This window comes from Emys orbicularis, chromosome 1, assembly GCF_028017835.1.
Source record: "Emys orbicularis isolate rEmyOrb1 chromosome 1, rEmyOrb1.hap1, whole genome shotgun sequence".
NCBI lineage: Eukaryota > Metazoa > Chordata > Testudines > Emydidae > Emys > Emys orbicularis.
The window spans coordinates 94,569,381-94,678,446 of NC_088683.1; the positions used below are offsets into that span (position 1 = coordinate 94,569,381).

At 46.9% G+C, this 109,066-nt stretch overlaps 2 protein-coding genes across 2 annotated transcripts; both read left to right on the forward strand.

Moving 5' to 3' along the window:
• The first annotated feature begins 28,845 nt into the window (after window positions 1-28,845).
• Window positions 28,846-54,163, forward strand: LOC135874536 (cytochrome P450 2D14-like). The gene is made up of 9 exons (XM_065399409.1): window positions 28,846-29,058; window positions 39,380-39,551; window positions 39,905-40,057; window positions 41,620-41,780; window positions 41,912-42,085; window positions 44,339-44,480; window positions 46,552-46,739; window positions 47,766-47,907; window positions 53,985-54,163. The coding sequence occupies exons 1-9, from the start codon at window positions 28,846-28,848 to the stop codon at window positions 54,161-54,163; spliced, it is 1,524 nt and encodes a 507-aa protein (XP_065255481.1).
• An 11,819-nt stretch (window positions 54,164-65,982) lies between these two features.
• Window positions 65,983-101,266, forward strand: LOC135873112 (cytochrome P450 2D14-like). The gene is made up of 9 exons (XM_065397590.1): window positions 65,983-66,195; window positions 85,774-85,945; window positions 87,233-87,385; window positions 88,961-89,121; window positions 89,247-89,420; window positions 91,674-91,815; window positions 93,971-94,158; window positions 95,183-95,324; window positions 101,088-101,266. Exons 1-9 carry the CDS (start codon window positions 65,983-65,985, stop codon window positions 101,264-101,266), a joined length of 1,524 nt encoding a protein of 507 aa, XP_065253662.1.
• Window positions 101,267-109,066: the final 7,800 nt, after the last annotated feature.

The following is a 109,066-nucleotide window of genomic DNA, read 5'->3' on the forward strand; positions in this document are numbered from 1 at the left end:
AACCAGTGGAAGGCCCAAAAAGAAAAACCCACTATTTTAAATTCCCTTTGGGGTTAAATACCTAGTTTAAAAAAACTAAAAAATATAAAAAAAAACATTGTTCGCATCTTGCTCACAAGTGTAGTAATATGTTTTATTCTTGTTCTTTTGCTCATTTGCTGTAAAGTGCTCATATGTAAAATTTGTACCTCTCCCTCCCCAAAGGTTCCTTTATACCCTCTCATTAATAATCCTAATTATATAAAGCTTAATCGCATTTTGTCTTTAAAATATAAAAAAACTCTAACAAAGGTTTGTTAAGTGTTCTCAAAGAAGGGATTGTTGGGGGACCACTAAGCATAGCTACCAGGTAACTCAAAAAAGTAAAAGACCAAAGTGTCAATAAAGCTCTTTTGCTCTGGGCCTATCTGCACCCCCAAACCCCATCTTGTAAACTCTCACCTACTTCTGTGCTCGCTGCTTACAAGCTTTGTAGCAAGCTAAAGCAAAAATGTAAGGGTCAGCTTTTCTAGCAGGCAAACTGCTATAAACAGGCCTTGCAAGGCCACAAAATAAGCAAGCGTATAAAAACTTTCCTAACTATAACTACTAAAAAAAAAATATAAAAAAAAATAACAAAACAAAAGCTTACACAAAAACTGCTTAAAATATAAAAAGTAAAAGTTATTTGTATTTGTTGCACTAAATTTAAAACATGCTGATCTCCTAGTGCCATTTCAAAGCTCTAAAATAAACTTGGCTTGCTTTCTCCCCTCAATGTCTTTATTGGTGCCAAGCACACCGGGCGACGGACCATTTAAAGTCCGCCTCGAGCACTTGGGCAGTAACAATACTATTCAAGCCCCCTTGAATATACTAGGTCCTATACAAAAACAGTCAACCTTTGGGATAATGATTCTACATTTTCCTCCAGTCAAATATATAGGTCCAATGGAGGAGCCTTACCTACAGGAATAGTCCCATTAAAATCAGTGAGACTAGTCACATGGGCAAGTGCTCACCAGCAGGGATAAGGGCCTCCAATGCCCCTCTCCATGTTTCTAAGAGCGTTTCAGATTATTAAACATGAGAGAGTGCCAAAATAACCTATTAACTTTTCTCCATGGATGCTGTTTGCTCAGGGTTTGCACTTTGCTTGGCTGGGACTCTGTTTGCATAATGTCTTCTACGGCATCAGGGCCTTAGGATGTGATGTAGGAAACTGCCTGCACCAGTGGGACAGAGTGCTGAGGCCTGGTGAGTGGGTCAGCACTCCCATCGCTGTAGCCTCAGTTAGTTTCCCAGTGATGGCTGATTGAGCAATGAGCTTATGAGAAGGAGAAGCAGGGGAGGTAAGGAACTAATTAGCCCTCATCTGGCTAACCCAATAAAAGCGAGGAAGGAAGTGATACCAGGGGAGGGCGACAGAGCTCATGGAGCCCAGGCTGAAAGAGCATCCAAGACATGGAGATCTCTTTCCCCCTCTGGCCGTGGTAGAAATGAACTGAAAGACTTAGGGATTAAAACTGTGATGTGGCGCTGTACTGGCGTTGGCGGAAGTGTTTGGACTAAAATACTGAGTGAACACTAAAAGGAAGTGGGTCTGAGCAGTTTCTGTGATACATGGGGGCTTGTCCTGGTATCTAACCCTGTCGCTCTAGAGCAGGATGAGGGATGACCTGCACTCGGACAGGCATGCTCACTCCATATACAGATAATGTTGGCCAATATCACTATCCTGGTCTATATAAGCCAATAACGAGGAGCGAGATCTTGTCCCCTCTGCCTGGAAGCTGTCAGACTGTCAGGAACTGGTGCGCTCCTGGAACCAAATCACAATACGAGCTACTTACCATCCCGGTATTCATAAGCCTCTTGCAGGCAGACTAAGCAGAAGCTTGGTGAAAGACAGGAGTGGGAGCTCCACCACACAGGCCTAAGTGAGATATTTACATGAGGGACACCGCTCTAGGATCTTTTTGCGTCCCAAACTAACAGGAACTTCCCCGTATATTGTTCCAGAGGTGCCACAGGTCGCGGTCTCCAGGGCAATGCTCTTCTGCTATTCTGGATAAACTATCTCGGATCTCCCTTTCCTCCCCTTCCCCTACTTCCACACGTCCTAGGGAAGATACGTTGCAACAGAGCCAACGTCATTCTCTTAGAACCCTACTGACCCAGACAATTCTAGTTCATGGAACTTCTAATGATGTTGTTCCACCCTCCAAACAGGATCCACCCATTCCTGGACCTCCTAACCCAGGACGGGGGGTGGGGGGGGGAGAGAAATCAATCGCTCCAATCCTAGCTCACTCTGCCTCATGGCCTGGTGTTTGGAGGGCCTCAGAAATAGACCACTCATACTCGGTCCCCGTTCAGACTATCCTTAACCAAAGCAGAAAAGATTCTACTAGAGAACCTCCTAGCTGGCCCAATGGCGATGCATTTTGGCCTGGGCACAACTCCACCAAAATTCTCCAGCCACTCGTAGACTATCTCCTGTCCCTGAAGACCTCAGGTGTCTCTATTAGCTGGTGTCGAGTGCACCTAGCAGCGATTAGTGCCTTCCTCCCCCTGATAGAAGGACGTTTTGTCTTTACTCATCCAGTGTCAGTACGGTTTATGAAAGGCCTAATCTGGACTTTCCCACCAGTGATCAAATCTACACCTCAGTGAGAACTTAATCTCATGTCAACACTTTCAAACCCATGGTGAGGTGTTGCTTGACCTACTTATCCATGGAGGTGGCATTCTTAGTGGCTATCACTTTGGCCAGGAGGGAGCTCAGCGCCATCGTGGTGGACCCTCCTTATACTGCTTTTCACAAAGAGAAGGCTTCTCTGTAACTACACCCCAAGGGTCTCCCCAAGCTTGTTTCTAAATTTCACATCAAAGTATTCACTGACGTATTTTTCCCAAACCCCCATGCTTCTGCTGAAGACAAGAGACTTCACTCCCACAGCATCCTAACAGATAAAGCACGAGATGGGGTATTAGTTGATGTCTGCTACGGACCACCAAAATCACACCAGGGAACAGGGTGACTGGCTCCTTATGCACCTATTTGTAGAGAAAAACAACAAAAACTGGGTGATCATGAGGGACTTCAATCTGAGTGACATATGCTGTAAGGCTCATGCTGCCAGTACTAAAACATCCTTGGAATTTCTAAACATTATTTATGACAATTTTTTAACTCAGAAAAAGGGTTACAGCCAATATGGGGGAATTTTTTAATTAGACCTTGTCCTAACAGATACAGAGAAACTGATCACAGAACTTAGGTGCAAGTGATCATGATTTGATCATATTTATAATAAGCAAGCAGAATAAAGTCCAGACCAGTACTCTATACACTTGGTGCTTTTAAAGGGCCAATTTCACGAAGCTGAAAACAATTACGAGCCAAAGCAGCTTGGAGAAAGAATTTAATCAGAAAAATATGAATGCTAATTGGGAATCATTTAAGAGCACCATATACTAGATGCCCCAAAACCCCACAATCCTGCAACTGAGAAAGAAGACCGTGTCAATTTAAAAAACTGACCTGGTTTAGAGGAGAAGTAGAGGCAGCTATAAAAATAATATATAACAAATGGAAGAAAGGGGAAATTGATAGTAAAACAAATTAGGAATTGTAGAAAAGTGCTAAGGAAAGCAAAGGGACAGAAGAAGAAATCTACGGCCAGCAGAGTTAAGGACCATAAAAAAGATTTTAAAAAAATATATTAGGAGCAAAAAGAATCCTGACAGTGGGACTGATCCATTGCTAGATGGAAATGGTAGAATTCTTAATAATAATGCAAAAAAAGGCAAAAATGTTCAATAATTATTTCTGTTCTGTATTTGGGGAAAAAACAGATGACAGTCTCGTCATTAGGTGATAACACTCTTTCATTCCACTAGTATCTCTGGAGAATGTTAAACAGAACCTACTAAAGTTAAATATTTTTAATTCAGTTGGTCCAGATAACTTGCATCCAAGAGTTTTAAAAGATCTGGCTGAGAAGCACACTGGACCATTAATGTTGCTTTTCATTAAGTCTTGGAGCACTGGGGAAGTTCCAGAACACTGGAATAAAGTTAATGTGCCAATTTTTAAGAAGGATAGACAGAATGATCCAGGTAATTATAGGCCTGTCTGCCTGACTTTGATCCCCAACAAGATAATGGAACAGTTGATATGGGATTTGATTAACAAAGAATTAAAGGAGGGTAATATAATTAATGCAATTCAACATGGGCTTATGGAAAATACATCCTGTCAAATTAACTTCATATCTTTTTGTGATTAAATTAAAAATTTGGTTGATGAAGGTAATAGTATTGACATAATAGACTTACACTTCTGTAAGGCTTTTGACTTGGTACCACAATATTTTGATTAAAAAAAACCTAGAATGATATAAAATTAAGATGGCATACATTAACTGGATAAAAACTGGCTAACTGATAGGTGTCAAAATGTAATTGTAAATGGGGAATCATCACTGAGAGGGTGTGTTTCCAGTGGGGTCTTGCAGTGATCATTTCTTGGCCTTACGCTATTTAGCTTTTCTTTTCTTTTCTTTTTTTTATCAATGACCTGGATGAAAACATAAAATCATCACTGATAAAGTATGCAGATGATGCAAAAATTGGGGGAGTGGTAAGTAATGAAAAGGACAGGTCACTGATCCAGAGGAACTTGGATTGCTTGGTAAAGTGGGCACAAGCAGACAATATATGGTTTAATATGGTTAAATGTATACATCTAGGAACAAAGAATGTAGGCCATACTTACAGGAAGGGGGTTTCTTTCCTAGCAAGCAGTGCTCTGGAAAAGATTTGGGAGGGGGTTAATCAGCTGAACATGAGCTTTCAGTGTGATGCTGTGGCCAAAAGAGCTACTGTGATCCTGGGAAGCATACACCAAGGGATCTTGAGTAAGGGTACAGAAATTATTTTACCTCTGCATTTGGCACTGGTGCAACCATAGCTGGAATACTGTGTTTAGTTCTAGTGCCCACAATTCAAAAAGGATATCGATAAACTGGAGAGAATTCAAAGAGCAACAAGAATGATTAAAGGGTTAAAAAACATCCCTTATAGTGATACAAACAACTTCCATTTCTACTGTAACTCTGAACAAAATGTTATGGTTGGTCTTTCAAAAGTTTACAACTGAACATTGACTTAATACAGTTTTGAAATTTTGCTATACAGAAGAAAAATGCTGCTTTCCCTTTGTTTTTAGTCGTTTACATTTAACACAGTACTGTATGTATTTGCTCTTTTAAAAAAAATGATGTCTCTGCTGCTGCCTGATTTTGTATTTCCAGTTCCAAATGAGGTGTGTGGCTGACTGGTCAGTTCATAATGCTGGTGTTCATAACTCTGAGGTTCTACTGTAGACTCAGAGCTCAGTCTATTTAGCTTAAAAAAGAGACGGTTAAGGGGTGACTTGATTACAATCTGTAAGTATCTCCGGGCCAGACAAACATTTAACAATGGGCTCTTCAACCTAGCAGAGAAAGGTATAACATGATCCAGTGGCTGAAAGCTGAAGCTGTGTAACCTATGTAGAGGGGAGGTAAGTCAATTTACTGCCTGACTTAAAGTATTTGCACAGACCATGAATTCCTATCCTTGCAAGAGACAATTGCTGGATTTCTGTAGGAACCATCTAAATACTAAAAGAGAAATTCTAGTAGGATTCACTTTCTTTCTGTTAGGAATGCAGGACTAGTCTTTACCATAAGACAGTTATGCGCGCACACAATTAATAATTTCAAATGCCTTTTTAATGAATAACACTCCAAAGATAAACTGTTATTGCACAGCAGTTACAATGCACCCTCCTTGGACTAACTAATATCACCTTTGCCCTCATGAACTGAAGCACAACGTCAGAGAGATCCAAAGACTGGCCAATGAAATAGCAAGTGATGTCAGTTTCTGATCAGCCATCGTCAATCAAAGGTAAGTTTTAATGAACCTGAGCTTCAAAAAGCTGCACTCACCACTCGCATCTGTGACCGGCAGCATGTTCAGAATCCTCACAGCTATCCACACATTAGGAAAAGTGTCCTTCAGCTCTGCATCATGAATGAATTGGAGAACTTGGAGTGGAGAGTGCTTCCCGTATGGCATAATGTGATGGATGTTGTCCAGTTTGACATAGAGACGTCCAAACATCCTTCATGTGTCAGTGTCTGGTGAAGGTCCGTACAATTGTTCAAGAGTGTTTTCCTGTCCGCTGGCAGCTTACTAAGGTCATACAAAACCCCCAGGTGTTTTCATGGTGCTTCCTTTGTCCAAACCTTTCTTCAGTGAACACTCAAGCAGTGTCAACGAGTGAGCAAAAAAACTCCATCTTGAATTTTTCTTCCGAGCTTCTCATCACCTCATCTCTGGCCTCAAAACCAAACTGTCTTTTCTTCCAATGGATACGAGTTTCTTTGAAGACAGGCTCAACTCCTAAGTTTTCCCCTATTTATTTGGCAGCAGTGATGGCATATTCAAATCTGTTGTGTCTGTAGGCCACAACGAAATCAAGGTAGCTGCTCATGGTTGCAATGTCCATCGATTGAGTTTGTAATGCCTTGCTTACATTTACTTAGAACAGGGTATCGTGCCAAACCACAATTGAGACCAGAAATTTGAAGTCAGTGATGTTGTTTGCCAGGCTTTGCGCCTTGTGTCAGATTCTGGCCTCGGCTTTCCTCAACTGAGCCAGTTCCATCAGGGTGTCTTAAACCTCAGTCACTTGATGCCTCTCTGGCCCTATGCTGTCAATGTGGCTCTCCCAGCGAGAGTCACTTAGTAGCTTCACAGTCAGATTTGTAACATTATCCGTGAGGATCTTCCACCTGATATGTATCCTGTTTTCAGCATCAACTATCAGTGGTGGGCAACTTGCGGACCGCGGGCTGAACGCAGCCTGTCAGGGTAATCCACTGGTGGGCCGTGAGACAGTTTGTTTACATTGACCGTCCACAGGCACGGCTGCCCGCAGCTCCCAGTGGCCGTGATTTGCCCTTCCCGGCCAATGGGAGCTGCGGGAACTGGTGCAGGGACCATTATGTTCAGTGAACAACTTATCCAACAGGCCCCGGAAAGCCAAATTATTCTTTGCAAGGAAGAGGATAATTGAGATCAGACACTCGAGCACATTCCTCTAATGCTGGGTTTCTACGTTAATAATGCGCTTGTTTTCTACATCTGTGCATATATTCAGCTTGAGCCTGAACTTGACCTCCATCCATTTGGACTAGGCTGTAAAATGGCCAGGTGACTTTTCATGTTGCTTCAGAGCATCAGCTAAGTTATGCCAGTAATTGTACCTGGAAAGCGCAAGCAACGATTTGGCATTCTTGTCAAATATTTTGCAACAAGAACAGAACACTTTGGCTAGTTTACTGAAACTCAACTGACAACGCCAATTCAGTTTCTTACCATTCTCGAGCACTCTTTTGCAGTGTGACTTTGAGAAGTGTTGCTTCTGCTCATTTACTGGAAATGTCATTTCCTCAGAGTTTAGGATTGCTGGCCATAAAGCAGGATCTGATGTATCAATTTGTGGTGTGCAATTTTTCTCAATGCTGTTTCTGTCGTCATGCAAGGTTGAGGCTTCTTTACCTTTTTTCTTCTTTTCATGTGAACCAGATTCTTCTTTACCATCACTCTCCTTTACGGCGCCAGCAAAACTGGATGATTCTCCATCACTTTCCTCACATTTCCATTCCTTATCTTCCGGTAAATCTGCTAATTCCTTAGCAAGAGGACTTCTATCATTTATGCTTCTCTCCTCAATTTCTTCTGCACTGGAACGATCGCTACTGCCTAAAGCCCAGTCTAGGTTGTTCTGTTTCAGATATTTTCCCATCGAATGTGCCCCTTGCTGCAAATTAGATTGCAACTGAGCTTTTCTCTTCCCATACTGAGCTCCTGAAGTCTTCTTCGGAGACATCTTTTATTTTCTATGAGGGAAAACTGACAGTATTAGGGAGAGCAAAAATCTTTTGTTCTGCAGTCTTAGGGTATGTCTACACTACGAAATTAGGTCGAATTTATAGAAGCCGGTTTTATAGAAATCGTTTTTATACAGTCGATTGTGTGTATCCCCACATAAAATGCTCTAAGTGCATTAAGTCGGCGGACCGCGTCCACAGTACAGAGGCTAGCATCAACTTCCGGAGCGTTGCACTGTGGGTAGCTATCCCACAGTTCCTGCAGTCTCCACCGCCCATTGGAATTCTGGGTTGAGATCCCAATGCCTGATGAGGCAAAAACAGTGTCGCGGGGGTTTCTGGGTACATGTCGTCAGGCCTCCCCCCCCCCCCCCCCGTGAGAGCAACGGCAGACAATCGTTTCACACCTTTTTTCCTGGGTTACCTGTGCAGACGACATACCACGGCAAGCATGGAGCCCGCTCAGCTCAGCTCACCGTCACCATATGTCATCTGGGTGCCGGCAGACGTGGTACTGCATTGCTACACAGCAGCAGCTAATTGCCTTTTGGCAGTAGACGGTGCAGTATGACTGGTAGCCGTCATCGGCTATCTGGGTGCTGGCAGACGTGGGACTGCATTGCTATACAGCAGCAGCTCCTTGCCTTTTGGCAGTAGATGGTGTATTACAATTGGTATCCATCATCGTCGTACTCCTCAGTGAGTTCGGTCAGAGGCGCCTGGGCAGACATGTTTTGTCTCCTGGAGATTCAGTCCTGCCGGCAGTCCTATTGCACCATCTTGACGATGATGGCAAGCAATCGTAATGCAGCATCTTCTGCCAAGCACCCAGAAGATGCCGATGGCTATCAGTCATGCTGCACCGTCTACTGCCAGCCTAAGATGTAAAAGATAGATGGACCAGTTTTGTTCTGTGTTCATTTGCTTCCCCCTCCCTCCGTGAAATCAACGGCCTGCTAAACCCAGGGTTTTGAGTTCAATCTTTGGGGGGGCCATTCTGTGTGACAGTTGTTTGTGTTTCTCCCTGATGCACAGCCACCTTTGTTGATTTTAATTCCCTGTAAGCCATGTCGTCACTCACCCCTCCCTCCCTCCCTCCCTCCCTCCCTGCGTCAGACAATAGTTTCGCGCCTTTTTTCAGCCCAGATGCCATAGCACTGGGATCATGGAGCCCGCTCAGATCACCGCGGCAATTATGAGCACTATGAACACCACGCGCATTGTCCTGGAGTATATGCAGAGCCAGAACATGCCAAAGCAAAACCAGGCGAGGAGGCGATTGCAGCGCGGCGACGAGAGTGATGAAGAAATTGACATGGACATAGACCTCTCACAAAGTACGGGCCCCAGCAATGTGCAAATCATGGTATTACTGGGGCAGGTTCATGCCGTGGAACGCTGATTCTGGGCCCGGGAAACAAGCACAGACTGGTGGGACCGCATCGTGTTGCAGGTGTGGGACGATTCCCAGTGGCTGCGAAACTTTCGCATGCGTAAGGGCACTTTCATGGAACTTTGTGACTTGCTTTCCCCTGCCCTGAAGTGCCAGAATACCAGGATGAGAGCAGCCCTCACAGTTGAGAAGCGAGTGGCGATAGCCCTGTGGAAGCTTGCAACGCCAGACAGCTACCGGTCAGTCGGGAATCAATTTGGAATGGGCAAATCTACTGTGGGGGCTGCTGTGATCCAACTAGCCAATGCAATCAGAGACCTGCTGATATCAAGGGTGGTGACTCTGGGAAACTGTGCAGGTCATAGTGGACGGCTTTGCTGCAATGGGATTCCCAAACTGTGGTGGGGCGATAGATGGAACCCATATCCCTATCTTGTCACCGGAGCACCAAGCCACCGAGTACATAAACCGAAAAAGGTATTTTTCAATGCTGCTGCAAGCCCTGGTGGATCACAAGAGACGTTTCACTAACATCAGCGTGGGATGGCCAGGAAAGGTACATGTTGCTCGCGTCTTCAGGAACTCTGGTCTGTTTCAAAAGCTGGAGGAAGGGACTTTCTTCCCGGACCAGAAAATAACCGTTGGGGAAGTTGAAATGCCTATAGTTATCCTTGGGGACCCAGCCTACCCCTTAATGCCATGGCTCATGAAGCCGTACACAGGCAGCCTGGACAGTAGTCAGGACCTGTTCAACTATAGGCTGAGCAAGTGCAGAATGCTGGTAGAATGTGCATTTGGACGTTTAAAAGCGCGCTGGCGCAGTTTACTGACTAGGATAGACCTCAGCGAAACCAATATCCCCATTGTTATTGCTGCTTGCTGTGCGCTCCACGATATCTGTGAGAGTAAGGGGGAGACATTTATGGCGGGGTGGGAGGTTGAGGCAAATCGCCTGGCCGCTGATTACACGCAGCCAGACACCAGGGCAGTTAGAAGAGTACAGCAGGGCACGGTGCGCATCAGAGAAGCTTTGAAAACCAGTTTTGTGACTGGCCAGGCTACGGTGTGAAACTTCTGTTTGTTTCTCCTTGATGAACTGCCCCCCCCCGGTTCACTCTACTTCCCTGTAAGCTAACCACCCTCCCCTCCCCCCTTCGAGCACCGCTTGCAGAGGCAATAAAGTCATTGTTACTTCACATTCATGCATTCTTTATTAATTCATCATACAACTAGGGGGATAACTGCCAAGGTAGCCCGGGAGGGGTGGGGGAAGAGTGAAGGACAAGGACACACTGTAGTTTAAAACTTTAAAACTTTAACTCTTATTGAAGGCCAGCCTTCTGATGCTTGGGCAATCATCTGGGGTGGAGTGGCTGGGTGGCTGGAGGCCCCCCCACCGCGTTCTTGGGCATCTGGGTGAGGAGGCTATGGAACTTGGGGAGAAGGGCTGTTGGTTACACAGGGGCTGTAGCGGCGGTCTCTGCTCCTGCTGCCTTTCCTGCAGCTCAACCATACGCTGGAGCATATCAGTTTGATGCTCCAGCAGCCAGAGCATCGACTCTTGCCTTCTGTCAGCAATCTGACACCACCTATCCTCTTCAGCCCGCCACATGCTCTCTTCAGCCCGTGATTCAGCCCACCATCTCTCCTCTCGTTCATATTGTGCTTTTCTGCACTCTGACATTGACTGCCTCCACGCATTCTGCTGTGCTCTGTCAGCGTGGGAGGACATCTGGAGCTCTGAGAACATATCATCCCGAGTCCGCCGTTTTCTCCTTCTAATCTTCACTAGCCTCTGCGAAGGAGAAACATTTGCAGCTGGTGGAGGAGAAGGGAGAGGTGGTTAAAAAAAGACACATTTTAGAGAACAATGGGTACACTCTTTCACGTTAAATTTTGCTGTTCACATTACACAGCACATGTGCTTTCATTACAAAGTCGCATTTTTCCTCTTATATTGAGGGCCTGCCGGTTTGGTGTGAGAGATCACTCACGCAGTGCCAGGCAACAGAATTCGGCTTGCAGGCAGCCATGGTAAGCCACAGTCTTTTGGCTTTTTTAACCTTCATAACATGTGGGAATGGTTTCAAACAGCAGCGCCCTCATTTCCTGTACCAAGCACCCGTTGGGTTGGCCATTTAAAATGGGTTTGCAATGTAAAAGGAGGGGCTGCGGTTTCCGGGTTAACATGCAGCACAAACCCAAATAACCCCTCTCCCCCCCCCCCAATTCTCTGGGATGATCACTTCACCACTCCCCCCCACCGCGTGGCTAACAGCGGGGAATATTTCTGTTCAGCCGAGCAGAAACGGGCACCTCTGAATGTGCCTTTAATAAAATCACCCCATTTCAACCAGGTGACCGTGAATGATATCACTCCCCTGAGGATAACAAAGAGAGATAAGGAATGGATGTTGTCTGCATGCCAGCAAACACCGGGATCATACGCTGCCATGCTTTGTTATGCAATGATTCCAGACTACGTGCTACTGGCCTGGCGTGGTAAAGTGTCCTACGATGGCGGACGGGATAAGGCAGCCCTCCCCAGAAACCTTTTGCAAAGGCTTTGGGAGTACATGAAGGAGAGCTTTCTGGAGATGTCCCTGGAGGATTTCTGCTCCATCCCCATACACGTTAACAGACTTTTCCAGTAGCTGTACTGGCTGCAATTGCCAGGGCAAATTAATCATTAATCATTAAACACGCTTTTAAATCATGTGTAATATTTACAAAGGTACACTCACCAGAGGTCCCTTGTGTGCCCTCAGGGTCTGGGCGCACGCCTTGGGTGAGTTTGGGGGTTACTGGTTCCAGGTCCAGGGTGATAAACACATCCTGGCTGTTGGGGAAACCGGTTTCTCCGCTTCCTTGCTGTGAGCTATCTTCATTGTCTTCATCATCATCTTCCTCGTACCCCGAACCCGCTTCTCTGTTGCTTGCTTCTCCATTGATGAAGTCAAAGCACACGGTTGGGGTAGTGGTGGCTGCACCCCCTAGCATGACATGCAGCTCCGCGTAGAAGCAGCATGTCTGCGGCTCTGCCCCGGACCTTCCGTTTGCCTCTCTGGCTTTGTGGTAGGCTTGCCTTAGCTCCTTAATTTTCACGCAGCACTGCTGTGCGTCCCTGTTATGGCCTCTGTCCTTTGTGGCCTTGGAGACTTTTTCTAATATTTTTCCTTTTCGTTTACTGCTACGGAGTTCAGCTAGCACTGATTCGTCTCCCCATATGGCGAGCAGATCCCGTACCTCCCGTTCGGTCCATGCTGGAGCTCTTTTGCGATCCTGGGACTCCATCATGGTTACCTGTGCTGATGAGCTCTGTGTGGTCACCTGTGCTCTCCACACTGGGCAAACAGGAAATGAAATTCAAAAGTTCGCGGGGCTTTTCCTGTCTACCTGGTCAGTGCATCTGAGTTGAGAGTGCTGTCCAGAGCGGTCACAATGAAGCACTCTGGGATAGCTCCTGGAGGCCAATACCGTTGAATTCCGTCCACACTACCCCAAATCCGACCCGCAAAGGTCGATGTCAGTGCTAATCCCCTCGTCGGAGGTGGAGTAAAGAAACCGGTTTAAAGGGCCCTTTAAGTCGAAAAAAAGGGCTTCGTCGTGTGGACGTGTCCAGGCTTAATTCGATTTAACGCTGCTAAATTCGACCTAAACTCGTAGTGTAGACCAGGCCTTAGAAAGTCATCAAACATTATGTGATAAACATGGCAAAAGAAGTAACAGTATTTCTTTTATATTGTTGCGTAGATAGGGGTTCAATAGCTATCTCTGGCATCTTATTAAATATGTCCTTTATTAGTAGCTATGTACACCCTTCAAGTCTTAAACCACAAGTACACTTTCAGAATTCTACACTAAAACAAGGCTTGCAATATTGCAGCTGGGCTGTCACTTCAGTTCGTCCTTATATCTCACTGACTGACTGGCGATGCCCTGCCCCTTATATACCCGTGAGGACATGGCTGACAACATTCTAGAAGGTTCAAGGAAAATGTAGTTCTCAGAAAGTCTGGAAGGTTCCCCGAGTTTCTACAAAGGTCCAGAACATTCAAGGAGGTTAGTGAAAAATAAATCCACATACATAATACCTGAAACATGTTATTTCAAACATTCTATTTTCCCTTTTGTCGCTAACAACAAAAACAGCACCCTGAGCCCGGCACTCTCTAAGACCAGCACCTCAGACCTGGTCGCCTGCCCCTAAATCCGGCCTTGCCTACAGATTCTCTTTGTCTTATTTAAAACCATCTGCAGTCACCCCTATCGGTCAGAGGCCTTCTTTTTAGAAACTTTCTCTTATCTCATTGGTTATTCTTTGAACCAGACATCCTCCCTACTTTATTCCTTCAAGGCTTTCCTTCTACTTGCTAGTCAGGACCTTTCTTTACTCCTTCCCTTATGGATCCAGTCTTTTCTCTCCGTCTTCTTGATTGTAAGTTCTTCAGGGCAGCATCTGTCTTCATGTACAGCACTGAGAGCACTGTCAGAACTTACATAAATAATATGCCTGGATCCAACTGGATTAAGGACAGACAATATTAATAGATTTGGAGTCATTCATAGCACCAAATCAAAAGAGGATCCATTTTTTATATAACTATTTATAAGAACAACCACACTGGGTCATACCAATGGTCCATCTAGCCCAGTATCCTGTCTTCTGACAGTGGCCAATGCCAGGTGCTTCAGAGGAAATGAACAGAACAGGCAATCATCAAGTGATCCATCCCCAGTCATCTACTTCCAGCTTCTGGTAAACAGAAGCTAGGGCAGTGGTTTTCAAACTGGGGGTTGTGTGACCCCTCAGGGGATCGCAAGGTTATTATGTGGGGGGTTATGAGCTGTCAGCCTCCACCCCAAACCCCGCTTCCCCTCCAGCATTTATAGTAGTGTTAAATATATTTTAAAAAGTGTTTTTAATTTATGGGGGGGGGGGGGTGTTGCACTCAGAGGTTTGCTGTGTGCAAGGGGTCACCAGTACAAAAGTTTGAGAACCACTGAGCTAGAGACACCCATAGCATGGGGTTGCATCTCTGACCATCTTGGCTAATAGCCATTGATGGACCTATCCTCCATGAACTTATCAAGTTCTTTTTTTAACCCCATTATAGTTTTGGCCTTCGCAACATCCCTTGGCAATGAGTTCCACAGATTGACTGTGCATTGTGTGAAGAACTAGGAAGTTTAGGAAATTTTAATAGGTTTATAAATCATTGTCATATAAGTATCAGATATAATATTCACTACAACACTCAGCTTATCTTTTTGTTTTGAGAAACATTATGCAGTAATTGTGACGTTACTGACATAACCTGTGACCGTATAGATCATTGTTGCAACCAGTGTTATATATTTGCAGCAAATATTGTACAAAGGTTGTCGTGTAAGGTGTCTATGGAAAGGTTATAATTTTCTGGTTATGATGATGCTATCTGTATGTGTGTATCATTTTTGTGGTTGAAGTTATGAATATTGGCTATGTACGTGTATATCAATGTATTTTAATTCTAAGTAGCCTTAGTAAAGCATTTGGTCAGCTTCTTGAGAAAGGAATTTGCAAGTTAAGTGCCCAATCAAAAAACACTTAACTGACAATAGACCTTGGGAGACTCCAATCCACATGAGAAGTCTTCCTGGGGACATTCAAAATAGCATGTGGGCAATGGCTGCCACCTATAAAGAATTAAGTCATGCATGGACATGTGACTTGCCCATGTGACTCCAAATTCCATTTTGCTATAAGTTTCCACAGTAAGAACAGAGGTATTCTTACACCTGGAAGAGACTATAAAAGACAGCTGCCTCATCTCCATCTTGTCTTCAATCCTGCTTCATACCTCTGGAGAGACTTTGCTACAAACTGAAGCTCTAAACAAATAACTGAATGACCCATCCCAGCTGGGGATGTACTCCAGAAACTTGATTTGAACCTGCAGTTTATTCCATCACTGCTACAAGCCTGAACCAAGAACTTTGCCATTACTGTATATAATTGATTCCATTTAACCAATTCTAGCTCTCATCTATATCTTTTTCCTTTTATGAATAAACCTTTAGATCTTAGATTCTAAAGGATTGGCAACAACATGATTTGTGGGTAAGATCTGATTTGTATATTAAGCTGGGTCTGGGGGTTGGTCCTTTGGGATCAGGAGAACCTTTTTTCTTTTACTGGGGTATTGGTTTTCATAACCATTCGTCCCCATAACAAGTGGCACTGGTGGTGACACTGAGAAATTGGAGTGTCTAAGGGAATTGCTTGTGTAACTTGTGGTTAGCCAGTGGGGTGAGACCAAACTCCTCTCTGTTTGGCTGGTTTCGTTTGCCTTAAGGAACTCCAGCTTTGGGCTGTAACTGCCCTGCTCTAAGCAATTTGTCCTAAATTGACACTCTCAGAAGTGTCCCACCAAAGCCAGCATCGTTACAGTAATATAACAATCAAATCTCTCTATTTAGCAGGGTGTTACCCTATTACAGCGTGAACCTCTTTACATGTTATTTCTGTTGATTTTATTCAACTGAGTAAAACTAGATATATACACAGCTGTTTTTGAAGACAAATGTACTTTGAGTACTGAATAAATGGTACCCAAATATCAAAGTGTCTATTTGTCCTCTATTTGCATTAGTTTTTCCATAACAACAGCCTCCCATTTTAACCATTCCTCTAATTTTGCATAACTTTTCTTTTTCCAGTGAGAGGCTGTCAGTAGCCTACCACCTACTAGAGATGTGACCTTGCATGTGACCATTTCTGCTAGGAAGCCCCAGGAGGATTATACAAAAGGAGCATTTGGTAATAAATATCCAACACCTTGTATTATTTGGTTATGAGTCACATCCTAGTATTCGTTAATGACTGGAAATGTTCACCAGACATGCATTAAAATCTCCACTTTCTCCATTAATCCCTCATTCAGTCTCTCTCTATATTTTTAACCTGACTTGGACAGTATCTTAAATAAAATTTTCTTTGTAGAATAATAAAACTAAGGTTGCTGGTCCTCTCTTGCAGATCAAACCCCATTCCTCTGAGGTAACTTGTCTATCCAAACCCTTTCTCCGACATGTCCTATATAGACACTTCTTTTTTAGGAACGTTTGATATAAATTGGTTATAGATTGATTAGAAAACAAACAAATCAGAAGCCATCCTGTGCTGCTCGCCTCAGGGAGCCCAGAACCATAACCCACCGTGTTACCTCTCTGCCAGGATGACTCATCACTCGAGAGCATTGACATACGCAGAGTTGACACAGACTGAAAGGGCAGAAATTCTGGCTGTGCTGCAAAGTCACAAGCAGGTATTTTCCAGCATGCCAGGGATGACTGATGATAAGGTCCATGCGATCGACAATGGGACCCCAGCCTGCACCCTAGCAGGGCATCCCGAACCACTGGCAAAGTGGAGGAGCAAATTTGTAAAGAAATACAGAGTATGCTGGATGTGGGATAATGAAAGAGTTTGATAGCTCCTGGGCTTCACCTGTTGTGTTGGTTCCTAAGCAAGATAACTCTGTTAGGGTTTGTGTTGATTATGGAAAACTTAATGCTGTCACAGTTCCTGAAGCAGATCCTGTGTTCATAATTGATGATGTGCTAGATACTTTGGGCAAAGCAAAATATCTGAGCACGATATTCCTGGTAAAAGGTTATTGACAGATTCCTTTAGACAGCAATGCAGAAGAAATCTGCAGATATGGGACTTTATGAATTCAAAATGTTACCGCTTGGGTTAGTTAATGCAGGAGCCACTTCTCAGAGGCTTGCCAATCAAAGGACTTTGGATAAGCTTATATCAACCCTATCACGATATTGAGCAGGTCTTGGTCAGAGCACAAGAGTCACTTGGGAAATGTATTGCCCAAACTCAGAGATGCGGTAGTATTGTAAATATGAAATTGGAGCAGCCAAAGTTCCTTATTTGGGACACTGGGTTGAGAGCAAGCAAATCTTTCCTGACCCCTTGAAAGTGGAAGCCATTGTTAATGGTTTATATCCCAGACTAAAACGGAGTTCCAGTCTTTCATAGGCTTGGTTAATTGTTACTGCCGATTTGTGCAGGGGTTCAGTGACATTGTGTCTGCTATCACAGGCTTGTGCAAGAAGACTAAACCAAACACAGTTATGTGGGCAAAGGCTTGTCCACAGGGTTTTGATAAGGTAAACGAAAATTCTGTCCAAAAAGCCTGTTCTGGCCAGTCTTGATTTTGATAAAATGTTTGAACTATGTACTGATGTGTCAGACATTGGTTTAAGTGCAGCAGCAGTGCAATCAGGGGAAAGTAACAAAAGCCCCTTGCTTTCTTGAGCAAAACACTGACTCCTACTGAACAGAATTACTCTGTCATAGGAAAAGGAGGCTATGCTGTTGAGTAGGCAATCAAACAATTAAGGTCCTCTCTCTTTAGCAGAGAGTTAAGGGCTTTAACTGACCAATCTCCATTAATTTGGGTACATAGAACCAAAAGGCACCAATTCCAAACTGTGGCGGTGGAGCATGAGGCTCCAAGAATATGACATGGAAATTGTCCCAGTGGCTGACCCTCCTACAGCACTGTAAGAGGGGAGATGTGACCTGAAGACCCCTTGTGCTAACTGGCAAAGGACACACTCAACTCACTGATGTCCAAATATTTAGCCAAACAGTGTTTTGTAAGGTATCCTATAGAAACTGGTGACACGCTGGTCATGGATAGCATTGTGTGATGTATGTATGGGTTGTGTGTAGAGAGTTATGTATGTGTGTTGTAATATAGTCTTAAAATATGTTGTGCAGGCAGCTGATAAACAAGTTTCTCCTAGACAAAGGAGCGGGGGGGATGAGGAGACTCTGATGTCTGGGTGTCCCCCCTCGCCTCTGTACCCCATCTCTGCAGGGTTCAGGAGTGGGACGTGGGACAGAGCTTGTTGGCGGCTGCTGCTGTATCTGAACAAGCAGGCTTCAGACTGGTGAGTGCCAATGTCTCTCTCTCACACACTCACATACACACTGTGACTCTCTCTCTCACTCACTCACACACACACACACACACACACACACACACACACACACACACACACACACACACATTATGTGACTCACATACACACACTCTGTGTGTGTCTCTCTCTCTTACACTCACCTCCCAACACATAGTTATATTGTTGTTGTTGTTACTTCTTGATATTTCCTGCAATGCACATATATTCTCTGTAATTTTATTCTTTCCAAGTGTGTTATTTTAGTTTTTTGACTGGTCTATGCATTTCATAATTTGTTTTTCTCTCTTATGCTTACATTTAATTCTTTGTGTAGTGAGTTCTAAAATGCCTAACCGGTCCTGGCTGGAGTAATTATCCCTATGGTAACTTTTAAAAAATATATATTATGTCTAGGTTTTTTGTTTTTACTGGTGGCGCACATCTGCACATTACCTCGATATTCGTGCACAGAACAAAATTCATTCCGCATGTGGATGGAAAAAGTTAGAAGGAACTTTGCACAGGACTATAAAAAGAAGTATGCAGTGTAGTTGTAGCCATGTCGGTCCCAGGATATTAGAGAGACAGGCTGGGTGCTGGATCTATAAAAAGAAAGGGAGAGGACCCCTTAAGTGGCAAAAGAGGCCAGTGTTCTTGAAAGCTGTGGGAAGTAGGTCCGTCAGCCATGTGGGTTGAAGAGGCTGAGAACTGACTGTAGGAGAGCGTCACACATCACTTCTATTAGAGTTTGCTTTCTGTGTGGAATAACATTTCTAGAGGTTTGAGAAACACAATCCCTAATTTAATGGTACTGGTGGAGCCAGGTCGTGCCTGTTCCGCTCTCTTGCTCACAGTCAACAAGTTGTTTCTTCTCATGCTGGTGTTCTTGCTCCCATTGTCCCAATCTCTGTTGCTTTGCTGTTCCTGGCCAATGGGAGCTGAGGGAAGTGGCACGGGCTGCAGGGACGTGCTGGCTGCTGCTTCCCGCAGCTCCCATTGGCCGGGAACAGCCAGGGCCAGCTTTAGGCCGATTCCCACGAATCGGGCCCCGCGCCTAAGAGGGCCCTGCGCCCAGCCAGAGCGCGGCAAGCCTGCGGCTCCGCAACCCCAGCCCGAGCGCGGCAATCCCCGCTCCCCCGGCCAGAGCGCGGCAATCCCCGTGGCCCCGCTCCCCCGGCCGGAGCCCAGCAACCCGCGGCCCCGCTCCCCCGGCCGGAGCCCGGCAATCCCCGCGGCCCCGCTCCCCCGGCCGGAGCCCGGCAATCCCCGCGGCCCCGCTCCCCCGGCTGGAGCCCGGCAATCCCCGCGGCCCCGCTCCGCCGGCCGGAGTGCTGCAAGTCCCGTGGCCCCGCTCCCCTGGTCAGGGCGCCACCCGGTGAGTACAAGCCCTACGAATCGGGCCCCGCGTGTGCTAAAGCCGGCCCTGGGAACAGCGAACCGCAGCCACTAGGAGCTGCGGGGGGGGCCACCATGCCTGCGGACGGCCAATGTAAACAAAATGTCTCGTGGGGAACAGGGACACAGACAAGGCTCTGCGGCGTCAGAGCTGGGGAGGGGGACACGGGGTAAATGCTCTGCGGCGTCAGAGCTGGGAAGGGAACACTCTATCGGCGTATAGAGATAAGCCCGATTGGTGTGAAGGGCTATGGAATATGCTTGCTTGGAAACTGACCCCAATAAACATTGCATTGTCTGCGCTTCGGACTTCTGGTCTTTTGCTGCTTGCTGTCTGCATGACAAGAACCAGGGACATGGGAGGGTGAAGGGAAGGCCTCTAACAGTGTGTTTTACAAAACGGTGTCTATGGCTTGTTTTGTTGCTGTCCATATGGGCATCTCCTTGAAATCCCCCGCACCCCTGTTGACCGCTCGAGGGGACATCAAAGGTCCGTCGCCCGGTGTGCTTGGCACCAATAAAGACACCGAGGGGAGAAAGCAAGCCAAGTTTATTTCAGAGCTCTGAAATGGCACTAGGAGACCAGCATGTCTCAAATCCAGTGCAACAAATACAAATAACTTTTACCTTTTATACTTCAAGCAGTCTCTGTGTAAGCCTTTGTCTGTTACTCCCTCTTACACCTCCCACCCCTCCCTTCTCTAGCAGTTACAATTAGGAAAGTTCCCATACGCCTGCTTATCTTGTGGCCTTGCAAGGCCTGTTTACAGCAGTCTGCCTGCTAGAAAAGCTGACCCGTACATTTCTGCTTCAGCCTGCTACAGAGCCTGTAAGCAGTGAGCACAGAAGTAGGTGAGAGTTCACAAGATGGGGTTTGGGGGTTCAGATAGACCCAGAGCAAAAGAGCTTCATCGACACTTTGGTCTTCCACTCTCCCGAGTTACCTGGTAGCTATGCCTAATGGCCCCCAAAAATCCCTCCTTTGAGAACACTCAGCAAACTTTTGTCAGAGTTTTCTCATACTCTAAAGACAAAATGCGATTAAGCTCCATACAATCAGGATTATCAATGAGAGGGTATAAAGGAACCTCTGGGGAGGGAGAGGTACAAATCTTACATATGAGCACTTTACAGCAAATGAGCAAAAGAACAAGAACAAAACATATCACCACATCTGTGAGCAAGATGCGAACAATGCTTCCCCCTATATCCCCTAGTTCCCCTAAACCAGGTATCCAACCCCAAAGGGAATCCAAAATAGTGGGTTCCCCTTCCTGGGCCTTCCACTGGTTAAAGACCCGTTCTGCTGACAAGATGTGCTTGTTAATGTCCTGTGAAAACTCTGGGACATAGGTACAACACTCTTCTCCAATAAGGGCACAGACCCCGCCTCGTGAGGCTAACACATAATTTAGGGCCTGTCGGTTCTGCAAAGCCAGCAGTCGAAGCTGGTACAGCTCAGAACTTATGCTTTTCTCTATGGCTAGGGTATCATTGGCAAACTGGGTGAGAAATTTAGATAGTCTTCTGTAAAGTTGGGCTAGTCGTCCCACCCCATAGGAAGGGAGGGCTATCATCCCAAACCTGTCTCCTTCACTGATGGGTTCTAAGGTAGCTCTCAAGGACCGATAGTACCTGGGACGACCTGAGGGAGCCTTGGGTAGAATGCGGAGGGGAGGAGCAAGATAGCCTTTGTAACAGATACCATGCCAACCATTAGGAAGCCATTTGTAGGCACTAGTACCACAAACCCAAAAGGCTTCACCATAACTAGCCTTTCCATTGTTACCTTGTGAGTCCTGTAGGGCGGCTTGTGGGGAAAGGGTTACCACAAACCCAAATACCCAGAAGACAAAAAGAATTATTGACACTAAACAAGTCAAAAAATAACAAGACCAAATACATAGGCCAGGTCAGCCTTCTGTGAGAAAATAAAACCAATGCTCAGGGTTTTCGCGGAGAATGCTGTGACTGTTCAGAAAGATCACAACGCATTCCCAGCGACCCTTACTGTTTTTTGAATAGCAGCTTAAGTCCCAAATCGTCGTTAGCAGTCTTCTCCACAGGCTAGACAGTCCACTGTTTAGGAGCGGGCACTGCTTTCAGTCGGGAGTGATGAATCCAGTTCTTGTGTCCTTCGACCTTTGCCGCTGTATGGGTGACAAGCAGGACGGTGTGAGGTCCCTTCCACTTCTCTTGGAGAGGCTCGTCCTTCCAGGTCCGCACGAGAACGGAGTCACCAGGCTGCAGGGAGTGGACCGGAGTATCCAGCAAAAGAGGCTGTGAATCTTTGGTGTATTTGTGAAGAGAAGAAAGAACAGCAGACAGAGAGCACATATACTGAGACAAGAAACCATACCCCACTTCCCATTCCCCTGCCAGAACTGGGGTACCATTCATAGGCCATGCTCTTCCAAACATAATCTCGAAGGGACTAAGCCCTATCCTACCCTTAGGGAGAGCACGAATGCGAAGTAACACAAGGGGCAAGGCATCAGGCCACTTAAGAGAGGCCTCCTGACAGACCTTTGAGAGGTGTCTCTTGAGTGTCTGATTTGTGCGTTCCACTACTCCACTGGCTTGTGGTCGCCAGGGTGTGTGGAGTTTCCAGGGGATTTGCAGAGCACTTGATATCTTTTGAACAATTTGAGATGTGAAGTGTGTTCCATTATCAGATTCCATCCATTGGGGGAGTCCGAAGCGGGGAATGATTTCCTTGACAAACTTAAGAGCCACTGTTTTGGCAGTGTTGTTGCAACATGGGAAGGCTTCAGGCCATCCGCTGAATCGATCCACTAAGACAAGAAGGTACCTGTACCCTTGAGTCCTGGGAAACTCAGTAAAGTCTATTTGCCACACCAATCCTGGGCCTGGGGTAGGTTTCAGGGTGGCTGGTGGCACTGCTACTCCTGGTCGTGGGTTATTCTTTTGGCAGATTAAACATTCAGCTTGTACCTGTGATGCTAGGGGTTTAAGTCCAGAAGTTAGAAAATATTTATTCATGAGCTGGGTAAGAGCCTCTCTGCCTGCGTGTGTGGTTTGATGTAGTTTCTGCAACACAGGTCGAATCAGGCCCTTGGGCAGGAGGATTTTTCCCTCTGTGGAATAAAACCATCCCTCTTTTTCCTGGAGACTGAGACTGTCAGCCAGGTTTCTGTCCTCTTGGGAGTACTGAGGGGCTGCAAGTTAACCCACTGATGGGATGAGGGCATGCATTTGGGCATTCTCCTCTGTTGGTGATTTCAGGGTAGCAGCTCGCTTAGCTTCCCTGTCTGCTCTGGCATTGCCCCTGGTTACATCTTGATCTTCCCTTTGATGGGCTTTGCAATGCACCACTGCTACTGCTGAGGGGAGTTGTACTGCTTCTAAAAGCTGGAGAATTTGAGACCCATGCTTGACCGGAGAGCCTTGAGCTGTTAACATTCCCCTTTGCTTCCACAAACCAGCGTGGGCATGCAAGACCCCAAAAGCATACTTTGAATCAGTAAAGATATTAACCCGTTTGTCTTTTGCCAGCTCGAGGGCACGGGTCAGGGCCACTAGTTCAGCAAGCTGGGCAGACGTTCCTGCCGGTAAACTCTCAGCTTCCACGGTATCATGAAGAGACACAATAGCATAACCAGCCCTCCTTTGCCCATCCACAACAGTACTACTTCCATCTGTATACCATTCCAAGTCAGCATTTGGGAGTGGCTGATCTTTTAGATCTGGGCGGCTAGAATACTGAACATCTATGATTTCTAAACAGTCATGTTCCTGCTTTTCTGTGTCTGGTAGCAGTGTAGCTGGATTAAGGGAGGGACAGATCTGTAGGGTGACTTCAGGATTCTCTAACAGCTTCACCTGGTACCGAGCAACCCGAGCCTGTGTGAGCCAAAGACCACCCTTAGTGTCCAGCAAGGCTCGGACCATATGAGGAACATACACTTGCACAGCTCCTCCCAGTGTCACCTTCTCCGCTTCCCCAAGCACTAGAGCAGTAGCTGCAACCGCCCTCAAACAGGCTGGCCATCCCTTTGAAACTTGATCCAGTTGTTTAGAAAAGTATGCTACAGGACGCTTCCAGGCACCTAATAGCTGGGTAAGCATTCCCAAAGCTACCCCTTTTCATTCATGCACATACAGTTGGAACGGCTTAGATATATCGGGCAAGCCGAGGGCTGGAGCTTCCATTAGCTTCCTTTTCAAGATCTTAAATGCCCTGTCCGCTTCTGGGGACCAATGAAAGGGGTCTTGATCCGCTCCCTTAACACATTCATACAGAGGTTTAGCCCACAGTCCAAACTCTGGAATCCATATTCTGCAAAAGCCTGCCATGCCCAGAAATGCTCTAAGCCGTTTACGGTTGCTGGGGATGGGAACTTGGCAGATAGCCTCCTTTCTTTCGTTTGAGAGCTGTCTCTCTCCCTGCCTGATGTGAAATCCCAGATATTGAACCTCTGTAAGAGCAATTTGGGCTTTGTTTTGAGATACCCTGTATCCTCGCAATCCAATAAAGTTTAGGAGACTCACAGTAGCTCTGAGACAAGGGATTAGACCCACAGCCGCAATTAATAAGTCATCTACATATTGCAGCAGGAGGGCTCTGTCTGAATTATCCCACTCCTCCAAATCTCTGGCCAAAGCCTGTCCAAAGAGAGTGGGGGAATTTTTAAATCCTTGAGCCAATACAGTCCAACAAAGCTGCTTTTTAACCCTTCTGTTGTCTTCATTATGCCTTGCAGTATTTTGCAGATCTCAGTTGCTTGGGCACATTCAGGCCCCCCTTTCTCTTGGGGGTCAGCCAAGTCTTAGCTGTGTACACTGTCCTTGGATGAGCCTGCTAGCTGTATTTTCCTCTCAGTTAACTCATTCTGTGCTTTTTCCTCTTCTCCCTTTCTCAGCTTCTTCTAACTTCCAAAGGAACCTTCCACTCTTCACTTATACACCTTTCGTCCAACCATTAGCACATACACATTGCCATCATACACCTTTCTAGTAACATAACTTCTGTACAGAGCTTTGAAGCAACAAACCAGGATGAGCACACTCACTTCTGAGTATTCCACTCTGTACAACCTCTGGAGTCCAATAGCTTTCCCTTTTAAACCTTAAATGCCTTCCCCGTGCCTTCCTTCTTAGCCTTGGCTATAACCTGATTCCGCTCCACTTCAGACAACAGGGTTCTCATAAGTATATTACAGTTATCCCAGTCAGGCTTATGGCTAGCTAGACATCCTGCAAAGATTTCTTCTGTTCCTGGACGGGCTACCACACACTCAGTAATCAACGGATACAATCCCATGGGGGGGGGGTACTCTCTAAAGCCTGTGGGGGTGGAGGAGCCGAAGGGGACACCGATTCTGGCATTACAACAGTGGGAGGGTTCTGGGGTTTAGCAGCACATACTACCGAGCCTGTCGGAGTCAAATGGCACTTGAGCAAAATATCAGTCCTATTTCTTAACACCATAAACGTATACGCATAGAGATGTTCATTCCAGTTACCTGTTCTCTGACAAAACAAAAGTAACTGAAGGATCGTGTTATAATTAAGTGATCCTTCCGGTGGCCACCTTTCTTGGCACTCCAGCTGGTACTGAGGCCAATCAACTGTACAGAACCTTTTCAATTTACTTTTAATCAACTGAACAGATCCAAACACCTTCCAGTTCACCAGAATGCATTCTAAAGGTGTACACTGTACCCTGCCGGCTGTACTCTGTCCCTGCCCCATACTGAGGGAGACTCTGGGCGTCCCCAAGTCACAACAGGCAGACCTCTGGGCGTCCCCAGGTCAAGACAGATAAAGTCCCCACTGGACTGTTCCTACCTTATCCAAGGGTCCGGTTCTGCACCGTCGCCCTATCCACGGGACCGGTTCCTCATCGTCGCCCGCAGCTGCTTCTCCACTGTCTGTGTGCGTTGCACCGTTGTGCCCTCCGGGGTCGAGCAAACCACGTCTCTGCCGAGGCCCTCGATGAAGTCACCGGTGAGCTCTGGGCGTCGGTCGTCGTCGTAATCCGTCGGCCACCAGGAGGGATCCGGGCAAGGCTAAATTTCAGCCTCGAGCCCACCCAGGGACGCCAAAACTGTTGGGGGCTCGAGGGGACATCAAAGGTCCGTCGCCCGGTGTGCTTGGCACCAATAAAGACACCGAGGGGAGAAAGCAAGCCAAGTTTATTTCAGAGCTCTGAAATGGCACTAGGAGACCAGCATGTCTCAAATCCAGTGCAACAAATACAAATAACTTTTACCTTTTATACTTCAAGCAGTCTCTGTGTAAGCCTTTGTCTGTTACTCCCTCTTACACCTCCCACCCCTCCCTTCTCTAGCAGTTACAATTAGGAAAGTTCCCATACGCCTGCTTATCTTGTGGCCTTGCAAGGCCTGTTTACAGCAGTCTGCCTGCTAGAAAAGCTGACCCGTACATTTCTGCTTCAGCCTGCTACAGAGCCTGTAAGCAGTGAGCACAGAAGTAGGTGAGAGTTCACAAGATGGGGTTTGGGGGTTCAGATAGACCCAGAGCAAAAGAGCTTCATCGACACTTTGGTCTTCCACTCTCCCGAGTTACCTGGTAGCTATGCCTAGTGGCCTCCAACACCCCCTTTAACAGGCAGGAGGAAATCAGAAAGTTTGCAGAAAGCTTTGGAAGAGTCAAAAACATGACATTCTTTGTGAAGAAGTCCCTGAGCAGAAACAGCAGATGGAGGAGACCATCAAAATGCTCTACCAGATGGCAGATAAAATTGATGGTACCCATCAGAACTGTACCATTATGAGTCTCATGTCTAAGCGTATTAGTGCTCTTGCTAGTATAGTGGACATCGTTGGAATAAATGAGGAATCTACCTGTAATTTATTCCTTACAACTCTACAAATCTGGATCAGATTACTCCACCTATCCCACTGGGGAATCTGGAGTGGCATCTATTCTGATTGGCCATACGGGGTCAGACCAATGGTCCATGTAGCCCAGTATTCTGTCTTCCGACAGTGACCAATGCCAGATGCTTCAGAAGGAGTGAAAAAAACAGGGCAAATCTCAAGTGTTCCATCCCTGGCCATCCAGTCCCAGCATCTGGCAGTCAGAGGCTTAGGGACATCCAGAGCATGGGGTTGCAGCCCTGACCATCTTGGCTAATAGCCATTGAGGGACCTAACCTCCATGAAACTAGCATGGAACTCTCCCAGGACAAAAACAATCTCATTCACAGATTTTAAGGCCCAACCAAGTTCCCATTGAAACCAGTGAGTGTTTTGCCATTGATTTCAGTGGGAACAGGCGCATTGCCTTGATTTTAACAAAGGGGGGGGAAATTGTCTGCTCTGTGTTGCAATATCCAAAGATAGATTAAAGTCAAACATGGCCCACACTGATGGAAAACATGATCCCAAAAGCACTCTCTAGCGATATACGAGGTGCTACTGGGAAGAAAAATGGTGTGATCCCCCATTCTGAGCATCACAGCACGTCTACAAGGCAAAAAAATGCTGCGGCAGCAAGTCTTGGAGCTGGGGTCTACAGAGTCAGGCTTGTGGGGCTTGGGCTAGAGTGCTAAGAATAGCTGTGTAGATGTTTGGGCCCAGGCTCTGACACCCAACCCTTTCTACAGACTTCAGAGCCTGAGCCTGGAATGAGGGCACCTCACTACCACCTGCTCTTAGTGTGAGGGAGCCTTATCTGGCCTTATCTCCAACTCCACCGGCCCCAGGCAACATAAGCACTCCCCTCTAGGTCTGTGCAAGCTCTGCTGTCTCTCTGCAGGCTAGTGATGGGCCCACATACACCAACCCCCAAGGCCTCTGAACATCTCCCTGCAGTGTCCAGCCCCTTTTCCACTGGACTTTCACAATGTTCATAGCTTCGCTGCTCCCAAACAAGCACTTGCTGCTTTCACCTCAGATCATTGATCTGTTGAACACGCGGCACTCAGACACATTTGTAGTGAAAACAAGTAAACGTTTATTCAACAAAGTACAGTGAGTTGAGAAGTAGCAAGTCGAAGTATTGGAAGCAAATGGTTTACATATAAAATAAAATCGTAACATGCTTTCTAGACCCTAGACTTATTTAACTAGATACTTTTCTGTCTTGTAGAGCAAAGTTCCCCCAAAACCCTTCCAGTGAATTACAGCCAGGCTTGGTTGTGATCTTCCACGAGACAAGCCATGCTGTCAGCTTGTCTCCTCAGTGGAAAGATGCACAGGGTGCTTCTCTGCCCCCTCAGTTATACCCCCCAGTCCACTGTCCTTACTTGTAAACCGGATGCTGCTCAGCACCGGCGGGTGGTTTTTCCTGTGTGCTCCTTTCTTGTCGAATTCACTATCTCTTGATTAGCGTTTGGCTCAGCCTGAGGCTAGGGCTCCATTGTGACACAGACACTACACAATACACACCTGACCAGGTTGGAGAGAGAGACGCGTCGCTTCCCTCCTCCCTGACAGTGTTCAGTAGCTGGTTCTCCCTTAAATTCTATGTAAAAATCATCCAATAAGAAAGAGAGGGACTCAGATCTAGTTAAACCCATTTTAAGCAACCTCTCGAGGGCTCAGCAAAAACTGGTTACTAACCAACCAAGTGAGGAGAAATGGTGAAGGTAGGGTGACCAGATAGCAAGTGTGAAAAATTTGGATGGGGAGGGGGGATGGTAGTAGGAGCCTATATAAGAAAAAGTCGTGAATATCGGGATTGTCCCTATCAAATGGGGACATCGAGTCACTCCAGGTAAGGATTGCTACTGCTGAATACAAGGGGCAATTCAAGCCCTAGGAGAGACTCATTCTTGCATATGGACCCAACCTTACAGCTCACAGGCTCCAGGGGCTCCTTTCTCCCTCATGTTACATACCACAGATGCTGGAAATGGAGTTATGCCCTTTCCCTTTTACAGGGGCTGGGCCACCCTTCCTTACCACTCCCCTGCGAGTTTGTATTGTCCAGGCAGAGGAGGGGCTACAGAGAAATTCTGGCCAGGCAGCTCCAAGCTGTGACGTTAGCAAGAGAGGGGCGGGTGTCTGAGAAATAAACAGAGAGAGAGAGAGAGAGAGAGAGAAGGGGAACGGGTGGAGGAAACTAGGGAGACAGAAATAGCAAAGAGTGAGAGAACAGGAGCAGGAAAAAGAGGCAGGGGTGAGAGTTAAAAACACGTGGGGGGAGGCAAAGGGGAGAGAGATCATGGAGCTGCTCCTGTGGCTCTGGTCCCAGCTTCGATCCTGCGGGAACAACCTCCCAGCACTGGGCATAGCCCTCACAGTCTTCGCTCTGCTATTTGATTTCCTGAAGCGCAGGAAGAGCTGGAGTCGCTACCCACCAGGGCCGACCTCTCTGCCTTTCATTGGGACCATGCTGCAGATCGATTTCCACAGCCCGCACCGCTCCTTTACCCAGGTCAGTGCCAGAGGGGCTGGAGAGCACAGCTAAGGTGACCAGATAGCAAGTGTGAAAAACTGGGACGGGGTGGGGGCTAATTGGTGTCTATATAAGAGAAAACCTGGATATCAGAACTATCCCTATAAAATCGGGACATCTGGTCACCCTAAGCACAGCGTGCTGGGGAACAGAGCTGGCCCAGGCTGGTAGTTCGTTAATCCAGCTGGTGCGGGCTGGAGGGGTTATTTTACATGCTGGGGCTTTTCCAACACAGCAACAGTCAGTCCACTAGGGGAGGAGGGGCTCTAACGCTCTCTGATTATCTGCTGTGGCTTTGCTCTGGCTCTAGGGTCCAGAGGGCAACATTCCACTCCCAAGTCCAGTAGAATTCTCTGCACATGTTGTGATAGCGCTGGAGGAGAGTGATCCCCACTACACAAACACACACACACAGGGGAACACCCAGACACACACTCTTTACCTTCTCCCTGTAATTTCAGTTGGAGACATTGTAGTGTGCTGGGCTGTTGCACAATATTAGCACTGTTAAACAGCTGCTGCATTCCACCTCAGAGATGTCTGCACTTCAGTGGTGGGTGAAGTGGTCCCTTTATGTACCATTTATATCCTCTGGGATGAAAAGGGCTACTGAAAGATTTATTATATATGAAATGCATTTGTCTCAGCTCAGATCCATTAATTCTCTGGTTTGGGGATGTCGATGCATGGACGACAGCTTCCTCGTAAGTCATTAGAAATGATTGAGAGTCTCAGCAAAAGTGAATAAAACTGTAATCTCCAGCTATACAACTTTAGGCTGTGCTTGCTGGCTGTGTCTACACTAACAAGAGCACACACCACCTCTGCAGGGTTAGTTGTTACAAGTGAATGCTTTGCCCTGTCTCCAAGGAAACTACTGATGTAGCTTGAGGCAACTAAATCATATTATGTTTTGTGATTGTAGTTTCCAAACTCCAGAGGCCCCTTTTCTAGGCTGGTACCTTTCAACACTCCAGCCACAGGGAAACTGGGGCCTTGTCTACACTACGAGAGTACTTCGATTTTAGTTAATTCGACTATGTGGAATCGATATTACTAAGTCGAACGTGTGTGTCCACACTAAGGACAGTAATTCGACTTTGTGAGACTTTGTGAGTCCACACTAACGGGGCAAGCGTCGACATTGGAAGCGGTGCACTGTGGGCAGCTATCCCACAGTTCCCGCAGTCCCCCCTGCCCATTGGAATTCTGGGTCGAGCCCCAAATGCCTTCTGGGTCAAAAAATGTGTCGAGGGTGCTTTTGGGCGCCTGTCGTCATCCGTCCGTCACTCAAGCCCTCCCTCCCTCCCTCCCTGAAAGCGCCGGCGGGAAATCAGTTCGCGCGCTTTTCTGATTACTGACAGCGCGGACGCCACAGCAGTGCGAGCATGGATCCCGCTGCGACCATCGCTGCAGTTGTGGCAGTTCTCAACGCCTCGCAGCTTCTCCTCCACCTGTACCAGAGGCAGCTGCAGATCAATCATGAGAGGAGGCTACGGCACTACCGTGACGGCATGAAGTCGGACACTAGCTCCGACCTCTCTGAGAACATGAGACCCAGCGCCCAGGACATCTCGCTGTCACTGGGTCTTGTTGATACTGTTGAACGGCGATTCTGGGCCCGTGAAACCAGCACGGAATGGTGGGACCGCATAGTGCTGCAGGTCTGGGATGAATCCCAGTGGCTGCGCAACTTTCGCATGCGGAAGGGGACTTTCCTCGAACTGTGTGAGTTGCTGTCCCCTGCCCTGAAGCGAAAGGACACCCGGATGCGGGCAGCCCTGACTGTCCAGAAGCGAGTGGCCATAGCCCTCTGGAAGCTCGCAACGCCAGACAGCTACCGGTCCGTCGCTAACCAGTTTGGCGTGGGCAAGTCTACCGTGGGGGTTGCTGTTATGCAAGTAGCCAGGGCAATCGTCAAGCTACTGCTATCTAAGGTAGTGACCCTGGGAAACGTGGAGCTCATCAGAGATGGCTTTGCCGAGATGGGATTCCCAAACTGCAGTGGGGCTATAGATGGGACTCACATCCCTATCCTGGCACCGGACCACCAGGCTAGCCAGTACATCAACCGGAAGGGCTACTTTTCCATGGTGCTGCAAGCACTGGTGGACCATCGGGGACGTTTTACCAATATCTACGTTGGATGGCCTGGCAAGGTTCATGACGCTAGGGTGTTCAGGAACTCTGGTCTGTGTAGACGGCTGCAGGAAGGTCTTTACTTCCCGGACCACAAAGTAACTGTTGGGGATGTGGAGATGCCAACAGTCATCCTCGGGGACCCTGCATACCCGCTAATGCCCTGGCTTATGAAGCCCTACACTGGCGCACTGGACTCAGGGAAAGAACTATTCAACTACCGGCTCAGCAAGTGCAGAATGGTGGTGGAGTGTGCTTTTGGCCGTCTCAAGGGGAGATGGAGAAGCCTACTCACTCGCTGTGATCTCAGCGAGACCAATATCCCGATTGTGATAGCTGCTTGCTGTGTGCTCCACAATTTGTGTGAGAGCAAGGGGGAGACCTATATGTCGGGGTGGGAGGTTGAGGCAAATAGCCTGGCTTCTGATTACGTCCAGCCAGACAGCAGGGCGATTAGAAGATCCCAGCGGGACGCGCTGTGCATCAGGGAGGCTTTGAAAGCCAGGTTCCTGACTGAACAGGGTCTCCAGTGACTTTTTACTTTGTGGACACAGATGCTGAACCTGCCCCCGTTTCTTTACCCAGTTACTGTTGACTATCCTTCCAAGTTACATACCCCCTTCCCCACCTTCCCAACAAATAAAATCTGTTCTGTTCTGTTAATGAACAAGGTTCTCTTTTTTACTGTTTTCGCGGGAATGTTTTAAACCGGGGACGCAGACTGTGGCGGGGGGCGGGCTTAGTGTTTTGATGCAAATGATGCTTCTAAAGTCCGGGAATGACAGGCTCCGCAGTGCTGGATTGGTTGTTTCAACGCAGCCTGCCAGCAGTCCTGGGCGGGACTGGATGTATGTGTCGGCCAAGTGACTTTCTGGCAGGGGGCGGAGGGTAACAGATCCCCTGCTGCGTGGCTCTGTGATCCAGGATAAGGACCGCGGCATAGGATCTCTAACTGCCCTCCCCCGACACAAAGTCACAGATCAACCCCCTCGCACCCCAGAACAAGAAAACCGCCTCCCAGACTGACCAGGGTAACTGGTGACTGTGCTGTGTATGTGTCCTGATGCTGGACCTGCCCCCGCCTCTGTAGCCTGCTACAGGTGACTGTCCTGTCCAAGTAACAAACCCCTTCCCCCCCTTCAGACAGAATCCCCTCCAAAAGACACTCTCGGAAACTGTACTTAACAGAAACAGATGTTTTATTATGAACCGCACATGAAAAGGGGGGGGGGGAGGAAACTTGGACATGGGCTAGTGTGAGATGGGTAAGAAAGGACTTTTCAAACTTAGGAACGAGAGCCTTCCATTGCTGCAGCAGTGTGCAGTGGCCGACTGACAGTTTTAACGGCCCTTGCCGCCCCTCCTTCTTTGTACTTTTGGTGAGGGGGGTGTGGGACTTGGTGGCGGGGGAGGGCGGTTAGAGATAGACAGCAGCAGTGCTCTGTCCTCCTGCCTCCGGTCTTGCAGAACATCCACTAGGCGCCGGAGCGTCTCCGTTTGCTCCCTCATTAGTCCAAGCAGGGTTTGAGTAGCCTGCTGGTCCTCCTGGCGCCACCTCTCCTCCCGTTCCATGACTGCTCTGTGCATTTGTGACAAGTTCTCCCTCCACTGTGTCGTCTGGGCTGCCTGCTCTCGTGAGCACTCCATAAGTTCATAAAACATGTCTTCCCGCGTTTTTCTCTTCCTTCTTCTAATCTGTGCTAGCCTCTGGGAGGGTGATGCCAGGCTGGGTTGGGAGACAGTCGCAGATGTGTCTGTGGGAATGGGAAAAAGGGAGTAAATTCCTGAGACAGATAAATGAAGTTGCTAACAAAGAGCATAGTCTTTCTCTGTGAACAACACCATGCACTGCACCTTTCACATGCGCACTCAGGACAAGGTCGAATTTTCGGCCCTCGCCTTATGTGTCTGGGGTCCTGCAGTTGCGATCAGAGAAGCGTTGCAGGACACCTCTACTTCTGCTGCAGGAAAACATAGTAAGCCGTAGACTTGTGGCAGCTTAAACATGTAATAGTAGCACTGGGCTCCTTTCGCACTGAATGCAAGGCCAGTCTCTGCTGGCAGCAATCAGGGAAGCATGAGCTCTGCCCCTGTCCCACCACCTCGCGGCTGTCCCCGGGAAAGATCCCTGTATGCTGCCCCTCTGCCGCCTCCACCGCGTGGCTGTAAAGCAGTCCCAATACTAACATTCCCCTCCCTAATTTAAAGCAGGGCGTCATGTGTGACATTACACTCATGAGGATCTCGGAGACCGAGAGGGGAAGGATGCTGCGTGAGAGCATGCAGAGGCCTGGGCCGTATGCCGCCATGCTGTGCCGCGCACTGATCCCCGACTACCTGATGGACTCATGGCGTGGGAACGTGTCTTACCACGGGGGACCGAACAAGATCGCCCTGCCGTGGAACCTCATGCGCATGCTGGAGCGGTACCTCCAGGAGAGCTATGCCGAGCTATCCCAGGAGGACTGTCTGTCCATTCCCGGGCACATTGACCGCCTTTTCATTTAAGTTCAGCATAACGGACTACAGAGTGGAGCGTCCTGTGGTGGACTAATCATGAATATCCGGACAGTACTTGATTTTCTATACATAGTTAGGATTAAATAGTTCAGTAAGCCAACTAAATCATGAACAACAAATTACTAATATAGTTAATATTCCTGTTTTGTTATAAATAAAAGTTTCTATGTTTAAATGAGTGACTGAAAAGCCCATTCTTAACAATATAAATATTCCACTTATGTTAAAATGAAATGTTTAGATGTTTAAAGCACTCACTGCTTGATCCTTCCCCTGATTCGGTGTCCGGGGTAAGGGCTGTGGATGGTTGGTAGGGGATCTCGGTAAGGGTGATGAAGAGCTCCTGGCTGTCGGGGAAATCAGCGGTGCAAGCGCTGTCGACTGCCTCGTCCTCCTAATCTCCTTCCTCATCTTCCCCGTCACCTAACATTTCCGAGGAGGAACCGGCCGTGGACAATATCCCATCCTCGGAGTCCACGGTCAGTGGTGGGGTAGTGGTGGCGGCCGCACCTAGGATGGAATGCAGTGCCTCGTAGAAACGTGATGTGTGGGGCTGGGATCCGGAGCGTCGGTTTGCCTCTTTGGTTTTTTGGTAGCCTTGTCTCAGCTCCTTGATTTTCACGCGGCACTGCGTTGCATCCCGGCTGTATCCTCTCTCTGCCATGGCTTTAGAGATCTTCTCGTAGATCTTTGCGTTCCTTCTTTTGGAGCGCAGCTCTGAAAGCACGGACTCATCGCCCCACACAGCGATGAGATCCAAGACTTCCCGATCAGTCCATGCTGGGGCCCTCTTTCTATTAGATTGCACGGCCAACTCTGCTGGAGAGCTCTGCATCGTTGCCAGTGCTGCTGAGCTGTCCACGCTGTCCAAACAGAAAATGAGATTCAAACTGGCCAGACAGGAAAAGGAATTCAAATTTTCCCGGGGCTTTTCCTGTGTGGCTGGTCAGAGCATCCGAGCTCGAAGTGCTGTCCAGAGCGTCAACAGAGTGGTGCACTGTGGGATAGCTCCCGGAGCTATTACCGTCGATTTCCATCCACACCTAGCCTAATTCGATATTGCCATTTCGAATTTAGCGCTACTCCTCTCGTTTTCGAGGATTACAGAAGTCGAATTTAAAAGAGCTCTATTTCGAACTAAGTAGCTTCCTGGTGTGGACGGGTGCAGGGTTAATTCGATGTAACGGCGCTAAATTCGATATAAGCTCCTAGTGTAGACCAGGCCTGGGTCTGGTTCTTGTTTTGACCATGTGGTAGGAAGAGTTTTTGAGTTTCCAGATCAAATCGGATGATGACAATGCTAACAACAACACTTTTGACCTGTAGTTGTTTTAACGCCACATTTTTAGTAACAACATATTATTCCCTTTTCTGCCCCTATTTCCATTTCACACAATTTCATTTTGCTTTCTTGCATTTCTCACAGAACAGAAACGAAAACAGCTCCTTTTACATACAGAATCATAGAAATTAAAGATAGAAATGGTCTATTCTTATCCACCCCTCTATTTTCTAGTCAGTGGTATGCCCCTGAGGGCTTTATCCATTTTTAATGACCAGCAATGAGGCTTTCATCAGTTCCCCTAGGAAACTATTCCCCAGTCTGATAGACCTCTTGCTGAGGATTTGTTTCTTGATGTCCAGAGTAAATTCTCCATTATTTAGTTTCATTCCATTACTCCTTCACCCAACCCTAAACAATTTCCCTCCATCCTTTGCATTTGCACCTTTCAAATACTTGCAGGCAGAATCATAGTCCCCTTCCTTAGATATTTGACCAGTCTATATATTTATATCATTTTATCTTGCCTTATGAATCAGCTCATCCAGCCCCCTAAGCTAGGCACTGTTACAGACACATGTGCCTTATAGAAAAGGACTCTCATCTGCTTGTCACACAGTGCCTCTTTGTGTGTCATCAGCATCGTTGGCTGATGCCCAAGTGGCTTTGAGGAAAGTTGCTGTACAAAAGCAGGAACACAATACGTTGTTTTTTTGTGTTTTTCACATACACATAAAACAACTACTTGTGGTTTTTCTCTCCCCAAATTCTTGGTTCAGAAGGGCATATTCTCCCATATGTGTAGACAATCCTCAAGAAATCCCACAAATAGCTGAAAATAGGTTAAATTTTGGATGTAAACTATTTGATAATTGCTTTAAACGCTTCTGCTTAGTCTTCATTGGAAGGCATCAAGAGATGGAGAAACCATCACTTCCCCTGGTAGTTTGGAGGAAACTGAGGCAGAGAGGGGAAGGGAACTGACCCCAAGGCCACACCTGTGAGTCTGTATCGTAAGACATACGCACAACGACACCGTGCTAAGGTCGTACAAGCAACCTTCATTCTGGTGTTTCCTAACGTTTAAAGGCCTGGTCCGCACACAGTTCTTGGTAGTTCTATAACTATTTTGGGTAGGGATGCATTTATTTACATCTCCCTTAATAGTTGTCCCAGCACAACTTCTACTGTGCACACAGTTATATCCACATACAAGTGTCTTACACCTATATAGCTTATTCCCCTCACTGTACTGGTATAAAGCACCGTTATACTGATAGGACTGTCCCCATACTAGGGGGGTTGTACTGCTTGAACTATACTAGTAGAGCTCAAGCACTACAACTTTCTAGTGTAAACAAGCCCCTGCTCACTATCACTCGTGCACCTTTATATTGAATTAGAACAAAAAAGTCAGTCTCTTGTTACGGGGGAACAGAGATTGCCTCCCCACAGGACAAATGACACTCAGATACTTGGCCCTCAGATCCTGTGGTTTTGGGCACCAACTGAGAAACCTAGATAAATAGCTCCATGTAGACGAACGAATGTCAGTGCAGAGGTGTCATGGGGTTGCTGGTCCCTTTAAGTGGAGTCTGGGCCCAGGCTACGTATGGCCACCACATGGCCCAAAGGATGGCCCAGCTCACCAGTGGGGATCACTGTCAGAGCACTCTTCCTGTCCCATGGCTTTGTGAGGGCCTCCCACAATGAGGGCTGAAGAGCAGCCCCCTCCTCGCCTGTGGAGGGAGGGAAGAAGGGAAAAGGAAAAACAAAAGAGACACAAACCCCAATGTCCCCAGTGACTCTAAGGGACAAAGGCCTAAGTGGGGGGAAAATTCTCCCACCTTAACCTATTGTTTTCCATGCCTAGAATTTGGCCGGCACCAGATGGCTCAGGCTGAACAGGTTCCAAACCGCTCTGAGGCTCTGACCTTCTCAACAGGGACGGCTGTTTTCCAGCTAAATCAGTAGTGGGAAAGGGGGAAACTCCGTAGAGGCTCCTCCTCGCACTCACGTACCTGAACCTGAATTCTCCCTCAGGCCTCAAGGGGAAACCTCGGGAAGGAGACTGGCTGCAGCAAACCAAGGGGGGTCTCTGAGATTGCCCCTGCCCTGCAGCCTGTCCTGCCTGCCCGTTGCCATGGACTCTCTGTGAGGTCACCGCCTCCCAACCTCTTTTCACCAATCAGCCGAGGTGCTGCAAAAGGCCCTTGTGATGTCACTGCCACACCCACCCCTGCCCTGTGGGGCTAATGTCCTGCTCCTGGCCAGCCCCTTTCGATGTTTGAGCTGCTCCCCCTGGGGATCAATCAGGCTACTCATGAAAACATCAGAGGCTGCTCAATGTGCCACACTCCGGTTTTCAGAGATTTCTAGACTTTAAGGCCAGAAGAGACCATTAGATCATATAATCTGACCCCTCCCTCCCGCCGCCTCTTGCATAGCATCTTGTATAGCACAGTGGCTAGATAGCACAGACCTCTTGTATAGCACAGTGGCTAGTTTTGGACCAAAGCACACTCCAGAAAGGCATCTAGTCTTCATTGGAAGACATCAAGAGATGGAGAAACCACCACTTCCCCTGGTAGTTTGGAGGAAACTGATGCAGAGTGGGGAAGGGAACTGACCCCAAGGCCACACCTGTGAGTCTGTATCATAAGACATACGCACAACGACACCGTGCTAAGGTCGTACAAGCAACCTTCATTCTGGTGTTTCCTAACGTTTAAAGGCCTGGTCTGCACACAGTTCTTGGTAGTTCTATAACTATTTTGGGTACGGATGCATTTATTTACATCTCCCTTAATAGTTGTCCCAGCACAACTTCTACTGTGCACACAGTTATATCCTCATACAAGTGTCTTACACCAATATAGCTTATTCCCCTCACTGTACTGGTATAAAGCACCGTTATACTGATAGGACTGTCCCCATACTAGGGGGGTTGTACTGCTTGAACTATACTAGTAGAGCTCAAGCACTACAACTTTCTAGTGTAAACAAGCCCCTGCTCACTATCACTCGTGCACCTTTATATTGAATTAGAACAAAAAAGTCAGTCTCTTGTTATGGGGGAACAGAGATTGCCTCCCCACAGGACAAATGACACTCAGATACTTGGCCCTCAGATACTGTGGTGATGGGCACCAACTGAGAAACCTAGATAAATAGCTCCATGTAGACGAACGAATGTCAGTGCAGAGGTGTCATGGGGACTCTCGCCCTGTCAGAGTTCAGACAACCAAAGAGATGGAAAATTTTCCTGTGACTTTGTTTTATTTCCTTCATTCAGCTTCCAAGTCCACAGAACAGGCTTCCTTGCACATGGCATTTCCAAGGTGCGATAGGCCCATTAGCCAGTCCTTTGTTTGCAATATTCCTTGACCCAGCTGATTTTGACAGCCCTTCTTGATGGGGTGAAGGAGGATTCCTGTGCCTGGGTTCACAAGTTCAGAGCAGCCATTTGCAAAGTTATAAAGCAAAACTTACATATTTTCTTATGGTGCGGAACAGAGACATTGCAAGTGAGATTAATGCCTGCAGCAACTCACAAGCATTTCACAGAGTCTAAACACTAAATACATTCTTGTAAGACTAATACCTATTTTGAGCAAACTAACATACAGGTGAACTGGTCTGGTCTCAAGCGATGAGTTTGTTAGTTCTTAGCTAATGCCTGCAGCCTGGGCAAGAGCTGGCACCTCATTTGCAAGCATCACAGCGAACGCCCTCCACCGCCCCCAATCCCTTATGTCAGTAATTTTTATTTTGTGTGTATCTGTAGCCAGCATTACTACACCCTCTGTGATAATATCAGATTTCATAAACTAAGCAAGGTTGGGCCTGCTCAGTACTTGAATGGGATATCTCCTGTGCAAAGCCATGTGCTGCAGGAATTAGTGTAGAAGGCTCTCTGTGTCGGTGGTTAAACCAGTGCCACACCATGGTTTTAAGGAACAATGTACGCTTGGGTCAGTTATTCTTGAAGACACCGAAAGAGATCCTGACTGCTGGTAGTTGTTAAAGACCCCACGTCACTTTCACAAGATCCCTGGCCAAATTTCAACTTGGTTAGTTACGTTCTGTTGACATAAACTCTTCCTGCACCTTCAGCTGACAATGGTGGTATTCTTCTCTCCCTGTGTAAGTGGCTGTGTAGTGCTGCTGTGAGTTGTTCCACTCCAGAAGTGGCTGCACATCAGTGATTAACTAACAAGCCCAATAGAGTGCTCTGAGATCCTTCTAAGTTAGAGAGCGTACAGAAATGCAAGATGATTTTTTCAGGCTTGATTTCCAGCAAATTTAAGTGTCATCTGGCTTCCAACAATATATTTTCCCTTTTTCTTTTCTTGGCAGCTGAGTAAAAAATATGGAAATGTCTTTAGTCTTCAGAACTGCTGGAGTAATCTGATAGTAGTGAATGGATTCAAAGCAGTAAAGGAAGCATTGGTCCAGAAATCAGAGGACTTTGCTGCCCGACCATACTTTCCTATATATGAGCACTTGGGTTATGGAGAGAACGCCGAAGGCAAGTACCTTGGAAACTACCATAGTTCTCTGGCAGTGTTGCAGGGGGACTGGCTTTATCATTTGAGCTCCTGGAGAGGTTAAAGGGGACTTAAGGAGTGAACTGTCTCCTCCATTACTCCTAGCTATATCTTGGAGCTCCCTGAATAATCCCTCTCCTTCTGCACTAACCACCTACACCTCTGAAGGATGCAGTAATAGCTCCCATTAGTTGCCATTTGGCCAAGCTATACTTGGTTCCTTTTATCCTTCCTCAGAAGCCAGTCCCTCCAGCCCTATTTTGTTGCTCTCCAGTGAATTTTGCATAGTGCTTCCCAGAGGTGATTATGTCTCTTGTTTATTAATATTTTCCAGGGTTGGTGCTTGCAAGATATGGTCATGCCTGGAAGGAGCAAAGGAGATTTGCACTCTCCACCTTGAGGAACTTTGGGATGGGAAAGAAATCCCTGGAGCAGCGTGTGACCGAGGAAGCTGGATTTCTATGCTCTGCGATCTGTTCTGAACAAGGTTTGTAGCATCAAGGGAGATGGGGCAGGGGACCAGTGTGACTTCCATACATAAGGAAATGAAAGGATAATATGATAGCCTGACAGATGTTTTAACATGAGAGTTTGTGTTGGGAAGTAAAAAAACCAAACAAACAACCCAACATCTCCAATTGAATGTGCAAGGGGAATTTTAGGTTGGTAGAATGTAATTACCTCAGCTGGAATCTGGTGAAGGCATCAACACTAACATGCTTCTAAAACATGCCATGAAGTCTTTAAGGATATCACTTTTATGCCTCAACTAAAAAATGTCTGTAGCAGCCCAGTAACATCTGTCTGTACACAGCAGGCACGGGTTCAGTACTGAGGCAGAGATGAGTACTGTTACCGGCACACAGTTCTCTGTTACTCCCACACTCTAGAGGCACCCACTTTACCCAGTTCTTAGGGCTCAAGATGTAACCCTCTTAATTTAGACACCCACCCTTCCCCTATTCCTAGGGCTCAGGGCGTACTGTTTGCGGGTTTGCAAGACCTTTTACCCGTGAAAGAGCCTTACACAGTAATAATCTCTATTTATTAACAATTACCAAGCAGAATACACATGCTAAGCATACAGTGCTATGCTCACCAATCCTGGTCAGGCAGGCGGACTTTCCCCCCGTTGGCCATGCAAGGGCAGTCTTGTCTGGATTCTGGTTGCTGCATGTCACGGTCGTGCAGAGGATTCTTTGCAGCTTTGATCTTAGGCTGTGTCTTAGCGGTAAGTTCTTCTTCCAGGTCTTTCCTCCTTCTTCTCCTTCTGTTCCTTCTCCGCTGGTCTCCTTCTTGGACCCCAGTTTATATAGTGAAACTTGAGTCCTGCTTAGCTATATTAACCAATCATTTTACTAACCAATTCTAACATATTGTAACAAAATTCTCTAACCAATCAGACCCCGTCACCTTAACTAATTTACACCTAGCAAAATTAATTATGTAACAGACAAAAACAAAGAACCAGACAGAGATCATACACACAAACAATAGAGAAGTGGGGACCATAAAGATAAAACAAGAAAGAAATGAGGATTTGACAACCACAACTATTGATAAGTGATTTCATGCCAGACAGGATGCTATCAGACTAAGTTTTCTTTAACCATCTTAAGATCTGTTTCTTTATCTGGTGATAGTGGGTGCTATTAGGACAGGATCACCTTCTTAACAGCCCGATATTACATTGTTTAAATGTATTTTACATGGAATGTGAGGATGTGACTTCTTAGCTTCCTAATATGGCTGCAGACAAAGGCCTTATCCCTACAGTACCACTGACTGAATCTGCAGCAGCACAAACCTGAAATTCTTAAGTTTTCCATGGTGGTCTCTCTTCCAAGTATTGACCAGGCCCAACCCTGTTAGTATATGAGGCATCTTTAACTTCCCCAGGTTACATGAGCATGGACTTTAAACTGGTTTGTTCCATAAGCAGTCTTGAAATGTTAGAGGTTCTTGCTCAGTATGTTCCATGCAGCGAGGGGCAGGCTACAATGATGTTGTGACTCCTAATGTCTTTGGTTGGTCCTGTATGTTTTTCAGGTCGTCCTTTTGATCCACATTTTCTTATAAACAACGCAGTTAGCAATGTGATCTGCTCCCTCGTCTATAGTGAGCGCTTTGACTATGACAATAAGAAATTTCAGAGGTTGCTGCATTTGATTGAACAGGCCTTGAACGAAGAAGCTGGATTCCTGCCGCAGGTAACTCAGCACGTATGATTTGGTCGGTAAGAAACTGCCATTTGATTGATCAGTAAGATTGTAGTTTAGTGATTCTTTTCTGGGAGCCATAGGGTGTGGTTTTCTCTCTCTCTCTCACTGTATTATCTTAGCTCCTTCTCGTAGTACCTTGGCTGCTGCGCATCCCTGGAGTGCCACAGAGCGTCTTCCGATCCCAAAAGGAGGTCCTGGACTTCACAGATGAGCTTGTGAAGGAGCACAGGACGACCTGGAATCCTACCCAAAAGAGAGACTTCACCGATGCTTTTCTACAAGAGATAGAGAAGGTAGGAGGAGACGGGCAGGTCTCTTTGACTCCGTGAATATATTAGTGATGGGAACACTCCCTGTTAGCTTCCCTCGTTGTAAAGTTTCCAAGCAAAATCCTATTGCTAATAGAACTGCTATGAACAGCTCCCTGTTCTATTTCTTCTGGTTTTCCCTTATCTAGTGAGTCTAATGAGTTCATGCTCAGAAATCAGCTGAAGAATAGGCTGATAGTTGGAACTTTGTACTGAGGCAGTGCCGCACTCTAGTGGGTGCCGTACCTGGGTCCTTCGCTCTCTTGGCCGTGGAACAGCCCTGACATAAGCCGACCATGTACAGTTTAGAGACACTTTTTAATCGTTTTGGCAAAGATCACAGTGAAGACTTCCTTCATCCTCCCAAGTCACAGCTTCGTTCAAAGGCAGGCTGCTGGGAATTCCATGGCTGGAAACATGTTCCAGAACAAAAACCTGATCTGTTTTTATATCTTTCTAGAACAGCGGGTTGCAAAATTGAAACAATGAAACATGTCGCTTTTGACAACATTTCATTTAGAAAAAATCAAAATGAAACATTTTGATAGGCTTGAAACATTCTGTTTTGAACAACAGAGGGTCCTGTGGCATCTTTAAGACTAACAGAAGTATTGGGAGCATAAGCTTTCGTGGGTAAGAACCTCACTTACCCACCAAAGTTTATGCTCCCAATACTTCTGTTAGTCTTAAAGGTGCCACGGACCCTCTGTTGCTTTTTACAGATTCAGACTAACACGGCTACCCCTCTGATACTTGACATTCTGTTTTGAGGTTGTCAGAACAGCACATTTCAATTTTTCATTTATTTTGTGGTTTGTTTTATTTTTATAGTATTTTTAAAATTTTGATTAACCTGAAACCTTTTTTTAAAAACTTTCATTTTGTGGGAAATTTCTAAATGTCAACGTCTTGTTCTGAGTTGTAAACAAAGCAAATTGCATTTTAATTGGCTTTTAAAGCATATTAGTTATTGCCCATGTTAAGTCTACATCCAAATTTATAGAATTGCTCTGAGAAAATCTAGATAAGAAACCCTTATGCTACTACATGGAATTTCTGACCCGATCAAGTGTGAGTGATCACTCTAACCTCTTGTAGTTGCAGAGGCACAAATCTCTAAAACTGACTGGAGACCCTCCTTTAACTCTGGTGGTAAGACTGTGGGCAGAGTTTCCAGCGTGTATGCTGAGTGTACTGTGCAGCATCAGCCAGTGAGTGTCTGCCGTGCCTGGATACTCCTCCTCCTCCATCACCACAAGCTCTTTCAGGTGCCTTTGGCAGTGGTGCTGGAACTGGAACTGGCCGCAACCGCTGGCTTGAAGCAGTAATAACAAACACCAAATACATGGTTTCCATGGTTTCCATCATCCAGCACCCCTGGACTTTGGTGGGTCAGAAAGTGCCGCTGAAATGTCCACCAGCGCCTCACGGAAACTCTGCCCCATTCCTGACACAGGCGGGACAGCGCAAGCAAGAAAAGTTCTTGAAAAGGGGCCTCTTCCATGTTGCTCGGCAGGCAGTGTTGGCAGGCTGATCAAACTTCCTGTAACGTGCAGGATGGGCAGTAAAGCTTTCCCACAGTCAAGGCTAGAGCGGCCACATTCTGGGAGGGTGCTAGGGAGCCTGGGATATGGTTGGTTTGACTCGGGTCTGTCTGCTACGGTGTGGATGTCAGAGGTTCACGCCTGGCCTAGAATATTCCTAACGTAGGGTGAACAATCAGCATAGACTTCTGCAGGGGTAGTCAATAATTTCTTGGTCAAGGTATAGGCAAGGTCCCAACTGCAGAGAAAAATTAACAATAATAATAAGTAAATTAAAAGATTTCAGGGTCTCTTCAAAAGCATCTAGCAGTCCAGATTTGGCCTGCCGTCCACCTATTGACTGCCCCGGTGTAGATGCTCAAGCTCTGGGTTCTCTAACCCAGGGTCAGCTGAGTCAAGTGCCACTAACCCTGGGCTTATATTGCAGTGTAGACATACCCTGTGTTTCTGGAGCAGAAGGTCCTGAGCTTTATTCCGGATGAAGTCCATGGTGTGTGGGACACATTATTACCTTGAAATGTATGTGACCAAGGAGCCTTTACGGCGTGTGTTGTCAGATGCACGTGTTATGCTGCACTCTGCAAACAATTCAACCTTTCAGTCTGAGAATATGAATTACCACTATCTACCCGTCTGCTCCTCTCTCCCCAACAAAAATCCAAGGTCAAATCACGCTCTCTTTTGTTCCCTTCAGGCTAAAGAGCATGCGGGGAGCAGTTTCAGTGACAACAACCTTCGTATGGTAACAGTTGACTTGTTTACCGCTGGCACTGAGACCACCTCCACCACCCTGCGCTGGGCATTGCTGTACATGCTTCTCCATCCTGACATCCAGTGTAAGCAAGAGGACTGGTGGAGATGGGACTGGTTCTCCCAACCCTGCATCTTCCACTGAAATAGGGTGACCAGATCGCAAGAGTGAAATATCAGGACACATTGGGCGAGCGGGGGGCGGGGAGGAGACAGAGACAGGTGCACAGCCCTGACCGGAGCCAGAGGCACACTGGTCCGCCTGGCCCTGTGCTACCAGTGTGCCCCTTCCTGTTGGGGGTGGGGCCATGCTGCGCCACACAGCTCCCCTGCCCAGCGCCCGCTGGAGCCACTATGCCCAGAGCCGCCCTACAACCCTTCCACCACAAATGCACAGTGCTGTGCACACACACCCCGCCCAGCGCCCCCCTGCCCACAGCCCCACCACAGCTACCCAGCACCCCACACACAACCCCCCACTCGCTAGTTTCCCAATATACACAGATTTCCCCTCCCTCCCTCCCAGTGCCCTTCCCCACAGCCCCACCACCACAACTAAACAATGCCCCACACAGACCTGCACTGCCCAGGGCCCTGACACACACAGACCTCCCCCACTGCCCAGTGCCCTCCACACCCTCACAGCCCAGCACCCCCCACAGTCTCCCAGACACTCACTCCATCACACCCTGCCCCCTTCCCTGGCCGCACTCACCAGCCCTGCTGGGAGGTCTCTGGCTCCTAGGGTGAGAGCAGCGAGGGGGGTCTCCAGACTCTCCACGTGCTGCGCCCGCCACAAGCGCGAGCTCCGTGGCTCCCATTGGCCGGGAAAAGCGCCAATCGGAGCTGCGGAGCGGGGCTTGCAGGTGCCGGCAGCATGCAGAGCCCCCCCACCCTAAGAGCCAGAGGGACCTGCCAGGGGGCGAGGTGGGGCGTCCCGGCGGGTCGGGTCGGGGGGGGGCGGGTGGAGGGCTCTCTGCCCGCTCCCGGCGCCTGCAAGCCCCGCCCCTGCAGCACGCGGCGCTCCTGCCAGGGGGCGGACCTTGGAGCTCTCCCAGGAGGCGGTAAGCGGTGGCTCCGGCGCTGTGGCTGCGGTCCCCGATATCGGGACAAAGGGCGTCCCAACCGATGTAAGGTCGGGACACGGGACAAGTCCCCTAAAATCGGGACTGTCCCAATAATATCCGGACGTCTGGTCACCCTACACTGAGAACTTCTTAGCATCTGCTGTCACCTTTGTGTTCTGGGCGTATGACACTGCCGTAGCAACAGTCACAGCAGTGATTGGGGAAATAATTCCACTGGAAAACTCTGAGAGGGAGAGCAAAGATCTGTGGCAAGGGAGAGAGAAAGCCCCTGTTAAAGATTTCATTGTCAGGGGGAGCGCTCACCACTTTTCTTCATGACAAGTGCACTTTGAGAGTTACTTGGTAACTCTTCCTTCTCTTAGGGTCTCCGTAGGGATAAATGCTAACCTGCTTAAATGTGCCAACGCCGGAGGCACAAAGTGGGTCAAATACAGTATGAAGAAGGTGGGATGTCTCTAACAATGAGCTTATTAAACCATAGCACAGAGGATGACTATGTAAATTGGGCTGAGTGACCGAAGATGAATGTGCTCTCCTTCAGCGCCTAATTCTGCATTCTTCTCTTTCCCACTGTCTACAGGGCTCACTTTGCCCCCTTGCCCCCAACCAGGTAAACTCTGCCTCCCTTGCACTCTTGCTTTCAGGTGCTTTCAACAAACACACAAGACCTGATTGCGAGGTCAGGAATTAGCAGTTGGGAAGCAGAGCAGTACATGTCTGGGGTATCAAAGAGGCTTTCTGGTTGTGTGGAGATGAGAGAAATCAGAAGTTTGTCCACGCCCTCTCCTCACTGCTGGATATCATTCCTGACCTTTGACCAAGTGCCCCAGACACCTCCCAAACACTGCACCCACTTCTTAGAGATGACTCACTTGTAAACTGCTCAGTGATTGATAGGAAGGTGGCTAACAAACTCACAGAATATAAACCCAGCGCTGTACAAATAAACAGACAATCCCTGCCCCACAGTGTTTAAAACTTAAGGGTAAATCTGCAGGTTCCCCATTTCTACAGTGTTGATGTACATCATTATGTTATATTGAGGAGGATGTAAAGTGTCTTTTTCCAGGTAAAGTCCATGAGGAAATTGATAAGGTGATTGGCAGGGACAGGTCACCCAAGATGGAGGACCAAGCGAACATGCCTTATACCAATGCTGTGATCCATGAAACTCAACGTTATGGGGATATTGTTCCTGTTGGAGTGCCTCACATGACATACCGGGACACCGAGCTCCAAGGCTACTTCATTCCAAAGGTATCTATGGCCAGGCAGGGGATGCAGACATCTTCTCCCCTTGCAGACTTATGTCCTGAAGCTGCAGACATTCCATATGTGAATCTCCCCAAGGTTCCGTGCAGAGGGGGGTGGAGCACCAGGCCCTGAATCACACAACCATTGGTGAGTTATCAAATGTGCAGTTTTGAAAGGGCTTGGGCCTCAGGGAGCCTTGTTTATGTGGTTAGCTCCATCTTCAACAGGTCTTTGGATATCTGAAAAAACAACAAATCGAGCTAAAACGCAACTAAGGATTGCTATCATTACAAGGGAGACTGTAATTTTGTCTTGGGCACCTTATAACATTCAGTATATCTGCTTGAAGGTGGAGAAAGGTAATGCTGATTAACTGTATAGAAACTACCTGCTAGGTCAAGAGTTCAAATCCAGTACAGTAGCAACTAAAACTCTATTATCTGAAGGCTGTTCAGAGGCCACTGTGCATCTCAGTCCAGTTCCAAGTAGACAAGAGACAATGACGGGCAATTATTGCCTTCCTTGGTGACAGTCTCACTGGAGAGACCAAAGCCATACAATACTCAATTCCACTTTCGCCTTTAGAAGAAACTCCTCTAGCTCAGGTCTAAGACATGTGAGAGGGGAAAGATCTCGCTTTTTCTGTGAAGACAATGAGAATTGTAGTTCAGAGTCTCTCAATCAGAACACTCTTACCAGAGCTAAAATTGGGGAGTAGAAGCAATTTTCATCCCATGAACCTCATTAGACCCTGAAAACACCACTTGCATACTCTTAGTCTAGCTAGCATGCAATGAACAAGGGCGACAGGCTTCAGAGCATATGCCGTGCACTGGCGAGGGCCTTGAAAGTGTCCCACTCCACTGTGCTATAAGATTATACAATTAGGTATCTGAGCTGGGTTCTGTGCCTTCCTCTGAAGCATCCTACAATGGCCATTACTTGAGATGGGAAATTGAATGCAGAGGGACTTGCCTGTTCTGATGTGACAATTCTTATGTACCCCGTTTCTTCTCTGGGGTGGATCAGGGGACGACAGTCATCACTAACTTGTCCTCGGTGCTGAAGGATGAAACGGTTTGGGAGAAGCCGCACCAGTTCTACCCGGAGCACTTCCTGGATGCAGATGAGCAGTTTGTGAAGCGAGAGGCCTTCCTGCCTTTCTCTGCAGGTAAATCCAAGGGGAGGAGCAACTGGGAGAGGCCGTCCCTGTGGAATTGAGGCACAGTGCATGAGAAATGACCCACTACTGTTATGGGAAAGTGAGTCTCCTCTAAAGGAAGGTGTCCCTCTCATCATGAGAGCAGCTTCCTCATGTGGAAGATCAGTGCAGCGTGTGCTGAGCTGGGTCTGTTCTACAGTGCCCTGGTGGTACCAGTATATGCAACCGCTGCAAAATAACTCCCTCTCTCTATTTCTCCAGTGCAGAAACTCTGGCCTTGAAATGCTGTACTTAGGGTCAGGCCTTGAGAGCCTGAGCAGCTTGCCCCAGGGCCTGTGTAAACCATTCGGCCAAAGGGAAGCAGTCCTGTATTTTGTACTCTGCAATAAACTGGGCAAACCTCACCTTAATTAATTGATTGCTCATCTTCTACCACTGTAGTTATTTAAATAGAAAATAAACTTGTTACAAATCAATTCCGGTTGCTTATGTAACAAACCCACCTACCTAATCCCTGAGGAGCACAGAACTGCCAGGTTAAGGAGGACCTTCGTCCCTTAAGCCTATACACCCATCCGTCATGTTAGGCTTTGTTCTTCATGAGCATGCTGCATCTCCCCAGAGAAATTACTTCATACTCAATAGACACAGGGACATACTGAATGCAACACATTAATTGCTTCTGCATTATAACGGAAAACCTTAACTGCAAGCCCAGGAATTGGTTTAGAAGCAATGTGCACACACACAGGTGAGATGTGTGTTATTGGGAAAAGGATGAGGTCATAGTTAAGGATTTCTGTTAAAGCATGATCAAAATTGTTGTGTGCCACATACTTCTTTATCTGTTGCAAGGCACCCTGATCAAAGGAAGGCGTTTGTTACTGGAGGCCCTGGGACCACTGCAATGGGGTACATGGATCAGTAGAGGATAAAGGAGAGATGGATGTTCCCAGTTTCCCATATGCTCCAAACTCACCAGAGAGATGGGAAGAGGGAAATACTGATTCTCTGATAGACACCAAAGGAGGCCAGCTGTGGCTGGTGGAGGGGCTGTAGGGTCTGTCCTAACCCCTCTGGTCACCACATCAACAGCAGAGGGATTTCTGAACTGGTGGGGCATGGCCTCTGCCGGGCGTGTACCAGTGCAGCCCAGGAGTTCCAGCAGTGGGAGCTGTGAAGGCTTAGCCAGGAGGATCTATGCACTGAGCAGTGTTATAGCTTTTCCACAGAACCTTTCCCAGTGACCGGATCATCTCCAAAAATCGACGAACACTTACCAGGGTGGTTGGTGCTTTCTAGGTTTGTTTCAATGCAGCCAACCGTTTCAGTTACAGAGCGGGGTTGGTTAGTTAGGCAGCTACTAACGCATTTCCAGAATACTCTGCAGTACTGGGGCGGGGTTATCTGTGTCTGGGTACTAAACTGAGCTAGGTATTGGCTCAGTGGGTACATCTACACTTCAGACTGGGGGTGTATGTTCCAGGTTGAGTACACATACCCACGCTAACTCAGCGGTAGCATGTAGGAGTGTAGCCACTGCAGCGTGAGCAATGGGAGGGATTGGTCACCCTGAGGATGATCCCATCGAAGATACTAGGTATCTACTCAGGTGGCTAGCCCCTCCCGCTGCTTGTGCCCCCCTGGCTACACTTCTGTTTTTAGCACACTAGCTAGCTCAGAGTTAGTGGAGGCACGTCTCCTCGAGCTGGAGATTACACCTTCCAGCTCAAAGTGTGGACGTACCCTTGGTTAAAAGCCAATTTTGTTTTTCGTTTTATGATTTGATTTTAGTCAGTAAACAGGTAATTGAGCAGCCACCTTCCATTAGTGCCAAACTGCAGTGCAATGAGTGTCTCCCCTGCACTCTTTGTCAGTGCCTGCCTTTCACTCTCTGTGGAGCAGCAGTTCCCAAAATATGGCTCACAACCCCAAATGGGGTGGTGCCATCAGCACATGGGATCGTGGCAATCCTTTGTGTGCAGAGGACACCATTTTGCTCCTCCATGTTTTCTGGGGTTCTAGCAGGAAATAGTGCATTAAAACAGGGTCACACCGGCAAAAAAATTGGGACCCGCTGATGTAGAGCCTCACGTAATTCAATAATGGACTTTTGTTAGCTAGCTCTGTATTTGTACCTTAGCAGCGCAAAGCACAACACCTCTACCTTTCCTATTTGCTCTACAGCCACACTAGATAAGCGTTGCCCCTTTCCAATCTCAATGTCTAGTTGAAACTAGAATTCTTTGAGGGGGTCAACAAGCATGTAGACAAGGTCCCTCACCAAAGGCTCATAAGCAAAGTAAGCTGTCATGGGATAAGAGGGAAGGTCCTCTCGTGGATTGGTAACTGGTTAAAAGATAGGAAACAAAGGGGAGGAATAAATGGTCAGTTTTCAGAATGGAGAGAGGTAAAAAGTGGTGTCCCCCGGGGGTCTGTACTGGGACCAGTGCTCTTCAACATATTCATAAATGATCTGGAAAAAGGGGTAAACAGTGAGGCTGCAAAATTTTCAGATAATACAAAACTACTCAAGATAGTTAAGTCCCAGGCAGACTGTGAAGAGCTACCAAAGGCTCTCTCAAAACTGGGTGACTGGGCAACAAAATGGCAGATGAAATTCAATGTTGATAAATTCAAAGTAATGCACATTGGAAAACATAATTCCAACTATACATATAAAATGATGGGGTCTAAATTAGCTGTTACCACCCAAGAAAGATCTTGGAGTCATTGTAGATAGTTCTCTGAAAATATCCACTCAATGTGCAGTGGCAGTCAGAAAAAGCAAACAGTGTTGGGAATCATTAAGGAAGGGATAGATAAGAAGACAGCAAATATAATATTGCCTCTGTATAGATCCATGGTATGCCCACATCTTGAATACTGCGTGCAGATGTGGTCGTCCCATCTCAAAAAAGCTATATTGGGACTGGAAAAGGTCAACAAAAATGATGAGGGGTATGGAATGGCTTCCATAGGAGGAGAGATTAATAAGACTGGGACTTTTCAGCTTGGAAAAGAGATGACTAAGGGGTGATATGATTGAGGTCTATAAAATCATGACTAGTGTGGAGAAAGTAAATAAGGAAGTGTTATTTACTCCTTCTCATAACACAAGAACTAGGGGTCGCCAAATGAAATTAATAGGCAGCAGGTTTAAAACAAACAAAAGGAAGTATTTATTCACACAACACACCGTCAAGCTTTGGAACTCTTTGCCAGAGGATGTTGTGAAGGCCAAAACTTTAACAGGGTTCAATAAAGAACTGGATAAATTCATGGAGGATAAGTCTATCATTGGCTATTAGCCAGGATGGGCAGGGATGGTGTCCCTAGCCTCTGTTTGCCAGAAGCTGGGAATGGGCGACAGGGGATGGATCACTTGATGATTACCGGTTCTGTTCATTCCCTCTGGGGCACCTGGCATTGGCCACTGTTGGAAGAGAGGATACTGGGCTAGATGGACCTTTGGTCTCACCCAGGATGGCTGTTCTTATGTTTGTCAAATTTCAGGGCCCTGGGGACATTCCAGTTGGAAGTAGAAATTGATGGAGTCAGGTATTTTCTTTGATGCCATCTTGTTTATTTATAATGAACGTACAAAGTCCTGCTCTCTGAACTCAGGAGGAACCTGTAACAAAAGGAGCAATTTCTTAGCTTATGGCCCAAAGCCTCTTTTGCCAACAGATGCAAAAGTTTTTTTCCTAGGGTCTCACTGCACTCACAGGCTTCTACTGCTTGTCCTTCTTGCTTTTGTCTCTGCCTCGCTCTGTTTTTGTCTGTTCTCAGTTTCTGTGTGTTCTCTCACAGACTCGCAACCCCCTTCCACTCGCGCTCTTGCGCTCCCCTTCCCCCCCCCAACTTGGTCACACTAGCAAGTGGAACTCCCTACCCACCTGATGCTAGTTTCTGGGCGGATTTCATTAGGCCTTGTATTAGGTGTGGCCCCTTAAGTATTTCTTACAACTATTGTAAGTGACAGGCACGTTCACACATCAGTTTGAATGAGGTTTTGAGTCAACCCATAACAAGGTGTGACTGGGGCATGCGGAGATTGCTCAATTAGGGCAAACTGCAACGAATGGGGCAGACAATCCCCAAAAGTGGGGGTTATTGTAATACTTAGGCTAGGTCTACACTACAGCGGGGGTCCGACCTAAGATACGCAACTTCAGCTACGTGAATACCGTAGCTGAAGTTGCGTATTTTAGGTCGGCTTACCTGGCGGTGAGGACGCGGGAAAGTCGACCGCTGCCGCGCTGCCGCCGACTCCGCTGCCGCCTCTTGCCGAGGTGGATTTCCGGAGTCGACGGCAGAGCGATCAGGGATCGATTTTACCGCGTCTTCACTAGACGCGGTAAGTCGATCCCCGATAGACCGATTGCTACCCGCCGGATCGGCGGGTAGTGAAGACAAAGCCAGATTCACCAAGCCAGCAACAAAACAGCTTCTACAATGCAATACCTTACTGGTTACCCAGAAGCCAAAATACAGTTCCCTTAATGCAACCCACCCTTGAGCTCCCACCCAGACACCCAAGTCTCCAGATACGATGAAGATTACTGAAAACCTTGTTCATCATATAAAAAGCTTACCAATCCCAAAGGATCGGACACGTTGCCCACCAGGTTAATGAATATCTCAGATCTTACCCAAATACATGCTTACAGCCCATTCTTATTAACAAAACTAAGATTTATTAAAAAAGAAAAAAGAGAGAGTGTATTGGTTAAAAGATCATTACACATACAGATACGAACAAAGTTCTTACGCCAGTTTCATAGTAGAGAGGGTGAGCTCTAGAATTGCAGAGTCCTTTCCAGAATCAGTTCTTCAGTTTATAGTTCAAAGTCCAATATCCAAGATCAGGGTGATCCAGAATGGAGCTGGAGACCTCAGTGTTGTGACTCAAACTTCCCCTGATGAAGCTTCAGCAGATCTGAGATAACAGGCTCAGGGCCCTAGAGTTCTTTAAATAGTTGTCCAGCAGCCTCTTGACAGCGTGCAGTCCTTGGGTGACCAATAGTGGTCTTGAAGTAACCACCTATTTCCTAAGCACCACTGGTAATTAGCTGCACGGATTAACAGAAGGCAACTGCCCATTTCCCGCCATTTACAGGTAGTTTACTACATACTTCAAAGAGAATGAAGACAGTGCTATTACTACATTCACAGTTCATCTAAATGTTAACATCTCCTTTTGATCTCTGACTTAACAGAATACAGGACATTCAGTTACATTGTTAGAGGTTGACGATATATATCTAAACGCATAAAAACACAATTACCAGAGGGGTAGCCGTGTTAGTCTGAATCTGTAAAAAGCAACAGAGGGTCCTGTGGCACCTTTAAGACTAACAGAAGTATTGGGAGCATAAGCTTTCGTGGGTAAGAACCTCACTTCTTCAGATGCAAGTAATGGAAATCTCCAGAGGCAGGTATAAATCAGTATGGAGATAACGAGGTTAGTTCAGTCAGGGAGGGTGAGGTGCTCTGCTAGCAGTTGAGGTGTGAACACCAAGGGAGGAGAAACTGCTTCTGTTGTTGGATAGCCATTCACAGTCTTTGTTTAATCCTGATCTGATGGTGTCAAATTTGCACGGAATTCCACAGAGAGTGTATGGGACAGATCTTCAACTGGTGTAAATTATCATAGATCCTTTTACGTCAATGGAGTTATGCCAATTTAACCAGCTGAGGATTTAGCCCTGTGTATTAGAGTGTCTCTGACCCTTCTGAGTCAGGCTAATGAGGCAGTAATTCCCCTCTCCAAATCAACTGACAGTCCTTGGTTTTATGATTTCCACTGAAGCTTCTGGTGCTGGCCACCATCAGAGACAGGCAATCAGATTAAATAGAACATTGATCGGTCTGGAGAAGTGTTTCCTAGTTGTTCCTGTTCACACAGGGTCCGAGAATAGGGAGACTCACCATCTGCTGCATAGGGAGGCAGATTCTCTGTTCACTCCAACCTGTGGGTGTGCAGTAAGGGTCTTACTCCTTCAGTGACTAGTCATTTACATGTGGTGTTGTATCCTCCTCCTCTCTGCCTCCTCCCTCTTTTCTCACTCCCACGCTTGCAGGTCGTCGTGTTTGCCTGGGGGAACAACTAGCCAGGATGGAGCTCTTCCTCTTCTTCACTAGCCTGCTGCAGCATTTCACCTTCCATCTCCCTGAGGGCCAGGCCAGGCCTCGAGAGGATGGACACTTTGCCGCGACACTCACCCCACACCCCTACCAGATCCAGGCTGTCCCAAGATAAGTGCAGTGTTTTGCAAAGTTCTCCTCATATATTTTAGGAAGGCTGTAGTGCTTTACTGAAAGATGCTCCTACTCCGGCGGGAGAGCTTCTCCTGTCAGCATAGTTAATCCACCTCCCTGAGAGGCAATAGCTGTGTTGGCAGGAGAAGCTCTCTACACAGGCATTAGGTCGGTATAACTATGTCGCTCAGGGGTGTGGAGTTTTCACACTCCTGAGCGACGTAGTTATATCTATATAGGCCTGTAGTTTAGGCCTGGCCTTAGTGTTGTGTCTGCTTCATTCTTTAACAGAGTCTCCCTGAGATCATCTGAAGTGATGCTATCAGCACTATTGGCCGTTTACCCGTCAGCACTGTGTAGATCCCTGTCACGTGTCGGTACACATAGCAAATGTGTAACGGAATGCTCAAGATAGCGAGATTACATGCGGGTAGCAAGAGCCTGGCAGACTTGTCACTGCAACACATAATATGAGCTTATTGCAGCTGTTTAAATGGGAAACTCAGTGCTCTGAGCCAGCAGGGTGTGGTTTGGTTTTCTAGCACTTTTCCTGGGTATTCCTTCAGGGCCAAGCCAATGCCTTCTCTGAGAAGAGATTTTGAAGTACACTTTGCCTTTGCTTCTACATGTTGCAGACAGTGCTATTGACAGAGATTTACCTGCATTATTTTAGGAGATTTGGTAAACAAAAATGGATCACATCTTCCACTGATCTAAAGTGACTTCAACGGAGCAATGCCTATTTACGCCAGCTGAGGATCTGGCCCAATATGTACTTTATAGTTTAGTGTAATTCCAGTTTTGATCTTATCTTTTTCTCTTTACACAAACGTAATATGAAGGAACCACATGTGTACAGTGGGGTCCAAACATGTGTTTGTTGGAAATACACAACATGCCAGGCATTCCTCCATGTACACATTGCTGCTCTGATTGGGTTCTGGCAACTTCTAAAAAAACCTGAACATGGGGAATGGAACAAAAAGGCTCACAAACTATTTAAAGGGTTATTATGCTATGCCTGTACACGACACCTTCCTTCCTCCATTACACACGTTCCTTTCACTTTCAGCCCAGAAAAGTGTTAACACAGTTTCTTTGGAATAGAAACCTCTTATGTTAGAGTAAAGCGACTATGGGAGGAATTGCCACTAAATTGTCTCAAAATATTGTGTTTTGAGCACAATAACCCTGTAATTTGCCCTTGTAAAGGATTATTATAATTTGTGTATTGTATACAAAATAGTAAAATGATGTTAATAAAAAGAGGAATCTTTTATTCTTTAATGTTTATTACTTCCTGTCTCTTTAGTTCTTGAAAAGTGCTTGCCTCTGGTGCCTCATATCAAGTACTCGCTCTATGTTACTGTGAGAAAGGAGATTTGGGCTGTGTGAATAGAAGTCAAGGGATGAGGGTGTGGTTATTTTGCTTGGGGAATTGCAGAGTGAATTGTGATGTAAGGTAGGGAGCAGATCACATTCGCTGCTTGGCTAGATTATGAATAGTTCAGACAAAAAATTTGGTTTTAACCTAAAAGCCTCTTGTTCCCAAAGGAAAGCAGCTAATTTACACTTACTTTCCCATAGCCCTGTCTAGGCTGTAGGAAGCAGAGACTAGCCAGCGCACATCAGCACTTCAGTCAAGTCACCTGTCCACCCACAGACTGCCCAGCCACACAGCCCTGAGAAATGGAATAGACGGTTATCAAACTGTAACATGGAGATGATGATAATATTTCCTTTGTCCCACTGTGTCTGCCTGGCCTGTTTAGAATGTAAACTCTTCAGGGCTGGGACGGTCTCTTACTGTGTATCTGTACAGTGCCTAGCACAAAGAGACCTCCAGGTACTATCCTAATACAAACGATAAAATCACTTACTAAGGACGCTTGGTGCTTTCAGCTGGAAAGAGAATGTAGGTTTTAGCCTGCAAAAAAAATAAAGACCATGTAAAAACCCCAAACTTTTTTTGGCAGGAGGAGTGGTTTCCCTCACCCTTTAATTTGTGTGTTTCCATCTTGGAGTCTTCATCCCTACTCTTTTGGGTACTCGCCTGTTGCAGCTGACATTTGCCTGTCATGGACGAGACAGGATTCCCTTTGGACTCCCTTAAGACTAGCCCTTCATTAGGGTGCTACTGACTAATGCAGAGTACTTCCTGCCCTACAAATAGAACACATTGTCTCCAATGCAGTAAAGTTTACCAGCATACAGTAACATTTCTAACTAGGTGTAACGGGGTCAGCATCCACCTCTCATGAGTGCCCCCTTTTCTCTGGCCGATATGCCTGCGATCCCAGTTTTTTTCAGGGTGGCCCCCACCTCTCAGGAGCCCCTCCCCCCCAGCTGATGGTTCTCTCAGGGGGTCTTCAGCGATTCAGCCCTCCGGCCGAGTTTAAGTCCGGGGGTGCTGCAGGTGCTGGGGGAGGTGACTCAGGATCCCCACTGGTACTGGGGGAGGGAGGGTTGGTGGGACTCCCTACCCGGCTCTGCATCCCTGCAGCTCCTAGGCAGCAGAGGCAGGGGCCAGGGCTGGGGCTCCTCCACTGCTCCCGCCATAAGCGCTGTCTGCCGCAGCTCCCATTGGCCGGGAACTGCAGCCAATGGGAGCTGCAGGGATGGGGCCTGTGGGTGCCAGCTGCGTGTGGCGCGGAGACCCCCACCACCACTCCGCCACCAAGGAGCTGCAGGGGAGTCCCCCACCCCAGGTAAGCGCCCTCCCCAACCCCTGCCCCTAGCCCCCTCCCACACACCTAAACTGCTGCTGCTAGCCCAGGGGCTGCCTGGCTTAGGCACAAGTACAAAACTCAGCCAAATTATACCCCTATGTCCCCAAATTATCTGAAGTTAATATGTAAATATGGTGCTGCCTTGCTCAGTCCACGCCTCTTGGTCTCCAGCAGATGACAGCAGAGAGCTGACTCTGTTACCTTCCTTCTTTCCTAGGCTTGAGGCCACAGGGCTTACCGTACTGACTGACTTCTCTGAGGATTTACAAGTCAAATTGTTAATTAGTTAGTGTTAAAGTCAATCAAAAGTGAGCTTTTAAGAAATGCAGCACTTGGCTCATCTTTTCTTTGACTGAAGGATCCTAATAACAGAGTAAGACAGACATTTCTACGTGGTTAAATCTCCTAGAAAACACGTGCATAAACAATTTTGAAGAAATTAGTTAGTAATTAAGTTATGTTCTTAATGATTGATGTCTAATTGTTATAATTCCAATCATGGATAACTCAGATCCTTCTTAAGTAGTGCCACTGTGATGGTTAGATACCACAGGGATGAGCAGCCATATATTTAACAACAACAAACCCTAGTTAGTGATGTCAGAGGTAACAAAACCAATCAAACCTCTTCCTTTCTAGCTAATTTGCCGGCTATAATTCTATTGCTGAAGTGGAGCGGTGGGGAGAGTGGGACGGTATCAAGAGTCCTCACCAGTACATTTTTTGGCTCCAACTATCAAGAGATTGGCCCCAGCTGTGACTCCTACAATTTTGTGTGAAATTATGGCTTGTGTAAAATGGAGACAGGCACACCTTCGTCACCACTCCTACGAGGTCTGGGGAGGAGCTGAAGAGAAACAATAACTACACAGCCCGGCACTTTGCTATTTGTAAAGTCCTGTGTAGACTTACGGCACTTTGTTATTAGAAGAGAGGGTGTGAATAGAATAGCATAGCTAGAGAAATAGATACAAAAACAGAGGGAAAGGAAGAGAGGGATGGGGGAATGAGAGAGGGAAAGTAGGAGAAAGAAACAGAAAGACAGACTGGGAGAAGGTGAAACAGGCAGAGGGAAAGTGTTGAGGGGAAAGGGAAAAACTTATTGGGGGACAGAGTGAGGTAGGAGAGACACAATGGAACTGCTCTCCTGGCTCAGGTCCCAGCTCCCATCCTTCTGGAACAGCTTCACAACTAGGGTGACCAGACAGCAAATGTGAAAAATCAGGACGGGGTGGGGGGTAATAGGAGCCTATATAAGAAAAAGACCCCAAAATCAGGACTGTCCCTATAAAATCGGGACATCTGGTCACCCTAGTCACAACACTTGGCCTCTCTTTTCTGTCTTTATCCTGCTTTTCGATCACATGAAGCGCAGAAAGAGATGGTACAACTACCCCCCGGGTCCTGTCTCCTTCCCTTTCGTTGGGAACTTGCTGCAGGTCAATTTCCAATGTCCTCGCCTTGCTGTAACTGAGGTAAGTGCTAGAGGGACAGATGCCTTTCACTGACTGGCAGAGAGGGTTAGTGAATAACACCCATGCCACAGCAGTTTCCGGTTCTTGAGTGGCAGCTGAGGTGCATTTATTATTTACTGCATTGCAGGACGATTTCAATCTATAAAAAGAGAAAAAGTTAAACAGAATAAAAGCAAAGCAAAAAAGCATTTTACATTTACATCATGTGAGCTTGTGACATCCCCCTCTCACTGTAATCAGTGTAGGTGGTTGGTTAATTGTTGATCAGTCATACACTAAGGAACTGTGTGTACATCGAGATTATAAATCAGTTTGTTAATATAAAGAAAGCATTGACACTAGTTTACACTACTCTAATGGTTGAGAAAGCAGCAATGTAAGTGCCTTATTCATCATTTGGGCTCTTAAATTAGGACTTGGACACCCTCCCAAGGGGTGTGTGTAAATTGGAGAATTACATCACTTTAGCAATGGTTCCCATACACAGCTGTACAGTAGAGCTGGTGGGAATGTTTTCATTGAACCAGATTTTAGACAACAAATGCTGGTTTTGATGGCTATTTCCCGGGGGTGGCCTTTCAAAGGGAAAATATGTTCACTTTGGAAAATGTTTGTTTCGGAGTTCTTCATTTTTAATTATTTTTATATTATTTCGTAACACATCAGTAGCAGTGCTATTCAGAGCACTATTACCACTGACATGTTATGGATGAAATGTAATACTATACAAATAAAAAAGCCCCATATAATAAAACAGCATTAGAATCCAAACTTCCAGATTTCAAAATGACATCTGAAACAAAAACTTTCCAAAACAGAACTTTTTTGGAAATTTCAATGTCTGGGAAGTTTGTTTTCATTCTGATTCTAACTGGAAACAAATTTCAAAATGTCAAAATTTCCCGCTGACTGGAAATTGAGTTTTGACCAGCGCGAATGGACAGCTGAGTATTGGTGCAGTGAGACAGTACTTTGAAACCCAACAATGTTCTTTATGGACAAATAGCAGTTGGGAAATGAAGGTGGCAGGGGAGAGGAACGCTGATTGCCCTCCCACCCAAATGCGCACGTCACAATATGAAAATGTGGTATTGAGCTAGATCCCTCCTACCAGGTTTGGGTATATTCCCTCTTGGGTCTACAGCAGTGGTCCCCAACCTTTTTGTGGCCAGGAGCACATTCATGTTTTCAGAAGAGTGTGGCGGGTGCCAACAATTTTTCAAGGCTTATTTTGTATTTGTACATTAAATAACATGAAAAGCATCATATTTAATATTACATAATATATGAATCCAGAGAGAAGCCGGAGAGAAGCCGCGAGGACAGAGAACACTGGCGCCCACAACCCCGGAGTACTCTGTCCCCAGCAGGCACGGGGCCCCGGTTTCTCTCCCCCGCTGGGCACTAGGCGGGCCCCGCACCTGCCAGGGACCGAGAACACCGGCGCCTGCAGCCCCGGAGTTCTCTGTCCCCGGCAGGCACAGGGCCGCGATTTCTCTCCGGCTTAAGCCATGGCCCCGCGTCTGCCTGGGACCGAGAACACCGGCGCCCGCAGCCTGAGTTCTCTGTCCCCGTCAGGCGCAGGGCCGCGGCTTCTCTCCCCTGCTGGGCACTAAGCGGGCGCACATAAATGCCCCAGCAGGCACCATGGCGCACGCGGGCACCACGTTGGGGACCACTGGTCTACAGCCTTGCAGGGATTAAGCACTCTGCAGTCAAAGCTCCTGTGCTCTCTGCCTTCCACAGACTATGCTACAGTGTCTCTCATTTTAAGCTACAGCCTTTGTAGCTGTTTTTTTCCCTTTAATCCTGTTTTTCTTTTTTCTCTTTTACTTGACAGCCCAGTGAGAAGTTTGGAAAGACCTTCTCTCTTCAGGTTGAATGGAAAAATGTGGTCATGCTGAATGGGTTAGAAGCTGTAAAGGAAGCAAAGGTGAGTGGTTCTTTACAACCAGTCTCATTAAATAAAAGGTTCTTCTGATCCCAAAGGATGAGCCACATACCCAGGTTAATATATAACTCAGATTTTACCCAAAAATCACGCTGATGCCAATCCTTTAGTATCTAAAATCTAAAGGTTTATTTATAAAAAAGAAAGAAAGAAAGGTGAAAGATAAACGATGCAGAAGAAATCTGCAGATATGGGACTTTATGAATTCAAAATGTTACCGCTTGGGTTAGTTAATGCAGGAGCCACTTCTCAGAGGCTTGCCAATCAAAGGACTTGGATAAGCTTATATCAACCCTATCGCGATATTGAGCAGTTCTTGGTCAGAGCACAAGAATCACTTGGGAAATGTATTGCCCAAACTCAGAGATGCGGTAGTATTCATAGAATCATAGAATATTAGGGTTGGAAGGGACCTCAGGAGGTCATCTAGTCCAACCCCCTGCTCAAAGCAGGACCAATTCCCAACTAAATCATCCCAGCCAGGGCTTTGTCAAGCCTGACCTTAAAAACCTCTAAGGAAGGAGATTCCACCACCTCCCTAGGTAACCCATTCCAGTGTTTCACCACCCTCTGAGTGAAAAAGTTTTTCCTAATATCCAACCTAAACCTCCCCCACTGCAACTTGAGACCATTACTCCTTGTTCTGTCATCTGGTACCACTGAGAACAGTCTAGATCCATCCTCTTTGGAACCCCCTTTCAGGTAGTTGAAAGCAGCTATCAAATCCCCCCTCATTCTTCTCTTCTGCAGACTAAACAATCCCAGTTCCCTCAGCCTCTCCTCATAAGTCATGTGCTCCAGCCCCCTAATCATTTTTGTTGCCCTTCGCTGGACTCTTTCCAATTTTTCCACATCCTTCTTGTAGTGTGGGGCCCAAAACTGGACGCAGTACTCCAGAAGAGGCCTCACCAATGTCGAATAGAGGGGAATGATCACATCTCTCGATCTGCTGGCAATGCCCCTACTTATACAGCCCAAAATGCCGTTGGCCTTCTTGGCAACAAGGGCACACTGTCGACTCATATCCAGCTTCTCGTCCACTGTAACCCCTAGGTCCTTTTCTGGCCCCATGGATTTGTGCTCATCCATCTTTTCTAAATAGTCCCGAACCACTTCTTTCTCCACAGAGGGCTGGTTACCTCCTCCCCATGCTGTGCTGCCCAGTGTAGAAGTCTGGGAGCTGAGCTTGTTCGTGAAGACAGAGGCAAAAAAAGCATTGAGTACATTAGCTTTTTCCACATCCTCTAGCACTAGGTTGCCTCCCTCATTCAGTAAGGGGCCCATACTTTCCTTGACTTTCTTCTTGTTGCTAACATACCTGAAGAAACCCTTCTTGTTACTCTTAACATCTCTTGCTAGCTGCAACTCCAAGTGTGATTTGGCCTTCCTGATTTCACTCCTGCGTGCTCGAGCACTATTTTTATACTCCTCCCTGGTCATTTGTCCAATCTTCCACTTCTTGTAAACTTCTTTTTTGCGTTTAAGATCAGCAAGGATTTCACTGTTAAGCCAAGCTGGTGGCCTGCCATATTTACTATTCTTTCTACACATCGGGATGGTTTGTTCCTGCAACCTCAATAAGGATTCTTTAAAATACAGCCAGCTCTCCTGGACTCCTTTCCCCCTCATGTTATTCTCCCAGGGGATCCTGCCCATCAGTTCCCTGAGGGAGTCAAAGTCTGCTTTTCTGAAGTCCAGGGTCCGTATACTGCTGCTCTCCTTTCTTCCTTGTGTCAGGATCCTGAACTCGACCATCTCATGGTCACTGCCTCCCAGGTTCCCATCCACTTTTGCTTCCCTTACTAATTCTTCCCAGTTTGTGAGCAGCAGGTCAAGAAAAGCTCTGCCCCTAGTTGGTTCCTCCAGCACTTGCACCAGGAAATTATCCCCTACACTTTCCAAAAACTTCCTGGATTGTCTGTGCACTGCTGTATTGCTCTCCCAGCATATATCAGGGTGATTAAAGTCTCCCATGAGAACCAAGGCCTGCGATCTAGTAACTTCTATTAGTTGCTGGAAGAAAGCCTCGTTCACCTCATCCCCCGGGTCTGGTGGTCTATAGCAGACTCCCACCACGACATCAGCCTTGTTGCTCATACATCTAAACATAATCCGGTATTGTAAATATGAAATTGGAGCAGCCAAAGTTCCTTATTTGGGACACTGGGTTGAGAGCAAGCAAATCTTTCCTGACCCCTTGAAAGTGGAAGCCATTGTTAACTGGCTTATATCCCAGACCAAAACGGGGTTCCAGTCTTTCATAGGCTTGGTTAATTGTTACTGCCGATTTGTGCCTGGGTTCAGTGACATTGTGTCTGCTATCACAGGCTTGTGCAAGAAGATAAAACCAAACACAGTCATGTGGGCAAAGGCTTGTCCACAGGGTTTTGATAAGGTAAACGAAAATTCTGTCCAGAAAGCCTGTTCTGGCCAGTCTTGATTTTGATAAAGTGTTTGAACTATGTACTGATGTGTCAGACATTGGTTTAAGTGCAGCAGCAGTGCAATCAGGGGAAAGTAACAAAAGCCCCTTGCTTTCTTGAGCAAAACACTGACTCCCACTGAACAGAATTACTCTGTCATAGGAAAAGGAGGCTATGCTGTTGAGTAGACAATCAAACAATTAAGGTCCTCTCTCTTTAGCAGAGAGTTTGGGGCTTTAACTGACCAATCTCCATTAATTTGGGTACATAGAACCAAAGGCACCAATTCCAAACTGTGGCGGTGGAGCATGAGGCTCCAAGAATATGACATGGAAATTGTGCCAATGGCTGACCCTCCTACAGCACTGTAAGAGGGGAGATGTGACCTGAAGACCCCTTGTGCTAACTGGCAAAGGGCACACTCAACTCACTGATGTCCAAATATTTAGCCAAACAGTGTTTTGTAAGGTATCCTATGGAACTGGTGACACGCTGGTCATGGATAGCATTGTGTGATGTATGTATGGGTTGTGTATAGAGAGTTATGTATGTGTGTTGTAATATAGTCTTAAAATACGTTGTGGAGGCAGCTGATAAACAAGTATCAGAGGAGTAGCCGTGTTAGTCTGGATCTGTAAAAAGCAACAGAGAGTCCCGTGGCACCTTTAAGACTAACAGATGTATTGGAGCATAAGCTTTCGTGGGTGAATGCCCACTTCGTCGGATGAGAAAGAAGCCGGGGGGATGAGGGGGCTCTGATGTCAAGGTGTCCATCCCCGCCCCGCCTCTGTACCCCATCTCTGCAGGGCTCAGGAGTGGGATGTGGGACAGAGCTTGCTGGTGGCTGCTGCTGTGTCTGAACAAGCAGACTTCAGACTGGTGAGTGCCGATCTACTTAAAGGGGCAGCGTGTGTGTCTCTCTCTCACACACACTGTGTCGCTCACTCACATATACACTGTGTTTGTCTCTCTCTCACTCTCTCTCTCTCTCTCACACACACACACACACACACACACACACACACACACACACACACACACACACACACACACACACTCTGTGTGTGTCTCTCTCTCTTACACTCACTTCCCAACACATAGTTATATTGTTGTTGTTACTTCTTGATATTTCCTGCAATGTACATATATTCTCTGTAATTTCAGTCTTTCAAAGTGCTGTTGTTTGAGTTTTTTGACTGGTCTATGCCTTTCATAATTTGTATTTCTCTCTTATGCTTAAATTTAATTCTTTGTGTAGTGAGTTCTAAAATGCCTAACCTGTCCTGCCTATTGTAATTATCCCTATGGTAACATTTTAAAAATATATATTATGTCCAGGTTTTTTGTTTCTACATTACCTCTCTTTAACAGGCAGGAAGCTATGGAAGAGTCAAAAAGATGACATTCTTTATGAAGAAGTCCCTCAGCAGAAACAGCAGATGGCGGAAACCATCAAAATGCTCTACCAGATGGCAGATAAATTGATGGTACCCATCAGAACTGTACCATTATGAGTCTCATGTCTAAGCGTATTAGTGCTGTTGCTAGTAGATTGGGCATCATTGGAATAAATGAGGAATCTACCTGTAATTTATTCCTTACAACTCTACAAATCAGGATCAGATTACTCCACCTATCCCACTGGAGGATCTGGAGTGGCATCTATTCTGATTGGCATAAGAACGGCCATACGGGGTCAGACTAATGGTCCGTGTAGCCCAGTATCCTGTCTTCTGACAGTGACCAATGCCAGATGCTTCAGAAGGAGTGAAAAGAACAGGGCAATTATCAAGTGTTCCATCCCCGGCCATCCAGTCCTAGCATCTGGCAGTCAGAGGTTTAGGAACATCCAGAGCATGGGGTTGCAGCCCTGACCATCTTGGCTAATAGCCATTGAGGGACCTAACCTCCATGAAACTAGCATGAAACTCTCCCGGGACATAAACAATCTCACACTCAGATTTTAGGGCCCAACCAAGTTCCCATTGAAACACACGGCACTCAGACACATTTGTAGTGAAAACAAGTAAATGTTTATTTAACAAAGTACAGTGATTTGAGAAGTAGCAAGTCGAAGTATTGGAAGCAAATGGTTTACATATAAAATAAAATCGTAACATGCTTTCTAGACCCTAGACTTATTTAACTAGATACTTTTCTGTCTTGTAGAGCAAAGTTCCCCCAAAACCCTTCCAGTGAATTACAGCCAGGCTTGGTTGTGATCTTCCACGCGACAAGCCATGCTGTCAGCTTGTCTCCTCAGTGGAAAGATGCACAGGGTGCTTCTCTGCCCCCTCAGTTATACCCCCCAGTCCACTGTCCTTGTAAACCGGATGCTGCTCAGCACCCGCGGGTGATTTTTTCCTGTGTGCTCCTTTCTTGTCGATTTCACTATCTCTTGATTAGCGTTTGGCTCAGCCTGAGGCTAGGGCTCCATTGTGACGCAGACACTACACAATACACACCTGACCAGGTGGAGAGAGAGACGCGTCGCTTCCCTCCTCCCTGACAGTGTTCAGTAGCTGGTTCTCCCTTAAATTCTATGTAAAAATCATCCAATAAGAAAGAGAGGGACTCAGATCTAGTTAAACCCATTTTAAGCAACCTCTCGAGGGCTCAGCAAAAACTGGTTACTAACCAACCAAGTGAGGAGAAATGGTGAAGGTAGGGTGACCAGATAGCAAGTGTGAAAAATTTGGATGGGGAGGGGGGACGGTAGTAGGAGCCTATATAAGAAAAAGTCGTGAATATCGGGATTGTCCCTATCAAATGGGGACATCGAGTCACTCCAGGTAAGGATTGCTACTGCTGAATACAAGGGGCAATTCAAGCCCTAGGAGAGACTCATTCTTGCATATGGACCCAACCTTACAGCTCACAGGCTCCAGGGGCTCCTTTCTCCCTCATGTTACATACCACAGATGCTGGAAATGGAGTTATGCCCTTTCCCTTTTACAGGGGCTGGGCCACCCTTCCTTACCACTCCCCTGCGAGTTTGTATTGTCCAGGCAGAGGAGGGGCTACAGAGAAATTCTGGCCAGGCAGCTCCAAGCTGTGACGTTAGCAAGAGAGGGGCGGGTGTCTGAGAAATAAACAGAGAGAGAGAGAGAGAGAGAGAGAAGGGGAACGGGTGGAGGAAACTAGGGAGACAGAAATAGCAAAGAGTGAGAGAACAGGAGCAGGAAAAAGAGGCAAGGGTGAGAGTTAAAAACACGTGGGGGGAGGCAAAGGGGAGAGAGATCATGGAGCTGCTCCTGTGGCTCTGGTCCCAGCTTCGATCCTGCGGGAACAACCTCCCAGCACTGGGCATAGCCCTCACAGTCTTCGCTCTGCTATTTGATTTCCTGAAGCGCAGGAAGAGCTGGAGTCGCTACCCACCAGGGCCGACCTCTCTGCCTTTCATTGGGACCATGCTGCAGATCGATTTCCACAGCCCGCACCGCTCCTTTACCCAGGTCAGTGCCAGAGGGGCTGGAGAGCACAGCTAAGGTGACCAGATAGCAAGTGTGAAAAACTGGGACGGGGTGGGGGGTAATTGGTGTCTATATAAGAGAAAACCTGGATATCAGAACTATCCCTATAAAATCGGGACATCTGGTCACCCTAAGCACAGCGTGCTGGGGAACAGAGCTGGCCCGGGCTGGTAGTTCGTTAATCCAGCTGGTGCGGGCTGGAGGGGTTATTTTACATGCTGGGGCTTTTCCAACACAGCAACAGTCAGTCCACTAGGGGAGGAGGGGCTCTAACGCTCTCTGATTATCTGCTGTGGCTTTGCTCTGGCTCTAGGGTCCAGAGGGCAACATTCCACTCCCAAGTCCAGTAGAATTCTCTGCACATGTTGTGATAGCGCTGGAGGAGAGTGATCCCCACTACACAAACACACACACACAGGGGAACACCCAGACACACACTCTTTACCTTCTCCCTGTAATTTCAGTTGGAGACATTGTAGTGTGCTGGGCTGTTGCACAATATTAGCACTGTTAAACAGCTGCTGCATTCCACCTCAGAGATGTCTGCACTTCAGTGGTGGGTGAAGTGGTCCCTTTATGTACCATTTATATCCTCTGGGATGAAAAGGGCTAGTGAAAGATTTATTATATATGAAATGCATTTGTCTCAGCTCAGATCCATTAATTCTCTGGTTTGGGGATGTCGATGCATGGACGACAGCTCCTCGTAAGTCATTAGAAATGATTGAGAGTCTCAGCAAAAGTGAATAAAACTGTAATCTCCAGCTATACAACTTTAGGCTGTGCTTGCTGGCTGTGTCTACACTAACAAGAGCACACACCACCTCTGCAGGGTTAGTTGTTACAAGTGAATGCTTTGCCCTGTCTCCAAGGAAACTACTGATGTAGCTTGAGGCAACTAAATCATATTATGTTTTGTGATTGTAGTTTCCAAACTCCAGAGGCCCCTTTTCTAGGCTGGTACCTTTCAACACTCCAGCCACAGGGAAACTGGGTCTGGTTCTTGTTTTGACCATGTGGTAGGAAGAGTTTCCGAGTTTCCAGATCAAATCGGATAATGACAATGCTAACAACAACACTTTTGACCTGTAGTTGTTTTAACGCCACATTTTTAGTAACAACATATTATTCCCTTTTCTGCCCCTATTTCCATTTCACACAATTTCATTTTGCTTTCTTGCATTTCTCACCGAACAGAAACGAAAACAGCTCCTTTTACATACAGAATCATAGAAATTAAAGATAGAAATGGTCTATTCTTATCCACCCCTCTATTTTCTAGTCAGTGGTATGCCCCTGAGGGCTTTATCCATTTTTAATGACCAGCAATGAGGCTTTCATCACTTCCCCTAGGAAACTATTCCCCAGTCTGATAGACCTCTTGCTGAGGATTTGTTTCTTGATGTCCAGAGTAAATTCTCCATTATTTAGTTTCATTCCATTACTCCTTCACCCAACCCTAAACAATTTCCCTCCATCCTTTGCATTTGCACCTTTCAAATACTTGCAGGCAGAATCATAGTCCCCTTCCTTAGAAATTTGACCAGTCTATATATTTATATCATTTTATCTTTCCTCATGAATCAGCTCATCCAGCTCCCTAAGCTAGGCACTGTTACAGACACATGTGCCTTATAGAAAAGGACTCTCATCTGCTTGTCACACAGTGCCTCTTTGTGTGTCATCAGCATTGTTGGCTGATGCCCAAGTGGCTTTGAGGAAAGTTGCTGTACAAAAGCAGGAACACAATACGTTGTTTTTTTGTGTTTTTCACATACACATAAAACAACTACTTGTGGTTTTTCTCTCCCCAAATTCTTGGTTCAGAAGGGCATTTTCTCCCATCTGTGTAGACAATCCTCAAGAAATCCCACAAATAGCTGAAAATAGGTTAAATTTTGGATGTAAACTATTTGATAATTGCTTTAAACGCTTCTGCTTAGAGCTCTGCAATGCCTGTCTGTCACCAGGGTACAGTGGCCCTGCTGCTCGCTTACAGGAGGCACACTCTGTGCTGGTGGAGTGGTGCAAAGTAGCCTCAAAGCTAGTGTAGCCAGCCACAGCGTGTTCAGCCAGGACAGAGGGATAATCCGATGCTGTAGGCTGGCATAGCAATTCCTACAGGATGCTTTCCTGTAGCCAAGGCACGGGCCAGTGTTCCCCTGTAACCTGCAGAATCCCAGCTGCTGTAACTGCCTCTCATGGCCATTGAAAACTGCGTCATAGTCGCATTACATTTCATAGCTGCAATAAGCCATCTTCTGGCTAATGTTTTTGGGGTAATGAACCACCCACATAGGTTAAGAGATGGGCAAAGAAACTATCACGCTGTCGGGAGGGGCTCAAGAGTGTGAGTGCCTGTCTCAAGGCAGACTGTCAAAAACAGGGCAGACACCCCAAACTGGTGGTGTGTTATATAAGCAGATTTCACCAAGCCAGTAACTAATGTGAACTCCTGGACAGGAGTGCTGGAATCTCGGTAGAAGTGTATGGGACGGCATGAGGCTCTGCCCCCTCTGTGGCCCTATCTCTCCTCTCCTCTTCCCCCGAGGCCCTGCCCTCTTTGTGCCTCCACCCCCTGCTCCTTCTCTTTCCCCTGAGGCCCCGTCCCCAGGCCAGGCTGGAAGCCCAAGCCTGGCTTTGGTAAGAGCCACCCAGCACCCCTGCTCCTGGATCACTGTAACAGTCTTACCATGGAGTCTCAGACAGTCCCCTTAGAACAGTGGTCCCCAACCTTTTTCGTCTGGTGGGCGCCAGACGACGAGCCACGGAGGACCGTGGCGGTGGACGAGCATCCGCCGAAATGCCGCTGACAAGTGGCAACGTCAATAGGCGTCGCCGCCGACAAGCAGCGTCATCCAGAGGCGTCGCCATCGGCGGCATTTCGGCGGTGATGCCTCTGGATGCTGCTGCTTGTCGGCGGCATTTCGGCGGATGCTCGTCCGCCGGCCAGTATGCGGGCACACTTAGACGCCCCGGCGGGTGCCATGGTGCCCGCGGGCGCTGTGTTGGGGACCCCTGCCTTAGAATCTCAAGTCTATTTTGCCACCCAGACAAACTGGACTTACTGATAAATTGTCACCAAAAAAATCACACCGCATTCAGATTATTCCCAGTCCCAAGAGACCAGTCACTTACCCGAGATCAGTTGATACCCTAGATCTTACAGCAAAGACAACACTTGTAGCCAATCCCTGTAATAAATGATCTAAAGGTTTGTTACCTAGGAAAAAGAAATAACAGAGTTATTTGCAGGTTCAAGCAAGCAAACATACTCACAAATAAGTTATCATCTAAATCTAAGAGTGACCGAGTTGCAGTGATTTGTCTATTCAAAGTGTCTTTCAGGGCGGACCCAGTCCCTTTAAGTGGAGTCTGGGCCCAGGCTACGTATGGGAAGCTAATTTAAAAGCAAAGAGCCCATGTAGGGCAGATGATTGTCTGTCAGGCACCTGGCCCTGATCAAAGGCCATCAGGACTCAGTGGCAAGGAGGGGCTCTTGGGACAGGCCCGTTCTGTTGCTGCAGGAGGAGACCTACAGCCTGTTTAACTCTCTAAGCTGTCAGGTAAACTGATGGAGTAGAAAGGGTCCAGCTTTAGCCCCCAGCTCAGCCAATCAGCGTTGAGACTCTGCGGGGCGGGAGGCTGAGGGGTCTCACCACATGGCCCAAAGGATGGCCCAGAGCCCCAGTGGGGATCACTGTCAGAGCACTCTTTCTATCCCATCGCTTTGTGAGGTCCTCTCACAACAAGGGCTGGAAAGCAGCCCCCTCCTCGCCTGTGGAGGGAGGGAAGCAGGGAAAAGGGAAACCAAGAGACACAAACCCCAATGTCCCCAGTGATTCTAAGGGACAAAGGCCTAGGTGGGGAAAACATTCATAGATTCATAGATTCCTGGACTGGAAGGGACCTCGAGAGGTCATCGAGTCCAGTCCCCTGCCCTCATGGCAGGACCAAATACTGTCTAGACCATCCCTGATAAACATTTATCTAACCTACTTTTAAATATCTCCAGAGATGGAGATTCCACAACCTCCCTAGGCAATTTATTCCAGTGTTTAACCACCCTGACAGTTAGGAACTTTTTCCTAATGTCCAACCTAAACCTCCCTTGCTGCAATTTAAGCCCATTGCTTCTTGTTCTATCCTTAGAGGCTAAGGTGAACAAGTTTTCTCCCTCCTCCTTATGACACCCTTTTAGATACCTGAAAATTGCTATCATGTCCCCTCTCAATCTTCTCTTTTCCAAACTAAACAAACCCAATTCTTTCAGCCTTCCTTCATAGGTCATGTTCTCAAGACCTTTAATCATTCTTGTTGCTCTTCTCTGGACCCTCTCCAATTTCTCCACATCTTTCTTGAAATGCGGTGCCCAGAACTAGACATAATACTCCAGTTGAGGCCTAACCAGTGCAGAGTAGAGCGGAAGAATGACTTCTCGTGTCCTGCTCACAACACACCTGTTAATACATCCCAGAATCATGTTTGCTTTTTTTGCAACAGCGTCACACTGTTGACTCATATTTAGCTTGTGGTCCACTATAACCCCTAGATCCCTCTCTGCCGTACTCCTTCCTAGACAGTCTCTTCCCATTCTGTATGTGTGAAACTGATTGTTCCTTCCTAAGTGGAGCACTTTGCATTCGTCTTTGTTAAACCTCATCCTGTTTAACTCAGACCATTTCTCCAATTTGTCCAGATCATTTTGAATTATGACCCTGTCCTCCAAAGCAGTTGCAATCCCTCCCAGTTTGGTATCATCTGCAAACTTAATAAGCGTACTTTCTAGGCCAATATCTAAGTCGTTGATGAAGATATTGAACAGAGCCGGTCCCAAAACAGACCCCTGCGGAACCCCACTTGTTATACTTTTCCAGCAGGATTGGGAACCATTAATAACTACTCTCTGAGTACGGTTATCCAGCCAGTTATGCACCCACCTTATAGTAGCCCCATCTAAGTTGTATTTGCCTAGTTTATCGATAAGAATATCATGCGAGACTGTATCAAATGCCTTACTAAAGTCTAGGTATACCACATCCACCGCTTCTCCCTTATCCACAAGACTCGTTATCCTATCAAAGAAAGCTATCATATTGGTTTGACACGATTTGTTCTTTACAAATCCATGCTGGCTATTCCCTATCACCTTACCCTCTGTGACGGTGCTGCCCGTGGGAGCCAGCTGAGGTCACTCAATCAGGGTGAACTGCAAACAAAACGGGGCAGACCAACCCCAAACGCTGGTGGTTATTCCAATACTTAGATTTACCAAGCCAGCACAAAACAGCTTCTATAGTACCTCACTGGTTACTTAGAAGTCCAAACAACGCAGTTCCCTTAAAGTACCCAGCCTCAGGCCTCCGTCCAGACACACCTGTCAGATATATGATTACTGAAAATCTTCCTTCATCATATAAAAGAAAAGGTTCTTCCAATCCCAAAGGATCAGCCACATACCCAGGTCCAATTATAACTTAGATCTTACCCAAAATACACGCTAATAACCAATTCTTATTACATAAGAACATAAGAAAGGCCGTACCGGGTCAGATCAAAGGTCCATCTAGCCCAGTATCCTGCTTGTGCGCTGCTTTATAAAGCCCTGGCCTGGGTGAATGCCCCGCCCACTGATTAAGGCTCAGCCAATTACCAGAGGCTTCTAGCCTTCAGACCTTCCTTTGAAGCTCACAGCTTCCAACTGCCAGCCACAGCACACGGTCCTTCAAACAACCAAACAACCAAACAGACTGACAAACACAAGCTCAGCACACAGCAAGTAACCCCCAAACACAAACAAACACACACTACAGACAGTCACTTACCCCAAGGGTCCTGTATTTGCTCCTCCTTCACCTGGAGAACTCCCTTGCGAAACTCCCTGTTAGCAGCCCCTGTTCGCAAAAGCAAACTAAACTAAAATGTATTAAAAAAGAAAAGAGAGAGAGTGTTGGTTAAAAGATCAATATACATACAGACTTGAATTCAATTCTTGAGGTTCAGATACATAGCAAAGGTGAGCTTGCAGTTGACAAAAGTCCTTTTAGATATAGTCCATAGGTTATAGTCCAATGTCCATATTCAGGGTGACTCCAGTCAGTGACTGGGGATCTCAATCCTTGTGGCTTAAGATTTCCCCCTCTTGAAACCCAAAGCAGATCTGAGACGAAACAGAATCCTGTCCCAGGGTTCTTATACATTTCCAGCAGCCTTTCGGCCTGAGAAAACAATAGGCTTAACTCTCCTTCTCCCAAACATCCTGGCAATTAGCACAGGGTAATTTATCCATTAAACAGTTCAGATACAGGTTACCACAACCTTCAAAGAGACATAGAGACAATAATACTATTTCACTCAAGTATCATCATAAATGTTAATATTCCTTTTTGATCTTTGAATTAAAGTTACAGCAATAGACAAGACTTGTTTGTTTACATCACAAGACCTGAGCAAACATCTACCCTTGAGATCTCTAACAATGCAGACTTGCATTTCAAAGCTCTATTCATTTACATATCTTCCTAACCAGTTTCTACAATTCACCCATGGGTCAGGCCAGTCTGAGTTAATTAACTCTTTCTGGCCCTGTCATCTTTCAATGAAATATTATTTTACACTCATAACGTCACACCACCTTCCAAGTGTTTGCAGATGATTTCCTTAATTACTTGCTCCATTATCTTCCCTGGCATAGAAGTTAAACTAACTGGTCTGTAGTTTCCTGGGTTGTTTTTATTTCCCTTTTTATAGATGGGCACTATATTTGCCCTTTTCCAGTCTTCTGGAATCTCTCCTGTCTCCCATGATTTTCCAAAGATAATAGCTAGAGGCTCAGATACCTCCTCTATTAGCTCCTTGAGTATTCTAGGATGCATTTCATCAGGCCCTGGTGACTTGCAGGCACGAAAGCTTATGCTGAAATAAATTTGATAGTCTCTAAGGTGCCACAAGTACTCCTGTTCTTTTAACTTTTCTAAGTGATTTTTAACTTGTTCTTATTTTATTTTATCTTCTAAACCTACCCCCTTCCCATTAGCATTCACTATGTTAGGCATTCCTTCAGACTTCTCGGTGAAGACCGAAACAAAGAAGTCATTAAGCATCTCTGCCATTTCCAAGTTTCCTGTTACTGTTTCTCCCTCATCACTGAGCAGTGGGCCTACCCTGTCCTTGGTCTTCCTCGTGCTCAGGGGCGGCTCTAGGCACCAGCAAAGCAAGCACGTGCTTGGGGCAGCCCATTTGCAGGGGCGGCAGGGATCCAGCATGGGAGCTGAGAACCAACAGGGGGCCCTGGGAGCTGTAGTTCCTTGGTTAGCTCCCTGCCTATAGAGCCAGCCCTGGAGCACGGAAAGAACTACATTTCCCAGCATTCCCTTGGCCACTACCAACAGGAAAGAGGGGGAGGGAGTGAGGTAGCTGAGACCTCATGCTGCTGTGAATGGAGAGCTGCACTGTGAAGGTAGGGATACCATATTTTAACATTCAAAAAATAGGACACTCCACGGGGAGGGAGGGTAGCCCCACCCTGCCACCATCCACTCCCTCCGACTGCCCCCCACAGAAACCCCAACCTATCCAACCCCCCCCTGCACCCTGTCCCCTGATCACCCCCTCCCAGGACCCCTGCCCCAACTGCCCCCCAGGACCCCACCCCCTACCTGTCACCTGACAAACCCCTGGGACTCCCATGCCTATCCAACTGCTGCCTGTCCCCTGACTGCCCCCCCAAACCTCCGCCCCATCCAACCCCCCTTGCTCCCTGTCCCTTGACTGCCCCCCGGAACCCCCTACCCCTTCTCCAACCCCCCCAGCCCCCTTACCGTGCCACTCAGACCAGCGTGTATGGATTTGCGCAGCGCCAGACACGCTGCTGCATACATTCTGCCGTGCTCCCCTGCGGAGCCACAGCCCCCCCAGCACCTGCCTTCCAGATTTGAACACCTCAAAATTCAGGAGTGCTCAAGCTCAGTTTTGGCAGCCGTTACTTCATTTCTCCCAAATCAAATATACTGATCCACTGTAACTTGCTATAGAAAAAGTAGGATAAAATTGAGCAAGAAATGCTTCCCAGTGGTTATTAGGACTGGAATTGCTATTTTCAATAGCCATTGCCTTTTTTTTGTTTGTTTGTTTGTTTAAAAGGAAGACAGTGAAATTGCATTGGCAAATTCCCCATAGAAAGAAAGAGTGGAACAAAAGAATAATAAAGGCACCTCAACTTTTCCTCATTTATGTAGGACAGTCTTGAGCAGCTCCCCCTGTATCCCCCCCCCCCCCCCCACACACACACTCACTGTTAGCTCTGGGGATCAATCAGGCTACTCATGAAAACATCAGAGGCTGCTCAATGTGCCACACTCCGGTTTTCAGAGATTTCTAGACTTTAAGGCCAGAAGAGACCATTAGATCATATAATCTGACCCCTCCCCTCCCCGCCTCTTGTATAGCATCTTGTATAGCACAGTGGCTAGTTTTGGACCAAAGCACACTCCAGAACGGCATCTAGTCTTCATTGGAAGACATCAAGAGATGGAGAAACCACCACTTCCCCTGGTAGTTTGGAGGAAACTGATGCAGAGAGGGGAAGGGAACTGACCCCAAGGCCACACCTGTGAGTCTGTATCATAAGACATACGCACAATGACACCGTGCTTAGCTCGTACAAGCAACCTTCATTCTGGTGTTTCCTAACGTTTAAAGGCCTGGTCTGCACACAGTTCTTGGTAGTTCTATAACTATTTTGGGTAGGGATGTATTTATTTACATCTCCCTTAATAGTTGTCCCAGCACAACTTCTACTGTGCACACAGTTATATCCTAATACAAGTGTCTTATACCAATATAGCTTATTCCCCTCACTGTACTGGTATAAAGCACCGTTATACTGATAGGACTGTCTCCATACTAGGGGGCTTGTACTGCTTGAACTATACTAGTAGAGCTCAAGCACTACAACTTTCTAGTGTAAACAAGCCCCTGCTCACTATCACTCGTGCACCTTTATATTGAATTAGAACAAAAAAGTCAGTCTCTTGTTACGGGGGAACAGAGATTGCTTCCCCACAGGACAAATGACACTCAGATACTTGGCCCTCAGATCCTGTGGTGATGGGCACCAACTGAGAAACCTAGATAAATAGCTCCATGTAGACGAACGAATGTCAGTGCAGAGGTGTCATGGGGTTGCTGGTCCCTTTAAGTGGAGTCTGGGCCCAGGCTCCGTATGGGAAGCTAATTTAAAAGCAAAGAGCCCATGTAGGGCAGATGATTGTCTGTCAGGCACCTGGCCCTGATCAAAGGCCATCAGGACTCAGTGGCAAGGAGGGGCTCTTGGGACAGGCCCGTTCTGTTGCTGCAGGAGGAGACCTACAGCCTGTTTAACTCTCTAAGCTGTCAGGTAAACTGATGGAGTAGAAAGGGTCCAGCTTTAGCCCCCAGCTCAGCCAATCAGCATTGAGACTCCGCGGGACGGGAGGCTGAGGGGTCTCACCACATGACCCAAAGGATGGCCCAGCTCACCAGTGGGGATCACTGTCAGAGCACTCTTCCTGTCCCATGGCTTTGTGAGGGCCTCCCACAATGAGGGCTGGAGAGCAGCCCCCTCCTCGCCTGTGGAGGGAGGGAAGAAGGGAAAAGGGAAAACAAAAGAGACACAAACCCCAATGTCCCCAGTGACTCTAAGGGACAAAGGCCTAAGTGGGGGAAAAATTCTCCCACTTTAACCTAGTGTTTTCCATGCCTAGAATTTGTCCGGCACCAGATGGCTGAGGCTGAACAGGTTCCAAACCGCTCTGAGGCTCTGACCTTCTCAACAGGGACGGCTGTTTTCCAGCTAAATCAGTAGTGGGAAAGGGGGAAACTCCGAAGAGGCTCCTCCTCGCGCTCACGTACCTGAACCTGAATTCTCCCTCAGGCCTCAAGGGGAGACCTCGGGAAGGAGACTGGCTGCGGCAAACCAAGGGGGGTCTCTGAGATTGCCCCTGCCCTGCAGCCTGTCCTGCCTGCCCGTTGCCATGGACTCTCTGTGAGGTCACCGCCTCCCAACCTCTTTTCACCAATCAGCCGAGGTGCTGCAAAAGGCCCTTGTGATGTCACTGCCACACCCACCCCTGCCCTGTGGGGCTAATGTCCTGCTCCTGGCCAGCCCCTTTGGATGTTTGAGCTGCTCCCCCTGTATCGCCCCACACACACACACACAAACACACAGACACACTCACTGTTAGCTCTGGGGATTAATCTCATGAAAACATCAGAGGCTGCTCAATGTGCCACACTCCGGTTTTCAGAGATTTCTAGACTTTAAGGCCAGAAGAGACCATTAGATCATATAATCTGACCCCTCCCCTCCCCGCCTTTTGTATAGCATCTTGTATAGCACAGTGGCTAGATAGCACAGACCTCTTGTATAGCACAGTGGCTAGTTTTGGACCAAAGCACACTCCAGAAAGGCATCTAGTCTTCATTGGAAGACATCAAGAGATGGAGAAACCACCACTTCCCCTGGTAGTTTGGAGGAAACTGATGCAGAGAGAGGAAGGGAACTGACCCCAAGGCCACACCTGTGAGTCTGTATCATAAGACATACGCACAACGACACCGTGCTAAGGTCGTACAAGCAACCTTCATTCTGGTGTTTCCTAACGTTTAAAGGCCTGGTCTGCACACAGTTCTTGGTAGTTCTATACTATTTTGGGTAGGGATGCATTTATTTACATCTCCCTTAATAGTTGTCCCAGCACAACTTCTACTGTGCACACAGTTATAGCCTCATACAAGTGTCTTACACCAATATAGCTTATTCCCCTCACTGTACTGGTATAAAGCACCGTTATACTGATATGACTGTCCCCATACTAGGGGGCTTGTACTGTTTGAACTATACTAGTAGAGCTCAAGCACTACAACTTTCTAGTGTAAACAAGCCCCTGCTCACTATCACTCGTGAACCTTTATATTGAATTAGAACAAATAAGTCAGTCTCTTGTTACGGGGGAACAGAGATTGCCTCCCCACAGGACAAATGACACTCAGATACTTGGCTCTCAGATCCTGTGGTGCTGGGCACCAACTGAGAAACCTAGATAAATAGCTCCATGTAGACGAACGAATGTCAGTGCCGAGGTGTCATGGGGTTGCTGGTCCCTTTAAGTGGAGTCTGGGCCCAGGCTCCGTATGGGAAGCTAATTTAAAAGCAAAGAGCCCATGTAGGGCAGATGATGGTCTGTCAGGCACCTGGCCCTGATCAAAGGCCATCAGGACTCAGTGGCAAGGAGGGGCTCTTGGGACAGGCCCAGGAGGAGACCTACAGCCTGTTTAACTCTCTAAGCTGTCAGGTAAACTGATGGAGTAGAAAGGGTCCAGCTTTAGCCCCCAGCTCAGCCAATCAGCATTGAGACTCTGCGGGACGGGAGGCTAAGGGGTCTCACCACATGGCCCAAAGGATGGCCCAGCTCACCAGTAGGGATCACTGTCAGAGCACTCTTCCTGTCCCATGGCTTTGTGAGGGCCTCCCACAATGAGGGCTGGAGAGCAGCCCCCTCCTCGCCTGTGGAGGGAGGGAAGAAGGGAAAAGGGAAAACAAAAGAGACACAAACCCCAATGTCCCCAGTGACTCTAAGGGACAAAGGCCTAAGTGGGGGAAAAATTCTCCCACCTTAACCTAGTGTTTTCCATGCCTAGAATTTGGCCGGCACCAGATGGCTCAGGCTGAACAGGTTCCAAACCGCTCTGAGGCTCTGACCTTCTCAACAGGGATGGCTGTTTTCCAGCTAAATCAGTAGTGGGAAAGGGGGAAACTCCGAAGAGGCTCCTCCTCGCGCTCACGTACCTGAACCTGAATTCTCCCTCAGGCCTCAAGGGGAGACCTCGGGAAGGAGACTGGCTGCAGCAAACCAAGTGGGGTCTCTGAGATTGCCCCTGCCCTGCAGCCTCTCCTGCCTGCCCGTTGCCATGGACTCTCTGTGAGGTCACCGCCTCCCAACCTCTTTTCACCAATCAGCCGAGGTGCTGCAAAAGGCCCTTGTGATGTCACTGCCACACCCACCCCTGCCGTGTGGGGCTAATGTCCTGCTCCTGGCCAGCCCCTTTGGATGTTTGAGCTGCTCCCCCTGTATCGCCCCACACACACACACACAAACACACACACACACTCACTGTTAGCTCTGGGGATTAATCAGGCTACTCATGAAAACATCAGAGGCTGCTCAATGTGCCTCACTCCGGTTTTCAGAGATTTCTAGACTTTAAGGCCAGAAGAGACCATTAGATCATATAATCTGACCCCTCCCCTCCCCGCCTCTTGTATAGCATCTTGTATAGCACAGTGGCTAGATAGCACAGACCTCTTGTATAGCACAGTGGCTAGTTTTGGACCAAAGCACACTCCAGAAAGGCATCTAGTCTTCATTGGAAGACATCAAGAGATGGAGAAACCACCACTTCCCCTGGTAGTTTGGAGGAAACTGATGCAGAGAGGGGAAGGGAACTGACCCCAAGGCCACACCTGTGAGTCTGTATCATAAGACATACACACAACGACACCGTGCTAAGGTCGTACAAGCAACCTTCATTCTGGTGTTTCCTAACGTTTAAAGGCCTGGTCTGCACACAGTTCTTGGTAGTTCTATACTATTTTGGGTAGGGATGCATTTATTTACATCTCCCTTAATAGTTGTCCCCGCACAACTTCTACTGTGCACACAGTTATAGCCTCATACAAGTGTCTTACACCAATATAGCTTATTCCCCTCACTGTACTGGTATAAAGCACCGTTATACTGATAGGACTGTCCCCATACTAGGGGGGTTGTACTGCTTGAACTATACTAGTAGAGCTCAAGCACTACAACTTTCTAGTGTAAACAAGCCCCTGCTCACTATCACTCGTGCACCTTTATATTGAATTAGAACAAAAAAGTCAGTCTCTTGTTACGGGGGAACAGAGATTGCCTCCCCACAGGACAAATGACACTCAGATACTTGGCCCTCAGATCCTGTGGTGATGGGCACCAACTGAGAAACCTAGATAAATAGCTCCATGTAGACGAACGAATGTCAGTGCAGAGGTGTCATGGGGTTGCTGGTCCCTTTAAGTGGAGTCTGGACCCAGGCTCCGTATGGGAAGCTAATTTAAAAGCAAAGAGCCCATGTAGGGCAGATTCCTAGATTCATAAATTCTAGGACTGGAAGGGACCTCGAGAGGTCATCGAGTCCAGTCCCCTGCCCGCATGGCAGGACCAAATACTGTCTAGACCATCCCTGATAAACATTTATCTAACCTACTCTTAAATATCTCCAGAGATGGAGATTCCACAACCTCCCTAGGCAATTTATTCCAGTGTTTAACCACCCTGACAGTTAGGAACTTTTTCCTAATGTCCAACCTAGACCTCCCTTGCTGCAGTTTAAGCCCATTGCTTCTTCTTCTATCCTCAGAGGCTAAGGTGAACAAGTTTTCTCCCTCCTCCTTATGACACCCTTTTAGAATCCTGAAAACTGCTATCATGTCCCCTCTAAGTCTTCTCTTTTCCAAACTAAACAAACCCAGTTCTTTCAGCCTCCTTCATAGGTCATGTTCTCAAGACCTTTAATCATTCTCATTGCTCTTCTCTGGACCCTTTCCAATTTCTCCACATCTTTCTTGAAATGCGGTGCCCAGAACTGGACACAATACTCCAGCTGAGGCCTAACCAGAGCAGAGTAGAGCGGAAGAATGACTGCTCGTGTCTTGCTCACAACACACCTGTTAATACATCCCAGAATCATGTTTGCTTTTTTTGCAGCAGCATCACACTGTTGACTCATATTTAGCTTGTGGTCCACTATAACCCCTAGATCCCTTTCTGCCGTACTCCTTCCTAGACAGTCTCTTCCCATTCTGTATGTGTGAAACTGATTTTTTCTTCCTAAGTGGAGCACTTTGCATTTGTCTTTGTTAAACTTCATCCTGTTTAACTCAGACCATTTCTCCAATTTGTCCAGATCATTTTGAATTATGACCCTGTCCTCCAAAGCAGTTGCAATCCCTCCCAGTTTGGTATCATCCGCAAACTTAATAAGCGTACTTTCTATGCCAATATCTAAGTCGTTGATGAAGATAATGAACAGAGCCGGTCCCAAAACAGACCCCTGCGGAACCCCACTCGTTATGCCTTTCCAGCAGGATTGGGAACCATTAATAACAACTCTCTGACTACGGTTATCCAGCCAGTTATGCACCCACCTTATAGTAGCCCCATCTAAATTGTATTTGCCTAGTTTATCGATAAGAATATCATGCGAGACCGTATCAAATGCCTTACTAAAGTCTAGGTATACCACATCCACAGCTTCTCCCTTATCCACAAGACTCGTTATCCTATCGAAGAAAGCTATCAGATTGGTTTGACACGATTTGTTCTTTACAAATCCATGCTGGCTGTTCCCTATCACCTTACCACCTTCCAAGTGTTTGCAGATGATTTCCTTAATTACTTGCTCCATTATCTTCCCTGGCACAGAAGTTAAACTAACTGGTCTGTAGTTTCCTGGGTTGTTTTTATTTCCCTTTTTATAGATGGGCACTATATTTGCCCTTTTCCAGTCTTCTGGAATCTCTCCCGTCTCCCATGATTTTCCAAAGATAATAGCTAGAGGCTCAGATACCTCCTCTATTAGCTCCTTGAGTATTCTAGGATGCATTTCATCAGGCCCTGGTGACTTGCAGGCATCTAACTTTTCTAAATGATTTTTAACTTGTTCTTTTTTTATTTTATCTGCTAAACCTACCCCCTTCCCATTAGCATTCACTATGTTAGGCATTCCTTCAGACTTCTCGGTGAAGACCGAAACAAAGAACTCATTAAGCATCTCTGCCATTTCCAAGTTTCCTGTTACTGTTTCTCCCTCTTCACTAAGCAGTGGGCCTACCCTGTCTTTGGTCTTCCTCTTGCTTCTAAGGTATTGATAAAAATAACAGGAGTACTTGTGGCACCTTAGAGACTAACAAATTTATTAGAGCATAAGCTTTCGTGGGCTACAACCCACGAAAGCTTATGCTCTAATAAATTTGTTAGTCTCTAAGGTGCCACAAGTACTCCTGTTATTTTTGAGGATACAGACTAACACGGCTGCTACTCTGAAACCTAAGGTATTGATAAAAAGTCTTCTTGTTTCCCTTTATTCCCGTAGCTAGTTTGAGCTCATTTTGTGCCTTTCCCTTTCTAATCTTGCCCCTGCATTCCTGTGTTGTTTGCCTATATTCATCCTTTGTAATCTGTCCTAGTTTCCATTTTTTATATGACTTCTTTTTATTTTTTAGATCATGCAAGATCTCGTGGTTAAGCCAAGGTGGTCTTTTGCCACATTTTCTATCTTTCCTAACCAGCGGAATAGCTTGCTTTTGGGCCCTTAATAGTTTCCCTTTGAAAAACTGCCAACTCTCCTCAGTTGTTTTTCCCCTCAGTCTTGATTCCCATGGGACCTTACCTATCAACTCTCTGAGCTTACCAAAATCCGCCTTCCTGAAATCCATTGTCTCTAATTTGCTGTTCTCCCTTCTACCCATCCTTAGAATTGCAAACTCTATGATTTCATGATCACTTTCACCCAAGCTGCCTTCTACTTTCAAATTCTCAACGAGTTCCTCCCTATTTGTTAAAATCAAGTCTAGAACAGCTTCCCCCCAGTAGCTTTTTCAACCTTCTGAAATAAAAAGTTGTCTGCAATGCAGTCCAAGAATTTGTTGGATAGTCTGTGCCCCGCTGTGTTATTTTCCCAACATATATCCGGATAGTTGAAGTCCCCCATCACCACCAAATCTTGGGCTTTGGATGATTTTGTTAGTTGTTTAAAAAAAGCCTCATCCACCTCTTCCACCTGATTAGGTGGCCTGTAGTAGACTCCTAGCATGACATCACCCTTGTTTTTTACCCCTTTTAGCCTAACCCAGAGACTCTCAACACTTCCATCTCCTATGTCCATCTCTACCTCAGTCCAAGTGTGTACATTTTTAATATATAAGGCAACACCTCCTCCCTTTTCCCCCTGTCTATCCTTCCTGAGCAAGCTGTATCCATCCACATCAACATTCCAATCATGTGTATTATCCCACCAAGTTTCAGTGATGCCAACAATGTCATAGTTGTATTTATTTATTAGCACTTCCAGTTCTTCCTGCTTATTACCCATACTTCTCGCATTAGTATATAGGCATCTAAGCTACTGGTTTGATCTTTCCTCCCAGTTTTGTCCTGACCCTCCTTTCTCTCTGCCAATATAGCCCACACTCCCTCTCGTTTCCGACCCATCTCCCAGGTCTCCATGTTCCCCACTTACCTGCGGGCTTTGCTCACCTGTCCCCGTCGAACCTAGTTTAAAGCCCTCCTCACTAGGTTAGCCAGTCTGTGTCCAAATAGGGTCTTTCCCCTCCTCGAAAGGTGAACGCCATTGCTGCCTAGCAGTCCTTCCTCAAATAGCATCCCGTGGTCCAGGAAGCCAAAGCCCTCCTGGCGACACCATCTTCGCAGCCAGGCATTGACCTACATGATGCATCTGTCTCTGCCCGGGCCCCTACCTGTGACAGGTAGATGATAGTCTGTCAGGCACCTGGCCCTGATCAAACTGTGGCAAGGAGGGGCTCTTGGGACAGGCCCGTTCTGTTGCTGCAGGAGGAGACCTACAGCCTGTTTAACTCTCTAAGCTGTCAGGTAAACTGATGGAGTAGAAAGGGTCCAGCTTTAGCCCCCAGCTCAGCCAACCAGCATTGAGACTTTGCGGGGCGGGAGGCTGAGGGGTCTCACCACATGGACCAAAGGATGGCCCAGCTCACCAGTGGGGATCACTGTCAGAGCACTCTTCCTGTCCCATGGCTTTGTGAGGGCCTCCCACAATGAGGGCTGGAGAGCAGCCCCCTCCTCGCCTGTGGAGGGAGGGAAGAAGGGAAATTGGAAAACAAAAGAGACACAAACCCCAATGTCCCCAGTGACTCTAAGGGACAAAGGCCTAAGTGGGGGAAAAATTCTCCCACTTTAACCTAGTGTTTTCCATGCCTAGAATTTGGCCGGCACCAGATGGCTCAGGCTGAACAGGTTCCAAACCGCTCTGAGGCTCTGACCTTCTCAACAGGGACGGCTGTTTTCCAGCTAAATCAGTAGTGGGAAAGGGGGAAACTCCGAAGAGGCTCCTCCTCGCGCTCACGTACCTGAACCTGAATTCTCCCTCAGGCCTCAAGGGGAAACCTCGAGAAGGAGACTGGCTGCAGCAAACCAAGGGGGGTCTCTGAGATTGCCCCTGCCCTGCAACCTGTCCTGCCTGCCCGTTGCCATGGACTCTCTGTGAGGTCACCGCCTCCCAACCTCTTTTCACCAATCAGCCGAGGTGCTGCAAAAGGCCCTTGTGATGTCACTGCCACACCCACCCCTGCCCTGTGGGGCTAATGTCCTGCTCCTGGCCAGCCCCTTTGGATGTTTGAGCTGCTCCGCCTGTATCACCCCCACACACACAGACACACACTCACTGTTAGCTCTGGGGATCAATCAGGCTACTCATGAAAACATCAGAGGCTGCTCAATGTGCCACACTCCGGTTTTCAGAGATTTCTAGACTTTAAGGCCAGAAGAGACCATTAGATCATATAATCTGACCCCTCCCTCCCCCCGCCTCTTGCATAGCATCTTGTATAGCACAGTGGCTAGATATCACAGACCTCTTGTATAGCACAGTGGCTAGTTTTGGACCAAAGCACACTCCAGAAAGGCATCTAGTCTTCATTGGAAGACATCGAGAGATGGAGAAACCACCACTTCCCCTGGTAGTTTGGAGGAAACTGATGCAGAGTGGGGAAGGGAACTGACCCCAAGGCCACACCTGTGAGTCTGTATCATAAGACATACGCACAACGACACCGTGCTAAGGTCGTACAAGCAACCTTCATTCTGGTGTTTCCTAACGTTTAAAGGCCTGGTCTGCACACAGTTCTTGGTAGTTCGATAACTATTTTGGGTAGGGATGCATTTATTTACATCTCCCTTAATAGTTGTCCCAGCACAACTTCTACTGTGCAGACAGTTATATCCTCATACAAGTGTCTTACACCAATATAGCTTATTCCCCTCACTGTACTGGTATAAAGCACCGTTATACTGATAGGACTGTCCCCATACTAGGGGGGTTGTACTGCTTGAACTATACTAGTAGAGCTCAAGCACTACAACTTTCTAGTGTAAACAAGCGCCTGCTCACTATCACTCGTGCACCTTTATATTGAATTAGAACAAAAAAGTCAGTCTCTTGTTATGGGGGAACAGAGATTGCCTCCCCACAGGACAAATGACACTCAGATACGTGGCCCTCAGATACTGTGGTGATGGGCACCAACTGAGAAACCTAGATAAATAGCTCCATGTAGACGAACGAATGTCAGTGCAGAGGTGTCATGGGGACTCTCGCCCTGTCAGAGTTCAGACAGCCAAACAGATGGAAAATTTTCCTGTGACTTTGTTTTATTTCCTTCATTCAGCTTCCAAGTCCACAGAACAGGCTTCCTTGCACATGGCATTTCCAAGGTGCGATAGGCCCATTAGCCAATCCTTTGTTTGCAATATTCCTTGACCCAGCTGATTTTGACAGCCCTTCTTGATGGGGTGAAGGAGGATTCCTGTGCCTGGGTTCACAAGTTCAGAGCAGCCATTTGCAAAGTTATAAAGCAAAACTTACATATTTTCTTATGGTGCGGAACAGAGACATTGCAAGTGAGATTAATGCCTGCAGCAGCTCACAAGCATTTCACAGAGTCTAAACACTAAATACATTCTTGTAAGACTAATACCTATTTTGAGCAAACTAACATACAGGTGAACTGGTCTGGTCTCAAGCGATGAGTTTGTTAGTTCTTAGCTAATGCCTGCAGCCTGGGCAAGAGCTGGCACCTCATTTGCCAGCATCACAGCAAACGCCCTCCACCGCCCCCAATCCCTTATGTCAGTAATTTTTATTTTGTGTGTATCTGTAGCCAGCATTACTACACCCTCTGTGATAATATCAGATTTCATAAACTAAGCAAGGTTGGGCCTGGTCAGTATTAGAATGGGATATCTCCTGTGCAAAGCCATGTGCTGCAGGAAGTGTTGTAGAAGGCTCTCTGTGTCGGTGGTTAAACCAGTGCCACACCATGGTTTTAAGGAACAATGTACGCTTGGGTCAGTTATTCTTGAAGACACCGAAAGAGATCCTGACTGCTGGTAGTTGTTAAAGACCCCACGTCACTTTCACAAGATCCCTGGCCAAATTTCAACTTGGTTAGTTACGTTCTGTTGACATAAACTCTTCCTGCACCTTCAGCTGACAATGGTGGTATTCTTCTCTCCCTGTGTAAGTGGCTGTGTAGTGCTGCTGTGAGTTGTTCCACTCCAGAAGTGGCTGCACATCAGTGATTAGCTAACAAGCCCAATAGAGTGCTCTGAGATCCTTCTCAGTTAGAGAGCGTACAGAAATGCAAGATGATTTTTTCAGGCTTGCTTTCCAGCAAATTTAAGTGTCATCTGGCTTCCAACAATTTATTTTCCCTTTTTCTTTTCTTGGCAGCTGAGTAAAAAATATGGAAATGTCTTTAGTCTTCAGAACTGCTGGAGTAATCTGATAGTAGTGAATGGATTCAAAGCAGTAAAGGAAGCATTGGTCCAGAAATCAGAGGACTTTGCTGCCCGACCATACTTTCCTATATATGAGCACTTGGGTTATGGAGAGAACGCCGAAGGCAAGTACCTTGGAAACTACCATAGTTCTCTGGCAGTGTTGCAGGGGGACTGGCTTTATCATTTGAGCTCCTGGAGAGGTTAAAGGGGACTTAAGGAGTGAACTGTCTCCTCTCTTGTCCCTCTGCTGATGTTGCTTTTGCTGAAGTCTTCCCCTGACACTACCTCTCATGAGGAGGAAGTCAGGTTAGATGAAAATGGGGAGTCTCCTTCCCAACTGCAGCACTGCAACAACTACTAAGACGTGGCCAGTCTGAAATGTTCAGTAGAATGTACATGCTAATCAATACCGATTGGCTGCCACTGTCAGAACGGGCAGTTTCCTATCCCTCACCATATGTATGTACCTTCCTCGGCTTGTAAAAGAAATCACCTCCTTCTGAGGAACCTCCAGGACCCAAGAGTGAAAGTGGGGGAGGGTAGAAAGAAATGCAACCTAAAAGGGAGGCTTGTTGGGCTGGAATCATCTCGGGTTATCCCAAAGCACTTTCATAACAAAGATTAGAGCTGGAAAAATATCTATAGAGTCACATTTTCTCAACCATGGGCAGTGTGTGAACCCCCCATTTGGGGAGACTAGTCCCCTGCCCTGCCCCAAGCTCCCTACTGCGGCTGGAGAAGCCCCGCCCAAGCCACCGCCTGCCTGAGCCACCCCGAGCCCAGGCTGGCTGGAGGAGTTCTGAGTCCTCCCACTGGCCCGGGGCCATGGCGGGGAGTATTAGCAGAGGTTTGGGGAGGCTTAGCCTTCCCCAGCCTCCATTACGCACCACCTATCTTCTCAACCTCACCCTGGCCCATACTCTGGCCAGTGCTGGGATGCTCCCTATAGTATGTTCTCCAGTGCTTTGTCCAATCCAATCTTAAATGACTTGTGATGGGGCATCCATTAATTCCTTTGAGAGACTATTGAGTAGTTTAATAGATCTAATAATTGGGAAATGTTTTCTGACATCCAACCTGAGGCTCACACCCTTAGAGTATAGCATGGCTTATCTCCATTAACTACATCAGGTTATACCAGGTGCGGATCTGGCCCTGAATTTCATGCCATTACTCCTAGCTATATCTTGGAGCTCCCTGAATAATCCCTCTCCTTCTGCACTAACCACCTACACCTCTGAAGGATGCAATAATAGCTCCCATTAGTTGCCATTTGGCCAAGCTATACTTGGTTCCTTTTATCCTTCCTCAGAAGCCAGTCCCTCCAGCCCTATTTTGTTGCTCTCCAGTGAATTTTGCATAGTGCTTCCCAGAGGTGATTATGTCTCTTGTTTATTAATATTTTCCAGGGTTGGTGCTTGCAAGATATGGTCATGCCTGGAAGGAGCAAAGGAGATTTGCACTCTCCACCTTGAGGAACTTTGGCATGGGAAAGAAATCCCTGGAGCAGCGTGTGACCGAGGAAGCTGGATTTCTATGCTCTGCGATCTGTTCTGAACAAGGTTTGTAGCATCAAGGGAGATGGGGCAGGGGACCAGTGTGACTTCCATACATAAGGAAATGAAAGGATAATATGATAGCCTGACAGATGTTTTAACATGAGAGTTTGTGTTGGGAAGTAAAAAAACCAAACAAACAACCCAACATCTCCAATTGAATGTGCAAGGGGAATTTTAGGTTGGTAGAATGTAATTACCTCAGCTGGAATCTGGTGAAGGCATCAACACTAACATGCTTCCAAAACATGCCATGAAGTCTTTAAGGATATCACTTTTATGCCTCAACTAAAAAATGTCTGTAGCAGCCCAGTAACATCTGTCTGTACACAGCAGGCACGGGTTCAGTACTGAGGCAGAGATGAGTACTGTTACCGGCACACAGTTCTCTGTTACTCCCACACTCTAGAGGCACCCACTTTACCCAGTTCTTAGGGCTCAAGATGTAACCCTCTTAATTTAGACACCCACCCTTCCCCTATTCCTAGGGCTCAGGGCGTACTGTTTGCGGGTTTGCAAGACCTTTTACCCGTGAAAGAGCCTTACACAGTAATAATCTCTATTTATTAACAATTACCAAGCAGAATACACATGCTAAGCATACAGTGCTATGCTCACCAATCCTGGTCAGGCAGGCGGACTTTCCCCCCGTTGGCCATGCAAGGGCAGTCTTGTCTGGATTCTGGTTGCTGCATGTCACGGTCGTGCAGAGGATTCTTTGCAGCTTTGATCTTAGGCTGTGTCTTAGCGGTGAGTTCTTCTTCCAGGTCTTTCCTCCTTCTTATCCTTCTGTTCCTTCTCTGCTGGTCTCCTTCTTGGACCCCAGTTTATATAGTGAAACTTGAGTCCTGCTTAGCTATATTAACCAATCATTTTACTAACCAATTCTAACATATTGTAACAAAATTCTCTAACCAATCAGACCCCGTCACCTTAACTAATTTACACCTAGCAAAATTAATTATGTAACAGACAAAAACAAAGAACCAGACAGAGATCATACACACAAACAATAGAGAAGTGGGGACCATAAAGATAAAACAAGAAAGAAATGAGGATTTGACAACCACAACTATTGATAAGTGATTTCATGCCAGACAGGATGCTATCAGACTAAGTTTTCTTTAACCATCTTAAGATCTGTTTCTTTATCTGGTGATAGTGGGTGCTATTAGGACAGGATCACCTTCTTAACAGCCCGATATTACATTGTTTTAATGTATTTTAGATGGAATGTGAGGATGTGACTTCTTAGCTAATGGCTGCTGCTTCCTAATATGGCTGCAGACAAAGGCCTTATCCCTACAGTACCACTGACTGAATCTGCAGCAGCACAAACCTGAAATTCTTAAGTTTTCCATGGTGGTCTCTCTTCCAAGTATTGACCAGGCCCAACCCTGTTAGTATATGAGGCATCTTTAACTTCCCCAGGTTACATAAGCATGGACTTTAAACTGGTTTGTTCCATAAGCAGTCTTGAAATGTTAGAGGTTCTTGCTCAGTATGTTCCATGCAGCGAGGGGCAGGCTACAATGATGTTGTGACTCCTAATGTCTTTGGTTGGTCCTGTATGTTTTTCAGGTCGTCCTTTTGATCCACATTTTCTTATAAACAACGCAGTTAGCAATGTGATCTGCTCCCTCGTCTATAGTGAGCGCTTTGACTATGACAATAAGAAATTTCAGAGGTTGCTGCATTTGATTGAACAGGCCTTGAACGAAGAAGCTGGATTCCTGCCCCAGGTAACTCAGCACGTATGATTTGGTCGGTAAGAAGCTGCCATTTGATTGATCAGGAAGATTGTAGTTTAGTGATTCTTTTCTGGGAGCCATAGGGTATGGTTTTCTCTCTCACTGTATTATCTTAGCTCCTTCTCGTAGTACCTTGGCTGCTGCGCATCCCTGGAGTGCCACAGAGCGTCTTCCGATCCCAAAAGGAGGTCCTGGACTTCACAGATGAGCTTGTGAAGGAGCACAGGACGACCTGGAATCCTACCCAAAAGAGAGACTTCACCGATGCTTTTCTACAAGAGATAGAGAAGGTAGGAGGAGACGGGCAGGTCTCTTTGACTCCGTGAATATATTAGTGATGGGAACACTCCCTGTTAGCTTCCCTCGTTGTAAAGTTTCCAAGCAAAATCCTATTGCTAATAGAACTGCTATGAACAGCTCCCTGTTCTATTTCTTCTGGTTTTCCCTTATCTAGTGAGTCTAATGAGTTCATGCTCAGAAATCAGCTGAAGAATAGGCTGATAGTTGGAACTTTGTACTGAGGCAGTGCCGCACTCTAGTGGGTGCCGTACCTGGGTCCTTCGCTCTCTTGGCCGTGGAACAGCCCTGACATAAGCCGACCATGTACAGTTTAGAGACACTTTTTAATCGTTTTGGCAAAGATCACAGTGAAGACTTCCTTCATCCTCCCAAGTCACAGCTTCGTTCAAAGGCAGGCTGCTGGGAATTCCATGGCTGGAAACATGTTCCAGAACAAAAACCTGATCTGTTTTTATATCTTTCTAGAACAGCGGGTTGCAAAATTGAAACAATGAAACATGTCGCTTTTGACAACATTTCATTTAGAAAAAATCAAAATGAAACATTTTGATAGGCTTGAAACATTCTGTTTTGAACAACAGAGGGTCCTGTGGCATCTTTAAGACTAACAGAAGTATTGGGAGCATAAGCTTTCGTGGGTAAGAACCTCACTTACCCACCAAAGTTTATGCTCCCAATACTTCTGTTAGTCTTAAAGGTGCCACGGACCCTCTGTTGCTTTTTACAGATTCAGACTAACACGGCTACCCCTCTGATACTTGACATTCTGTTTTGAGGTTGTCAGAACAGCACATTTCAATTTTTCATTTATTTTGTGGTTTGTTTTATTTTTATAGTATTTTTAAAATTTTGATTAACCTGAAACCTTTTTTTAAAAACTTTCATTTTGTGGGAAATTTCTAAATGTCAACGTCTTGTTCTGAGTTGTAAACAAAGCAAATTGCATTTTAATTGGCTTTTAAAGCATATTAGTTATTGCCCATGTTAAGTCTACATCCAAATTTATAGAATTGCTCTGAGAAAATCTAGATAAGAAACCCTTATGCTACTACATGGAATTTCTGACCCGATCAAGTGTGAGTGATCACTCTAACCTCTTGTAGTTGCAGAGGCACAAATCTCTAAAACTGACTGGAGACCCTCCTTTAACTCTGGTGGTAAGACTGTGGGCAGAGTTTCCAGCGTGTATGCTGAGTGTACTGTGCAGCATCAGCCAGTGAGTGTCTGCCGTGCCTGGATACTCCTCCTCCTCCATCACCACAAGCTCTTTCAGGTGCCTTTGGCAGTGGTGCTGGAACTGGAACTGGCCGCAACCGCTGGCTTGAAGCAGTAATAACAAACACCAAATACATGGTTTCCATGGTTTCCATCATCCAGCACCCCTGGACTTTGGTGGGTCAGAAAGTGCCGCTGAAATGTCCACCAGCGCCTCACGGAAACTCTGCCCCATTCCTGACACAGGCGGGACAGCGCAAGCAAGAAAAGTTCTTGAAAAGGGGCCTCTTCCATGTTGCTCGGCAGGCAGTGTTGGCAGGCTGATCAAACTTCCTGTAACGTGCAGGATGGGCAGTAAAGCTTTCCCACAGTCAAGGCTAGAGCAGCCACATTCTGGGAGGGTGCTAGGGAGCCTGGGATATGGTTGGTTTGACTCGGGTCTGTCTGCTACGGTGTGGATGTCAGAGGTTCACGCCTGGCCTAGAATATTCCTAACGTAGGGTGAACAATCAGCATAGACTTCTGCAGGGGTAGTCAATAATTTCTTGGTCAAGGTATAGGCAAGGTCCCAACTGCAGAGAAAAATTAACAATAATAATAAGTAAATTAAAAGATTTCAGGGTCTCTTCAAAAGCATCTAGCAGTCCAGATTTGGCCTGCCGTCCACCTATTGACTGCCCCGGTGTAGATGCTCAAGCTCTGGGTTCTCTAACCCAGGGTCAGCTGAGTCAAGTGCCACTAACCCTGGGCTTATATTGCAGTGTAGACATACCCTGTGTTTCTGGAGCAGAAGGTCCTGAGCTTTATTCCGGATGAAGTCCATGGTGTGTGGGACAAATTATTACCTTGAAATGTATGTGACCAAGGAGCCTTTACGGCGTGTGTTGTCAGATGCACGTGTTATGCTGCACTCTGCAAACAATTCAACCTTTCAGTCTGAGAATATGAATTACCGCTATCTACCCGTCTGCTCCTCTCTCCCCAACAAAAATCCAAGGTCAAATCACGCTCTCTTTTGTTCCCTTCAGGCTAAAGAGCATGCGGGGAGCAGTTTCAGTGACAACAACCTTCGTATGGTAACAGTTGACTTGTTTACCGCTGGCACTGAGACCACCTCTACCACCCTGCGCTGGGCATTGCTGTACATGCTTCTCCATCCTGACATCCAGTGTAAGCAAGAGGACTGGTGGAGATGGGACCGGTTCTCCCAACCCTGCATCTTCCACTGAAATAGGGTGACCAGATCGCAAGAGTGAAATATCAGGACACATTGGGCGAGCGGGGGGCGGGGAGGAGACAGAGACAGGTGCACAGCCCTGACCGGAGCCAGAGGCACACTGGTCCGCCTGGCCCTGTGCTACCAGTGTGCCCCTTCCTGTTGGGGGTGGGGCCATGCTGCGCCACACAGCTCCTCTGTCCAGCGCCCGCTGGATCCACTATGCCCAGAGTCGCCCTACAACCCTTCCACCACAAATGCACAGTGCTGTGCACACACACCCCGCCCAGCGCCCCCCTGCCCACAGCCCCACCACAGCTACCCAGCACCCCACACACAACCCCCCACTCGCTAGTTTCCCAATATACACAGATTTCCCCTCCCTCCCTCCCAGTGCCCTTCCCCACAGCCCCACCACCACAACTAAACAATGCCCCACACAGACCTGCACTGCCCAGGGCCCTGACACACACAGACCTCCCCCACTGCCCAGTGCCCTCCACACCCTCACAGCCCAGCACCCCCCACAGTCTCCCAGACACTCACTCCATCACACCCTGCCCCCTTCTCTGGCCGCACTCACCAGCCCTGCTGGGAGGTCTCTGGCTCCTAGGGTGAGAGCAGCGAGGGGGGTCTCCAGACTCTCCACGTGCTGCGCCCGCCACAAGCGCGAGCTCCGTGGCTCCCATTGGCCGGGAAAAGCGCCAATCGGAGCTGCGGAGCAGGGCTTGCAGGTGCCGGCAGCATGCAGAGCCCCCCCACCCTAAGAGCCAGAGGGACCTGCCAGGGGGTGAGGTGGGGCGTCCCGGTGGTGCTCACCTGGGGCGGCTCCCGTCCCGGGAAGCATTCGGCAGGCTGGTCCCCCTGGCTCCTAGGGTTGGGGGGCGCGGCGGGGGGGGGGGCGGGCGGGCGGAGGGCTCTCTGCCCGCTCCCGGTGCCTGCAAGCCCCGCCCCTGCAGCACGCGGCGCTCCTGCCAGGGGGCGGACCTTGGAGCTCTCCCAGGAGGCGGTAAGCGGTGGCTCCGGCGCTGTGGCTGCGGTCCCCGATATCGGGACAAAGGCGTCCTGACCGATGTAAGGTCGGGACATGGGACAAGTCCCCTAAAATCGGGACTGTCCCAATAATATCCGGACGTCTGGTCACCCTACACTGAGAACTTCTTAGCATCTGCTGTCACCTTTGTGTTCTGGGCATATGACACTGCCGTAGCAACAGTCACAGCAGTGATTGGGGAAATAATTCCACTGGAAAACTCTGAGAGGGAGAGCAAAGATCTATGGCAAGGGAGAGAGAAAGCCCCTGTTAAAGATTTCATTGTCAGGGGGAGCGCTCACCACTTTTCTTCATGACAAGTGCACTTTGAGACCCTCGTAGCTACTTGGTAACTCTTCCTTCTCTTAGGGTCTCCGTAGGGATAAATGCTAACCTGCTTAAATGTGCCAACGCCGGAGGCACAAAGTGGGTCAAATACAGTATGAAGAAGGTGGGATGTCTCTAACAATGAGCTTATTAACCCATAGCACAGAGGATGACTATGTAAATTGGGCTGAGTGACCGAAGATGAATGTGCTCTCCTTCAGCGCCTAATTCTGCATTCTTCTCTTTCCCACTGTCTACAGGGCTCACTTTGCCCCCTTGCCCCCAACCAGGTAAACTCTGCCTCCCTTGCACTCTTGCTTTCAGGTGCTTTCAACAAACACACAAGACCTGATTGCGAGGTCAGGAATTAGCAGTTGGGAAGCAGAGCAGTACATGTCTGGGGTATCAAAGAGGCTTTCTGGTTGTGTGGAGATGAGAGAAATCAGAAGTTTGTCCACGCCCTCTCCCCACTGCTGGATATCGTTCCTGACCCTTGACCAAGTGCCCCAAACACCTCCCAGACACTGCACCCACGTCTTAGAGATGACTCACTTGTAAACTGCTCAGTGATTGATAGGAAGGTGGCTAACAAACTCACAGAATATAAACCCAGCGCTGTACAAATAAACAGACAATCCCTGCCCCACAGTGTTTAAAACTTAAGGGTAAATCTGCAGGTTCCCCATTTCTACAGTGTTGATGTACATCATTATGTTATATTGAGGAGGATGTAAAGTGTCTTTTTCCAGGTAAAGTCCATGAGGAAATTGATAAGGTGATTGGCAGGGACAGGTCACCCAAGATGGAGGACCAAGCGAACATGCCTTATACCAATGCTGTGATCCATGAAACTCAACGTTATGGGGATATTGTTCCTGTTGGAGTGCCTCACATGACATACCGGGACACCGAGCTCCAAGGCTACTTCATTCCAAAGGTATCTATGGCCAGGCAGGGGATGCAGACATCTTCTCCCCTTGCAGACTTATGTCCTGAAGCTGCAGACATTCCATATGTGAATCTCCCCAAGGTTCCGTGCAGAGGGGGGTGGAGCACCAGGCCCTGAATCACACAACCATTGGCGAGTTATCAAATGTGCAGTTTTGAAAGGGCTTGGGCCTCAGAGAGCCTTGTTTATGTGGTTAGCTCCATCTTCAACAGGTCTTTGGATATCTGAAAAAACAACAAATCGAGCTAAAACGCAACTAAGGATTGCTATCATTACAAGGGAGACTGTAATTTTGTCTTGGGCATCTTATAACATTCAGTATATCTGCTTGAAGGTGGAGAAAGGTAATGCTGATTAACTGTATAGAAACTACCTGCTAGGTCAAGAGTTCAAATCCAGTACAGTAGCAACTAAAACTCTATTATCTGAAGGCTGTTCAGAGGCCACTGTGCATCTCAGTCCAGTTCCAAGTAGACAAGAGACAATGACGGGCAATTATTGCCTTCCTTGGTGACAGTCTCACTGGAGAGACCAAAGCCATACAATACTCAATTCCACTTTCGCCCTTAGAAGAAACTCCTCTAGCTCAGGTCTAAGACATGTGAGAGGGGAAAGATCTCGCTTTTTCTGTGAAGACAATGAGAATTGTAGTTCAGAGTCTCTCAATCAGAACACTCTTACCAGAGCTAAAATTGGGGAGTAGAAGCAATTTTCATCCCATGAACCTCATTAGACCCTGAAAACACCACTTGCATACTCTTAGTCTAGCTAGCATGCAATGTACAAGGGCGACAGGCTTCAGAGCATATGCCGTGCACTGGCGAGGGCCTTGAAAGTGTCCCACTCCATTGTGCTATGATTATACAATTAGGTATCTGAGGTGGGTTCTGTGCCTTCCTCTGAAGCATCCTACAATGGCCACTACTTGAGATGGGAAATTGAATGCAGAGGGACTGGCCTGTTCTGATGTGACAATTCTTATGTACCCTGTTTCTTCTCTGGGGTGGGTCAGGGGACGACAGTCATCACTAACTTGTCCTCGGTGCTGAAGGATGAAACGGTTTGGGAGAAGCCGCACCAGTTCTACCCGGAGCACTTCCTGGATGCAGATGGGCAGTTTGTGAAGCGAGAGGCCTTCCTGCCTTTCTCTGCAGGTAAATCCAAGGGGAGGGGCAACTGGGAGAGGCCGTCCCTGTGGAATTGAGGCACAGTGCATGAGAAATGACCCACTACTGTTACGGAAAGTGAGTCTCCTCTAAAGGAAGGTGTCCCTCTCATCATGAGAGCAGCTTCCTCATGTGGAAGATCAGTGCAGCGTGTGCTGAGCTGGGTCTGTTCTACAGTGCCCTGGTGGTACCAGTATATGCAACCTCTGCAAAATAACTCCCTCTCTCTATATCTCCAGCGCAGAAACTCTGGTCTTGAAATGCTGTACTTAGGGTCAGGCCTTGAGAGCCTGAGCAGCTTGCCCCAGGGCCCATGTAAACCACTCGGCCAAAGGGAAGCAGTCCTGTATTCTGTACTCTGCAGTAAATTGGGCAACCCTCACCTTAATTAATTCATTGCTCATCTTCTACCGCTGTAGTTATTTAAATAGAAAATAAACTTATTAAAAATCAATTCCGGTTGCTTATGTAACAAACCCACCTACCTAATCCCTGAGGAGCGCAGAACTGCCAGGTTAAGGAGGACCTTCGTCCCTTAAGCCTATACACCCATCCATCACGTTAGGCTGTGTTCTTCATGAGCATGCTGCATCTCCCCAGAGAAATTACTCCATATTCAATAGACACAGGGACATACTGAATGCAACACATTAATTGCTTCTGCACTATAACAAAAAATCTTAACTGCAAGCCCAGGAATCTGTTTAGAAACAGTGTGCACACAGGTGAGGTGTGTATTATTGGGAAAAGGATGAGGTCATAGTTAAGGATTTCTGTTAAAGCATGATCGAAATTGTTGTGTGCCACATACTTCTTTATCTGTTGCAAGGCACCCTGATCAAAGGAAGGCGTTTGTTATTGGAGGCCCTGGGACCACTGCAATGGGGTACATGGATCAGTAGGGGATAAAGGAGAGATGGATGTTCCCAGTTTCCCATATGCTCCAAACTCACCAGAGAGATGGGAAGAGGGAAATACTGATTCTCTGATAGACACCAAAGGAGGCCAGCTGTGGCTGGTGGAGGGGCTGTAGGGTCTGTCCTAACCCCTCTGGTCACCACATCAACAGCAGAGGGATTTCTGAACTGGTGGGGCATGGCCTCTGCCGGGCGTGTACCAGTGCAGCCCAGGAGTTCCAGCAGTGGGAAACGTGAGGGCTTAGACAGAAGGGTCTATGCACTGAGCAGTGTTATAGCTTTTCCACAGAACCTTTCCCAGTGACCGGATCACCTCCAAAAATCGACGAACACTTAGCAGGGTGGTTGGTGCTTTCTAGGTTTGTTTCAATGCAGCCAACCGTTTCAGTTACAGAGCGGGGTTGGTTAGTTAGGCAGCTACTAACGCATTTCCAGAATACTCTGCAGTACTGGGGCGGGGTTATCTGTGTCTGGGTACTAAACTGAGCTAGGTATTGGCTCAGTGGGTACATCTACACTTCAGACTGGGGGTGTATGTTCCAGGTTGAGTACACATACCCACGGTAACTCAGCGGTAGCATGTAGGAGTGTAGCCACTGCAGCGTGAGCAATGGGAGGGATTGGTCACCCTGAGGATGATCCCATCGAAGATACTAGGTATCTACTCAGGTGGCTAGCCCCTCCCGCTGCTTGCGCCCCCCTGGCTACACTTCTGTTTTTAGCACACTAGCTAGCTCAGAGTTAGTGGAGGCACGTCTCCTCGAGCTGGAGATTACACCTTCCAGCTCAAAGTGTGGACGTACCCTTGGTTAAAAGCCAATTTTGTTTTTCGTTTTATGATTTGATTTTAGTCAGTAAACAGGTAATTGAGCAGCCACCTTCCATTAGTGCCAAACTGCAGTGCAATGAGTGTCTCCCCTGCACTCTTTGTCAGTGCCTGCCTTTCACTCTCTGTGGAGCAGCAGTTCCCAAAATATGGCTCACAACCCCAAATGGGGTGGTGCCATCAGCACATGGGATCGTGGCAATCCTTTGTGTGCAGAGGACACCATTTTGCTCCTCCATGTTTTCTGGGGTTCTAGCAGGAAATAGTGCATTAAAACAGGGTCACACCGGCAAAAAAATTGGGACCCGCTGATGTAGAGCCTCACGTAATTCAATAATGGACTTTTGTTAGCTAGCTCTGTATTTGTACCTTAGCAGCGCAAAGCACAACACCTCTACCTTTCCTATTTGCTCCACAGCCACACTAGATAAGCGTTGCCCCTTTCCAATCTCAATGTCTAGTTGAAACTAGAATTCTTTGAGGGGGTCAACAAGCATGTAGACAAGGTCCCTCACCAAAGGCTCATAAGCAAAGTAAGCTGTCATGGGATAAGAGGGAAGGTCCTCTCGTGGATTGGTAACTGGTTAAAAGATAGGAAACAAAGGGGAGGAATAAATGGTCAGTTTTCAGAATGGAGAGAGGTAAAAAGTGGTGTCCCCCGGGGGTCTGTACTGGGACCAGTGCTCTTCAACTTATTCATAAATGATCTGGAAAAAGGGGTAAACAGTGAGGCTGCAAAATTTTCAGATAATACAAAACTACTCAAGATAGTTAAGTCCCAGGCAGACTGTGAAGAGCTACCAAAGGCTCTCTCAAAACTGGGTGACTGGGCAACAAAATGGCAGATGAAATTCAATGTTGATAAATTCAAAGTAATGCACATTGGAAAACATAATTCCAACTATACATATAAAATGATGGGGTCTAAATTAGCTGTTACCACCCAAGAAAGATCTTGGAGTCATTGTAGATAGTTCTCTGAAAATATCCACTCAATGTGCAGTGGCAGTCAGAAAAAGCAAACAATGTTGGGAATCATTAAGGAAGGGATAGATAAGAAGACAGCAAATATAATATTGCCTCTGTATAGATCCATGGTATGCCCACATCTTGAATACTGCGTGCAGATGTGGTCGTCCCATCTCAAAAAAGCTATATTGGGACTGGAAAAGGTCAACAAAAATGATGAGGGGTATGGAATGGCTTCCATAGGAGGAGAGATTAATAAGACTGGGACTTTTCAGCTTGGAAAAGAGATGACTAAGGGGTGATATGATTGAGGTCTATAAAATCATGACTAGTGTGGAGAAAGTAAATAAGGAAGTGTTATTTACTCCTTCTCATAACACAAGAACTAGGGGTCGCCAAATGAAATTAATAGGCAGCAGGTTTAAAACAAACAAAAGGAAGTATTTATTCACACAACGCACCGTCAAGCTGTGGAACTCTTTGCCAGAGGATGTTGTGAAGGCCAAGACTTTAACAGGGTTCAATAAAGAACTGGATAAATTCATGGAGGATAAGTCTATCATTGGCTATTAGCCAGGATGGGCAGGGATGGTGTCCCTAGCCTCTGTTTGCCAGAAGCTGGGAATGGGCGACAGGGGATGGATCACTTGATGATTACCGGTTCTGTTCATTCCCTCTGGGGCACCTGGCATTGGCCACTGTTGGAAGAGAGGATACTGGGCTAGATGGACCTTTGGTCTCACCCAGGATGGCTGTTCTTATGTTTGTCAAATTTCAGGGCCCTGGGGACATTCCAGTTGGAAGTAGAAATTGATGGAGTCAGGTATTTTCTTTGATGCCATCTTGTTTATTTATAATGAACGTACAAAGTCCTGCTCTCTGAACTCAGGAGGAACCTGTAACAAAAGGAGCAATTGCTTAGCTTATGGCCCAAAGCCTCTTTTGCCAACAGATGCAAAAGTTTTTTTCCTAGGGTCTCACTGCACTCACAGGCTTCTACTGCTTGTCCTTCTTGCTTTTGTCTCTGCCTCGCTCTGTTTTTGTCTGTTCTCAGTTTCTGTGTGTTCTCTCACAGACTCGCAACCCCCTTCCACTCGCGCTCTTGCGCTACCCCTCCCCCCCCCAACTTGGTCACACTAGCAAGTGGAACTCCCTACCCACCTGATGCTAGTTTCTGGGCGGATTTCATTAGGCCTTGTATTAGGTGTGGCCCCTTAAGTATTTCTTACAACTATTGTAAGTGACAGGCACGTTCACACATCAGTTTGAATGAGGTTTTGAGTCAACCCATAACAAGGTGTGACTGGGGCATGCGGAGATTGCTCAATTAGGGCAAACTGCAACGAATGGGGCAGACAATCCCCAAAAGTGGGGGTTATTGTAATACTTAGATTCACCAAGCCAGCAACAAAACAGCTTCTACAATGCAATACCTTACTGGTTACCCAGAAGCCAAAATACAGTTCCCTTAATGCAACCCACCCTTGAGCTCCCACCCAGACACCCAAGTCTCCAGATACGATGAAGATTACCGAAAACCTTGTTCATCATATAAAAAGCTTACCAATCCCAAAGGATCGGACACGTTGCCCACCAGGTTAATGAATATCTCAGATCTTACCCAAATACATCCTTATTAACAAAACTAAGATTTATTAAAAAAGAAAAAAGAGAGAGTGTATTGGTTAAAAGATCATTACACATACAGATACGAACAAAGTTCTTACGCCAGTTTCATAGTAGAGAGGGTGAGCTCTAGAATTGCAGAGTCCTTTCCAGAATCAGTTCTTCAGTTTATAGTTCAAAGTCCAATATCCAAGATCAGGGTGATCCAGAATGGAGCTGGAGACCTCAGTGTTGTGACTCAAACTTCCCCTGATGAAGCTTCAGCAGATCTGAGATAACAGGCTCAGGGCCCTAGAGTTCTTTAAATAGTTGTCCAGCAGCCTCTTGACAGCGTGCAGTCCTTGGGTGACCAATAGTGGTCTTGAAGTAACCACCTATTTCCTAAGCACCACTGGTAATTAGCTGCACGGATTAACAGAAGGCAACTGCCCATTTCCCGCCATTTACAGGTAGTTTACTACATACTTCAAAGAGAATGAAGACAGTGCTATTACTACATTCACAGTTCATCTAAATGTTAACATCTCCTTTTGATCTCTGACTTAACAGAATACAGGACATTCAGTTACATTGTTAGAGGTTGACGGTATATATCTAAACGCATAAAAACACAATTACCAGAGGGGTAGCCGTGTTAGTCTGAATCTGTAAAAAGCAACAGAGGGTCCTGTGGCACCTTTAAGACTAACAGAAGTATTGGGAGCATAAGCTTTCGTGGGTAAGAACCTCACTTCTTCAGATGCAAGTAATGGAAATCTCCAGAGGCAGGTATAAATCAGTATGGAGATAACGAGGTTAGTTCAGTCAGGGAGGGTGAGGTGCTCTGCTAGCAGTTGAGGTGTGAACACCAAGGGAGGAGAAACTGCTTCTGTTGTTGGATAGCCATTCACAGTCTTTGTTTAATCCTGATCTGATGGTGTCAAATTTGCACGGAATTCCACGGAGAGTGTATGGGACAGATCTTCAACTGGTGTAAATTATCATAGATCCTTTTACGTCAATGGAGTTATGCCAATTTAACCAGCTGAGGATTTAGCCCTGTGTATTAGAGTGTCTCTGACCCTTTTGAGTCAGGCTAATGAGGCAGTAATTCCCCTCTCCAAATCAACTGACAGTCCTTGGTTTTATGATTTCCACTGAAGCTTCTGGTGCTGGCCACCATCAGAGACAGGCAATCAGATTAAATAGAACATTGATCGGTCTGGAGAAGTGTTTCCTAGTTGTTCCTGTTCACACAGGGTCCGAGAATAGGGAGACTCACCATCTGCTGCATAGGGAGGCAGATTCTCTGTTCACTCCAACCTGTGGGTGTGCAGTAAGGGTCTTACTCCTTCAGTGACTAGTCATTTACATGTGGTGTTGTATCCTCCTCCTCTCTGCCTCCTCCCTCTTTTCTCACTCCCACGCTTGCAGGTCGTCGTGTTTGCCTGGGGGAACAACTAGCCAGGATGGAGCTCTTCCTCTTCTTCACTAGCCTGCTGCAGCATTTCACCTTCCATCTCCCTGAGGGCCAGGCCAGGCCTCGAGAGGATGGACACTTTGCCGCGACACTCACCCCACACCCCTACCAGATCCAGGCTGTCCCAAGATAAGTGCAGTGTTTTGCAAAGTTCTCCTCATATATTTTAGGAAGGCTGTAGTGCTTTACTGAAAGATGCTCCTACTCCGGCGGGAGAGCTTCTCCTGTCAGCATAGTTAATCCACCTCCCTGAGAGGCAATAGCTGTGTTGGCAGGAGAAGCTCTCTACACAGGCATTAGGTCGGTATAACTATGTCGCTCAGGGGTGTGGAGTTTTCACACTCCTGAGCGACGTAGTTATATCTATATAGGCCTGTAGTTTAGGCCTGGCCTTAGTGTTGTGTCTGCTTCATTCTTTAACAGAGTCTCCCTGAGATCATCTGAAGTGATGCTATCAGCACTATTGGCCGTTTACCCGTCAGCACTGTGTAGATCCCTGTCACGTGTCGGTACACATAGCAAATGTGTAACGGAATGCTCAAGATAGCGAGATTACATGCGGGTAGCAAGAGCCTGGCAGACTTGTCACTGCAACACATAATATGAGCGTATTGCAGCTGTTTAAATGGGAAACTCAGTGCTCTGAGCCAGCAGGGTGTGGTTTGGTTTTCTAGCACTTTTCCTGGGTATTCCTTCAGGGCCAAGCCAATGCCTTCTCTGAGAAGAGATTTTGAAGTACACTTTGCCTTTGCTTCTACATGTTGCAGACAGTGCTATTGACAGAGATTTACCTGCATTATTTTAGGAGATTTGGTAAACAAAAATGGATCACATCTTCCACTGATCTAAAGTGACTTCAACGGAGCAATGCCTATTTACGCCAGCTGAGGATCTGGCCCAATATGTACTTTATAGTTTAGTGTAATTCCAGTTTTGATCTTATCTTTTTCTCTTTACACAAACGTAATATGAAGGAACCACATGTGTACAGTGGGGTCCAAACATGTGTTTGTTGGAAATACACAACATGCCAGGCATTCCTCCATGTACACATTGCTGCTCTGATTGGGTTCTGGCAACTTCTAAAAAAACCTGAACATGGGGAATGGAACAAAAAGGCTCACAAACTATTTAAAGGGTTATTATGCTATGCCTGTACACGACACCTTCCTTCCTCCATTACACACGTTCCTTTCACTTTCAGCCCAGAAAAGTGTTAACACAGTTTCTTTGGAATAGAAACCTCTTATGTTAGAGTAAAGCGACTATGGGAGGAATTGCCACTAAATTGTCTCAAAATATTGTGTTTTGAGCACAATAACCCTGTAATTTGCCCTTGTAAAGGATTATTATAATTTGTGTATTGTATACAAAATAGTAAAATGATGTTAATAAAAAGAGGAATCTTTTATTCTTTAATGTTTATTACTTCCTGTCTCTTTAGTTCTTGAAAAGTGCTTGCCTCTGGTGCCTCATATCAAGTACTCGCTCTATGTTACTGTGAGAAAGGAGATTTGGGCTGTGTGAATAGAAGTCAAGGGATGAGGGTGTGGTTATTTTGCTTGGGGAATTGCAGAGTGAATTGTGATGTAAGGTAGAGAGCAGATCACATTCGCTGCTTGGCTAGATTATGAATAGTTCAGACAAAAAATTTGGTTTTAACCTAAAAGCCTCTTGTTCCCAAAGGAAAGCAGCTAATTTACACTTACTTTCCCATAGCCCTGTCTAGGCTGTAGGAAGCAGAGACTAGCCAGTGCACATCAGCACTTCAGTCAAGTCACCTGTCCACCCACAGACTGCCCAGCCACACAGCCCTGAGAAATGGAATAGACGGTTATCAAACTGTAACATGGAGATGATGATAATATTTCCTTTGTCCCACTGTGTCTGCCTGGCCTGTTTAGAATGTAAACTCTTCAGGGCTGGGACGGTCTCTTACTGTGTATCTGTACAGTGCCTAGCACAAAGAGACCTCCAGGTACTATCCTAATACAAACGATAAAATCACTTACTAAGGACGCTTGGTGCTTTCAGCTGGAAAGAGAATGTAGGTTTTAGCCTGCAAAAAAAATAAAGACCATGTAAAAACCCCAAACTTTTTTTGGCAGGAGGAGTGGTTTCCCTCACCCTTTAATTTGTGTGTTTCCATCTTGGAGTCTTCATCCCTACTCTTTTGGGTACTCGCCTGTTGCAGCTGACATTTGCCTGTCATGGACGAGACAGGATTCCCTTTGGACTCCCTTAAGACTAGCCCTTCATTAGGGTGCTACTGACTAATGCAGAGTACTTCCTGCCCTACAAATAGAACACATTGTCTCCAATGCAGTAAAGTTTACCAGCATACAGTAACATTTCTAACTAGGTGTAACGGGGTCAGCATCCACCTCTCATGAGTGCCCCCTTTTCTCTGGCCGATATGCCTGCGATCCCAGTTTTTTTCAGGGTGGCCCCCACCTCTCATGAGCCCCTCCCCCCCAGCTGATGGTTCTCTCAGGGGGTCTTCAGCGATTCAGCCCTCCGGCCGAGTTTAAGTCCGGGGGTGCTGCAGGTGCTGGGGGAGGTGACTCAGGATCCCCACTGGTACTGGGGGAGGGAGGGTTGGTGGGACTCCCTACCCGGCTCTGCATCCCTGCAGCTCCTAGGCAGCAGAGGCAGGGGCCAGGGCTGGGGCTCCTCCACTGCTCCCGCCATAAGCGCTGTCTGCCGCAGCTCCCATTGGCCGGGAACTGCAGCCAATGGGAGCTGCAGGGATGGGGCCTGTGGGTGCCAGCTGCGTGTGGCGCGGAGACCCCCACCACCACTCCGCCACCAAGGAGCTGCAGGGGAGTCCCCCACCCCAGGTAAGCGCCCTCCCCAACCCCTGCCCCTAGCCCCCTCCCACACACCTAAACTGCTGCTGCTAGCCCAGGGGCTGCCTGGCTTAGGCACAAGTACAAAACTCAGCCAAATTATACCCCTATGTCCCCAAATTATCTGAAGTTAATATGTAAATATGGTGCTGCCTTGCTCAGTCCACGCCTCTTGGTCTCCAGCAGATGACAGCAGAGAGCTGACTCTGTTACCTTCCTTCTTTCCTAGGCTTGAGGCCACAGGGCTTACCGTACTGACTGACTTCTCTGAGGATTTACAAGTCAAATTGTTAATTAGTTAGTGTTAAAGTCAATCAAAAGTGAGCTTTTAAGAAATGCAGCACTTGGCTCATCTTTTCTTTGACTGAAGGATCCTAATAACAGAGTAAGACAGACATTTCTACGTGGTTAAATCTCCTAGAAAACACGTGCATAAACAATTTTGAAGAAATTAGTTAGTAATTAAGTTATGTTCTTAATGATTGATGTCTAATTGTTATAATTCCAATCATGGATAACTCAGATCCTTCTTAAGTAGTGCCACTGTGATGGTTAGATACCACAGGGATGAGCAGCCATATATTTAACAACAACAAACCCTAGTTAGTGATGTCAGAGGTAACAAAACCAATCAAACCTCTTCCTTTCTAGCTAATTTGCCGGCTATAATTCTATTGCTGAAGTGGAGCGGTGGGGAGAGTGGGACGGTATCAAGAGTCCTCACCAGTACATTTTTTGGCTCCAACTATCAAGAGATTGGCCCCAGCTGTGACTCCTACAATTTTGTGTGAAATTATGGCTTGTGTAAAATGGAGACAGGCACACCTTCGTCACCACTCCTACGAGGTCTGGGGAGGAGCTGAAGAGAAACAATAACTACACAGCCCGGCACTTTGCTATTTGTAAAGTCCTGTGTAGACTTACGGCACTTTGTTATTAGAAGAGAGGGTGTGAATAGAATAGCATAGCTAGAGAAATAGATACAAAAACAGAGGGAAAGGAAGAGAGGGATGGGGGAATGAGAGAGGGAAAGTAGGAGAAAGAAACAGAAAGACAGACTGGGAGAAGGTGAAACAGGCAGAGGGAAAGTGTTGAGGGGAAAGGGAAAAACTTATTGGGGGACAGAGTGAGGTAGGAGAGACACAATGGAACTGCTCTCCTGGCTCAGGTCCCAGCTCCCATCCTTCTGGAACAGCTTCACAACTAGGGTGACCAGACAGCAAATGTGAAAAATCAGGACGGGGTGGGGGGTAATAGGAGCCTATATAAGAAAAAGACCCCAAAATCAGGACTGTCCCTATAAAATCGGGACATCTGGTCACCCTAGTCACAACACTTGGCCTCTCTTTTCTGTCTTTATCCTGCTTTTCGATCACATGAAGCGCAGAAAGAGATGGTACAACTACCCCCCGGGTCCTGTCTCCTTCCCTTTCGTTGGGAACTTGCTGCAGGTCAATTTCCAATGTCCTCGCCTTGCTGTAACTGAGGTAAGTGCTAGAGGGACAGATGCCTTTCACTGACTGGCAGAGAGGGTTAGTGAATAACACCCATGCCACAGCAGTTTCCGGTTCTTGAGTGGCAGCTGAGGTGCATTTATTATTTACTGCATTGCAGGACGATTTCAATCTATAAAAAGAGAAAAAGTTAAACAGAATAAAAGCAAAGCAAAAAAGCATTTTACATTTACATCATGTGAGCTTGTGACATCCCCCTCTCACTGTAATCAGTGTAGGTGGTTGGTTAATTGTTGATCAGTCATACACTAAGGAACTGTGTGTACATCGAGATTATAAATCAGTTTGTTAATATAAAGAAAGCATTGACACTAGTTTACACTAATGGTTGAGAAAGCAGCAATGTAAGTGCCTTATTCATCATTTGGGCTCTTAAATTAGGACTTGGACACCCTCCCAAGGGGTGTGTGTAAATTGGAGAATTACATCACTTTAGCAATGGTTCCCATACACAGCTGTACAGTAGAGCTGGTGGGAATGTTTTCATTGAACCAGATTTTAGACAACAAATGCTGGTTTTGATGGCTATTTCCCGGGGGTGGCCTTTCAAAGGGAAAATATGTTCACTTTGGAAAATGTTTGTTTCGGAGTTCTTCATTTTTAATTATTTTTATATTATTTCGTAACACATCAGTAGCAGTGCTATTCAGAGCACTATTACCACTGACATGTTATGGATGAAATGTAATACTATACAAATAAAAAAGCCCCATATAATAAAACAGCATTAGAATCCAAACTTCCAGATTTCAAAATGACATCTGAAACAAAAACTTTCCAAAACAGAACTTTTTTGGAAATTTCAATGTCTGGGAAGTTTGTTTTCATTCTGATTCTAACTGGAAACAAATTTCAAAATGTCAAAATTTCCCGCTGACTGGAAATTGAGTTTTGACCAGCGCGAATGGACAGCTGAGTATTGGTGCAGTGAGACAGTACTTTGAAACCCAACAATGTTCTTTATGGACAAATAGCAGTTGGGAAATGAAGGTGGCAGGGGAGAGGAACGCTGATTGCCCTCCCACCCAAATGCGCACGTCACAATATGAAAATGTGGTATTGAGCTAGATCCCTCCTACCGGGTTTGGGTATATTCCCTCTTGGGTCTACAGCAGTGGTCCCCAACCTTTTTGTGGCCAGGAGCACATTCATGTTTTCAGAAGAGTGTGGCGGGTGCCAACAATTTTTCAAGGCTTATTTTGTATTTGTACATTAAATAACATGAAAAGCATCATATTTAATATTACATAATATATGAATCCAGAGAGAAGCCGGAGAGAAGCCGCGAGGACAGAGAACACTGGCGCCCACAACCCCGGAGTACTCTGTCCCCAGCAGGCATGGGGCCCCGGCTTCTCTCCCCTGCTGGGCACTAGGCGGGCCCCGCACCTGCCAGGGACCGAGAACACCGGCGCCTGCAGCCCCGGAGTTCTCTGTCCCCGGCAGGCACAGGGCCGCGATTTCTCTCCGGCTTAAGCCGTGGTCCCGCGTCTGCCTGGGACCGAGAACACCGGCCCGCAGCCTGAGTTCTCTGTCCCCGTCAGGCGCAGGGCCGCGGCTTCTCTCCCCTGCTGGGCACTAAGCGGGTGCACATAAATGCCCCAGCAGGCACCATGGCGCACGCGGGCACCACGTTGGGGACCACTGGTCTACAGCCTTGCAGGGATTAAGCACTCTGCAGTCAAAGCTCCTGTGCTCTCTGCCTTCCACAGACTATGCTACAGTGTCTCTCATTTTAAGCTACAGCCTTTGTAGCTGTTTTTTTCCCTTTAATCCTGTTTTTCTTTTTTCTCTTTTACTTGACAGCCCAGTGAGAAGTTTGGAAAGACCTTCTCTCTTCAGGTTGAATGGAAAAATGTGGTCATGCTGAATGGGTTAGAAGCTGTAAAGGAAGCAAAGGTGAGTGGTTCTTTACAACCAGTCTCATTAAATAAAAGGTTCTTCTGATCCCAAAGGATGAGCCACATACCCAGGTTAATATATAACTCAGATTTTACCCAAAAATCACGCTGATGCCAATCCTTTAGTATCTAAAATCTAAAGGTTTATTTATAAAAAAGAAAGAAAGAAAGGTGAAAGATAAACGATGCAGAAGAAATCTGCAGATATGGGACTTTATGAATTCAAAATGTTACCGCTTGGGTTAGTTAATGCAGGAGCCACTTCTCAGAGGCTTGCCAATCAAAGGACTTTGGATAAGCTTATATCAACCCTATCGCGATATTGAGCAGTTCTTGGTCAGAGCACAAGAATCACTTGGGAAATGTATTGCCCAAACTCAGAGATGCGGTAGTATTCATAGAATCATAGAATATCAGGGTTGGAAGGGACCTCAGGAGGTCATCTAGTCCAACCCCCTGCTCAAAGCAGGACCAATTCCCAACTAAATCATCCCAGCCAGGGCTTTGTCAAGCCTGACCTTAAAAACCTCTAAGGAAGGAGATTCCACCACCTCCCTAGGTAACCCATTCCAGTGTTTCACCACCCTCTGAGTGAAAAAGTTTTTCCTAATATCCAACCTAAACCTCCCCCACTGCAACTTGAGACCATTACTCCTTGTTCTGTCATCTGGTACCACTGAGAACAGTCTAGATCCATCCTCTTTGGAACCCCCTTTCAGGTAGTTGAAAGCAGCTATCAAATCCCCCCTCATTCTTCTCTTCTGCAGACTAAACAATCCCAGTTCCCTCAGCCTCTCCTCATAAGTCATGTGCTCCAGCCCCCTAATCATTTTTGTTGCCCTTCGCTGGACTCTTTCCAATTTTTCCACATCCTTCTTGTAGTGTGGGGCCCAAAACTGGACGCAGTACTCCAGAAGAGGCCTCACCAATGTCGAATAGAGGGGAATGATCACATCTCTCGATCTGCTGGCAATGCCCCTACTTATACAGCCCAAAATGCCGTTGGCCTTCTTGGCAACAAGGGCACACTGTCGACTCATATCCAGCTTCTCGTCCACTGTAACCCCTAGGTCCTTTTCTGGCCCCATGGATTTGTGCTCATCCATCTTTTCTAAATAGTCCCGAACCACTTCTTTCTCCACAGAGGGCTGGTTACCTCCTCCCCAGGCTGTGCTGCCCAGTGTAGAAGTCTGGGAGCTGAGCTTGTTCGTGAAGACAGAGGCAAAAAAAGCATTGAGTACATTAGCTTTTTCCACATCCTCTAGCACTAGGTTGCCTCCCTCATTCAGTAAGGGGCCCACACTTTCCTTGACTTTTTCTTGTTGCTAACATACCTGAAGAAACCCTTCTTGTTACTCTTAACATCTCTTGCTAGCTGCAACTCCAAGTGTGATTTGGCCTTCCTGATTTCACTCCTGCGTGCTCGAGCACTATTTTTATACTCCTCCCTGGTCATTTGTCCAATCTTCCACTTCTTGTAAACTTCTTTTTTGCGTTTAAGATCAGCAAGGATTTCACTGTTAAGCCAAGCTGGTGGCCTGCCATATTTACTATTCTTTCTACACATCGGGATGGTTTGTTCCTGCAACCTCAATAAGGATTCTTTAAAATACAGCCAGCTCTCCTGGACTCCTTTCCCCCTCATGTTATTCTCCCAGGGGATCCTGCC

What these genes read in the sequence shown, in the direction of transcription:
- LOC135874536 (XM_065399409.1), top strand. Translation starts at nt 28,846, where the DNA reads ATGGAGCTGCTCCTGTGGCTCTGGTCCCAGCTTCGATCCTGCGGGAAC. An exon ending in TTCTACAAGAGATAGAGAAG is followed by an intron (nt 42,086 to 44,338) that starts GTAGGAGGAGAC and finishes TGTTCCCTTCAG; the next exon opens with GCTAAAGAGCATGCGGGGAG. An exon ending in CTTCCTGCCTTTCTCTGCAG is followed by an intron (nt 47,908 to 53,984) that starts GTAAATCCAAGG and finishes CCACGCTTGCAG; the next exon opens with GTCGTCGTGTTTGCCTGGGG.
- LOC135873112 (XM_065397590.1), top strand. Translation starts at nt 65,983, where the DNA reads ATGGAGCTGCTCCTGTGGCTCTGGTCCCAGCTTCGATCCTGCGGGAAC. An exon ending in TTATGGAGAGAACGCCGAAG is followed by an intron (nt 85,946 to 87,232) that starts GCAAGTACCTTG and finishes AATATTTTCCAG; the next exon opens with GGTTGGTGCTTGCAAGATAT. An exon ending in TTCTACAAGAGATAGAGAAG is followed by an intron (nt 89,421 to 91,673) that starts GTAGGAGGAGAC and finishes TGTTCCCTTCAG; the next exon opens with GCTAAAGAGCATGCGGGGAG.